Here is a 144,179-nt window from a genome sequence, read left to right as displayed (position 1 = left end):
ACGAAGGTATACGAATAGATCTGTGCAAATCCTTACTTTAATTAAATTTACTTTTAATTCTTCAAAAACAGTATTTCATTGATCTTTTATACCTAACTTTTGCATATATAAACCGTTCTGTATAAGAGATATCTAAACTTATAGACTTGAATAGTGAATAAATTTAAGAACATCCCCTTATACTGATATATTAAACATTACGATATGTAGCAATGAGTGCTAGTTAATTTTAATACTTATAAAATTGTAAATAGGATCAGCCTATCGAATATTAAAAAAAAAAAAAAATCGAAATTAATAAAATATAACCACAAATTAATAACACATTTTTAGTAAACGATTACAAGCGTTTAAGCCGGATTCGCCGTCTTCGCGAGTTTTTTAAAAGAGATTGCCACATATAATATTTTTCAGTTACTTAAAAAAAATACTGTACAAAAATTTAGTATCTTGTTGATAGAATCTATTGAAAACATCTCAAATAAACATTACTGATATTTCACAAATTATTTGTTAAAAATTAATGTTTTAAAAAATTTGATAATCAAGTGTGATTTGAACGTTGTTTTACTCATGAAAATTAGTTACTATGAGTGACAAAGGATTCATGGTATGGTCATGTTATGCGGAGGAATGAGGAAGGTCTTGAGCATGAACGTGGATGAATATAGAGGAAGGGGGCGACCAATGAAAAGATGGATGTATTGTGTGAAAGATGATATGGCTAGAAGGAATGTTACTTTTGAGATGACGTCAGATAGAGAAGTATGGAAGAAGAAGACATGTTGCGCCAACCCCAAGTAAATTGGGATAAGGGCAGGAGGATGATGAGTGACAAAGGATTTTAATATTTTACTCAAAGTTTTTATATATTAACTGTGTGTACATCCAATATATTATAATTATATCAGTAATCTATTGATATTTATTTTCTATATACTTGTACTTATAAGCATCACTATACGAGTTAGTACGTATACTTGTGGTTGCACACGCACACAAGCTTTAAAATGACAGAAATCGACAAGCGGCAATTGGAAAAAGCGTTCTTAAAGGACTTTCTTACGTAATAACAACTTAGTTTTTCTGTATAACAAGACAAAATAGTGTAACTATAAGAGATATATTTCAAACGAGATTATCGCCTAGATTGCAAGCAAGAGACAATGAAGAATTCCAATCATTTTTTAAAAGTTTTTCTTTATTCCATCACGTTACTTAGATCCTGCATAAGAATATAAAATAATAAAACAGGACTTATTCAATTTTTATGAAAAAAAAGAAACAAATCACTCAAGGTATTAGTGATATTTAATCTGTGGTATTACAACTACGAATAATTTTGAATAATATATGACTGATGACTGACCTAGAAAAAAAAAAGATATACAAATTAAAACATTTACCAATTCCATGATACAAGTGCGTTTCGCTAACATAAATCTCATTTGCATAGAGGGTGTTCTTTCGCACACAAATTTTCTATTATTTTTTCAATTCCATTCGATCCCTATATTTAGAATCTGTGGTGCGGAATAAGACACGTAATCAGGCATCTGTCGCGGGCCCTGTATCTGGTTGACTAGCCAAGTGGAACGTCGGTATTCAAATAAAAACATTTGCAAATTCAATAAAACATTTGATAAAAAAGAGATCTACGTATCGGAAGATTCTTTTTTTCTATTTTATTTGTGAAGATATAATTAGTTTCTTTTTCCCCCGGGGTTGCCATTATTCGGTTTAACTATGAAATTAGCTTTGAAGCTCAGTAATTTAAAAAGTACTGCTTTACAGTCAATGTTATTACTTTTAATAACTTTAAAAGTTATTAAAAGTAATTATTTGATTATTTGAATCATTCAAGGTGTAAAAATAATAAATAATTGCTTAAAGCTTACAAATAAAGCAACTTACTACTACGATATTTATTGATATAATATAAATATATATTAAAAAAAATCTCTTTTAGTAAAAAGGTTTTTGTAAACATAAGTTTTACATCTCCTCAGGGGAAAATTAACTGGTTCAACAATTATGTTATTTTAATTTTTTAAGTATATTTATTCAATTGCAATGAATACTCGATTTGTGCCGATTATAACTTTGATCGACAAGCTGTTATTATAATCGACCGAATAATTGACCTCTCGGTTTTTTGCTTTGCACAGGTCATAGCGGTGTTATTGTGTAAAAAATAAAGTGCTATTGTTCTTTAAAGTGATAGAGCTTAGGATAATTAAAATAAAGCTAATATAAAAAAAAGTCTCGCGAATGGAGTTTTTTACCAAATTATTTAATGTGTTAAGTAAACATGAAACAAAAGCCAATTTGTTAAAGTTTGCACAAGTGACATATTATAATTTATCTAAAATTCATTTAATTTTAATAATAATAATAATTTTATTAAAATTATGTAAATTCGCCTGAATAGAAGTTTTTGTAACTATCCTTGTATTGGAAAACGTAACCCCATCCTTCAATTTGCGTGTCAATATCACCGTCTTTCTATCATTAAACGTCTAGTACTAATCCTGACCATAATGGTATATGTTGTATACTTAATGTATACCATATATTACATATATTACTTATATATATTAGCTGATAATAAAATAAATCATATTTAACCAGATTCAAGGCTTTGATAAATACATCACAAAATACTAGCAATAATTCTGGGAAAATAATTTTATCAATAAAATAAATATACTATAATAATATATTTCTCTTTACATAAACGAATTTAACATACTTCTATTTGTCGACAGTATTAGTATTTCGAAGAACATCTCACGAGGCAACAGCGAAAATCTTTTGAATCGGACGCTGTCTCTTCTCTGATTGACGACTTTATCCTTTGCTATTTAATGCTTTAGACAGTTAATTGATTTTCTCTTAAAGTAGTCTCCGTTTAAGACATTACAATATTTAATTCACTCGTAACTGTCAAACTTCAAATTCCAAATTCAAAATTAGCAATATAAATGCGTTCTTGAACATAAAAGTGCAATGAACTCTTGTCTTGAATAGTTATCTGTACACCTGTAGTAGCGTGTCGTTACATCTTAAACTCATACAATAATCAATCATTCCTCTTACAATTATAAATTGCGAAACTGACATTTAAATAATTGAAATAGAAAATATACTAATCTAAAAAAAAAAAAAAACAAAATATGTTATAATCATCCAAGTAGGTTCTTACGAGGGAGGCGTTATATTACAAGAATAATTAATCATTATCAAATATATACAATTAAATTTATGTAGTCTTGACTAACAATACATTCCAATAGCACTAAAGATAAACAAACCTTTTATTTACATATACCATTTGATTTGCTTATATTTCCGTGCTATTATTTACAATACAACACTAATTTACTTACGTATCTCAATTTAACTTCAAAAGTTCTGATAACAACAGCGACTACAAAAACGCATTTTGTTTCACGTATCCTTTTTTTATTTAGAATTAGAATATAGTAATAATACTACTAATTACTTAAGATCAAATGCTATTATATCATTTCAATGTAAAAATTGTTAGTTTGCCAAATCGTTTCTGTTGATTGAATTCACAACAAGCTGTTTTATCGTCTACACAATTTTGCACGGTATACAATCCCTAATGTATTAATGCTTTTATTCCTACGTTCTTTCTGAGTATGCGTTAAAATATTCTATACTAGATTAAAACCCGGCTTCGCTCCTGTAAAATAAATACAACTAAACAAATGCGGTTTATCATTTATCAATAATTTATTGTGAATAATTTTCCAATTATAAAATTCAAAAGAATCGTTAAAGAGTGTTTGTGTGCTAAAGGATATTACAACACTAATTTTTACTTTGACTTTTTAGTTGACTGCACACCTTGGGAATTAAATGATCGCCTCCAGGCTGTTTCAAATAACTAAAATATAATTATTATTGTAAGTGCAAAATGGAAAAAAAATAAATATCCCGCTGAGTTTCTTTCGTCGGTTCTTCTCAGGTCCGAGGTGTTAAATTCCGAACCGTTGGTAGATTTTTGACTATAAATAAGCCAGTGTAAACACTTCTATAATGAATAAAGATTTTTGCCTTCGACTTTGACTTTGATTGTGCTTAACGTACTCCTGCACGAAATTATTATTTGCAAGATTATTACTGAACGCACCCGTAAACGTCAAACATGGCCGCCCGTTGAACTTCATGTCATAGAATTTTGTGGATTGAATATCGATATGTCTCGATTATACGAATTTTGAGGATATAATTATGTTGTCGATTAAAAATAATTATTTTTTAACGATGTATAATTGTGGATAGGTTTTGACCGGGTATATCGTCGACCTGCACGAAATTATTAATATAGATGCTTACAGTAAGCACCTAAAACATTTATTTCAACAAACAGCATCTTGTTATTTATTGTATTATTTACAATTTGCTTTGAATTTCACTCGTCAATGTATTCATGAACACGAAGCGTCCCTTCGCATTTTAAACGACGCAAAACTTTGATGCTCTTTGAATGTAACTTCAAGATAAACTTTATTTATTTTACAATAAATGGTAACAAATGGAAGATAAATAAATGAAGCCGTTGCGAACACAGCTTGCATTTGGCTAATGAAAACATCTCTCGAAGAGTTGAAATGCTGCTTGAAATTTAAATTATATTCTAGATTAATTTAGTATGCGACTTCTCTCTCGTGGATTTTGAAGTTCTTTTTATTTTAACATCTGAGCATGCGTATGGCAATCAAAGTGACCTTCATTTTCAAAATCGAATACAAAATATTGCGTCAATAAAGAAGTATTTATTTACGTATTGAAAATATAAATAGAATAATAGGATTGTCCATAATATTGTGATAGAGAAATACTATTGTGTTTGCAGGCCCTATCGCAATAGTTTAGTTGAATCTTTAGATTTTTTGAAAATGGAATGTTTAGACATTTGAAAGTGTTCCTTTAACTGGTACTCTAAAGAGTATTTAAAGGAATTAATTAGATAATGGGAAACGTGTCCAGTGCTTTAAAATCCATCTAATAATGATTATTACGACAGAGGAAAAAAGACATTGCACTTGACAAGTTTCAAGCAATTTATAAAAAAGATCAAGTAAGATTAGTAAGCATAAAATATTTAAATATAAATAGAATTTTTGAGGACACATTTTATGAAATAAATTAAAAATATTCTTCGGATAGCTTAATTTCTGATTTTGTCGTTCAAAGATGCTCCAAGCATAGCTCGCTCCTTAGTATACTGAGCGACCTTGAATTAGTGGACTAGTCTTGCAGTTGCTGTCCACGTATCGACACCGTGTGTTATAGTCGATAAGACGTATTGGTTGAAAACAGTCAATCTTCAAACATTTAAGTAAAAAAAGAACAAAAATTTAAGGTCATAAAACCAAAGCCATCGGGCAAAACAGGGATAGAATATCTATTCGTGATTGCGCCTAATTTAGTTAACAAATATTGACTATAATATTTTGTAAGCCTCATATTGATGAATATTAGCGTCAATAATATTGCGTCTGTATGTGTGTGTTTGAGCTTGCATGTGTGTTGGCGTGTAAGTAACATAATAATACATATTGGCAATTAATAAATAAATTTATACAGTATTTCTAAAGTGCCTCCGATTTATCGTTATCACAATAATAATAATACCTAAACCACCCAGAAGATAGATGGCACACACGGAATATAACTAAATATCCTCACGCGTACTAATCCGCAACTCGCATATATATATAGGCCTTATGTATATTTATTTTAATTCAATGATAGACATTGTAATAAAACATTGATAGATATATCTATATGACATATTCTTAAATATATTTTATAAGATAGTTTAGTATCGTGTTTATCAAAATTAACAAGTAAACAATTATAATATAAAACTTAATGAAATCTTTGTCTGAACTAGATATGTAAATCTGTAATTCAGACATTACCGCTCCCTGGAATTCACACAAGTTGTCGCGTGGCAAAGGAGCAGGACGTATTAAAGTTTTAAAGTTCACAGGATTTCTTGTTTTAAACAGAGAAGTGTAGATTTAACAAACAGTAGCACATTTATGAGGCATTACTTTACTTTTAATACTTTAACTTCGTCGATAATTGTGATCTAAAGCAATCTTTTATGTTATACAAGCAATATGTTTAAGTGCACTGAATGTCGTCGCCTGATGTTCCGCATAAAACTTTTATAGATATATTTGGCATTAAGTATTATTTGGCATAGATAAACATCGTTTACATCTCATCAGACATTTCTTTACGGAACTGGCAACACGTCGTGTTTACTTCGAATGTAATTAGGTTTATGAAGATTTTTACGGGCGTTTTTATTGAATGAATATATGAAGGCAGATGTTCAAATTGATCACTATTTACCGCATATAGCCAATAAAACTATTATGACAGACTTGTCGGTCTAGTCTCTGTTTGCGGTCCCTATCGCAATAGTTTAGTTGAATCTTTAGATTTTTTTGAAAATGGAATGTTTAGACATTTGAAAGTGTTCCTTTAACTGGTACTCTAAAGAGTATTTAAAGGAATTAATTAGATAATGGGAAACGTGTCCAGTGCTTTAAAATCCATCTAATAATGACTATCACGATAAAGTGAAAAAAGACTTTGCACTTGCCAAGTTGCTCGTAATTATTATGACAGGCTTGTCGGTCTAGTGACTATAAGGTAGTATTATATTAAATATTGGCTTTTTCTATCGAAATTTTATTTTTTATTTTTAGTGAGAGTAATTCTCGTGTTTTTTTGTCCATCTATCACAACTTATTTGGACGAAGAGAGTTGTGATTTAGTACTCAATCGTTGACCCAATCACACATATGTATTTTCGAGGATTTTATACTATTATTATGAGTGTGAAAGTATTTTTGTCTGTCTGTCGGTCTGTTACGCTTTCATGACCAAACTACTGAACCGATTTTGCTGAAATTTCGTACGAAGCATACTTGAACCCTAGGCTACTTTTTATATTATTATTTATGACACAGGTGTTATCGGGATGGCCTATCCCTAAAAAGCGAAGCCGCGAGCAATACTTAGTGTTATAACTAACGTTACTACAAAAATAAGCAACACGATTAGTATTGAAACTGTTGACTTTAAAATACGAATTGCTTCATTTAATTCAAAGCTTATTAAGAAACTAAATGGAAATCCTAAAGCAAAGTTCATACGGTAAACAGAACATATTCATATAGTGTAAATGTGTACAATTTTGTGGAATATTTCTTTTCATTTCGACATAAATAAGAGCAATAGGTCTAGTGGGTACAAAAATTGTCTAGTACATGTCGTACTTATACGAAGAAATACGATTCAAATCTTGTGAAGGAATATTTTGTGTTTTTTTTTTTTTTGTTAATATTTATAGACTGCGAATGAACAATATCGGATTAAATATTTTACCAATTCATAATGAGTTTCGTAAGTATTTTGATCATACTTAACAAATAAATAAATCATTACGAGTAGTAAAAAAAAGGTCTTTATTAATTCGGTTGTATTTTTGTATATTTGTTCTCTCCCACAGAACTCTGTCATTTATATATCGATTTGAAAAAATAATTTTCTTTGGAATACTTTTACTTTCCATTTGGTCCCGACCCAACTAGTAATGTAAGAGTCGCATACTAGATCTTGAATTCCTTGCTATTTTGGTCCCCTCCTAACACAAGCTTTATGCTTAATTAGAGGGATAAATAGGAATATTGGTATATTTACATTATTGTTCGGCTGTAGGGCTTTATGTAAGTCCATCTGGGTAGGTGGTGCTCTTCATATACTCTACCCTCGAACAGCAATCTAATTACTGTTGTGCTCTGGTATCGATTCAGTTTTGATTTTGTATTCACTTTTGTTACTTCACTTTGATGTTCTACGCGCTCCATCAACCTTTTGTTTTAGAATCTATAGATTAATTTCTGAAATCATTCTAATCCTTCTGTTTTGGCCTTAGATTCAACAAAATAGCATATAAAACGCGATCGAATCTTTTTCCAAATCCGAATACAATAAATAAAAAAAGTTATTATATAACAAAAAAAAATTTAAAATAAAACACAATGTCGTCAACACATCTAATCTAACAAGAATTGAATTGGAAAACAACAAAAAATATATATCGATATACAACAATAAAAACAACACAATTATATCGGAGCAATCAACAGCAGTCACATGGGGACGGAGGCTGCAATTTGTCATCGGCGCGATGACAGACGGACGGACGATTTTCCTGATTTATTAAATGCAAGCGATGACGCATTGCATTCTCTCTATGTCGGATGTTATAGATCGCTTGTATATATGTATATATGTAGACTGAGTGATTGAGATGAAGAGGTTGTAACCAACATATACAAAACTATGATAGTCTAGGAGTATTTAATAGAAAAGTAACTATATTACTAGCTTACGTTGTAATTCTTTTTATCATTTTTGTGTGAGCACTATACGATAATTTTGTTACCAATTGAAAGAGTTACTAATGTTCCTTTAAACTACCAATTATACTAGTGTTGTATATCGATAGTCCACTATCGATAGACTATCGACAGTTAAGGTGTTAGCGATATTATCAACAGCCTAATAAATCCACAACATCGCGATTTTTAAGACATTTTCTGCCTTGCACAACCACTCTGTGGAACCAGCCGACGCCGGCGGTTTTTCCGAACCGATACGACTTGGGAACCTTCAAAAAAAGAGCGTACTCTTTCCTGAAAGGCCGCCAGTGTTGCAGATGTTCATGGGCGGTGGTAGTCACTTTCCATCAGGCGAGCCTCCTGCTCGTTTGCCACCTCTGACATAAAAAAAGCCTATCGATAGTATTTTCACGTGTCAATACTACCGATGGTATCGATAGCTCGATAGTATTGATCAAACGATACTATCGATGTCCTGAATAGTTGTCGAGGTCAACTATCGATAGTCAAACTATCGATAGTTCTCCAACGCTGAATTTTACAAACACTTAGATAGTTTTGAGCTAAGAGGACACGTAAATCCTAGGAGTTCAGGATGTAAAAGACAACTCTTATATCACTTTAGGCAAATGGAAAGTACGATAAGTACCCGCCGAAATAAAAATGTAATTTCTGAATTGGCTCTTAAATGAAAGAGTTCTCAAAGATCAAACATAAAAAAAATACAACCGAATGGACAAAGCCCTTTTTTTGTTTGAAGTCGATTCAAAATGAAATAAATCAAAATATTATTAAAGATACATGAAAGACACGGAAAATACGTTTGTGGATTTGATTATGTAAAGAAAAAATAAAAAACAAAACATTATTCTATTATTGCTCCCGTCAAAATTTAAACTAAGTAAATAATTATTCTTTTAACTTCAAAAAATATACGATTAAAAAAATCTCCAAAATAAACTCCTTCCATGCAACGGATGTGATACAGACCACTTAATTTAAAACAATTGAAGACCCTATATTTAAATTCAATCATGCAGAATATAAATATCGTTTAAAAAAAAGGGGAAGGGAAGATCTTATGTTATTTTTGTTATGCCGATACGATAGGGTTCATTTTATATCAAAATCAAAATATACTTTATTCGAGTAGGCTTTTACAAGCACTTTTGAAACGTCATTTAACAAACTATATTAAGTAAAGCTACTACCGGTTCGGAATGTAGTTTCTACCGAGAAGAACCGGCAAGTTAGTTACTCTTTTCAACATATAAAAATACAATCATGTTAGTTAAATACAATTATATATGTATGTAATATTTCCTGCCTGGAATTCAACAAGTATTAACTCTACGCTTTTTTATCATCTATTTTACCAATGTATTTTTTTATAAATGAATTGAATTTATGAAACGGCAAAGTTAAAAATGTCTGCGAATTTTATTATAGAAACGGATACCTGCCCCAAGAAGGATTTATTGGCTTTGCGGAACCGAAAACTTGACGTTATAAGCTTAACTTCTTGTGCACATATAATGATTATCACTGATTTTATCAAAGTGATCAATGTTACTGTAAATATAAATAATATTGTTGTAAATATATTGTGACGCAACAGTGAGAATTCCTACTTTGGTAAAAACATCCCGAAGCGAGTCTCTAGCTCCAAGAATATAAATAGACCGGATTGCTCTCTTTTGTAAAATAAAAACAGATTCAATATCTGCAGCATTACCCCAAAGTAATATGCCATATGACATAATACTGTGAAAATAACCAAAATATACTAGACGAGCAGTATCAATATCCGTTAGTTATCTAAGTTTTCTAACCGCGTGTGCTGCGGAGCTGAGGCTTCCTGTCAGGGACGATAAATGAGGACTCCTCTGAAGTTTGGAATCCAATGCTATTCCTAAGAACACCGTAGTATCAACATCACGACGGCTACATCAAGACGGCCACCGTTTAAAGATATATTATAATTTTGCTTTCTAACAGGGTAGGGTAAAAACTACACATATTGTTTTTTGAGTATTCAAAATTAATTATTTACTATAAACCACCTGAATATCTGTGATAATGCACCGCTCACATCATCATAGTCAGTTTTTTTCCTGTCGAACTGAAAAATCAGTGAAGTATCGTCAGCAAACAACACTATATCACAAATACTATAGGTATTTGTGATATATAAAATATGTAAAACTGTGTGTGTGGTTGTTACACTAAAATAGATGTAGTGTTATGTATACATAGACAGCATATTAAATATACGACAGAAACAATTACACCTACGAGTATGTATAATCATTTTAAAAATCTTTTGAACGAAACTTATTCTGAGTGAATACACCGCAAACAAAATATTGACGGCATTTCACCTTTACTAATGTTACACAAAATGAATATTTCAAACGACCCTCTCACATAAAAAGGGTCAGTGAAAGAAAATAAATTTTTAAGCGCTCAAATGGCAGGTAAAGAGGAAGAATTTCAACAAAACGCAACGGACGCTGTCAAAGGAAATACCACAATCACACATTTCTCCGTATACTTCCACCGTGAATAAAATAAATAAAAATTACCAAACGGTCACGGGAAATTCGCTGTTGATTGCAGGGTTTGAACGGCAGCGCGTCTTGCATTTGAATTAAACATATGGAAATTTCAAAGCATGCCACGGACAGCGGTGTGCCCGGCGAATCTTGCCAGCTTTATCACACGATCGTCAGGCGACGCGATGGACTATAGAAATAGTCTAAGAACTAGAATCGTTTAGTTGAATTCATTGCCTATTTGAAAGCTTCGCTATCCGGAAATGTTTAATGAATATATATGGAAAATTGTTATATGAAAATTGTATTAAATACTTCTTTGCCAATTTCCAAGAAATTCTCAAAACAACCCGAACTTAAATTGGTATTATATAAGGGAGAATCCTTACTTTAAACTTAATTTTACTTTCCAAGGTAAGGTCTTCTTCTCTGCACCGGACTATGACAGTCAGACAAAAAGTAGGGAAATTTCAATAACCCTGAAATTTGAAAAACGTGTTTTCTTTTTAATAATTATTATAAAACAGTTAATATTCTAAATATTATGTAATATTTATCTGCTAATTGTTTTATTAAGATTGAAAAATTTACAATTTTATAATTAATTAATAACAAATGATTATGACAGGCCTTGTTTAGGAGATTTTCTGATGCATTTGCATGCCTTTAATAAACAATGAAAGACGCGAAAAGTATAAGAACAAAATCCAAAAGAGGTCTGGGCATATATGGGTTAAAATAAATGACGTTATAATTGAATGTTAAATATCACTTAATAGGTCTAAGTTGGCTGCTCAACGGATGTGTAACACTATGCAGTTTGATGAAATTTTGATGCCGTTGCGCGCCATGTAAACATCGTTAACTAAATTTCCATACAATTTCATTGCGCTGAACTTCCGGTGGTCAGTTGGCTTTAAAGTTGCTTAACAACCGAATTTACATTCGAGTGCGAAAGTAGACCTTATTAACTTCCCTTTAAATATGTATTTTGCCCATAACTAATACTTCAATAGAGTGTTCATTTGATGTTCTTTATTTTAGACTTTAAAAATTAAAGGTTGTTCTCCATTCAATTATGTATGTATGTATATTTGTAATTTTTTTATAAACTACTAATACCATTTAGGTAGGATTTTTGTTTTTATTATTGAATTAATATATTTTTAGGGAAGGTTTTAATATAAAACTTATGAGGATCTGATGAAGATCTTCTAAGATAGACAATGGAACTCTTCAATTTAATTTTAAACGTATTTATATCACAGAATGTTGTTGATGCAATTTTGAGGTTGAGACGTCTAACGCATCCCGCTGCATATTACTTGAAACGCGAACTGCTTCCTATTTAAAATCCAACTTCCTTTTGCATCCGTTATATTTTAATGTCCTAAAATTCTACCAATGCACATTCCACGTTTGATTTCATTATGATTCTCGTACATATTTTATTCATACTACGAATTGTTATAAAACGAAGCGACACGGTGGTGACCGTGTCTGTCTGTATGTCGGAGGGCGATAAACTCAAAATCAACCAATCGGATTTCCACATTTTCTCCAAGAATGAGTGATCCGTGAGAAAGTTTAAGAAGTGTAATTCACTAAGATTGGCTAAAACTATGACGTTTGAAGATAAAGGGAAAAAACCTGTTAACTGGTAACTTTACGGTAAAGTGCTGCTTAAATTAATATAACAGTATTTAAAACGGGATATTTACCATGTTTTTAATTTTTATTTGTTGGAGCTCGATATTTCGACATCATCTACGAATGTCTTGTTCACGAGACTGACATGGTAAATATCCCGTTTAAAATACTGTTAGTAATAAAAATAACCATGTTAATTTAAAATCGTATATAAATTAATATAATTATAAGAATTATGTTATAAGCGTTTTATATAGATCATTACTCTACCTATGCGAAACTAGAATGGGTAGATTATATAGTAAATAATTTAATAGGAAACTAAAATATCTATTATATCTAGATTAACATAATTATAGTGTAATGGTTCACTGGAGGTACAGATGAAGCACATCCAAATATATTAGAGATTTAAATGGAATTGGCACCGACCCTAACAAATGCTGAACGCATTTTGACCTAAAGGCGCTTTCACAGTACAGCGCTCGTTAACGATACATGATCGATAAGTTTAACCTTATGCAAATCCAAATGTAAAATTTAGTTTTTAAATATTGGTGTGCAATAAAAAATACCGACATTTTATTCAAATTCTACCGCCAAACAGCAAAACTTATTGTTTTATACTTTGAAGTGTATAAATTTGTTTAATGTTTGTCTTAACCATGAAATGGATTAAACAGATGAAAACTCAGTAGCCCTTAGTCCTAAGTAAGATTTACGTGTTCTAACTACTGGCCTTTTCACCACAATGTTGAATCAAAAATGTTGATGTGACATTAAAAAAATATATATTAATTGTAAGCTCAGTGTGAATCGCCCTTAGGTTCATTGTGCGATTTGGGTCCATTCATTGAGCTCCAGCTATGATCAAACGCGAACGGCTAAGTATACACGCTCTCAGGAATTAGAGCAAATTACTCGTTACACATTTGTCCGGTTCATGACGCTTCTGATTTGCTTCACTGAATTATGTCTATTAATTGCTTAAATAGTTCGATGGCCTTGTCCTTCATTTCTAATGGTTTGAATATAGTGAAAACGTATGTGATATATTATAATATCGAGGAGATGAAATTAGAAATTCGTGCGATTAATTTGAGTCTATTATATTATATTTAAGAACCCAATCAACAACCGTATCACGAAGACCTGTATGAAATTTATCACAATACAACAAATATATCAAATTTATAATAATTAATTAATAATTAATGTGTTCAATGTAATCATTTGATGCGTAGATTGTAAGGGCATGTGTATGATGCATAAATTAATTTCAAATTTGAATGTCATTTTGGATCCGTCATCGCTCCAATAAAAAAATATATAAATAAAAAAAACACCATATCAACATTCTGGGGATGTTCATTATAATTATGACACAAGGAATATAACATCTTAGTTATCATGATTGGTGTCGCATTGGAAATGTGAGTAATGAATTTTTTTTACGACACCAATGTCTATGGACAACTTACAATAAAGTCCATTTGCCAGTCCGCCTGCCTATGTCATAAAAATACTTATTGTGTATCAAAGAAGGAACCAGGAAGCGGGCTTGCACAAAGCCCTGACACCAAGTAAGTGTATTGCTTCTGTACTGTCTATACTAGTGTAGAGATTGTTGTGGTTCTTCCATAACTCAAGATAATTATAACACAGCTCAAGATTACCAACAATGCTTGCAAAATTGCTTTATCCAATAATAAATGTCCTATCGTCTTCAACGCGGATATTGTAAGTCGTCCTCTTTATATCATAAGCGGAAGTGAAACATGAGTGGTGTTAAGCAGATTCTGCACTCTGCGACCGAGTGGTTGGCGATCATTCCGTTTCTTAGTGAACATTGACCGCGCCTAGGAACTGTTTGTTTTCTAAAAGGTTTCAAAGTCAATTAAATCAGTCAACTCAAATAAATCACAATAAATTGTGGTTGGTAAATATATTAAAAAAAACGTGAATTCATCGAAACTTTATCTCATTTTGCACGATACCCACGTACGAACCCATACGATATCGCTCCGTAAACATAGACTTTAATACTGTTCTGATCAAATATCATAAAGAGATAAGACACTTTTGTAAGTTGTGCATTGTAAAAGGATAAATATTTGAGAGCACCTCTGTGCCTGTAATTAGTCTTGCAATCGGGACAGAGCAATACATACTAATTATTTATGGTTAATATATCGTTGTAACGACAAAATAACGTTAAGTTGAGTTAAAGTTGGTTATTACAACTATATGGCTAGGACAATATTTTAAACGAATAAATAATATTCCATGGTTTTTGCATAATACGTTACCTGATATAAAAGCGTACTCAAAATAAACATACAAAAATGTTGCTATTATATATATGTTTTATTTATTTCGACTGCATTCAGTTAAATTAATATAAGATTTAGTTATTAAGAAGCGAGAAAAAAACATCGTTGTGAGAGATCCGGTAAATTTGAAACATCGAAATTGTTGGTTATTGAAATAATTTATAAATAATGAAATCCAATAAATAAATAAATAAATAAATAAATAAATAAATATGAATTTTATTAATAGCATAAATATATTTTTATAATTATAATAATAATATATATCAACGAAGAAAATTATATTATACATACCACGCACACACAAGAACGTTGAGAGCGGTTGCATGACGTCATAAGAGAGCGTTCTACCCAAGTCGTGCCTATGATATTCACATAAAAAACCTCTCTAATGATCGAATATAAGCCTAAAAACATTCTAAATACCTCAAAACACTATTCAGCTATATATAAAGCCAACCATTTAAACAAATCAAATATTTTCAAAACTGTGTCAACGTTTTATTATTTTGAAGTATAAGGATTAAGGTTTTTCATAATCGTAGTTGGTATGAACACTTTCATAAAAGATTAAAATTCACAATAAATTTATTTCATTAAAATATTCCCTACAATTTTTATCATGTAACTTTAAAACTAAGAGATATTGATTCGTGTGAATTTTTTAGCACTTTAACATTATGACGTCACTATGAATTGTGACGAAATGATACAATTTAATAAATACATAATTTCCTTGTTCATTATATTTCATTTCATCTAATGAAGGATGGTCAAATGTGTCACCTGGCTGTTGATAATGCTTAAGATACAAACCACTTTGTACACCGTCAATGAACCGCCAATTACAGGACCTAAGATGTTGCGTCACTTGTACCTTCAATTACACAGATTCTCACTCAAGAAACACTACAATACAAAGAATTACTGTCTGGTTGGGTAAAGTAATTGTTAACTAATGTTTATCAATTAAATTCAAAATATTTATACAGTTTAGGATCATTACATTTGTTTATATAGTCCCCGGATTAAAAAGAATGACCTCCGAAACTCAGCAGGATTATAATTTTTTTTTCAATATATTTTTGTTTACAATGTTTTATATTTAGAAAGGCTTGGAGACGACCGTTTAACTTCCAAGAAGTGTGATCATCTAAAAAGTAATTAGCTTTATTATTTATTATTCTTAAAATAAAATAATAAATATATATAATGAAAATTTTATATCGCTTTCATTTACATTGATATAAATACAGTATGATTACTAATGTATCAAAGAAGCAATCGATCAATAAGACGATTATTAACAAAAACCGCGGGCTTAATCTAGTGTTTGTTTATTAGAATAATAGGTAATCAATATCATAGCAACGACTGAATGGACCTAAATTAAATTTAGTATAAGTACATACATAATATATTCTACCATTACCATATACAATACAATTTGTCTGCAATTAGAATTAGTTTGAGCATATTGAGCATATTAATTTTAATTGATAAATATCATATTTCTTACTGCTAACCACAAATGATATTGTGATTATTATCAATGTTCATTTCATTTTCAATTATGAGAGAATATTACAGTAAAATTAACCTCTCACAGATCTAATGTAGAACCATTCCTTGCTTGCCGATGTATAATAGTCACACATCCAAATTCCTGACTCTGCTACTGAGAATTTCCCAAAAACATAACGTTTTAATAGCTTGACCCGAGGTTAGTCACTGCACCCTCGACGCATTATGTCAGTCACGTTAATACGGTCAGTAACAATAATATAAACAAATCCAATACAAGAATAAAGACTGAAAGAGTTAAAAAAATAACATTTACACAAAAAACATAAATTCCTTGCGCAGATATGAATCGTACAGTGCGTTGCTCTGCGCCACTTTAGACTGCTATATTTTATTCAGAGGATCGTTTCTTACATTTGATTTTTTGATGGCGTTCCCCTGTTACGACTAAGCGGTTGCTTGTTCTAGCTTTTGTTATTCGAGTATTTGTGTTTTGGAAAGTACGAAGGGTACATTTCTTTGTTGCCCGTGTTTCATCTGCTTATGTAATGTCCAAGACAAAGAGGTTTAGTTTTTTTGTATGATATTAGTCGTATATAAAAAGGGGTTAATTATTTTATTATCTACATCACTAATTTAGGTTGAAACGTTGTATATAAGACTTATATTAAAACTCTAACATTAATTACATTTTTTATTTTTTTTATGGCATTGGTTGGCAGACATATGGGCCACGTGATAGTATGTAGTCACCACCGCCCATAGACAAAGGCGCTGTATGAAATATTAACCATTCCTTGATGGTTCCTTGATTGATGAGTCGAGATGGCCCAGTGGTTAGAACGCGTGCATCTTAATCGATAATTTCGGGTTCAAACCCAGGCAGGCACCACTGAAATTTCATGTGCTTAGTTTGTGTTTATAATTCATCTCGTGCTCGGCGGTGAAGTAAAACATCGTGAGGAAACCTACTTGTGTCTAATTTCAACGAAATTCTGCCATATGTGTATTCCGCCAATCCGCATTGGAGCAGCGTGGAGGAATATGCTCCAAACCTTCTCCTCAAAGGAGAGGAGGCCTTTATCCCAGCAGTGGGACATTTACGGGCTGCTAATGCTTACATCACCTATGCGCCACCAACCTTGCGAACTAAGATGTAATGTCCCTTGTGCCTGTAATTACACTGGCTCACTCAACACACAGAGTCTACAACAATAAGGGGCCGTTATTTGGCGGTCGAATATCTGATGAGTGGGTGGTACCTACCCAGACGGGCTTGCATAAAGCCCACCATGTTAATCGAATTGATTACCACATTGATCGAATTACAACATTTATCTTATCTTTTTTTTTTAAATACATAATAGAAAGAAGCCAAGTAAATGGGCTGAAGGAGAGTCACGATCGCTCATATAGTTATAGCAACATTGAAAAATGTAAACAATTCATTCCACCGTTAAAGAACCGCCATCGAAAACCGAACTCGATATATTCCTATAATTGTACCTCTAGTTCTATCATAAGTATCTTTATTCGTTCATTAATAATTAAATATCTAGACTTTAGCATCCAATTCGGTTAATACGTATTACAAATATTTAATCATTTGTTACAATCATAATCTTGCATTATTTACTTATAATTTGTACCGAACTACGGCAGTTATATACATAACACAGTGTTATTGTCGTACGGGAACTTCGTAATGATATTACATATATTAAGGACATCTACAGACTAAGCGTTATTTCTTGCGTTCAATAAGAAAATCCACCTGAAGTAGGGTCGGAGTAAATTGTTATTTGTTTAATATAAAAAATATATCACGATTCAATTGTGACAATCCTGACGAACATAATTCTTCAACATCATTTTTTTACACTTGTGCTATACTTATTAAAATAATAGTTTCCAAAATAAATCTAAATAATCTGCTTGACAGATACCTTACCGTTTACAGTTTGCTTTTTACGATTCCTTTATGTATCTTTATTATATAAACTGCATTATATTTTTAAAGATTAGGGCAAAGTCTCATGTTAAGACCTGTGTCCAATTTTAAATAAAGATAAAGTAACGTTTTATGTTTAGTAGTATGTTTAATTACATCGTAAATTATGACTGCCTTCTACTAAATTTTACTCAATTGAAAATTGCAATGCAGTTAACATTTTTTCCTTGACAAAGAACATCTTCCCTAACTTACCAAAAAAATATTACTAGTAAACACTAACAAACATTACACTTTTATTATACCTATAACGAATTTAAAAGTACAAATTATTGTTTTTACTTTAAAATACGTTTTAATTTATATCGAAATTCGATTTGATTTCATTTTTATTAACCAAATTTTATAGATTCGTAATTTCTACATTATGAGCGACGTTAAATCCACTTCGTTTGCACTCGTCCTTAGATTAAGTCTGAATCGAACAAAGAATAGCAACATTATTACGAAGGTAATAATTACGTTTTCGATTGCTATGAATAATTTCATTAACACTTAAATACAATATTCATCTTAACAACAATGCCTGGTCCGTAATCTGGGAATTATTTGTAAGAAATAAACCATTATTTATTGAAAATAATTATCGTAATTCTGAAACTATCTCATTTTGCTGTATTTGGTGAAATTAATTTGTAATAATATCATAGCGCATGGTGAAGCATTTTATACTAGTTGTCGCCCACGGCTTTGCTCGAATTTTAGGGGTTGGTTTTCATGTGTAAAGCAAAAAAGTAGCCTATGTCCTTCCTTGGAGTACGAGTTTGCTTCAAACCAATCTTCGTTAAATTCAATTTATTGGTTTGCCAGTGAAAGAGCGAAAGACAGACAGACAGACAGAGTTACTTTCACATTTATAATATTAAGTATGGAAGTATAGATTTTCTATTTTTTGTAACATAATATTTGAAATTTAATGTGTGTGTATATCCAGATATATATATTTTTGTTTTAATGTGTCTGTTATTCAATCTATACTAACGTACGTTACGCTTAACGCACTACTAAACCAGTGAACCGAATTTAATGAAATATGGTTTGAAACAAGCTTGAACCCCAAGCAAGGAGCAATAGGCTACATTTTTTATACCCAAAATCCCCCTCCTAGGTGAAACCCCAAGCGAAAACTACTACATAATAACTTAATTATTAAAAAATGTTACTTGTGTGTAAGTAAATGCATATGCAGTATGGTATGTGTATCGCCGGTGTTAATTTCCGAACCGGTGGTAGATTTTTCACTATCAATAAGTAAGTGTAATCACTTCCATTTTGAATAAAAAGTTTTCATTATAACTTGTGTATTCCTGTTCATACAAAGCCGTCAGTGAATTAAGTTTCATTAACAGATCGTTTCACGAATCTACGAGTGAGCGACGCAGAGTACACCAGTTAACTGTCGTCCTAAAATAAAAATAAAACCATTTCTCATTTAGTTTCCTACGGTACATAAATAAACAGTTATGCCTATTGATAAAAGTATATTAGTATGAGTCCAAAGATTTTTAAACGTCATATTAAAGATGTTGTATCTTTAATATGACGTTTAAAAAATAAGCCATGGACTTTTTGTGCAGATATAAATATAACACTAAAAACAACGCGAAATACCGACATATTATTTGGTTTCCTTAGGTAAAAAGATCACTAACAACAAAGTTACCAATATTATGATTGGCATAAACATGATGTTATTACTTTCGAAGATTCGTGACAGAATTAAAGAGGTACAGACAGATTAAAAACACAAGGCAAATTGTATTATCTGACATTTTATAAGACAATATTTTGTTTGAACGGTTTTAAACGTCGCTGCTATTGTATTGTCGTTGATATAACCTGATTACTCCAAAGGCGTCCCGTCGAGAAAAAAAGCAATTAAACTTATTTTCAAACCTTGTACGAATTAAAAGCCCGTCCTTGTAAAGGATCATGCATAATGACGTTACATTTTTTTTATAATCATAAATAAACCAACCTCGCCCTTATATTAGGACTTTTAAAACAGACCTCATATTGAAAAATGAAAATATACTGTTCAAAACGACTAACAAGCATCTTTAAATAGTTATTTTACAAGATGAATATTATATTTTACAAGATAGAATCTACTTCCCACGGCTAAAGCTTTATTAATACTGCTAATTTAATAATGTAAGAAGACAATAATTCATTTTGTTTAAAAAAAATGCGTCAATAGAACAATGATTTTTAAGCAATGTAAAAAGTCGCAGGTTCAATCATTCCCCTTTGACCTGTTGTCGTCGTAAGCACCTAGCTCAAGCTCGTTATGCTTAATTTATCGGTAAATAAATAAAAATATTAGTCATTCTTAACAATGGGTCAAAGCCGCTTCTTTCAAAAAAAAAAAAGATCGAAATTATTTTTATGAGCCAACTTGAATAAAGAATATTGTTCTTTGATTTGATCAGATCAGATAAATTAAATGTGTTACCACCGGTTTTGGATGTAGATATATAAACATACTAAGAAGAACCGGTTAATATTATACATGAAAATGTAACTCTTTCTATCTGGCTGTCTGATGCTCTTCCACGGCCATTATCATGAGCTAAGCTTGAACTCTAAGGAAGGACATACTCGTAGGCTACTTTTTACGTTTATCCCATCCAACCCCTAAAACGCGAGCGAAGCTCCAGGCGACAACTAGTCATCTACATAATGTAAATAATATGAAAATTATTTTTATCACAATCCATGTATAAATAAAAAGGAATCTGCATAATTGCCTCCTTTTAAAAAAAATATTGTCGCTATATACGGGTACTTACTTTAATTCAAAGCTTTAAAGCTCCCTTCAATTTTATTCACAACTGATAAATTACGAAGTCCTCGGAAACGTTTATCATGGACTCTTATTTCTTTGAAAAAATGATGATACAAAAAAAAATAATGACAGATATTAATTTGAGCGATCTATTTTAAAAGCGCCTTTAGTCTTACCAATTAAGAATTGTTTGAAGGTTTTCTTCGGTCCTCTCATTTAGGGCATTTATTTATTACGCGTAGGGCGGAACGTCCTTCGAAGTTCGGATAATAGCTTGTATATTGAAGTAATTTACTAAGGGATCAGTGTCAGTTTCTCAGTTGACTTTTTTATGTGACTCAGTCCTCACGTAAACGCTATAATGTGGCGAAAGTACGTGGGTGAATTTACTCGAAACTTCGGGTATCATACTTTTTGAGGCGGTTATATTAGAGTTACGCTTACAGATTCATTTCGTGCTGAGATTAAATGGAATCTGTTAAAAGAGGAATAGTTTTAAAAGATTTTCGAATAAATTCGGAGAGATACATATCATTGCCAAACAAGGGACAAAATATTATAGTTCCCGTGGTTGGTGGCGCATGTGACCTTTTACAATAAAATAGCCAACTTAAAAGTCCGCTTGCCATTATTAAAAAAAAAAATATTTAAAAATCGAATGATTATTTCAAATTATTCTATTTTTTATTAGAAGTCAAATTATTCTATTTTTATGTTTTTAATCTATGTATTATTGTACTAAAATATTTTATATACCTTTGATGAAAAATCTGGTTTTAGTGTTAATTTTCTTAGAGGATATGAGTATTAATTTATTCACGTAATTATTTTTAACGTACGGATTTATTTGAATGAGAGTGTAACTACAGTAAAAATAGCTTTTGCTGGTTCATCTCCGTATTTGCAACGAGAACCGGTGGTAGATTTATAGTTGAATTAAACTTGTCAAATGACGATTCAAAAGCGCTTGGAAGAGCCTACTTCAATAAACTTTGTTGGTGACTTTAAGTGTCGCTTGCTCTATATTGGAACAAAACTGGCTGAAAGCAAAAAAAAACCATTATTCATAAAATTTTAATAAAGAATATATTAGCTCTAGATTTATTTATGGAACGAGTTCCTTTTACGCGGCTTGCAGAAGAATTAACTGGCGTCACGTAAACAAAAAGTGTCTTGCAATCTTTCTCTCTGAAGATTTCTACTAATAGTCGCCCGCGGCTTCGCTCGCGTTTAAGGGGGTTTGTTTTCACGTGTTGTGCAAAAAAAGTAGCCTATGTCCTTCCTTGAAGTTCAAGTTTGATTCAAACCAAATTTCATCAAATTCGATTCATTGGTTTTACAGTGAAAGAGCGACAGACAGACAAACAGACAGACAGACAGACAGAGTTACTTTCACATTTATAATATTAGTATAGATTAGTATAGATTATAACATGGTATTACATATTATTATTTAAACGTTTTTCTACTTAAGTATTGAAGGGTTCATTATTGAGGTAAATTTAATTACAACGAAATGTAATATTTTACCCTATACATAACGATTAACTCTTACTAAATTAAAAGGAAATTAAATTAAATTAATTGCCTTTATAAGATTATCATTTTCTTTTATATTAGTCGTTAGTTCTAAGTAATTATTGTTCATAATATTGTAAGATTCTTATTTTGTCCTTTTTGATTAAGTTATAATAATATCAAAATCAAAATATTTTATCAAAATATTTGTTCGAGTAGACTTTTGCAAACACTTTTGAATAGTCATTTTACAGAAGTATATTAAAAATAAACCTACCACCGGTTCACCGAGAAAAACCGATAAGTAATTCAGTAGTAATTAAATTATTTGTTTTATAATACTTATATGCATATATCTGCACTTATTTTATATCGTTTAACTGATTTTATTTAAAGAAATTGAAATGTAACGCTCATTTTCCAACATTTTTTAAAGAATGTATTTTAAAATTTAAAAAAAATGAACAGTATATTTTTCGTATCATCGTTGTATAGTAAATAAGCTGTCTAACTGACTTTTTAATGTTAAAATGATAATTAATTTAATTTTTTTGATTGTTTTTTTTTTTTTTATTTTAACATTAATTTGATTTTTTATTACTCTTATCAATTAAATAAAAAATTTAAATGACATCATTAAACATCATTAAAATACGAATAAATATGTGAATCAAATTAAGACAAAGCAATGTCCGCCATTTTGAATTTCTAATAACGTCGCAGTCTTTAAGTCAAAATCACTAGAAGCACTAAACCCGAAGCTGTTACACGTAAAAATACAAAGTAATATGAATGAAAGGTATGAAAAGTAACTGCCTTCGAAACGAGGGTATCTTAACTACATTTTTAAAGTATATTAACTTTAAACACAATTCAGATTAGTTTATACACTTAAAGAAGATACGAAGCGTGATGCCATGTGCTCTGGGGAGTCGAGTACACTTTGACCGGCAAATGCAATTAAAAGTTACCCCCAAACCGTACAAGTGGATGTTGGAAGTTTTATTTATGTAGAAAATGGATTCCGTGTCATAATATTTGAAAATGTTTTCCAGAAAAAAATATAACTAAATAAAAAGTATTTTTGTACAATTATAGTTCAAGTTTCGTGAGGCACTTGTGTTAAAAGTAGATTGTAATAAAAACTAGACAGAAATGTATTGTGATACCGATGGTTTTTTACAAGCTTTTATTTAACTTGCATTGTAAGTCATCCTAAAACAAGTACTAGACCTTACTAGTAACTTGCTAGGTTTTGATTCGTAACCTATTATAGATTACGTATGACATAATAAACATTTTTTTTTAATTTTAAGTATATACGGATGAAAACTTGCAACTCAATTTAGAAGAAAATATCTTTAACGATTGAGCTAAATTTTGTACACACGTTCAGTTTTGATGACAAAATGGTTAACTATGTGACGTCATTCTTAATTCAACATGGCGGTAAACCCAAGATGGCGGACTTATTATTTTTAATGCAATCCTATAATATGTGTATCAAAAAAAAGGTCTTGCTAAGAATAACTCGAAAAATAATATAATGTCACTATTAGCAGGGAAATCAATTTTGAAGCTGATATATTTCACCGATTAAACTGAAATTTTGTATACACGTTTAGTTTGTACGACAATGCATGGTTAGCTGTGTGACATCATTCTAAATCCTGCATGGTGAAACACCCAAGATGGCGGATATTTTTTTAAATTAATTTCTACAATGTGGGTATCAAATGAAAGTGCTTACTAAGAATAAGTCAAATAATAAAAGTCACTGTAAATCAATATGGCGGTAAATAAGTTTTTAGTGCTTGCCTATATATAATATCAATATATAGTATCAAATGAAGGACTTATGAGAATATGAATGCGAGTTTAATTACTAAAAAGTAAAAAACCTTTTTAAAAACAAGCTTTCATTTAGTCTTGTTGTTTTTGATGAGAAATATTCATTGGCGTGCCTTGGAGGTAAACCGACGATTACGCCGTGACGGCGAATGGTATGAATTTCATGGCATCATGTCTTTCCACCGGTCTCTACTTAATACTATATGTATATAATTCATTGCTTCTTTTGAGAGAGAGAATTGTACACGCAGCAAAAATAGATATTACTACTAGTAACTCGAAAATCGAATTCGCATCCCGCGACGATTCCAATGTAGGAAACGAATTGACAATTGCGTAATTAATTAGTTGGACGTAAACAGGAACTGACCAAATTTCACGGCATGAGCTTAAATCTATCCGCATGTACCAGGGCAGCATAGACATGCAGGAGCACAAACGTAGTGTCTAATTGAAAGCAAACAGCCAGTGGCGGTAACAAAGGCGTAGAGGCCGGCGCGTGAATTGCTAAACGTGCTCGAAACGTAGAATATCCTTCCACACCGAGCGGCTGTATTTCTTATTGTACCGTATCTGGGTGTATCTATGTATCTTTTTTGGGTGACTTCATTATTCTTTGTAATTTATCGTTGCTTTCAGAATTACAACTGACTAAGTGACCCAGTTATTTGTAGCGCTAAATCGCCAATTAAAAGTATAATTTTATCAGATATATTTAGAATATTTTCAATTTTTTATCATTATTACAACCTATCTGTCTTTTATATATTTAGATGAAAAAAATATCGACTTATTAATTAAAAAATATATTATTATTATTAACTACAATAGGACTCGCAAATGGAAACATTCACAATTTAATTTTTTAATAAAATAAATATTCTAAAAGAAGATAAAGTGTGATGTTGTCAACGTCAGTTCACTGTGAAGTTGTCAACGCCATGGTGTAGTTATCAGGGCTGCAAGCCCGTTTGGGTAGGTACCAACCACTCATCAGATATTCTACCACCAAACTCCGTACCGTACTCAGTATTGTTGGGTTCCGGTTTGAAGGGTGAGTGAACCAGTGTAACTAAAGGCACAAGGGACATAACATCTTAATTCCCAAGGTTGGTAGCGCATTGGCGATTTAAGAAATTGTTATTATTTCTTATATATATATATATATATATATATATATATGTACATACATTCTTTCAGCCAGTACACATCTTCGCGCGCATAAATCAAACATAAACCTGTCACAGATATAGTCATTACAATGTAGTGTAGTGAATGTATTTAATTTTACTAGTCAAATTAAATACATTCACTATTTGCAATAAAATAAACTATTATACAGTAACAAACACAAGCAAACTCAGCACACAAATAATATAGGATACATAACTCTACTACCTAGACCTTAAGTCCATTAGACAATCGATTCGATCAAGGGAATACGTTTAAAAGACGGACGAGATATATATACGCTATAAAACTGCAATTACTAAGCGCTAGTAATAAAACGTCTGGAAAAAAACGTAACCATATTTCACACTCACACCTATTTAATTTAGACCGTTATGTCTGCGGTAATTGAAACAAATTATTGTTAGAACGGCTAAGTAACGTTTATGGTTAACTAGGACTAGACGCCGAGACTCCACCAAGGAAAATCGCTGCAGTCCTGTTTTACTAACTTCCACCTAAAAATGTATATGATGTATTCATCTGGTTATTTATTTACGAACCCGCGTTGGAATAAACCATCTCCTTATTAAGAGAGGCAAGAGTTTTTGGCAATAATAAGACATCTAAAGTTTTTTTTTTTTATGTCTGGATATAAGAAAAGTTAATTTGAACGGGTCGATTTGATAATGTTCAAGATTGAGAGAGTGCAAGTAAAAACTGAACTACATAAAATCCTATCTGAGTCTGTCATTATTTTTCTTCAAGGTTCAAGTTCGGCTTTGAAATTTACATAGAAACATTAGATTTTAAACTATTCATATATAAACAATAAAATAAATAGTATGAAAAAAAGCTTACACAAGATTATATATGTTTTGCACGAGAAACACATCAAATATAGGCACAAGTACTGATGAAGTCTAAAATGAAGCGAGTTTGGCTTGAAGATAGGCTAGGCTTGAATTATAATGCTCAGGAGACACAGACACCGGAAGTATATATCATTCCATGTTGTAAAATGACGGAGCAAAATGCTTTCATGTAATGGATAGGATGTCGATGATGTACAGGTACAGGCTTTCACGGCGCCCAGATGTCCATCGATTTAAAAGATATATTCAATCATATAACTTCTAAGTCAACTATCCTAATAAGAGCCGAGATGGCCCTGTGGTTAGAACGCGTGCATCTTAACCGATGATTTCGGGTTCAAACCCAGGCAGGCACCACTGAATTTTCATGTGCTTAATTTGTGTTTATAATTCATCTCGTGCTCGGCGGTGAAGGAAAACATCGCGAGGAAACCTGCATGTGTCTAATTTCAACAAAATTCTGCCACATGTGTATTCCGCCAACCCGCATTGAAGCAACGTGGTGGAATATGCTCCAAACCTTCTCCTCAAAGGGAGAGGAGGCCTTTAGCCCAGCAGTGGGAAAATTTACAGGCTGCTAATGCTAATGCAACTATCCTAAAAATAACCTGTAAAATACTGACAGGAGAAGAAATACTTTTAACTATGAAATTTCAATTTGTGAGGTGATTGATTACTTACAGTTAAGTCACCTCTTTGCCAACTTTTGTAACCATTTGTACCTATTTGCAAACAGTAAAATCCGTATTGTAATAATGGATGATCAACCAATAATAATTCAAACTGCAATCGCTCCAGCCTCATCGATATTTATGACTGAGCCAAAATCGGGTAACTCTGACAAATGTACGTTTGAAACCAAATGATTTCCGAATCCGTACTGAAATGCAGTAGACGATAGCGTTTCTACTAAATATAGGTGCATTAGCAGATTAGTTCTCTCGTGTGCGCGAAGGAATGAGTGCACCCTTTGACGCGATTATAAAGAAATAATAGAAGTGCCTTCCACTGCCAAAAATATTCTGAAGACATGAATCTTAACATTGAATATGACTTATACTGAACACCGACAATAAATATGCAATTTAATATTTCTTAATGTCACCGTCAAATTTTTAATAAAGTTTAATGATTTTTCTTTTAATATCCACGTGGCAGCTGCGTAATAAAAGAGAGAACTAGAAACTAGACCGATTTCAGTCCGGCCATCCGCATGATTGTAGAGAGATCAGGTGTTACGTGCATTCAGATGCACGGGACGATAACTTCTCGACGCAAAGCGACTACTAAAAATTTTCATAAACAAATTGACGTGACCCAGCAAATGATTACAAAATCTTGGGTTCACCATCCTTATATGCTAGCCACTAGAAATCAAAATCAAATAAAAACATTTTTTATTAAAGTAGACCCCTAAAAGCACTTTTAAATTTCCATGTTACAAAGTCAAATTAATGTAACACTGCCACCGGTTTAGAAAGTAGATTCTACCGAGAAGAACTCAATAGTAACTCTTGTCCACCATTTTAATTACAGAGCACGTCAAAAAAGTACAATTAAACGTTTATAAATCCAGACTTGTTAATTTCTAGTCAGGTCCACACTTTTTATCTTTAAGTCGTATTAGTGTTATATTTAGTAGTATGCCTCATTTTTAATAGGCCAAGTTACAACAAATAACGAATTATACCTGGAAGAGAATATATTTTAATATTTCAATGAAAATGTCTTGCTCAGTGAATACTTAGACGGCAAAAACTTACCATTATGGTATTAGAAAAACGAAAATAATAGTTAAATTAACGCCATTGCATCGCCAATGCGCGACCATCGTTTGGAACTTGTTGGCACATCCCTTGTGCCTGTAGTTACAATGGCTCACTCATCCTTCAAATTGGAACTACTACACCAAGTAATATCCAAGAGAAGCAGTTGAGTCAACTACTAGCGGACCACGTTGCAATTCTCGACAACGTATAATAGAAGAGCAATGTGAGTCGGAACATTGGGAAGCTCCAACTATCTAAAGTAACCGCTTTGGATTCACCACCAGCTAAGAATAACCAATAAAAAAACCATTAATAATCCACGAACCGCCTTTGAAGCATCGTTGTGAAATAAACTCCCAATCTTCTATTTAAAGAAGAGGAGGCCTTAGGCTACTTACGACGTTGTACTAATTTCATCTTTCCTGTTACTTCTCTGATAGCAATGCTTACGATATAAATTGTCCATACAGATATCCCGTAATTTAATAGAACTGGAACCTTCATTGACTCTCCTATATAAATAAATAAATGAAAATCTTCAAAATTAAATCCAGGAAAAGTCCGCATGTGTCTAACAATTCTAATGCTCCGTATGACGTTTCTCGCTACTCTAGCTCGACGTTATACTTTTGTTACTTACAAAGGGACATTGAGAGCCGCGTGGAACGTGTTGCGTTTGAATTTTAGATTTAATGCCGTTTAAACTTAGCAAATCCTTTGATATCACCAACTCGTAGCTTAAATTAAATAGAAATTAACATTGTAATAAGTTCTTAGCTCTGTTCTAATTATAAAATTATACCTCACTATATGTGACAGAGATAATATACAGATTTATTTTACATGAAAACAAAGTATAATATATATGTATATATATCTATATTTGATTATAAATATGAGGTAAACGATGGTATTATACAAGACACACCTGTAAATGTCCCACCGCTGGGCTAAAACCTCCACTCGTTTGTCATTGTGATTAAACATACATGTAAAAAAAGTAAAAAGTATTATTATCAAATCTTCACAGACGTTTTGTCCGTGTCTTTGGTAAATAATTGTATTAATTTGGTTGAGTTTAGTAGGTTGATGTGCCTGGATGTTTTTATCTCTCGGCACTATTTAAATTTAGAATTATAATTATCGTAATAAATACTTACTTAAAATCTAAATATATTAATTATTAGTACGCAAATAAAAATTAAGTTAAACAAGCGCACTGAAAGGTTGGTAGTATCTGGACGCTTATTAATAAATAAGACTAGGTATATTATAATAACAGCATATCTTAAATCAATAATCTGTGGTAATTCAAATATTCCGTATCATTCGGACAATTGTACTTGCATAAATATAAAAAATAATACAAAACAAATATTCTATTAAAACGATGATAGGAATAATTATTTATATATAGTTTATAAGTTTGTATTCGGTTAACTCAGTTAATCAGGCGCCACGTTACACATCGCTGTGCAACTACCCCCGACGGACCACTAACGATGTCTCCCGATTAGTCTCGCTAATTCACGACTACATCAAATTCAACCGTAATGACTGTCCCTTGACGTATCACTGAATTACTTCTGAACTAGTTTAAACCGGTGAGGTTAATTAAACATTTTTTTTTATGCTTGTAACCCTTAATGAAAAATGATCGTTGCTGGAGTATATTAAAAAATAAATTAATAATTAAAATTCATAAAGGTCACGAAGTCCGAGTAAATTAAATACTGACGATGGATATACCTTTTAGTACTCCTTGTTAAGCATAGCAAGTAGTTATGACTGCCTCGTAGATCCAGTGGCTACGTTATAAAACCGCAGACCCCGAGAACAGGGGTTAAAATCAAATGTCGGGTTCATAAAATAAAAATAACGGCAGGTTCAAAGTTCATATTACTCATTTTATTTAAATTATTGTAACATTAATAATATATTATCGAGTAGACGTTTTCTTTCCGTAAAAATAAATTCGAAACTTGCCACTGAACACAGACGTGAAGTATTAGTGTGTAAAATGCGACATTGAGAATAATAATAAGGAGATAAGTATCAAAATAGCTTATCGCCGTAAGTCGGGTGTCAATAATTCACGAGTGAGACACGAAATGAATTCTTACATCACTCACTCACTCACCTTCTGTGTAATTACATAGAAGGTGAGTTTCTTTTGCCCCTTCTTCTCAGCGATGTTATTATACTCTTGAAATGTGTGCGTGTAGGTATATAAGTATTTATTACATTTACAACAGTCAAAGTCGAATATCATATTCTGACATTCAACGATCGTGTTCGACATGTCAAGTTTTTTGTTACTGAATAGTGACACGGGTATTTATTTCAGAAAACGTGGGTTCATCTTCGTCTTTTTGGAAAGAATTTCTTTTAAGCGGCTTACAGTGGAGTGAACTGTCAGAAATCGTCACGGAGGGTGAGAGAGTTATGCGTCTTTTCTCTTTCTCTCTTTTCCTTTCTATATTATAGTAGGTTTAATAAAACAATTATTCTCTAACGTTGTTAATTTATTTCATTGTGTCTGTTATTTAACACATTTGACGACCTCCGTGGTCGAGTAGCGTGTACACCGGTTTTCAAGGGTACGCCACTCTGAGGTCCCGGGTTCGATTCTCCGGCCGAATCGATGTAGAAAAAGTTCCTTAGTTTTCTATGTTGTCTTGGGTCTGGGTATTTGTTGTACCGTCGTTACTTTTGATTTTCCGTAACACAGGTGCTTTAGCTACTTACATTGGGACGGGAGTAATGTATGTGATGTTGTCCAATGTATAACAAAAGCAAATCCGTTCCAATCAGATGTCAAAAGGCAAATCACGTTTATTTTATCTTTTCAAGTTCTTGTAACTCATTAACCTGGCACTGCAGCACATCAACTTCTATTCTGTCCAACCAATAACAGCCAATAAGGCCAATAATCCTGCATATATGAAAAGAGCATTATTGTGATTTGTTATAATTTTACGGATAATTATCAAATTGTTTAGAATTAGCTACTTATTATTACTGTTTAGTATATTATATTCCATTCATCAATGTTAGTTTATGTATTGATTTGTTAGTATGGATATTGTTCGTTATAATTTATGTTGACATCATTGTAATACCGGAGGATGTTAAAGACAGTGATTTTTGATCTGTGCCAGCGAACACTGAATAAACTGAAGAACTATATTTTTTATTATTGTGATTTATTTGGAGTTTATAACAACAGTGTGAATATTATAATTAAAATGATTACAAAGATGTTAAAATAATAGACACTGAAATGCAATGTGAGCTAACCTTAAACACAAAACAAATGAAACCCGGCACAGGCGAGGCGACCATCTGCTCTATACACTAACTTGAAACTAAATTACTGAATAACTTCGAATTTTACTAACTTTTCCAACTTGTAGCAAACCGTAATAATATTATTTCACAGTAAACAGTTTCATGAAACTTCAAAATTTATTTTATTGCCTGCTCTTGACCAAAATTTTTAAATTGTATTATTGTTATGAATGGAATAATTCAATCGTTTAATTTTCAATTTAAATAACCTACTACTAGCAGAAAATCGTCGATTTTTAAATATTATTTTCATTACTATATAAAAACATTATGTAAGTTTTTACTGCACCATCATATTGCCGTCTTCTATACACATTATTCCTCTAACCCAAAAGTTATCTGGAAGAAATGGCTTATAAGCCATAAGACCGCCTTTTGCTTGGCCAATTTTGTTTTAAAGAATATATATTTTTTTATCTTTATGTATATTTGGTGTGCAATAAAGAGTTAAATAAAATAAATAATAATAAATAAACATAATGTTATTGCTGGAAAATGTTACCTCTTTTTTTCATGTTATTAATGTATATGTGTGTTATATTTATTATTTATGAATGTATAACACAAACAAAGAATATATGTAGTTGAAAATTGAATTCCATTACAAGTCCACATACAAATACACAACCTAGAAACTTGGAAATCTTACGTATTACCAATATTTTATCTTTTTTAATAATATTTATCATCGTGAATGTGTACTTATACAAATGTTATTATTTTATGAAAACGATATGCGCTAGAGATGGCATTAAAAAAAAATTATACAAAAAATAAGTGTGCTATTGTCAATTTTAACGCAGTTTAAAAGACTATAAGCTAAGTAAAGATTATAAAAATAAAAATTATAGTAACTGGATTTTAAAATATTTTATTTAAAAAAAAAATTGGCACTTACAGTAAAATTACATTAAAAGTTCATTTGAATTTACCTTATTCAAGTATCAACACATCTAGTACTATCTAATGGTCGCACGCTATCAATTTGTTTTTGAATCTCATTTCATTATATTTTTTTTTTTTTTTTTATGGTATAGGGGGCAAACGAGCAGGAGGCTCACCTGATGGAAAGCGACTACCACCGCCCATGGACATCTGCAACACCAGGGGGGTTACAGGTGCGTTGCCGGCCTTTAAGAAATAAGTACGCTCTTTTCTTGAAGGTTCCCAAGTCGTATCGGTTCGGAAAAACCGCCGGCGAAAGCTGGTTCCACAGAGTGGTTGTGCGAGGCAAAAATGCCTTAAAAATCGCGCTGTTGTGGATTTACGGACATCTAAGTGGTGTGGGTGAAATTTAGAATTTTGTCGAGATGTCCGAAGATGGAATTCAGCTGCCGGGATTAATCCAAACAATTCCTCGGAACACTCCCCGTGGAAAATTCGGTAGAAGATGCAGAGTGATCCAACATCTCTACGCAACGCCAAAGGATCGAGCAGATCAGAAAGGGCTTGATCGTCGATAACTCGAGCTGCTCTACGTTGGATACGGTCAAATGGAAGGAGCTGGTACTGGGGAGCACCCGCCCAGAGGTGAGAGCAGTACTCCATGTGAGGCCGAATTTGCGCCTTGTATAGTCTTAGGCGATGGGCCGACGTGAAATACTGTCTTGCCTTGCTGAGCACACCAAGCTTTTTTGATGCCAATTTGGCTTTGCCTTCCAGTTGACCGCGGAACTGAACGAGGCTCGAAACATCAACGCCAAGTATTCCGATACTAGCTGTGGCGGCTAACGGAATGTTCTCGAATCGTGGAGATACGACGAATGGTGTTTTTTTAGCGGTTAACGCGCAAACTTGCGTCTTTTTGGGGTTGAAATGGACTAGGTTTAGCCGGCCCCAGTTCGAGACTTCGTTTAACGAAGACTCGATTTCAGACACAAGTTTGTTCCGGTTTTCTTCGACGTTTTCCCGAGAAATATTAGCACGGCCGGTGTATGAGGTGTCAACGGTACTGTCGTCTGCATAGCAGTGAATGTTCCTGATTTGCAACAAGTCATTGATATGCAGAAGAAACAGAGTGGGTGACAGAACGCAGCCTTGTGGAACACCAGCGTTGACGAATTTTTGGTCGGAGCATGCATCCTAAAAGCTGGTAATCCAACTGCATAATTTCCCGGGAAGCCCATAGGAAGGAAGCTTCGAAAGAAGCGCTTTGTGCCATACGCGATCGAAGGCCTTCGCTATGTCCAGACTGGCTGCTAATGCCTCCCCCTTGCTCTCAACTGCTTCCGCCCATTTATGAGTAAGGTAAACTAGAAGATCACCGGCTGAGCGACCTCGACGGAAACCGTACTGGCGGTCACTAATCAGCTGGTACTCCTCTAGATACCACAGGAGCTGACAGTTTACAATGGACTCCATTACCTTGGAGAACAAGGGGGTGATGGCTATAGGCCTATAATTGGACGGGTCTGAGCGGTTACCCTTTTTGGGAATCGGATGCACTAAAGCAGTCTTCCAGGAGATCGGGACGACGCCTAATGCGTAAGATTGCCGGAAAAGACGCGTTAAGACCGGTGCCAACTCGGGAGCACATGTCCGTAGCACGATTGGAGGGATGCCATCGGGTCCACTCGACTTATGAATGTCCAAGGAAAAAAGTGCTTTACGAACTGCACTTTGCCGGAATTTAACCTCCGGCATCGTGGTATCACATCGCGGTATTGTTGGTGGTGAATTTCCTTGGTCATCCAGGGTCGAATTCGACGCGAAGAGAGAGCCTAAAAGATCAGCTTTCTCTTTCGCGGTATGGGCCAATGACTCACCGTCCTTGTGCAGAGATGGAAAAGAAGGCTGACAGAAATTCCCAAGAACAGCTTTAGCGAGAGACCAGAACGCACGTGTTCCTGAAGGGAGACGCACCAGTCTCTCGCCAATTCTGCCAATGTACTCCGTCTTCGCCTTAGCAATCACATTTTTGAAGGACCTAGAGGCAGAGTTATATTCCTTTCTGAATGCGCTGGTCTTTACATCACGAGACGCTGATACGTTAGCCCAGTCATGGTAACGTTCCCATTTTCGGCGTGAGGCCGTTTTGCAGAAATGACCAAACCAGGGCTGGGACTTGCCACCGATGGGCACCGCAGAAAACGGAATGAACAGTTCCATACCCTGAAGCACCACATCGGCAACAGAGTCGGCAATAATGCTCGGATCATCCAGCGAGAAACAAACCTGCCCCCATGGGTAGGAGGCAAAGAAGGACCGCATCCCATCCCAATCCGCTGACTTGTAGTGCCACACGCGGCGGCAGCCCATGAAACGAGGTCGTGAGTACCGCATAACCGGAACTGTACTCCGAACGAGACAGTGGTCCGACGAGCCCAGAGGGGGATCGACGATAACCTGATAGCTATCCGGATGAGAAGTCAGCAGAAGGTCCAACAGGGAAGGTGTATGATCCTCCACGTCCGGTATTCGCGTTGGCGAGGTGACCAGTTGTGTCAAATCATATGCTAAAGCGAAGTCGAGAACAGATCTACCCGCATGATCAGTAGTACGTGATCCAAGCCATTCGGCATGGTGGGCATTAAAATCACCAAGAACCACGATCTCTGCGGATGGGATCTGCTGCAGTACGGAATCTGTAGCCATTTGGACGTGCTCAACCAGTCGGTCGGTTTCGGCATTACCGCTATGGGACCTATAAAGGCAGCGTAGATTCGCGGATGGTCGTCACAATCTACACGCAGCCAGATAATTGATAGGTCCTGTCCTTCAAGACTGCCGAGGCGTCGAGAGCAGATATCATCTCTGACGTAAACGCACACCCCAGCTCGTGGTACAAAGGAATGTTCCAATTTATACCCGGGGTAGGAAAGAAAAGTCGTATCGGCAGGAGAAGATATCTGAGTCTCGGTAAGAAAGAGCAAGGCCGGCTTCGCCGTCTCAAGGTGAAAGTGGACGGCGTTCAAGTTCGAGTTGAGTCCCCTTATGTTGCAGAAGTCCACAGTGAGGGTGGTAGGGGTTGCCTTATGATGCTTGCTCCACTTGCCCCGAACAGTGGCGAGCGCAAAATTGCCCCCCCCAGAATTCGGAGGGCAGCCTGGGCATCCCTGCTCAGGTGGTGTACGTCCTGAGCATGGATGCCCAGGGAGGGATTCTCCACCGCAGTCGCTGATGGTACCCTCCTGGGGTAATGTAACCAAATTCTGCACAACCATCATGTTTAGGGGGGGGGGGGATCGGGCCTCCGGGACTCCCACATACCAGACGAAACGCGGTAACATAGCTACCACTTCACGCTGATTTTAAGTGAGAGAGTGGTACTTCCCCGGGCGTGCCGGCCCATTCGGCTGCAACCCGAAGGTATGCAGTGTGGCACTACCACTTAAGAAAAAATGTCTCAAGTACCAAAACGTTTCTATAATTATTATATATTGCACGGTATAATTTAAATTTTGTTCTTTAACTAATTAGACTATACTCAAGTGAGTGTGACGTTTATCTGCCACAAGAGATACTAACCTCATCAATTGTAATGTCCCGTGGTTCACTGGTCACGCATGCGACGGTATGTGTCACGTGATTCCGTACTTACAGCACATATAGCACATAAATCTATATCAATAAACATATACTATAATGTTGGTGAGTTTGTATGGTCAGTATGGAATAAGTCTGTTTAAATAATTCGAATTATTTTTAATCGACTTCAAAAGACGGACGATTCGGTTGTTTTTTTTTTTTTTTATAATTCAAAACTTCGACATTTATGAATCGATTTGAAAAATTCTTTGATCTTTTTTAAATATGGACACGGTTGCTTTTTTTTTTAATTTTTGTATTTTATATTTGGCAGTGTTATTCCTAAGAAAATATACAGACTTTTTTAAATTAACGCTACGATTTTATTTTAGTTATTTATAATTAAAAGCTGCTGAGTTTGCATGCATGTTAAATACGTGGAAATGTATAATCTAAGTATCACGTAGACAAAACCGCGTGGCACAGTTAGTGTTTGCTATAATTATCTGTACTTGTATACAACTATTAGTGTTTATGCTCGAAATAATCATGGAGATTAAGTAGGAAACAATAGGTACTGATCTATGTATATATATATTACTAGCTAACCAGTCCAGCTTCACACGCGTACAATAAAAGTCTATATATGTATGTACAGCTTTTGAATTAAAGAACAAACATAAGGAAGACAAATTATTGTTTTTTCTAATTAGGAAATTTGAAAATCTCTGCCTTTCTGTACTACAATTTGCGTTAATTATACATACGCGACTTCCTCTTAAATCGTTATATTCATCGATAAAAATTGCATTAAAATCCGTTACAAAAACTCAGTAAATAAGTTCAAAGATCAATTTACGTTTTTATAATTTACGTATTTACAAACTTCTAGTGAAATTAGTTTTTAGATGCGTAGTTACCAATAATATACAATACGAACGTCGGCAATTAAAACGTATAAGTATTCAAAGGTGTAAGCTTCCAACTTACTGGCTATGTAGGTAATACAGATTGGTTTAACTTATCTGCCGGTGTTCCTCAAGGCGGCATACTCTCTCCACTTCTCTTTTCTGTTTTCATTAATAACATTTCACGTGTCATCTCTTCTCCCTTTCATCTGTATGCAGATGACTTACAGCTGTATCGTCATTGTCAGTTGAGTGAGTTGTCTGAGAATGTTGACTGCCTAAACGAAGACCTTTTGGCTGTTCAGTTATGGGCCAAATCTTTTGGCTTACTGGTTAACCCTGCCAAATCACAAGCAATGATCATTGGTAGCAGTAGGCTAAGAAGTAAAATTGACTGGCCATCTGTGCCCTGTATCAAGTATGCTGGGGTTCCAATAGCCTATCATGAAAATGTAAAAAACTTGGGCCTGATCATTGACTGCAACATGTCTTGGACGTCTCATCTCAACGATGTTAGTAAACGTATGCATTTCACGTTTCACTCTCTCAAACGTCTCCAATATTTTCTCCCTTTCAACACCAAAATTATGCTCGCTCAATCTCTTCTTCTCCCTATTCTCGACTACGCTGATGTTTGCTTTCTGGATGTGACAGAGGAACAGCTTAATAAGTTAGAGCGCTTACAAAATCTTGCTATTCGCTTTATTTTCGGGCTACGTAAGTACGACCATGTATCTCTTTTCCGCGCTCAACTTAAATGGCTGCCTATCCGATTTCGCCGTGATATGCACATCCTTTCGGTCCTTTTCAATATTCTTACAAACCCTAATATTCCTGAATACCTCAGCTCTCGCCTCAACCTGCTTCCTCCTTCAACCCGCTCCAGGCGTTCTTGCATCACTACGATGCTCGATGTGCCTCGGAGTAACAGCAAATTTCGACTTCAGTCGTTCACAGTACGAGCTCCGCTACTATGGAACAAACTTCCTAAATACATACAAGACAGTACTACAATTGATATGTTTAAAAAACGATTAAGACAGCATTTCCTGACACAAGTTTACCCTTCATCATAAACTTTGATATTAATATATGTGTATCTATGTATATTATATATTTATATATATATATATGTATTGGTGTATATATTTATATATATATATGTGTATGAATGTGTATTTATATAAATATTTTTTTTATAAGTAATGATGCACTACATTGCCCGCTGATTGACTCTTATCACTCACCTCCATAGGTTGACTGGAAGAGATCTCTTTTAGAGATAAGTCCGCCTTTGCTTATGTTTTCTCTATTTTGTTATTTTCTGTAATGTCTTTTTAAGTGCAATAAAGAATATATATATATATATACAGTTCAAACTCTAAAAATTTTAGTTAGAAAACCCAGGCCGAAAGTCCAAGTCCTGGGTTCAAATCCCAGTCCAGGCAAATTAAATGTTGTTGGGCTATTCTTTTTTAAGCATTTCTTACATTTCCAATGCTACTCCTTGGGAACAAAGATGCTATGTTCCTTTTTCCTGTAGTTATACTTTATACCTTCAAACCGGAACACAACAATACTTATTGCTGACAATCTACTCAGACGGGCTTGCACAAAGACTAAGTAAACAAAGTCGAAAAAAATCAATAGAGTAATTATAGATTTTAATAGCAACCAAATTCAAAGTGTGTGAAGAAAAAAGCTACCACCGGCTTAGAAACCTTTTTTTTCAATCAATAAACAAGTTAAACGTTACTTCTCTGCCCACATGGGTATTTGATGGTATTTATTCTATAACCATGGTTGATAAAAGGGATATTGAAGAATAAGTTTGAGACAGACAGATAGCTCCTGAGATTAACGTAATCAAACAAATACATCCTCAGTTTTCTATAACTGAAGAAAAAGAGAAGATAACGACTTAAGACTTTGTCTTTAGGTCTAAAATCTATGTTTTCCAAAGAATAGGTCTAGTAGCTAATACTTCGAATACGCAAGCTGGCGAATCGATCAGTTCAATGTCCCTTGTTTGACAGATGAGGCGCACAAATGTGCCGACGATGTGTCATGTGATCGCATTCACCGCGCATCCATCAAATAAAGGCAGATGTTGTTTTATCATTAATGCGTGATATCATGTAATTTAATAATTCATAGACATGAGAATCTCGAAATATTATCAAAGCTTTTACTGAAATTTGTATTTTAACATTTTATGATGAGTTGACAATACGAGACGAGCAGAGTCGTGACAAGTTTCCATTAAAAATTTTCAAAAATATTTCTTTGTAAATATAATATATGGTACGAGTCGATTTTTTTGCTTAAGAACTTTTTGGAGAAGATTTTGATGATACATTAGGCTCTGTATAGCTCTTTAGTCGTACTTTTTAAATTTCATAAATATTGGACATCACTTATTATGTCTATTATACAGTCTACAAGTATTTAATACGGGATATTTACCATGTTTTTTTTATTTTTATGTGGTGGAGCTCGATATTTCGACATTATCTACGTATGTCTCGTTCACGAGTCTCGTGAAAAATCGAGCTCCACCAAATAAAAATAAAAAACATGGTAAATATCCCGTATTAAATACTCGTAGTAATAAAAATAACCATGTTAATTTAAAATCTTATAATATACAGTCCATTATACAGTGTCAAACTAAAATGTTGATGTTGAAGTTGTCCAAGAGATTTTTCACCTGAGTCAGATAAAAGGTAAAAAGCCTCACAAATAAATGGTATTCTATAATCTTGCCTGAGTTTTTCCAACTACATCGACTTATTTTCTCAGACATAGTGTATTTTATGCATTATCAAATATCAATGTTCCTACTCTTATTGAGTCCTATGGAGTTTTGATAACGACAAGAGAGAGTGACAAGTTTTGTTTTGGAACATACATTAACATTTTCGTGGTGGTAAGGCTTTGTGCAAACTTGTCTAGGTAATCTAACATAATATCTGATAAATGTGTCTATTCATCAGGTATTCTACCGCCAAACAACATTACCTAGTATTGTTGTGTTCTGGTTTGAATGGTGACACAATGGACATAATATTTTAGCTTTCAAGGTCGGTAACATATTGACAATGTAAAAAAAAAGGTTTATAATTTATTACAGTTCCAATTTCCATTTGTTTGTCCGCCTATCTGTAACATTGTAACAGCTTAAATATCCATTGGTATATTCTTTATTTTTTAAAATGTCAATACCATATTCCTAAACTATTTGTGATTTTCAAATTTCTAAAATAATTTAGATTTAATCTGAATTATCATTGGTTAGTGGCTGCTGATTACCAATACAAGCAGGAGATATTGAACGACGTTTCTAAAACTAGAGGTTACAAATTTGAGTAGCAGTAGTATAAATCTAGAATATTATTCTGAGATTCATCATTCGAACTGAGAATGAAAATTTGATTTGCCAGTGTCCAAACTGTGTATTTTATTTTAATCAATTTGGTTTTTTTAATCTTAATTATTAATCCGTATATTTTAATTTCGTAAATCTGATAAACGAAGTCAGCAGGATTTGAGGTTTGTCATTCAACTTATGAACATAACTCGTGGCGACTGTTTTATACATAATCTGTGCTATCATTACGCCCGTCTCATCATTAAACACAGCTTTACACCTTTAAAAAAACTTTTAAGACCTATAACTTTACTAAGAATAGAATACTATATCATACTTTGTGTGTCGGACAATGAACAAGAGCGGTCTGACACAAGATATACTAAGGACCATTTGTTTGACTAGATCCAGTCGATGTATCTAGATCGAACAGCTGTAAGTCTACCTCACATCTAGTTTACCTCTTGATTGAACTGTATAATGCCTATCAATAATGGCACATATTAAGGTTAAGCAAAGTTATCTTGTAGGTATATCTATAAACCAGATTAGAAGAATTCTAGACTCCAGAATTAAATGTGAACTCACAACAGAAGTCAGTCAGGCGCATAGATAACGAACAAAACTAAGCACATTTTTAACATGTAGGTTATAATTGTGAAGACGACCTCCGTGGTCGAGTAGTGTATACACCGGTTTTCATGGGTACGCCACTCCGAGGTCCCGGGTTCGATTCCCGGCCGAGTCGATGTAGAAAAAGTTCATTAGTTTTCTATGTTGTCTTGGGTCTGGGTGTTTGTGGTACCGTCGTTACTTCTGATTTCCATAACACAAGTGCTTTACATTGGGATCAGAGTAATGTATGTGATGATGTCCAATATTTATTTATTTATTTAATTGTTGCGCTTTGTGGTACCCGATGTATTTAAGCGTGGAATTATATAGTCAAAATCTTGTTACTAAAAATGTAACGTTTAATATGTTTTCAATTGAAATTATAAGATAGGAAGATTAACGCCTACAAACAAATACGTCAAGTTTATTTTATCTTAGATATATGGTGTAGAGGCCGAGATGGACCAGTGGTTAGAACGCGTGCATCTTAACCGACGATGATTACTTAATTTGTGTTTATAATTCATCTCTTGCTCGGCGGTGAAGGAAAACATCGCGAGGAAAGCTGCATTTTTTTAATTTCAACGAAATTTTGCCACATGTTTGAATATGTTCCAGACCTTCTCCTCAAGTGGAGAGGAGGCCTTAGCTCATCAGTGGGATTTAATTTACAGGCCGTTACTGTGTATATGGTATAGACAAAATATTTAATTGATTACTTCAGCTTAATTCACAATTATTCAATAATATACGAGCGAAACTGTTTATTAATTAACTTTAAAAATCAATTTTGAACATTAATTAAAATAGCAATTAATGATTTGCCAAAGTTGATAAAATATCACAATGCTTTTATTGAGCTCTGAGTCTACAGTTAATCAAATTAATTTTGATAGTTAATTTAAAGGAATATTTATTGAGAATATCATAAAATAATTTAAATTAAACATAATTTATTATCCGTATTATAAAATTTATAAACAGATATTTGGGGCATGTTTATTTTAAATTGCCTGTTGTTTAATAATATACATAATTATTAAGTTGATTATTTTAATTTTCGTATTATTCAAAAATCTATATAAATATATGAAACCAAACAAAGCTCTTTATAGGATAAAAGTAAAAAACTTGTCTATTTCCTACCTATCAGAAATAGATAGTGGCAGAATTTTTGAACTCGGCAACTTTACGCAGCGTGCTCAAATGAAATAGAATATCACCCGAGGGTACATTTGGGAGGATCGACATGAAATGGGCGTGGCCGCAGGTGATGTAGTCCGTGTTCCCTACTTTAGGAGCCAATTACCAGAACCGAACACGAACTGATGCGTTCTAAGAACATAGCGTCTTGTTAATGCTTCCAGACTTTGACGTAACGCTTGTGATAGGATATCTCTCATTTATGAATCTAATTTAAAATATTTCTTTTTAATTTCAAACTTGATTAAACTAGTACGTAGTCTTTTTAATTTGGCCATCCCAAACGCGAAATACATTAATTACGGTTTGTTATCAATATAAAAATTTTAAATTTAATAATAAATAATTCATATTGGTATGCGGATTGCCAAATGGATCACCTGATGGTAAGAAGTCACCACTGGACATAGATATTTATATTTATATATTAAATACTCCTTATGTCACCAATGTGCCATCATTCTTTTAGTTAAGACCATAGGGTCTTAACTAAAAGAATGATAAGATAAGTTAGTCAGTATAAATAGTTACACTTGCTAACTGATCCTTCAAACCAGAACAAAATAAGGTAATAACGGGTGATACCTACCCAGAAACTCCTGCACAAAACCATACCAACAAATATTAAAGTTTAATTATATTTTATTTCTTCTTCGCATATTTTAAAATCTATCACATTATTCAATCGCGAAAAAAAATAACAACGCTATAAAATAAAAATTAATTAATTTTATAAAAGATAAATCTAAGAAAATGACATAAATTTCCAAAATTGTCAAAAAATATTTTTTTAAAGGCAACACTGAAGTAACTTTACTGACCTTACCATGTACAAATTTTGTTTATCTAAAGTTTTTAACGTCTGTTTAATTATGTTTGAAGATACACAAATTTATAATTTGTCTTACACATGATGATGAGTTCAAATAATTTTCCATAATATTTAAACTCTAACGTCAATGTCTATTAAACGTCAATATATATTTTTTTAATATTTCGTCTCCTTCGAATGGAAAAGAGATGTATTACGCGTACTCCTATGATATTATCTCGGCGTATCCTTAGATATTATCTCGGCGAGCGATACTTTACGTTACGTTTTACTAATTACGTGTCTTTGGATTTTGAAGAAATTCAATGAAAGCTTTGGTTAAGGTCAACGTAATGATTAAAAGCAAATGAAATTATTTATTGAAGTAACACTTCGTTTGGTGCGTTACGAGTGATATGAACGGAGAACTATATGAACTGAATCGCTAAACCGCGAATTGAGTGTTTTTCGAAATAGAAAACTTCACACCTTATCTGATTTAACTTGTTTATATTATTACAAATTAAAATTGTGATTGGATAAAAATTTGGGAGTGTTATGTTTCGGTGTTTGAGTATTAGTTGTGAAAAAGGAACAAATGATATTTATTATTATTTGTTATTAATAATAGATTATTATTATTTTATTATTTATATATACAATAATATACATATTATACATATATTAAATAATTATTTACATGCAATTAAAACCTATTTTTAATAACGCCAAAGAAACCATTTTTTACATTGACATACACATGAAAGTTTTCGTCAAAATTCAAACCAATAATGGCATAACATTTACTTTGGTATACGTCTAGACGAGTTATTTTTCTTGCAGGAGAAGTAACCTGTTTGTGCTTATTGGAATGTTTTCAATGAATAAGATACATACGTACATATACCTACTATTAGACGTATATTTTTTTCAAATTAAAGTTTTATATTTTATTTAAAATATACCTAGTAGATGATTTATATCTTAGAATACTCTTCTAGTACGTTTAACTTGTAGCTTAAATATAATAATAATTGTGATGGCATAGGTTACTAAATCCTTTTTTTTACGTTGGTTGGTTTGGCCGTGAAAGAATGACAGACTAAAAGAATACAGAGAGACGAAATTAATGTCCCATATACAATGATAATATAGATGTTCGTCCAATAATTGTTGAAAACAATTTAAATACATATACATATTTTACAATTAACAATCACAAATATAGTTCAATTAAGGAACTGTCGTCTCAAATTCAATTAGCAACTAAGATAAGACAATATCACAAACAGAGGGACATAAATCAATTATGAAACGTAAAACAATGCGATCATTCAAAGCTTGGTCCGGCGGTCCAGTTGGAGTTAGAGATATCTGCCATCCCGCGAGCCCATCAATCCCCGCCGTCATACTGGACTACTTGATTAATTCATTGCTTTACAGAATCTGACATTAAAGCCGGTGGTACAGAGCTTGCTATAACTTTAAAATACAAGCGTTGAACTGTACAAGGGAGACAATTTTGAAATTATATATAACAAATATAGTAACATTATTTTATTGATTTGTACGTCCATAACGGCACGGTATGGAATGTTCCATTGACACGTGTTTCTAACTGTAAACCAATATCATGCAAATAAAACATTAATTAAAATAGCTACGTAGCAGCCAGCGAATGCAAATAGCGTATCTCGTCGCTAGTTTAAAGTCTTTTCACCTCTTGATGAGGTTTAGAGTTTTTATCACTGAGGTGCTTCGACACGGGTTGTGTGATACAAGTGTGATTTTTATCCACAACATGACGATGTTCTCAGCTCGAACGAGTTTAAGCGCATCTTCGCGGAATACTAATATTAAATATTTATAAAATCTGTATTATTTTTCTCTTAACTTATTTTTTTTCTACAAACTAAGACATGATGGCGAAACTATTATTATAAATTGGAAGTATCGGTATAAATAATAAAATAATTCAAAGCTTAATGTGATTACATGAATACCGAGCATTACTAATGGGATCTTATATTAGCAATACACGAGTGCGTCGCTATGGTGACCACTTCTTCTGACCTTTAGGAAACACCTAGCCGTTGGTCCGTCCGTTTTTTGCCTTTGAACTAATGTTGTCTTCCGTTTTCAAAAGTCAAGGTCAAAATTTTTCCTTATCAACCAAGAAAATCTATAATCCTAATTACTTGATAATCTCGATAAAAAATTCAAAGATTATTATTATTTAATTACATTTATAAAAAAAAAACATGATGCTTCTCATGTATTTTGTAATTCAATGAGAAAAATCATTTGTCTCCTATAAGGCATAGAGAGACTAAATTCCACAAAGTCTAAAAACAAATCTGGTTTCGTCTATTTAAAATACTCAAATCTAGCTAACGAAAAAAGTTATAGCTAATACTAGGCACATTCCTTTCCTACAAATATAAACAAGATTATTATTCCCCAAAGATTGATTTATCATTTCATTTGTTGACAAGTCCGAAGACCATTTATTCTTGGTATTATTAACTATTCCGAGATAATCCCGTTTCAAAATAGACGATCCATTTTAACGAAGCAACGGCGTCCGTCTCGGGGAGAGTTCATTCGTCAAAACTGTTGTCTAACAAACAAATAAATATCAAAGCCCCTTTGCAAATATCATCGCAAACCCATGTTTGATTAGCCTAAACTTTAGATAATAAAATAAACGCAACACTGGTAATGGTATATATTAAAAGGTGACTTTATCGAATATTATTAAAACAAAAAAATTGTTTGAGAATAAAAACTAATTTAGAGTTCGAATTTAATTATTATTATTATTAATAAAAAATATTTTTTTCTTTACTCGAGCAGGCTCTAATTCTTACTTTTTAATTTTTTTGCATAAAAGAAATCCTTAATAATATTACAAACTCGAAGGTACCTCTGCCAGTTATCTCTTCACGCTTAAAGCGCTGAAGCGATTCAGATGAAACTGGGTATATAGATAGTTTGAGTCCCGGCCAAATATAGGCTTAAACTTTTTTTGTATCACCCCTCGATGAGGTAAAATGGAGATCAAGTAGATTCTACCAAGAAGATCCGGCATGAAATTCAATAGTTATTCGTTTCCACTATAAGAGTTTCAATTATAAGAGTATGTCAATAAGGTACAATTAAATTTAATTATATCCTGGAAATTAAAAAATACGACGCTTTTATAAAATTGATATATTGAGTAATACCTTAAATTACAAATAAATTAGCTCATTTCACAATGTTTTTTTTTTTAAATAGCACTAATTTTCGTTAATAGACAGTGTTAGAAATAACCGTGGAAACTTATTATAGAAACGAAAAACGTGTCTCAGGAAGTATGCTACTTTGCGAAGTCAGGAACTAGGTGTTATTTAGTTTACCTTTATTCCTCGCGTCTATACAATGATTGTCAACATTTCTTTCAAAACGTTCTATATTATTGTGAATATACTAAATATTGTTTTAAAAAATCTGTGAAGCAACTAAAAGTACACCCACTTCATTAAAAACATTCCGAGTTGAGTCTCGAGCTCCAAGATTATAAATATATGGTATAATTGTGACCAAGCGCTGTTCTATAGTCAATAACAAAAATAAACTCACAAGTATCTTCAAAGCCTACGTACTTACGTACATGTAGTTTGATGCGTGTTAATACAAGAACAATCATTCAAATCGGCAGAAACAAAGGCAACTTCAAAGCTTCTCAGAAGTTTCAATTACTTACTCAACAAAGCCTCAAAAATGTCTGAAGGTGGCACAAAGACATCTAAGATATTAGGCAAATAAGAAGATCTGCCTGTCTAAATTCAGTAAGTATACCCTCGTCTGACCTCAACTTTACTAAACGCCAAAATATATTCAACATAATTGCTTTTATAATACTAAATCTGTCCAGAGGCGTGGTATTAGAAAATATTGTCTGGAAACATCGTCTAAGCTTATTTATTATTATTATCTTTAGTAAAAGTCGAAACAAACGAAAAGCAACAACAATGGATCAATTATACCTCGTCATTGTTACCTATACTCTAATTAATTCATTTTCTTCGCTACAAAAATTCATTGTTTACAAATTAAAAGGCACCAAGTATTCAATTAGTAGTTATTATTTTTATCATGAATTTATAATCTCAGATTCATTATAAAATAGTTCTTAATGCAAAAATAAAACATCCTGTAGCATTCTTAATGCTGAACAAAGGCTTATTTGAGGAGGAGGAAGAGATTATTCAGCCACGCAAGTCCAATCCGGGTTGGTATATCGTTATGCATATTCATGCAACAGGATGTCAAAGTAGTTTTCCTCAGGATGGCTTTCTTCATGTCGAGCACGAAACACATGAAAATTCAGCTATGCTTGTCTGGTTTTGAACCTTTCGGTTACGAATCACGTGTTCCAGATTGTATAGTAGAGCTTATATGTTGGATCATGAATCATATTGTCACCAGATATTGCACCAAAGCACACAGTATCTTGCTAACAGTCGTTGTGATGTTTCAATGATAAGAAATTACATGAAGTGAATCAAATACAATTGATTGCCCCATTATAAGCTGAAAAAATTAATTATAAAAATATCGTCTTTATGAGAAAAAAAACACATAACATCTTAGTTGCCAAGGTTGTTGGCGCATTGGCGATGAATGAGTAATATTTTTTACACTACCAATGTCTATGGACAGTATCATTTACCCGACTGGCCCATTAGCCGGTCTTTATATAATATACATACTTTAAATTAAAAAAAAATATTTTAACTACAACTACGGATTCACATAAGGTAGCGCTAGACAATCTATGGCTCATACCTGCCCTCAATTATTTTTTCGGAACATCTATTCAAACTTTTCATATTTTAAATGCAGAAACAAAAACGAAAACTCAAATATCCGCTTCGTTTACAGTCCACCATAGCCTTACACGTAAATACGTAGTGAGCCCAGGGGAAATACGTTCACTTATTTAACTCGAACAAAAACCGCAGAACCGCTAAAAGCATACAACACTAGAATTTGAGCGAAATATTTTGAAGTTCCAAAGGTCGACCGCAACAGACGGACCGGAGTGGAAAGTTTTCTTTTACAACTCGCGTTCACATTGCGCGGATTTTTATCGCGGCTTTGTGGTGTGTTACAGAGATAAATACCGTTTTGTTTCATATCAAGTATTTTTATTATATATAATATATTTGCTAAATCTCGACATGCTTTGTAAGCCCTTACAAATGCTTATACTTTTAATTGAACACGATTTGCACGCATGTACTGAGTTCGTTAGTAACTTGGTGATACTATCCCACGCGCAAGTGTGAAGTACAACGGGCATAAAAAGATTTGCGATACCTTTTTTTAAAAATATTTCGCATCAAGCCAATTCGAAATAGATCTTATTCAAACAAGCACTTCTAAATCGTCATTTCACATAACGTAAAGTAGGTTTAAAATAAATATTCCATTGAGAAGACAGGAATGGCCTCCCATATATATACTATTTTTAAATTTATATTAGGAGTCTGAAGATACCCTAAACAATCCTCCAAATCTATTCAGGTATTCGTTAGTTATGGTAGTATTAAAGAATCATACAAAACTACGTGAATCCTGAACATTATACTCTTTCCTTTTAAATAGTAATAAACAGTAATCAATCTTTTATACGCAATACACGTTTACGATTATATTTTATATGTTTGTATCTCTCTTGAATATCAACAAATACTTATTGAATTAAAAATAATTTAGGCCACAGATTATAAAACAAAGGGCTGACGGAGCGCGAAACATTACAGTGAAGCATCAAAAGCAAATATAAAATCAAAAGTAAAGCGCGTGATACATCACTAATTAACAATTATAGCGACGTATTAACAAAAAAAACGCGTTGTTTCGCCGTACAATCTGAGCTGTAGAATAAAAATAATTTATGAACTAATAGAACTGAAACTTTCCCGCTGAATGCATTTTAGGTTACGATAATATGCTTACTGTGTCACGTTTTCAATAAACACAAATATGATTTTAAAAAATAAAAGCGACTCTAATAACTAAAAATGCACTAAACAGTAAAAAAATGACTCAGTGGGATTTTTAATCAAAAGTTTTTATCTGAAGCGGTTGCCATGCTTTTTTTGGTTTTCCAAAAACAGTTCTTTGATGTCAAAGGAAAATATTTGATACAACCTATTGACCCAACGGGGGCATAATCATATGCTTTATTTGCCTTTATAATTCATCTCACGCTTTCATCCAAAATATCGTAAGAAAACTTACAAGAGTTGGATGATTATCTGACATGTGTCCATCAATCCGCGTTGATACAGCGTGGTGGGCTTAGCCCAAGTTAGATATTTACAAGCTATAATATAATCGACTGCCTATATATTGAAGGTTTCGTTATTTAGTAGTACACTATTAAACATGTTATTATTAACTTACATAATTTTATTTTAAATACCTTTTACACTTAAAAACAAATTAAAAAGTTTAATCACATGTCAACATATGCCCCGTTTAAGTGGGAAGGTCTTTCATGTTACGTGTCTCGCTGTCTTCTAAAATACTCCCGCTATAACAAAACCACGAGAATAAATTCAAAAAAGGGTCTTAAAAATAAAGCTTCCAAGTAATTGAAGCAAAATTTGTCTTTCCTTTTTTTGATATAAATAAATAAATAAATATTGGACAACATTACATACATTACTCTGATCCCAATGTAAGTGGCTAAAGCACTTGTGTTATGGAAATCAGAAGTAACGACGGTACCACATACACCCAGACCCAAGCCAACATAAGAAACTAATGAACTTTTTTTTTCCGGGACTTCGGAGTGGCGTACCCATGAAAACCGATGTACACACTACTCGACCACGGAGTTAGACAGTTGGAGGTGTCTTTCACAATTATAGAGTCAATATAGATATATTATTGTCATATATCGAATATTAATATAAAAATAAACGAATACTGTATTAATCTGTACCAAATTATTAATTTAATAATAGCTTTTTTGTATTGTAGTCTGATTCTCCCTTTCTCTTTCTTATTTCTCTCACTTTTTATCATTAAGCAGTTCTTTATAATACGACGCACGATAAAATATAAAAAGATAGTAGTGGATTTACTAATTAAACGTGTTAAATGTATTTTAAAATATTTGTTCCTATTTACTATAAAAACATCTCACTATTTTATGTATTATATCTCACACTTATTAAAAGAAAAAATCTAAATAATATGAAGAAACAAAACAACAAAAGAATATAAAGATTTACAAAAAGAAAACACATATACTTAAAGTAATAATAATAATAAGTATTACAATAATATCACTACATATTCGTATGTATTTTCATTCCGAGACATTTCCCGTCTATTATTTACTCAGTGTTGTGTAACCGTAGCTTATATTGGCTCGTCTCGAGACGACAATTACACTTTTAATTATGAATTCTCGACAAACGTACCGAGAATTAAGGGGATACAAATAAAGCAATCAGTACATAGTGCCTTATGAATGTTTCATTCAATATTCACTTATGTTATGTTCATTTGACGATAACAATTAACTTAAACGGTCTCTAAACAGTTAAAGATAATTTTATAAGTTAATGTTAATATACTTTATTTTACACCACAAATATAAAATACAGAAATCTTAAGAATAAACACAAAAAAAAATACTAAAAATATAAAAAAATATTAGACGTGTTGTACAACGGGTGGACTTATGGCTAGTAAGCCATCTCCAAACAACCCAATCTGAGAGAGATTTTTTAAACAACATATTTTGAACTGATTTTAAACAATTGCAATGTCCTTATATAATTTATTTTTTTTTTTTTTTTTTTATTTATTTATAGGTTCGCTAGCGATTTTTACACAAATGTATATTAAAATAACGTTACATATAAAATTAAAAACATGCATAAACTGTGTAAAATCAGTTAAAAGCAAACACTGCATGCATACATAATTCTTTCTTTTAAGTATTGTTTGATAAATATAAATCTAAAAATAATGAATAGCAATTTACATTATATATTAAATTATAAATAAAGTTAAAATAAGTTCATAAATATTCTAAAAATGGATACAATCATAATGCGGTTTCTGATGCAAAACAGTTATGATAAAAGTTATATAATATAAGATTAATCAATTGAAAATACAAAGTGACATTAATAAATAATAATTAAAAACATTCAAAACGAGAATACTTAAAATACTGACTAAAACATTGCAAAAAATTAAACGACTAAAATAATTCAATTGACACAACTAAATTCATTGTAATTGGCTGATTAGGTTGTTTATAATTAACTTCCGAAAGGTATTAGGCGAATTTAAGTTAATATCAATTAAATGACTCAAACCATTATAGAGTTTGCATAAACGGGGAAGCCTAGAATTGGCGCCGAAAACTGTTCTGGTGCGTGGAGGCACAAGAGGAGTAATAATGTGTCTCGGATATCTGTTAGGCACTCTGAAATTTATTTTACTGAGTAAACTAGGGCAGTCCAAATTATTTCTTAATAGTTTGTATAAGAACAAAAGATCGAGTAAGTCTCTTCTTTTGTCAAGGCTCATCATTTTAAAATAGTTTAATCTATCCTGATATGAGGTTATCGTTTTATGAATTTTACCGGAATATGATAAATGCCATAAAAAGCGTTTTTGAACGCGCTCCAGTCTTAAGTAATGGGCAGCATAATGTGGACGCCAGACAACGCTGCAATACTCCAGGTGACTACGAACAAGACTATTGTAAAGCGTTATTTTTGTTTTAGCTTCTTTAAAATTTCGACCTTGTCTTATGATAAATCCTAACATTTTTAACGCTTTTTGTATTACATTATCCAAATGATTAGTAAAAGTTAATTTTTTATCTAATATAACGCCCAAATCTCTTATAAGATCAACCTCTTTAAGTGTAGTACCTTGCATGTTATATTGTGTTGATATGATGTTAATCTTACGAGTAAACTTGATGTGTACGCATTTCTCATGATTGAGCTGCATGCCATTAGATTCACACCAGTTTATAAGGTTATTCAAATCACTCTGAAGTAAAATCGCATCACTCGGTGAAAATATTGTTCGAGTGATTTTTAAATCATCGGCATATAAGTATGGCGTGGAGTTTTCAAAACAGAATACAATGTCGTTGATAAAAATATTAAACAAAATTGGACCAATATGTGATCCTTGAGGGATACCTGAGGTGATCATATTTGATGAGGAGCAAAAACCATTTACAACAACACAAAAAGATCGGTCGCTCAAGTACGATGAAATCCAGTGCAGCACTGATCCTGCATATCCATATAAAAACAACTTATCAGCTAGAATTCTATGTGGTACCTTGTCAAATGCCTTCTTAAAATCGGTGTAAATAGTGTCTACTTGCCTCTGAGAGTCAATAGCTTCTGATAATGATGAAGTAAAATTCATTAGGTTAGTGGCGGTAGATCTGCCTGGTGAAAAACCGTGTTGGTGTTCGGAGATGAATTGATTGAAATGTGATTGAATTAATGGGCAAACTAAAGATTCAAAGATTTTTGGGAAAATTGAAAGAATAGATATAGGCCTATAGTTACGTATATCTTTTTCATCTCCATTTTTGAATATTGGGACAACTTTTGCTTGTTTCCATATAGTTGGAAAAATCCCAGTACGTAGTGAGGCATTATATATTATGTATAGTGGTAGACTTAAGAAATTTGCACATCTTTTTATAAATATCGATGGTATATTATCCGGTCCCGGTCCTTTTGTGGTATCTAGGTATTTTAATTTTTGTAAAATATTATACTTACTTATTTCTATTGTTGTTAGGCTTTCACTACAACCTAAATTAAGAATGTTACGTAAATAGAAGGTGGAATCTAATTTGCAGCTGTCATCAGTATTATTATATACCGAGGCAAAATAAGATGAGAACATGTTACATATTTCGGCCCCTTTAGTAGATGTTATAAGTCCATTACTCATAGTAGTTGGATATGAATTAGAATTATTACGCTTATTCTTTAGGAATGTCCAAAATGCTTTCGGGTTTTTCTGAATTTGCTTTTCAATGTTAATATTATGTTTATTGTAGGCATCACGTGTAATTTTGTCACAGCGATCACTAAGTAATCTTAACTCTATTTCATCTATTGGATTATTATATTTTTTAAACCGTTTTAGAACCTTACATTTTTCTTTTATTCGTTTTTCTATGTTTTTATTCATCCAAGAAGGGTATCTGGTACTTCTAATTTTGTGTAATGGAACGTAACTTATGATAGCAGTCTGTATTGTCTCGTAAAATTTTTTAACCATTTCATTTATATCAACATCCACATGTAATAATTGGTGCCAGTCAATTCCTTTCAAATAATTTTCAATCGAGTCATAATCAGCCTTATAAAAATTAAATCGCTTCTGAGATGTATTCACACACAGTCTGTCCAGTCTGACGTTTGGTATAATTATTTCAAGGGGGGGATGAAGTTGATCAACTTTACTAATGGTATTATTAGAACAACTAACGGAACAATCTGGCAAATCTACAAGCACAAGATCAAGAATTTTTTGCCTATTATTAAGAATAGCGTTACATTGACGCAGTCCATTTTCAGAGATAAAATCCAGCAAACTTTGTACGATTGGAGGGATTATGCAGTTTAAAGCGTTTAGATCTACATTCCACGAAATACAGCTTAAATTAAAATCGCCTATAATACAGGTTAACATATTATGTTGTTCGGAAACTCTATTACAATTATTTAGAAAGTGATCCAACAAATCCCTACATACAGGTGGTGGAAGATATATTCCACATAAGGCTATATGACATATACTATTCATTTTAGGTACATCCAAAACCACCCACAAATCTTCACAATCGCTTTCCCAGTCACTAACTCTGTACGACAGGATATTTTTTTTCACGGCAATTAGTACTCCCCCGCCATCTGTCTTAGAGCTTAACTTTGCAGTTTGTCTGTCTCTTCTGTAAACGTTGTAACGATTATCAAACAATTCACCGTTCGAAATTAAGCTGTTTAACCAAGTTTCAGTTAAAATAATTACATCGTAATCATTGATTACTACGTTACGATAAACATCATGAGTTTTAGTTCTAACTCCACGAACATTCTGATAAAAAATCTTAATAGACATATATTTTAAGTAATATGATACCAATACATGAATTTTACCTTACACACTAACTTAATTTGCTTAAAAATTGCATATTTTTTACCACTTTGTAATCAGAGTTATCGTCCTTGCGAATAAGTATACGACCATTTCGAACCCACGTGTATTTATAACCTAATTCTTTAGCTTTTAGTCTCGTCGCAGCATGCAAAGCCTTATTTTCTGGTGACAGGTGTTCCATGATATAGATTGGTTTTTTCTCTCCCCCAACGCCTATATCCGATGTATTCAGCTTATTTCTCGAATTTGATTTATTGTATTTTATGACTGCCGCCAGAACATTGTCTCTAGTTAAACAAGTATTAAATTGTACTATAATAGATCTCGGTCGAGTACTGTGACGATTAACTTTAGCAACTCTTGTAATGTTCATTATTTTGTCTTCTGTTATGTTAACTCCTATAACGCTACCTAACTGCTGTAAGATTTTGACCAGGTTTTCGCTTTTTGATTCAGGTACACATTGCAATTCTAAGTTGTTAGATCTTGATCGTTGTTCAAGATCATTTATTCGTGCTTTTAGGATATCAATTGTTGATTCTAACTTGTTGTTTTGTTCACTGAGATTCTTTAAAGCCGTTACGTTAGCACGATGCTCCTTCATAAATTCATCATACTGCTTGCTTACAAAAGTCACAGATGTTTTTATATCTGTAATTTCTTCCCTCAACACCTTCAATTCACTATATAATACACTTTTGATGGATGTGGTTATCTCTGATAGCATATCTTTTATTTCCGCTTTAACAATTTTACTGACCATTTCCCGTAAATCATCATGGAGGATGTAGCTCGATTGGTCTGGTGAAGAAACAGCGACCCTTTTATTCGATCTTTTAGTCACATTATGATCGCTGATACGAACTGGTGTGTTCTCGTTATTACCTTTCGGCCTTTTTGGCATACAAGACGGACACTTCCAGTCAATAGCGTGGTCTAAATTAATGTCTATGCCGGACTGCGTGGTCGATTGTAAGCATGCACGATGGTATCTATTCTTGCAATTTACACAACACACATACTCTTCGTCCTTTTTGAAAAAGTCAACCTGTCTTGGGGACAATAAATAATTTTAATTATATAATAATATGCCTTATCAATTGTATTATATTTTACATTACATATGCTTTAAATAATCTCTATATAAAACTCATGTTAAAATAATAATAAATAAAGCTTATTGGCATATTTTGATATTGATGAAAACGTAACTGCTGATCTCTTTCAATGCAAGTTTAATTCTCAGCAGAGCTACTATAAAAGTGTATATATTATTAAGTTACAAGTAGTAAGTACTATGAAGTTTTGATTGCCCTTCTTAATTATTCTTTCCAAAGATATTTTAATATTTTAAAAACCAGCGTAAATAAACTTTTTTTTGTGGTATAGGTGGCAAACGAGCAAGAGGGTCACCTGATGGAAAGTGATTACCACCACATATGGACATCTGCCACACCGGGGCGCTTACAGGTGCGTTGCTGGCCTTTAATACATGAGTATGCTCTTTACTTGAAGGTTCCCAAATCGTATCGGTTCGGAAAAACGCCGACGAAAGCTGGTTCCACAGAGTGGTCGTGGGAGGCAGAAAATATCTTAAAAATAAACGTTTAAAATAAATCAATATAACAAGTACATAATATATCATAAAAAATAAACTTTAAGCCTAAATATGGAGCCAAATTACCATCCTTTTTTCGGGTTATATTAAATGTTAAAGTCAGTCAGTATATACAAAAGATAGCTTGTACAGCTATTGAAAAACATATTAAAAATGAAATCCGTATTATGTTTGTACATTAAAAACTCTGAGGTCTGAGAAACACGCATATAAATACCAAGGGTGCCAAAATTTGAACATAAACGTAAAATAAACGAGGATTGAAATCAGTCGGCAGCACAGCAATCAATAACAGTGATAACTGTAACCTGAAATTCTAAAACAAAGATTATGATGTTGGCTGTAAATCAAAACATAGTACATAAAAAATCGAAGGAACGAACAACACGTCTATAGAAATAAAAAAAAACGAGAGGCATCGTCTGAAACCCGGTTGGAACAAAGTTGTTTTTAATATAAATATACACAAAAAAAAATTTACAACATTTGACAATAACAAAATTGTTGATAAAAATCGTATGTGATTAATTTAACAAAAAATATTTTTTTAATAATATTGTATAAAATATACAATAGAAGAAGAGAAGCGAAAAGAGATTTAAAAGTCGCTTTGATGTTATTCATGTGGATGGACGGTGTGACGCTATAAATTGCTTTAGAATCATTATCATGTCTATAACTTTTTTAGTCTGTTTCAATCAAAAGCAAACTCAAGAGCAACTGTCGGCCAACTTATAAGTTTGACCAAACATACGAGTAATAATGAGTTTCGTGATCACTTTAAATTGATGTTTAAGTTACGATGGTGATAATTTCTAGTAACTATGCAATTAATTACTATAAATACTATGCCTTCTAGTAGTTTAGTAGGCTTCTAAATTTATACACACACGAGTGTACTCACACTACCAAAATATGCAAGTTTCCACACGATGTTTTCCTTCATCATCTAGTACCAGAGGAAATATAAACACAAATGAAACACATTAAAACTAAACAGTGTTTGCCCAGAATTATACCAACTATTTTCATCCAGCAATTTCGGCGCATCCTTAGGTATGAAATGATTTTGGTTAAAATTAGTAAATTTACAAAGATGTTACAGTTGGAGAGCGATAAATCTTAGCCTGCTGAGTACTCCCTGCTGTACCATTTCCCAATGTCTCTAAGCAGAGGTGACCACTTACTGCAAGTTATAGAGTTTATATAAATTAGGGAATGAACGATGTTGCTACCTTTTGAATCAAAATTAATGTAATAATAACATTGAAGCATTACTTTTACATTTCTAAAGTAAATACTTCCATATAATTATACGTCATAAAACTATTAACAAATTACTAAGATTAATTAAAATATTTGTTGATACGTATGTAACGTATGATTTATAAATGAAACAAAATCGTTTAATGAGTAATTATTAAGTTGTCTTGTCCACTGTTACTCCATATTTATTTATTTTCGAATAGTTTTTTATTTAACTAAGATCAAGTAAGTGTAATGTTTCAAATGTTGAATGAATTTGATTTTGAAGTTGGAGATCGATCAATATACAATTTATTTTCAGTAATTCGAATCGAGACGACTGGTCGAAAAAATAGTTTCGAATATAATATAAAAATGAGAATCTTCTATTCATCTAGAAGCTAAATTTTATATGATAGTCCGAATAATGGACGAGGGTCCATTGTAAGGTGTCTAAATTGAAAATTTATACAGGAATCGGGCAGGGGATGGAATGGAAATCAGCCACACAGGTGTTACGATATTGTTTTGGGGAATATTGAATTTTGCTCGACTTTTACAGGTTGGATTAGATAGGGTATCGTGCGGACTGCATACATTTGAATAATGCTGAACTGCTGTAGACAGCTGCGGCATGTGGTTCATCCCGCTTTTAAAGTAATTGTTTGCCTTTTTAAATTTACCTCTAGTGTTCAATATTTCCCTTGGCTTAAAATATTGCTTTATTTACTGATGACTTGCGGTAAAAGAATATTTCGGAATTGGTAACTTTTGTTAGTGTATTACATAAATCATCTATAACACTGAACTGCGCGTGAAAACAAACAGCGTATACAGCTATTATTTTATTAATCCATACAAGTATTCTGACTTAAAACTACTGGTAGAATTGCACTGTATTGCACTGTGCTTTAAAGTTAGCTCAAAACTAGCGCTTGGGTTGTGTAAAGCAGATAACTACGTACTTAAAGACCCGACAAGAAATACAGTTATAATTTAATGAAATAAATATTATATATAGGTATACGCATTATCGTATCAAATAAAATGTCTTGTTAAGAACTTCAAATATAATACTTAATTATATTAATTGATAAAATTAGATTATAGCTCATTTACCTTTAATGTTTTTATAATTTATGTAAATCCAGTTCATTAGCTCACAGACAAGCAAAGACGTTTGAATAATAATAAGGGAATCTTCATCGTATGTAAATTATTCGTAATTAATTGAGCACGCTCCGTAAATTTTAATTCAACTCGTTACAGAATGTTAAAGCTTGGAACATTTTGTGTTTTTGATTTGTTCATATCAAAATCAAACTTTATTAAAATTTCAAATGCACATTATAGAAATATTATTAATGCACCAACAATCAGTAGTGTATAAGAGTTCGAGTTAGATATGGTTAAAAAGATACGAATCTCAATCAAAGCCCAACTGTGAAGAGAACACACACAATAAGATGCCTATCTCCAGTTATAAAGAAACGGACAATGATCATTAAATATATAATCTTTATTTACATCAGAATAATTTACAGTGATGATTTGAATATGTGATTTAAACACATACAGGAGCCGAGATGGCCCAGTGGTTAGAACGCGTGCATCTTAACCGATGATTTCGGGTTCAAACCCAGGCAGGCACCACTGAAATTTCATGTGCTTAATTTGTGTTTATAATTCATCTCGTGCTCGGCGGTGAAGGAAAACATCGTGAGGAAACCTGCATGTGTCTAATTTCAACGAAATTCAGCCACATGTGTATTCCGCCAACCCGCATTGGAGCAGCGTGGTGGAATATGCTCCAAACCTTCTCCTCAAAGGGAGAGGAGGCCTTTATCCCAGCTGTGGGACATTTACGGGCTGCTTATGTTATGTTTATGTTATTTATACACACATCAGGATTAAAAATATATATTGTGCAAATGATATAAATGATACCTGTAGCTATGCCTCTATATCAATAGCGTAAAAACATGCTTAACTCAAAATAAAACGATATTTCTTTTGTTTTCTTATAGTATTTTATAATAATTATCGTTAATGTATTTTTTTTTTAATTTAATTTAATTTACAACCATGGACTCACAGATGCCCGTACCATTTCTTACATTTTATTTTTATAAATTTTGGCGTTATTTTATATTTTTACTGAGCATCAGCAGAACTTCGCTGTACTTCGAGCTTCTTGGAAGACGTGGCCCACACTGACATTTTTATTTTTATTTTTTTCATTTTAAAATAATATATAAATATATAAAATATCGTTAATGTTTACGCGGCGCCCAATGTAATTATGTATCTCCACACACCATTTCCCGCCATGACGAATATCTGTCAATGTCTTATGTTGCAGATTAAAAAGACAATACTATAATAATAAAAATAGTGGTTCACAGATAATAACAAATCATACAATATTCAATACAAAGTACGACATTCTAATGTAATCTTACAATAGTCCAACCACAAAAGGACAAAAGCCAAATAAACAACATTTGACGTCGAATTGGTCGAAATTATTGGTCGAGAGCTTAAATGATCTGTTATATACATTGTGGTTTCGCGAAAAATAGGAGTAGCGATCGTGGACGAAGCTGTTACGGCAACTTTGGAAGTGAAATTAAAGTTGAAATAAATAATTAAATGGTATCGTGTTGTATTTTAAATAAAGATATATTCATTGACAATTTTTAGTATATAACTGAGCAAATTGTACGGAATACGTAAAATTAAGGTTGATATATCTTTACCCTTTCTTCAATTGGAAAAGGTTATATCTACCTATATATCAATGAAATTAATTTATTTTAAGTGATTAAAACGAACCACAAGACCTGACAAACTTTAATTGGTAAACAACCTTCGCGTCACCGAAACTGACGGCTACTAAAACGTTTTTGTTAAATGGTTCATGTTTTCTTTCCGGGAAATTAATTAAGTTACCTCGTCGAGAAAAAAGGGTTGGCATAGATGGACAGCCGCTGCAACTGAGCCCGACTGACAATGATTTATTAGTCTGTGGGAGACCGCCATTGCTATTATGATCTTGGAAACACGAAATGGAATTTCCCGATGAAAAATTAGATGACATTATTGGGACTTTTCAATGGTTGAATCAAGATTTAAAAGAACGAAAGGTTATATTTAACGAGTTCTTTAGGACCTCATTTGATTAAGAGATTTCGATTCCAGTCCAGTTGATGATTATGTTGGCAATCGTAATAATATTAGGTTTATTTATTATGTAAGTGTTTACACTATAGCCGAAAATCGACTAAATTAATGGACATTTTAGGAAAATAATTAAGTATTTTTTAAACATATATTTTTCCAGCTCTCACTTTTAATTACTTAATAATAATAAATATATAATAAATAATAATACTATAAAATAATACTTTAATGTTTAGACACTCTTTAGCACATCAGTACCTTAAAAAAACCGGTTATCAAAACAAAGGAAGAACAGGTACTGAACTGTTTTGTCTTTGCCTATTTACGAACAAATGCAACTATCAATTAAGAAAAAAATCGTTCGAATCTTGCTAATAAAACTACACTGCACAAAAAAGAAAATTGACTAATTACACGGTGTCGTAGTTTTTATCTCTTTAATGAAATTATTACACAGTTGGTTACCATCTTTGATTAGTTTATTTCGAACTTATTAAACACAGAATTTCTTGAATTTGCATTTTAAAATCTGTAATTAAGAATCGACGTTTTCAAATGTACCACTTTTATTGCCGCTTTAAAACTTACTTTTAAATAATTGGGTTTTCTTCTGTGTTTATATGTATATGATTTATACAATCCTAATATAAAAATGTACTGAATTCTAATATTATAAATGCAAAAGTAACTCTGTCTGTTACACTTTTATGACCAAACTACTGAACAGAATTTGATGAAATTTTGTACGAAGTAATTTATACATGACGCCTGACCATCCCCTAAACACATAGTGTAGTGTGAGTAGTTTAATATAATTATATATTATGTAGAAAATCATTTATAAAAGTATTATCGATTCCAATTCATTCTATAAGAAAAAAAGCAAAACCTGATGACGATGATCTGCATTATTTACAATTAATTTCTACTCAAATAGTTTATTGAATAAAGTCATTATTATCTGTCACTCTTAAATGAAATGTGCACTTACGATGCAAATTTAGTTAATTTAGATTTTGTATAAAGCTTACAAAACAAATTACGATAACATTGGATATATTTTATAAACATTTTAACGGAACTCACCGATAGGTTGGTAAGTTATGTAGTATTAAATGTGACGTGACGTCGTCCTATCCGATTACGGTCACGACGACACAACTAAAAAGATACCAGCCAACAAACGCAGGACATACGTAAAACAGTGCACAAATGTGTGGGCTAGAACAGGTGCACTCTCTTTTCCCTTACGTTTTTTCCTAATCTGATGGGACGGAAAATCTCGACCGGAAAGAATTCAATCACAGGACTAATAAAGTCTATTATATCTTTTCAGAAAAATCATATATAACGTCCATACGATTGAAAATGAAGGCACAACGGTTTAACAAAAACAACAATCAGGATTTAAATCAAACATTTTCGGTCTGTAGAAAAAATATAATAAACGAACGAGGAAGGAAACTAAAAAAATAATTGTTCAATTACTAAATTTTTCGTCAACATAAAAATATAAATTACGTTTTGACCTTCGTCATAACATTGTAGTGAACAGTTCTTAACTTAGAATAAGGTGTACCAGAAATGATATCAAGCTCATTTGATTACAAATAACATGTCGAATTTAATTTCAGTAGTGATACGCGAATTTGCCTCTTATTATTATTTCAAATTATAATAATAAAGGTCAATATCTCATGTCATAATGTCACATATGCCATTTATTTTAAAATTATGCCATCCATAGAACACGCATGAAAATATTGTAACAGCCTAGGTCGATTTTCAACACTTTACGAGTGGAATACGAAGCGAGTTTAGATTAACACATACTACCTTATGTTAAAGAGGCCAGTGACCTTTCCCAATTAACAAACATAAAGATAGAGCTTCAGATGTCTGAACGAAAACAGACGTTTTTTTAATCAATTCATCTACATTCTAATTAATTTTTCAATTAACTAACAAATAGTTTTCCATTATGAAATTAATGAAAAATGATCAATTTTCGCGCGGACAATTTTCAGAATCTATTTAAAATATTGCAAGGGACATCGAACGCTATGATTTATTTTTAAAATAAACGGAGCCATATTTTTTTGTTGATGTAAATAAATATATATTACGATCCACAAACATATAATTTACATTATGCTTATGTGTTTCCTTGGGTTCCAAGATTGCTTCATAGCAAATTTAACCGAATCCGGTTTAGTAATTTGACCGTGGAATGTATCAAAGTTAATGTATAGACTAGATCTACACTAAATTAAAAAAAAAATAGCTAAGTAAATATTTAAGCAACTTGAAATTGAAGACAACATTTCTTTACAAAAATTAAGATATATAGACGAACTAGTTATCGCACGCGGCTACGCTGGCGTTTTAGTGGCTGGTCATCATGCGTTGGATATAAAAAGAAACCTATGTCATCCGTTGAGGTTCAGACTTGCTAAATACTAAATTTCATTAACTTTGGTTCAATGGTTTAGCCGTGAAAGCGTAACACACAGGGTTATTATTAGTACAGATATCAAATACCTTAATAATTCGTATTAAAATGAGACGAAAAGCAAGCATATATATTTACGTTAAACGAACAAAAAAATTCAAAACTCTTCGTCTACTCCTTTACACCAAAATAAAAAGCTAAAAGAAAAAACTGAGATAGAAGACAAAAATAGTATAAGACGTGAAGATTTTCGTGTTGACCGATAATAAAGGTATAAACCAGAGCAAGCATCACTGTCCTTTCATCAAGTTCATTTGTGTTTAAAATTCATCTCGCGCTTTAAGTTGAAAGAAAACGTCTTACGGAAATCTTCATCTGTCGAATGATTCATGGGTATTCCCCAATCTGCAATGGAGCAGCGTGGTGGAATAAGCTCCAAACCTTTTCCACAACGGGCAATGAGGTCTTAACCCAGCAATATTACAAAACTATATAATATCTCACGATATTATAAGACTGCCACTAGTATAACCAAGTTTTTAACACGTAATACTAAATTTAAAATCAATTTCTATCTACGATTTTCTTAAGACTAAAACCGATAGCATCTCGCTGACGCTACAGATCTAGATGACCAGGTAAGTCTGAGTAAGCTAAATGCATTGAGATAGAGCACGGAACCCTCAAACCTCAAGCCGGACTAGGCACAACACTTCATATAGGACTTACTTCTGAACTAGAATTATAAATCATAGGACATGGATGTGGCAAACGAAGATTCAGTTACAACATTTTAGTTACATAAACAGCACCTTTTTTTTATCAGATTTATGTAATTGAAATAGAAAAGACCTTTATTTCATACTTTAATTTGATACTGGATTCTTTAAAGTGATCGTTACAGTTCGCATGGTAGGTATGAAACTAAAATTGATATCGATGAAAGAATAATTAAAGAAAATCAATAAATAAACATGGATAAAATAAATAAAAGATATAAAAACTCTTTGCTGGATGAATTATTTTCTCCTTTTAATTTTTTCTTTCTTCCTGTCGTGTGCCGTTTATCATGTGCCGTTTGCCGTCACGGCACATGAGTTGGTCATACCCTCAATATGCGCCAACAGATGTGTCATCTGAAATATCTTATGAAAAACGCCACAATAGAACAAAATATTTGGTAAAATTCTTTATCTATAGTAATATTATAAATACGTAAGTAACTCTGTCTGTCTATCTGTTGCTCTTTTACAGATGTATCACTGAACCGACTTTGATGAAATTAGCTATAATGAATCTTGAAGTCCAAGGCTACGTTTATAGGCTACGTTTTTACTTCTAATAGTTGTTGATCAACCCCTAAAACGCGAGCGAAGTCGCAGAAGAGAACTACTTAGTAATAAAGTTGGTTACTATGATAACTTATCCCTGGTTCTTTTCTTGTATTAAAGCAGTGTAGTTTCGTTTCCGCGTCAATTTTTACGACAATTCAGAAATTACTAGTTTAGAACCTCGGTCGGAGCTAAAGTAAAGATTTTCATAGCAAATAAAGCCTCGTTAAGTTTTGTAGGATAGCCAACCCCTTGAACTCTGAATTTCAAATCATTGCAATCGTAATAAGGTCGGTCAACTGGTGCTACGCATCTGTTAGGACATATATACATACATATGTATATTAGGAATAAAATATTCTTGTTCGATTTAAGCTTATCGAATTGTAAATGTACAAGGCTATTTTACTTTGCAAGAACGCAAATGGAGATTGAATTGAAACTAGATGTTTTAGTTATAATGAACGTAACCATTAAATTTAATAATTATTGAGCCACTTTAAAAACAATTGCCGCATCCAATCCAATATCAATGTGAAGCTTAGTGATACGATACCAGAACTGACGATGCACGATGATCCGAGTGAAAATTAATTTATCGCAGAGTTGGTTATAACGAAACTAAACCTAACTTGACATAATTTAGTTACAATCGAATTAAAATCGATCTATTAATTATTATTTATCTATATCAAGTAATAGTTGCTAAGTTCTATCTCTACTAACAGCAAATCTGATGAAATTGGCGCTTACGTTATTGCTGAAAGTTTAAGTTGATTAATGATATGGATGAGGATGCATTTCAATACATGCAGTTAAAATAATAAAATATTATTTTATGACAGTTTGTTCTAAAATTATTTGAGCACAATTCTTAAAATGTGTATATAAAAAGTGAGAATATGAAACCCACCCAGGCAGAATACTGCACCAAGCCCACAGATAAAATAAATATATGTTAACTATCTCATCTGACACATTATCTTCAATATATATTTCGTTGTTTAGATTGCGGCGGGCGGACTGACAAATGGGTCACCTGATGGTAAGTGGCGACAACTGCCCAAGGTTTTGTCCACTGTAATAAATATTAATGACATTCCTCCTTCGGGTATATATATAGATACGAAAAAACATTGAATTATTGTTTATTTATGAAATAAAATATAATATTTGTACACAAGAGATCCAATACAAAAGTTTAAATCAATCACACAGCTGGTTATAAATCCCTACATCAACTTTCTTCATAACACAATTCGAAGCGCCCGAGTCGTCCTCGATCCCTCTCACATTTATTGGCACTAACTCCTTTATTGGATTGTTTTATTTTCTACCTAAGGAGACATCCTTTTCTTTGTAAAACTCGGTTTTGAAATACAAATAAAATATCTTGTATGAACACAGAAATGTAATATATAGTACTTTATTGTCATCGACCTCAAGCGGCTGATTGTGTAATCCTGCCAAATTTATTTTTCCTGAAGCCAAATAAATGGATAAGATAAGATCTATCTTAGATCTGGTTAAGATTAGATCCAGTTTCATGGTGTTTTTATCGAGATCGAATCATTTCTACGTAGATTTTTTTTTTTTAATCTAGTAAATTTATAAATAATGGCGCAATACGTCCATTAATAAATTGGAATCTCTTTGGTGATTGTAATCTCATTATATTAATAAATGAAGATATTTTTTTTAGTTTTACCTAACTGAAAAAACGTACTTCAACTGAACAACTACAACAGAAGCTGCAGCATTTTTCGAAGGAAGTTTTAGCATAAAATACATGACAAACAATATCTGCCGACGGATTTGCTTGTATATTATATGACTAGAAGGGGAACAATTATTATACTAACTTGTAACGATTATGATACATTCCTAATTCTATTCCGAACCAAATTTGACTATATCTCACAAAAATAATCCTCAACTAGTAGGACTAGTCGTAACTGTAGGCCTAATCTATTTATTTATATGTTATGATAAGATCCAGATTATATTTCGTTCGAACTTCGACTGCAACTGGATCTCGTCAACGACTGAACGGCAACGATTCGATTTCGACTTCATCGCGATATTCGTTAATAAAATTGTCGCCCAAGCTTTGCATCTTTAAGTATGATTGGCATACCTAAAGCCTACCACAATAGGAGTAAAGCAAAATAAACAACATTTATCATCGAAGTTACGCGATAGCTTGAATAATCGATGAGATTTGTTAGGGATTCTCGATAAAAGTGAGTTTTGAATCGACAGAGCTGTTATCGGAACTTTAGGGGTAAAATTAAAGTGGATATAATTATTAGGTTGAATTGTGTTGTATTATAAATAAACAGATTAATCAAGACCTGTTTTTAGCAAAGCGTATGGAATAAGCTGAATGTAAAAGAGTAATTAAATTTTCTTACCGTTCGTTTTAGTAGAATTTACACAGAATATGGAAGTCATTCCCGGAGTATGGAAGTTGGAAGTACCGTGTCTCGGAAATCACGTAAGGTTGTTGGTTCGGTCTGAACTCTTTCCGATCGGCAGGATTAATCGAGCACCTGCGTTTGCGCACACAAATATGCAGTATATTATGTCCTGCGTTGGCTGGTCCCCTTTAACATTGTCCGTCTTCACATCATCATAATCGTCATCAGCTTTAAATTCTTTCTGCATAATAATAACCCAAAAGTCCATATAAAACCATGATTAAATAAAAGGTCATATAAAATACTAATTAAAATTTTGATGATATTTAAAAAGTGTCTGTAACTTTATAGGCAATCTTAATAATTTCAAAATGACATTTGATCTCGAGTAGCCTTCCGCAGTACTTAATGTTTAAATTAATAATTCAGTTCACGAAAGATGAATTTGTCTTGTAATGAAAACATTATGCTTTGGACATTTTAATTACGACGAGATTGCATTCTTAAAGGCTTTGTATATTTAAGTTATTTTGATGGTTTTAGTTTACAAATATATTAAAATCGTTTTAATATATTTTAAAAATGATTAATCTTTAAATAACATAAAATAACTGAACTTACAGTTTACGAGATGTCGTGATGAGTGCTATTTCGCTTATATTATAAATATATACCAATATAGATAGTAGGGCTATCAATATTACAAGAGTGAGGTACGGAACTAATTTTAACAGCTTTTATATAAAGAAAAAAATTAAAACAATATGATAAAGTCTTACGAAGAAATTTTATTACAAGAATCTGTATATTGCTGCGAAGATCGGAACAAAGACTCATATGTAGTACAACTTTCTAGAAAACCCGATGTTATGTTTCAATGTATTTTATGAATAATACCTAACTATATCGCAGCGTGACAGAATAAGAAGAGAATATTCTCCTCTCGAGTACAAACGTACCCAGAGGGACCAACAGTGGGCATGTAATTGTTGTTATTTTACCTTACCTAACTATATAGCTGTTTATTCCTTTTGGTAAACAATCAATCAAATAAAGGGGATCACCCTTTCTTATATTAATTTAACCCATTAAAAAATGTTCGTTAAGAACCTATAAGTATATGACGTCGCTATATTTAGTACAAATTAGCGTTTGTTGAAATTTTTAACTGAAGTTCAAAATTACGCTGATAGCTTTTTAACCGACTTCGAAAACTTTTTTGTTTTTCAACCACAGAATTTGGTTATTTATAAGCGATTTATAAAAAAATTGTTTGGAAGGGTTGTCTGTTCGAACTCGATTTAAAATTGACGTATTTTTTTTTTATTTTTGTTCCCTCGACTGTTTCTATTGTTACGAATGATCTGCGTATAAAATATGTTTTATATTTACATATATTCATAAGATTTTATGCAGCTTTGATTGAAACTTCACATGCAACACTTTGACCTACTTGATCTTTTACATAAATTTATTTTATGTTTAATTCTGTTGGAGTACTTTATTATTCTTATAATAATTTATTAATAAATGCATGCCTTTTAGGAGCCGAGATGGCCCAGTGGTTAGAACACGTGCATCTTAACCGATGATTTCGGGTTCAAACCCAAGCAGGCACCACTGAATTTTTATGTGTTCAATTGTGTTTATAATTCATCTCGTGCTCGGCGGTGAAGGAAAACATCGTGAGGAAACCTGCATGTGTCTAATTTCAACGAAATTCTGCCACATGTGTATTCCGCCAACCCGCATTGGAGCAGCGTGGTGGAATATGCTCCAAACCTTCTCCTCAAAGGGAGAGGAGGCCTTTAGCCCAGCAGTGGGAAAATTTACAGGCTGCTAATGCTAAAATGCTAAAAAAAAATGCTTTAACTAGCCCATTCATGGTTTTCTTTAAATAACTAATGTATTAAAGTAATCTTTTTGATGACCTTGCATGATGAATTGTTAAAACGGATCAAGCACATGAAAATTCTGCGGAGTTTGATCAAGATTTTAAACCGCGACCTTCGTTCACGATCTACGTGTTACACATTAAGCTAGGTCGTATAAATCGTGTCTTGTATAGGAACGTTTCCAATAAAACTGAGATAAAAAAAATAATAATATACAAATATAGAGAATTGAATTTGGAATCAATATACGACCTATACGTGATTGTAGGCGGATGGCATCCCCTTTTAACCATAAAGCCGCCCGCGCGTCTAAAGCCCCTTCCGAAGCTACATCACTCTGACCTGATCGAGACGGTATTTTTAGCAAAACCTTCGCATAAGTCTTCCTTCTCAAAGAAACATTTAATTCTTCAACGACGGATAGTCTTAACTACTTTAAAATAAATATTTCGGTAGCTTAACATTATATTTTTAAACATGCCTTGCATACTTAATTATTTGTTGTTATATTATAATAAAAATAAAAAAAAATATATATGAAATAAATTGATTAAATATTTTTTTAGTACCAACAGATTTACCTAAGTTATTTAAACTTTGAAACAGGAATTTAAAACAGGATTTTCTAATAGCTACAAGTATCTATCCGAAGAAACAAAAAGATACCATAGACATTGTCACTATTACAATAAACTATTTATTACACCATTAATTGCCCCTGAACCATGGAAACTAAGCGTTGTCCCCGGTGCCCATAATTACACTGACCTACTCATTTAAAACCGAACACGGCAACTAAAACTATTGCTATTTGGCGATAGAACAACTAATGAGGTTTCGTGTTTGTCTAAGTAGCGTAACATGAGAGTTAGAAAAGTGTATATATACAACGTAGTCGTCTTTGTTTATTTATATATCTAGACATACGCTCAAAGCTGATGACGCGAATATAAAAATATTGGCTAACTTTTGCTTACTAAGTACACGCACATTAGTAGAGAAGTATTACTTTTGGCGAGTGTTAAGCGTAACTGTCACGCACACCAAGATAAAGAAGTGGCCCCGTTTGTTTTCGTTCTTTTGTAGTGCAACACTATCTAGATGTATGCTAATCTAATGTATAAGTATTATAAACGTTGACAACAAATGTAGTGTTACATAATAACAAAACTTTTGAATTATACAAAATGAAATCAACTGTAACAATAAAACTTTTATCAATATCAGTTGTAAAGTTATCTCGACTCTAACACTGGTGATAAGCACTCGACTCGGTAATTTGTATGTCGACTGCAACGTCTTCTAACTCGAAGCACTCAGAGTATTCTTTTAGAAAACTTGGAAATGTCGCCTTGTTATGGTTATTGTTTTACACCGTAGACCGACGTTTTCTTGGCGGGAATACGTTGATATATTTTTCTTTATTATCTACGTTTTCTTGACGGAAATACGTTGATATATTTTTCATTATTATCTATGATTTTTTTTGTGTGACAAATCCATGATTCGGCATTAAAGCATTAACGCCTGCGAAAATGAAGACTATTCAAGTTATTTCGATTCATTTATTAGTCTATAACAACCGTATATTATAAGAACTACGAATAAAGACCAATTAAATAAATACTGTTACATGGAATTTTATTAAGTTCGTTTATAAAAATCCGGTCTCCGATTCCCGTACACATTAATTAAACCACAACAAACCGGTTCGCTTAAATCGATTAAATTAAAAATTTACGAGCGTTTCAACAGCTAGTTTGCAACATCAATAGAGAAAGAAACTTCAGAACAAACTACTCCACGTTGGCGGCAAACGCCTAGAGACTGCCGTGACGGGAATACGGAGCATCGACAAATGCATAACGTGGTTGTATCTGCGCCACTATCGTAGCTGTATTTACTTGTAACTTTGATGCAATTGCCGGTAAACGAAAACTTAAGACGTGATATTGAAAAGAAGTAAAATAATTAAAACTGTGATAATTAACAACACGAGAGATGAGTGGATTGTGTGCGCAACAAGAACAAGTCAGAATATAGTTCTTATAATAAGTGTTCAACTGTAAGAGATGATTGTAATAATTTTGTATGAAAGCAGGTTAAAGAGAATTGTTTATAAGTTATAATAAGGATATCCGGAAGAAAGTAATTAAGTTTTAATAACATGAAAATCGCAATGCCAAACCCCACAAAAATAAAATTTACAGGCATGCCATTTATAGCAGCTTATTGTAGCTTTATAAATGATAACTGAAAGTTATTCTAAATGCTTTGAACCTTACCGTTTATTTATTTAATAAACCCTCAACTTTATCCGCGCGAAATTTATAAAACTTTATAGTACACAAACCTTCACTCCATATTTTATGTTCTCAAGGGGTGAATTAAAAAAATGAGCCTATGTCCTTTCTTGAGGCTTAAGTTTATTTCGTATCATATTTCATCTAAATCTGTTCAGTCCCTTAGTCGTGAAAGCGTAACAAACCAACAGAATTACTTTTGTACTTATATTTAGTAGATATATTTTAGTTGTAATTCCAAGAAAAATATTGACATTTAAGTTATATGTCAGTTTTTAAGTAGCATTACGCTTCATACAAAACAAAAGGCACATGGAGCGGTTGGAATGTCATGGTGAAGCAACAAAAGCAAATACAAAATCAATAGCAAAAGCAAATTTCATATTCCAAGCATAGTACACGCGTCACGCACACATACATGTGTACAGAGTGACGGCTGTGACGTGGCATATCAGTATAAGAGAGCATTATGCCATTTGCCGATACAATATTACCCCAAGGCGCACTATAGTTGTTTCACAACAAAAGACCTTTCTATATCCGACAAAAGCTAATCTAATCTAATTGATGTATTTTAAATATTAATTTAAAATACATCAATTAGACCCATCGACGTGGATGTATGGATCTTACTTACTACTAACACGTACTTACGTCTTACTAGCACACTGCATTATCACGTAAGATAATATCAGTTATAGTATAGAATATCCCGATTAATTATCGGTGGATCGGAAATCAACTAACGTAGACATATCATTTCTGATTTATGTACATTAAGAAGTTTTAAATGTATTTTATTTTTGTAACTACTTTAACAAAAAAATATAAAAAAAACATGTTTACTGTTGTTTGTAGAAATTAGAATTAGGAAGATACACTGATGTGTCATGAATTCAAATCGTTTGTTAAAAAACATTCATAAATAAAGGATATATATTTAACACAAGATTATATACATGATATAAATACTTGTTTGAGTTTCAGATATATTATATTGTATATACATAAACATGTATGTCCAATGTTGGAAATGTATAGTGAGTATCTTGCCGGTTCTTCTGGATAGAATCAACATTCCGAACCGTCACTGTACCTTTACGTTTAATACTTTAGTTCATACAGTTGTGTAACATGACAATTCAAAAGTGCTTTTAAATGCCAACTTGAGTAAAGTGTATATTGACTTGATTTGAGTAAAAATAGGATATTATCATGTTGAAAAATAAGACTATTTCTAGCAAGAATAAAATTAAATGTACTTGATTGCATTATCACAATAACCAAAAGTGTGCTAATTGAACTGGTTGGGTAGAACTGCTTTAAAACTCAGCTGTAAGAGTTGACCCATACATAAACAGTAACAGGAGAAGTTAAATAAAGCTTTTTAATAATTAAGCCATTAAGGAAAAATGATTTTATTCAATTAAGAATAATGAAAATAGGAAAAATGTACAATCAAGTAAATGAAAAACAAATTTCTAATTTGCAAATTATTTACTAAGCTTCACTAACAAAGCATAATAACAACAATATCGATAATCAATAATTCAACAATAGGATAATAATTCGCTTAAATTACAAGCCTTGTCACAACACTCGTTGACGACGAGACGTTTGCTTCGTGGGATACCCATGCTTCTCGCCTTGTGATGCGCCAGCCACGGCCAGCCAATTTGGTTCTCTTGCTCCTTATAATATGGTGCGAGAATCGAATCTGTAATAAATATCAAATTTATTATATAAATAACCAAATTATCTTATCTGAATGATTACATTGTACTACTTATAGGTTCTAAATAATGCCTTTAAAATTACGACCTTTCCAGACAACATTTTAAATAATATAAATTTATTTATTTAAAGCCTTTTAATTGCAAACTAATACTCAACATAATTATACATTTAGATAACAAAAGATGTATGAAATGCAACTGGTCTCATCACTAAGCCAGCAATCTTTTCTACTTTTATATTTTTATTTTAGATTCGTAATTTGATGAGTTTTTCCGATACATCGTTTATAAAGTCTTTGTACCAAAATTTTATCCTTGACTCTCAGGTTGGGCCATCTCATAAGCGTGGACTTCAGATGACAGACATCTAAGCGCATAAACTTCAATGGCAACGACGCGACCTAGTATTGGCACAATGGCAATATGCAAGAATCACCCAAAATCTGTAAGTACAATCGGTGAAATTGGAGCACTTGCAGCGAGGATATGAATAAAAAAATAACTGACAATGAGCGATCATTGATCGGCTGAAATCATTTATAAGGTTAGCACACTAGCTTACGTGTCACGAGTACGCACTGATACAAAAGGATGTGCGGCTTCCGAGACTTGTTTCGTTTCGCAATGCCAATGTTACATTATCATCATTGCATACACGAAAAACGTATACATATATGCAGTTGTTCTGGAAGCTAATAAATACAGTTAAATTTATGCAAGCTAATGGATTATGTACTAACTTACTGTGTTCAGTGTTTTTGACTAAATTTAATGCAGGGTTTCCACATTGTAAGCTGTACTTACTCAATAGTCGCTGTTCTTTGGCTTTACGAAAAATTACAGTAGTTGGACAAAATCGGTGGATTTTTATCGCCGAATTTCTTTATACGGTCAGCTTACGGCCTCCTAGCGGCAGCGACCACCTCTCAATTGTTTTTTATGTTTTCGATGGCTCTTTTAAAAATTGAACTATTCAATATATTTGTAGTTTGGTGGGAGTAATTTTTGGCACTGTAATCATTATAATTGCCTAATTTATATTTTCAAGAATTGAAATATTCCAAAATCATATCTTTCACCGCCATATTTTTCGATTTTGTTTGATATAACTTATCAGAAGGTGGAAGAAGAGACCTTTCATCATCGATGGTACGGTAATCAAGATCTAACAGAATTTCGCATAATGGCAACGTTGTCGTACAAAGAATTAAAGGCAATTTAAAAACCTTTTATAAAATTATAATAGTAATAAGTGACATATGTTAATAATAATTTACAGTTAAATACAATAGTTGATTACTTTCTTACGAAATAGCCATAATTTTACGGTATAAAATCATTTGGGATTATGTAAAAAAAAATTATAACACATATATAACTCGGACTCGGTACGGCTTCTATGTTGTAATTCTAATACTGATGTGTTAGAAAAAAGGAGTTCTAGCCTATAGCGGTTATTTAAATTTGAATCAAATAATATACTATTTTATGACTTTTAAAATATTCTACCATGATCTGCTGGCACAAAAACGTTAGTTTTTGACTCAGAACGAGTTCTAATGTTCCTACTATAACTACTATCAGGAACTGTAGAATTCTGCATGCTAACAGAACTTAAATTTATTTTTAATTTACTGGACAATCATCTGCTAAGTTCACACACATCATTATCATAGCATTTTCTTTATTGATGAATTGCACTCGTGCGAAACCGGAGCGTGTCGCTAGAGGAGAACACTAATACACATGAAACTTTTATCCTTACTTGACATTGTTTGTTTCCTGTAATTTTTTGAACAAGATGTACTATATTACGTTTTTAAATAACAATGTCATTTGGTATTTCTTGTACAAAACATGACAGCCGAAAAAACATACGTTTGATGGTATTTTATTTGAAAATGTAATAGGTAGTAATTATATTTGCAATCGTAAAACCGACTATCGAAAAAATAATATTTATTTCATATTATGCAGACCGTACAAAAGAAACGAACGGATTGAAATAGATACACGTAGTCGAATTTCATATCCTTCGTGGTGCGGAAAATGCCGATTCCTACACATTGTACATGTAAAAACACCTAAAACATTACTTTTCAATCATTTAATATGCTTTTCTTAATGATAGAACTTAATCAATATCCAATTCTATCATTAGGACATTCGTTTTTATCAATAGTTCTTTGTTTGTCAGTATCTCTCACTGCATTCACTTATTAAGCTGTATATAATACACTATGTCTAACTTCATATTACGACAATAAGCTATTCTGAAGTGAAGGTTTCCAGTCTTAATATAGGTATAACGAAAATATCTCTATAACATTGAAAAACGATAAAGATTAACTTACTGTACATCGTGCCTGTTTCCGTTCTCTTTTCGTTCAATGGTTCGTCATAGCAGAGATATGCGAGGGCCTTCGCCAGTACCCGACCACAGTACACTTGAGGAGTTAAATCTTGGAATGAGAGTTGCCCTCCACCAATGTGTCCGCAGCACATGGATGCCATCATCACGAAATATATAAGAGTGGTGGATTTTTTGAAATTCATCTAAGTACAAGAAAACAATAAAATTATCTTTTCTATCTCCATATGCTTTCCCTATACATTATATATTATCTATGCCAATATTATTAATGATAACTTAACTCTGTCTCTTGGTCTTTCACGACCAAGCCGCTTATCCGAAATTTGGTTTGAAGCAAGCTTGAAGCTTGAGGTACGACATAGGCTACTCTTTGATACCTAAAATGTGATGACAACCCCTAAAGCGCTTGTGAAGCCACGGACGACAATGTATATCCTATATAACATAACTTAAAAGTTATTATCATAACGTTTAATATGATAACTTCGATTATCAACCATTTAATTAATTAATAATAAATAATTAATTTGAAATGCATGATGAACTTGCCTAATGTTCCAATTGTATTTAACCGGTTTAAATAATATCGGGCATGTTAATTTATATATATAGACGTCTAAAGATTTTAATGCCTGGGAAAATCTTTTGGGATTCAAATTAGATTTTACGGGCATCAAATAATCATATCTCAGAAAAAAACATAGTTCTTGTGAAGTCTTAGACTTCTTAGGTTATTGTTAATCGATTTAAAATAAAGAAGAAAGCAACTTTCTCTATGCGTCAATCACTTGAAGACTACCGGAAGCATTGGTTTAAGACTATGACCTATCAGCGGAGAAACGTCTGTAGAGGGTTTAAATTTTTTTAATACCATCCATCCTTTTTTATTTAATAACCACCGAAGTGGACGCTAACAGCTAGTAATTAATATAGAAAAATACAGTAACATCGGCTGAATATACTGCCTTCGAATGGCTGCTAAGGAATATTTATATTATAAATAACGATGTCCATAAAAAAATGTATAATCATATGCGTCATGTGTTTTTCTTTAAATGTGTTCCAAAAATCTATTTTGGAAGGTATGTTGTAAATGTTAACTTTCCGAATTTGCAACAAAATCGAATTAAACTTTTCTTACAATATATTTCGTAATTATTGTGCCAAGTTTTAGAGTTTCATTATAGCCAATGAATAGTTCTAACTAATCGGAAACGATACAAATAAAGCTGCTGTAAAGTAACATCATAAATACTGTATAAGTGCAGAGCAAACTCCGAGACTTTGGCATCAGGCGAAGATGTTCTCACCACGATGGAAGCAAGGTCCAAGGTCCAAGGCAAGGATTTACCAGTAAGCCACCGGACACAACTTAGGGGCTTCTTTACGATGCTTAATTTTACTGCAGAAGACGGAAATGATTTTAAGGAAAAACTTCTGTAGCTTGCCTGAATTTGAATGAGTTCTATTCATTTGACTATCTCGATTCGAAAAAAACACCGGCAGGCAACTGTCGATATAAATCGTTCCACTTACTTTAGCTTGTCGAAGTTTCGTTACCGACTCAACACGCTCGAATGTGCAAATATTCTGCAATATCCTCATTTTATACCTTTTGTATAGCCTCATAAGTTATTAATATTCAATAACATGTTTTGATAATGTTTAATTGCTTAGTGATATATAAAATGTTTTGAAGTTAATACAATGGGTACAAACTATACTTTGTAACAAGGAAATTCATCTCTCTTAGTTTCAATCATTTATATTCTTGGTATTTAGTGTAATTAAGTACAATTTTATGGACCAAACCCCTCATTAAAATTGCTTAATACAACCTCATTATGACAAAATCAATTGAGTTTCAAACAAAGTATTACTACAGTCTAAAATAAAACAGACTCGCTAAAAATATCTATTCAATTTTACGTTAGGATTGCCTTTCAATAATAATACTTCACAGGTTTTGAAAGAAAATTCTACATATCAGTTATGCGTATGAGGCATGAAGCTAGCAACTCCAGTGTCACTAGTCTAAACACACAAGCATGACCAAATTGGTGCTGCATGCGGTGGTCCCTTCGATATCTAGCAATGGCCATCTCAGATGTTTTGTTTGTAAACCATAAAGGGTATCTAATTTTTCGAAGATTTACCCTAAGTTAATAAGAATAAAAATAAACATTGGTGTAGACCCTAACCATCTTGTCGTCCTATAGTAGAAAGTTAAGGAGGTATAAAGTTTATTGAATAAAATTACGATCCGAAAGAAATAATCCTAGACAAAATGGCAGCTCATCATTTAATAAAATTATTTAAAAATTTACATTAAGTGCCAAGATATGGTTCGTTCAAAAAATGATATTTACTTAAATATTGTACATAAAATAAGCAGTAGGTGAGAAGTTATAGATATACTCGTAGGACATCTGCAACATCGTAAGGCCTACAGGTGAGTTGCCAGCTCTAAAAATATCAATAGGCTCTTCTTTTAAAGACTTACAATACGTATCGGTTCGGAAAAGAGCGAAAGATTTCGATTCTCATTCGAACCATTCACGCGGCTAGCTAACATGATATAAAAGTTAGATACTAAAGATCATTTAAGTAAAAGCCTGTCTTCATTGTGTTCTTTACTAACAATTTCATTCAACAAATTTTATTCTTTTGAATAATGTATTAAAAATTTAAAAGCTCAAATTCAATCAAGTTTGAAGACTAATATTGAAGATTAATAATGTTTTTATTTAAAAAAAAACATTGAAATAATTATCATCTTTAAAACTTAAATATGGCATATTCAAGATTTCAAACAATACTATCTAATTCCAAACGTATTAACATACATACGAAACCAGCCTGAAAAATGTTCAAATCAATTGAATGAATCCATCCTTCGTTGCAATATAAATCAAAACGGATTTAAGTAAGAATCCATCGATATAAATTAATCTCAGGAAAATCACGTATCGGCTTCTAAATTAAGTAAATCCATCAGGTGTCCCGTTTATTTTAACGCTCTCATTTCGTCGTCGACAGGGCGCCACGAATTCCAATCTTGGGCGCACTTAAGCCGTCAAATAGGATGAAACGGCGCGTAACATTGAAACTGACACATCGACAACCAGGAACTTGCATAGTTACTCTTCATTTATAAGCCCTTTACACACCGTTAAGCAAATAAAATACAGCGGGTGCGACATGTCTGTTCGGTGAAAAGAAAATATTTAAATGAATTCACTGCATACCGAAGTCAACCAATGGATATTTTAATATAGACATTGAACAAATAACAGAAAATAAAAAATGAGGTATTTATGCAGTCAAAATATTTCTGTGTAAGCAAAAGAGTTTTTTTTTTGTGTTTCGTGAATAAGTCAAATAATGTAGAAAGAAATTTAGTATATCAACCAAGTCACAATTAAGTTCTATTGTGTTGTAATAAAGTCCAATCTTTTTAATTAAAAGATAACTAACGAACCCCGAAAAATTAAATGATATTCTTAATGCCTGAAGGAAATATTGACTAGCCAAGCTTTAAAATTAAACTGACGGTCATGAACACCGTATAACAATAATAAAATCAGATATATTGTATAAACAGTGTATTTTATAACACTCTCTTTTGCCTAGTTGCTAGAACATAGACCCCAAGGTTCAACCAGGCACGACTCTAAAGACAGCCCAACTGGTGATATCTATTGAAGACGTTATGATATAATAAATATTTTATTGAATATTATCTTTTTATCTTTTTTTAATAATATAATATAAGTAAGTAAGTGATAGGTTATAAAAAACTGATTTGTTATTAAATTATTCTTAGTGAGATACGCATTATTTTCGAACGATTTTTTTGACATTTAGTCATATGACAAATGACAATTGACATATAAAATGTCAATTCCATCAATTTCATATCTTAGATGTGTGAGTGGTCAGTTTTGTTGTTGTTTTCCATGAAATGGGAACGAAAGTTTATAAGAATGTATAAGTACCGTTAAGTCCTACTTTTTGACTTTCTGTATCTTAAACATCTCTCATATACTCACTGAAGTTTTACTAGCATACGTTTCGAAAATGTTAAATATATTAGATCTGGGATTCTTAAGTTTAGCTCTTACTGTTGGATTTACTGGATTTGTGATAAATCATTACGAGAAACATGTCCCTGCATTTATAGTGAAAGGGTTTAAATATGGCAGTTTCGCTTATCAAGGATCCGAAGCAAACTTTTTACAATTAATAGAAGTACCGAAAGCCCTTTACCGGCATTTTTATGCATTTTCATCAGTTTTTAGTGCACTGACTTTAGTATATGCAATATTAGTATATTGGTTTGAATTCAGCGTTCATGGATCTATCGGATTTTTACTTAAATTAACTTTGGAACAAGATGAACCCACAGGTAACAAATTATGAGTTAACTATTAAACTAAACTAAAAAAAAAATTTATTAACCATTTAAAAAAAATCTGTAAAATATAAAAGTTTTTATTTTTATACATTTACAAATACTTGGCTTTGTGATATGTGTAAAAATGTTTTCTAAGTATATACTTATATTTTATTAAAAATATTTTTAGATTTTCTTTCTTAAAACCCCATACAATAAAGTTAATTTTATTTTATTTTCTATAATTATTTTTTTAGTGCCAGCTTTGGCAGCAATTCTGGCATTGTCACTTCTTCTTGTCCAATGCATACGAAGATGTTATGAAACCTATTGCTTGCAAGTTTTTGCCAAGTCCAGTAAAATGAACCTGAGCCACTATTTAGTCGGCTTAGTGCATTACTATGCTGTGATAGTCGCTACTATTGGACAAGCACCTTTGTTTTGTGGTAAGAAAAGTAATTAATTAATTAATTTACACTTTTATCATCTTATTACTTACAATATAATAAACACTTAGAGTAAAATAAATTTTACATAAAAGGAAAACTTGTACTGTTCGTTTAATGGAGGTTTGGAGTTATCTTCACAATGATTTCCTTTCATCTTCCATTAATATGCATGTTCTATCAATTGCAGAAATACATATTATATAAAAAAACATTTGTAAACATTTTATCTGCCAATAAAGTAAGACATTAATGATAATAAATAGGTGTATCCTTACTATTACAATAGCATGGACAGCACAACTGTGGAGATACAATAAAAAGCAATTAAAAAATATTTAAACAGACTGTCTTTAAATATTCATAAATTAATTAACTATGAGACTTCACTGTGGATAAAATACTTCATAAATTGTATATTCTTTTATCAAATTCATCTCGTCTACATTCTGTAATGGTTGGTTTTAAATTGACATATTTACATTACATTACATTACATTAGCAGCCTGTAAATTTTCCACTGCTAGGCTAAGGCCTCCTCTCCCTTGAGGAGAAGGTTTGGAGCATATTCCACCACACTGCTCCAATGCGGGTTGGTGCCAACACATGTGGCAGAATTCCGTTGAATTTAGACACATGCAGGTTTCCTCACGATGTTTTCCTTCACCGCCGAACAGGAGATGAATTATAAACACAAATTAAGCACATAAAAATTCAGTTTTGCCTGCCTGGGTTTGAACCCGAAATCACCTGTTAAGATGCACGCATTCTAACCACTGGGCCATCTCGGCAAATTGACATATTTATTATATACAAAATACTTGTTGTTCAATGGTATCTTTTGTGCAGGCCTTCCTGGTTATAACCCTTTTTTTAAAATTAAATATATATAGGCAGAGGGTTTTGCTTAAGTAAAATCAAGGTGATTTGATTGTTAATATTGTTTGTAAGAATACAATTCTAGAAAGGATGTATGCATATTGAATATAAATTAGATGTGTATGTAAATGAAACAATAGGACTAGTCATATTGTAATATAAAATTCAGTATGGCGTGTATTAAGACTTTAGTTCCATTGTATTTAAGGAGAGCTAATAAAATAGACAGAACTTTTCACAATATTTTTTTTTTTGTAAATATAAACATTGACCCTACATCAGAACCAGTGCATGTTTTGTACAAATTAGTGGATGGTGTTTTTAAGAATCGATGTAATTAATCAATTTGTTAAATTTAATGTTTTGTAAGCACTATGAGGAAATACTTTCTTACAGAAAAAACTCTCTTTAAAATAAATGATTAAAAAATAATGTCTAAACTATTTTGTGTCATTTATGTCAATTAGTTTTATTTCTCATAAAATTGTATAGATGGAATTACTTGTCTTTTAAATCGCGCTGATGTTTTGTACAAATGATTTACATATGAATATTGTATGCGAGTCAATAAATTAAGTTATTCAAGAACATGGAAGTTTAATTCATCTAGTGAGTAGTGTGATCAGTAAAATAGTGCAGTGTTGACATTCTGGTGCCGAAACCCGGGAAATATTCAGGATTGAGGAGGAAGATATATTAAGGACGTAGAACATCGTGTATTGAGTGGAAAACTGAACCTATGTTAAAATAAAAGTGCGATAAAAGACTAAGAATAATCTGTGAAATTGTGGGACTTAGAAAAAATAATGATTGTGTAATTCCGAAAGACTTAAAAATAAATTGTGTTCAACTGAGACTTCAAATATTCGCAATATATATACGGATTTTAAAAAATGTGTTAAAAGTCTGAATTATATATGTAATTTCAAGATTTCAAAATATGAGTTCGTTGACATTGACAGTTTAGTAAATCAAACTATAAAATGGAGTCTACGATTTTAAAACAAGAAGATCAATTAGAAAATTTACAGAAAGCTTTTCGCAATTATAAAAAATCACCAAGGGAAAGAATTACACGGGCATATATAGAATCGAAGCTTGAACATATAGAGAAATTATATCCGATTTTCTTTGATCAACATTTAGAAATAGTTTCTAAAGTGACAGTTGCTGATAAAATAAAATTAAGTTACTTTAGAAATGAGATCTTTGATAAATATGATGAAATTTATTTCGAATTCAAAGTGAAGTTAAAAGAAGATCTTGAGCAAATAACGTCAACAATTTCAAAGAAAAATTCTTCTAATCAGCCGACGAACATGTATGAAGTACGATTGCCGCAGATTAATTTACCAACATTTTCAGGTGGTTATGATTAATGGCAAACATTTTATGATCTCTTCGTATCACTCATCCATGAAAACGGAAGTTTAAGTGGAGTGCAAAAGCTGCATTATCTAAAGAGCAGTCTTTTGGGAGAACCTGCAAACCTATTAAAAAATTTATCAACTACAGAAATTAATTATGGTGAAGCGTGGAAAATGTTAGTCAAGCGCTACAATAATTTCAGATACAATACCAATGAGATTATGAAGAAGCTATTTTGCCAAAGAAATATAATTACTGATTCGGCGGTTAATTTAAAACAACTTTTGGATACTACTACAGCGTGCCTGAAATCTCTGAGCAACTTAGGTGTAAACATTGAAAATTGGGACTTATTCATTAATTATTTAGTTGTATCCAAGTTAGATCAAGAATCTCGTAAGCAATGGGAAGTGCATGTTAGTCAGACTGAGTCAGACGCCTTACCGACGTGGAAAGATTTATCACAATTTCTAGAAACACGCTTTAGAACATTAGAGATGATAAATCCATCAAAACAATTAATCAAGCAGAAATCATTTCATTCCACTTATGAAAAAAATGGAGCTATTTCACGTACAAATACCTGCACTATGTGTTCTGGATCACACATACTATATCAATGCAAGCAATTTGCAAATAAATCTCCTGAAGAAAGAACTGAGTTTGTGCAAGCAAAGAGATTGTGTTTTAATTGTTTGGGACATAATCATGCAGTTAAGTTTTGTCGCCAATCAACCTGCTGTCGGCGTTGTGGAAAACGTCATCACTCTTTGTTGCATATTGAACGAAAACAAGAATCATCTCCTTGCGAGTCGAAGGAGCTTAACATCGCAACAGAAACTGAAACTAAGATATCAACTCACTTTACACAGGAGACACGCAGAGAAGTATTATTGAGAAGGTTCTGAGGCATCATTTATCAACGAAGCTACTGTTCAAGCTCTGGGTCTTGAACGTACATCAGTGAATGGCCTTATAACAGGAGTAGGAGACGGGAAGACACGTACAAAGAGTTCGGTTTCATTTATACTAGAGTCACGATATCATTCTTTTACAATGCCAGTTGAAGCATTTGTCTTGAGTAAATTGACTTCCTTCTTACCAAATAATACAACTTCAATCACGGACTGGCCAGAAATTGAGAATTTATCACTGGCGGATCCGCAATTCGGAGAACCAAGCAGAGTTGATATTATTTTGGGCGTTGACATTCTTAGCCAAATCATCTTAGAGGGTCTTAAGAAACATCCATCGAAGTGTGGCCTCATTGCACAGAACACGCAATTAGGTTGGATTTTATCTGGACGTATTCATAAGACTAATAAATATAATAAGATTATCAATCTCCATCTACAATTGGAAGAGGACCAACTCTTAACCAAATTTTGGGAGATAGAAAGAGGACCAGAGAATATAGTTAAGAAAATGACAAGAGACGAGACAATTTGTGAAGAGTTTTTTGAAAAAACAACAAAAAGAGATGAAGAAGGACGGTACATAGTAAGGTTACCATTTAAGGAAGAAGATCCACAGTGTTTTAAAGGTGAAACAAAAGAAATTGCACTAAGAAGATTTAAACTACTAGAACGAAAACTAATAAAAAATCCAGCCTTATATGATGATTATAAAAAGGTGATAGAAGATTACACTTGAAGGTGATACAAGGTCATATGATTAAAGTCTCGAATTTAGATTCGAATTCTAGAGCATTTTATCTTCCACATCACGCTGTTGTAAGAGAAGACAAAGAAACTACCAAGGTTCGATGTGTTTTGACGCCTCTTGTAAAGGATCTAACAACGTTTCATTGAATAGCTGCTTTATCATAGGTCCTAAGCTTCAACAAGATCTTAGGCATATTTTAATGAGATGGAGACTTCATCCATACTGTGTTGTAGCTGATATTGTACAAATGTACAGGCAGATTCGTGTACATAGTGATGATTCAGATTGTCTGAGAATTTTGTGGAGATTTGATCCGAACAAACCCATAGAAACCTATAAACATGTAAGACTCACATTTGGTACCTCATGCGCACCATATTTAGCCGTAAAATGTCTGCAACAACTAGCAATAGATGAGAAGTCCAAGTACCCAATAGCAGCCAAGATAACTTTGCAAGATTTTTATATGGATGACTTATTAACGGGCGGTGATGACGAAGTTGAGATTATTGATATCTACGATCAAATGAACAAATTGATGAATGCTGGAGGCTTTTGCCTACAAAAGTGGTGCACAAATAGCGAGAAGTTACTTAATCACATCAAAGCAGATAAAATAAGATCAGATCAAGCTGTGATTTTTAAAGAAAATAATATGATTAAAGTTCTAGGTATATGTTGGAATAAAAATACAGATAATTTTGAATACTTGCATCATTTACCTGAAGCAGATATCCCCATAACGAAAAGGAAGGTATTATCAGATATCGCAAGATTGTACGATCCATTGGGATGGATTGCGCCTGTTATCATTACAGCCAAAATTTACATGCAGAAGTTGTGGAAGTCTGGTTTAGCTTGGGATGATAACCTTACACCAGACCTGTTAAAAGAGTGGCTAGCGTTTCGACGTGATTTGGTTAACGTACAAGGCATAATGATTCCAAGATGGTTGCAAGTAAAACGTGACTATTACGTAGAACTTCATGCATTTGCAGATGCTTCGCAAGCTGCCTATGCTGCTGCAGTTTACATGAAAAGTAGAGATGAAATAGGGAATGTTAGAGTTCATCTAATCACGGCAAGAACTAGAGTTGCCCCAGTGGAAAAAGAAATATCCATCCCACGTCTTGAACTATGTGCAGCTCTTCTTGCAGCTCAATTAATGTTTGAAGTGTCGCAAGTTCTTAACATTCCAAAGGAACGATTACGAGCTTGGTCCGATTCCACCATAGTGTTAGCATGGATAAGCGGCGAACCAAGTCGTTGGACGACGTTCGTCAGCAATAGAGTATCAGAATTATTGACGATTCTAAATAGAGACCAATGGAATCATGTCAACTCAAAGGAGAATCCTGCTGATTGTGCATCAAGAGGAATTCAAGCCGAAGACTTAAAGGATCTCAATTTATGGTGGTGTGGCCCATCATGGCTCAAAGAGATTAATGAGTACAAAACATATAAATCCAGTGATTTTATAACTAACGAGGAACAAAGACCCATTAAGAATATTAGCGCAGTAGTTCAAATAAAGGAAGAGGAATTCCTGTGGACGAAATTTTCGAATTTGCAGAGACTATTGCGAGTTTTATCTTATTGTCGAAGAGTTCTGCTATGGAGAATACCAAATAAGATGAAACTTCTACCAGAAAACATTACGCCGGAAGAAAGGAACACAGTTTTACGAATTTGTATAAAAGACACCCAATATTTTCATTTTAAGAATGATATTAATAAGTTAAAGTCTAATGGATACGTATCAAAATCTAGCAATTTACATACCCTTTGTCCTATTCTTGATGTCGATGGTATTTTAAGAGTTGGTGGTCGCATTGAACATTCTCAGGCAAGTTTTGATACGAAACATTCTATTATTTTACCTAGTACGAGTCACCTCACAAAATTAATTATACAAGATGCTCATTTAAAAACCCTGCATGGTGGACCGCTAGCAATGCTAAATTATTTAAGATCAAAGTTTTGGATATTAAGGGCAAGAGATAATGTGAAAAAATGCTACAGAAATTGTATTACTTGCGTCAGATATTCACGACAAAAAACTCATCCATTTATGGGTCAACTCCCGTCAGTGAGACTGAAGCCGGAGAGAGCATTTAAATCTACGGGAGTAGATTTTACTGGCTTCATAAAATTGAGAGTCGCGCCAGGTCGCGGTTCAAAATCTTATAAGGGCTATATATGTGTTTTTATATGTATGGTTACCCGCGCTATCCACTTAGAAGCAGTTTCCAACCTATCTACTGAAGGGTTCATAGCAGCCTTTCGAAGATTCGTGAGCAGAAGGGGCTATTGTAAGGATCTGTATAGCGATAATGGTACCAATTTTGTAGGTGCTGATAAAGAATTGAGAGAGATGTTTAATAAGGCAACGGACTTTTCTACGGAAATAAAAACCTTGCTCGCAAATGAAGGTACTACGTGGCACTATATACCACCTCAAGCACCAAATTTTGGAGGACTTTGGGAGGCCGGTGTTCGATCTACAAAGTATCATCTCAAAAGAGTTATAGGTGACACTACTTTAACTTATGAAGAGCTTTCTACGGTACTGACGCAGATAGAGGCGTGTTTGAATTCACGACCGTTGTGTCAAATTAGTGATAATTCGGATGACGTATTGCCACTAACTCCCGGTCATTTCCTTATTGGAGAACCATTGATAACAATTCCTGATGAAGATTACTCCAAAAGCAATATCACAGGTCTACAGCGATGGAAACTTGTACAAAAAATGTTAAATGATTTCTGGAAGAGATGGTCAGCTGAATATCTGATTACATTAAACCAACGGTTTAAGTGGTTATCGAAGAGAGCTGAACCAGAGATTGGTGATATAGTTATTATCAGAGACGAAAATTTGCCACCCGCAAAGTGGCTACTTGGAAAAATTGAGGAGAAGCACTCGGGGAAGGACAACATAACCCGTGTTGTTACAGTTAAAACCAAGAATGGTCTTCTCAAAAGAGCTTGTAACAAACTTTGTTTTTTACCCATGACTGAGTCTGTCAATGGTGATTAAATCTTGTTATTGTGATTAAGAGTGTTAAAGTTGTGTGTTTGTGTTTGTTCTAAATTTATTTACTATAATTGTTGTTATACTCGTTTAATTTACTGTGTCATGGTGGGCGGCCTTTATATTATTATATAACTTCATTTTTTATTTTATGAGTAATTTGAAAGAACGAGTTCTTGGTGGGCGGAATGTCTAAACTATTTTGTGTCATTTATGTCAATTAGTTTTATTTCTCATAAAATTGTATAGATGGAATTACTTGTCTTTTAAATCGCGCTGATGTTTTGTACAAATGATTTACATATGAATATTGTATGAATTATTCAAGAACATGGAAGTTTAATTCATCTAGTGAGTAGTGTGATCAGTAAAATAGTGCAGTGTTGACAAATAATAATCTATAAACATTGTTGTTAACAGGAAGCCAGAACAGAGACAAAATAGTGTGGAGTGACACAAAAACATTAGTGTTAGCGCTTCCATGTTCAATCATTTTTGTTTGGGCTTGGTATGAGCAGTTTATGACTAATATTATTTTCGCTAATCTACGTAAAGACAAGAAGTCGGGTGATGTTATCACAGAGGAACACAAAATACCACATGGAAGGCTGTTTGAACATGTATCAAGTCCCCACAGATTATGCGAAATTATTTTATATGTGGTTTTGTTAATTTTGATACCAACTAGGACCTTTTTCTGCATATTCTTGTGGGTGATTGCTAATCAGGTTAGTGCATTATAATATTTTTTGTTTCATGAAGAGGGAAATCAAAAAGCCACAATACCTCAACAATGTTTAAGGAACACCTAGACCCTAGTTGGGCCATGTGTGAGATGCTAGTTTACACTCACCATTTGCGCTGTGAAGCTAACTTTTAACATAAAATTTAATAGAAATGGAATATTAATTAAAGTAATAATAACCCTCATAATGTTAAAATATCCTAGGAGGATATTTAACATATATATTATATTATTCATATTCAATTAATATTTATTGCTAAAGCAAAAAGGGGTATTTTTAAGACCTTTTCCTTTTAATTCAAATATAATTTGAATAAGAGATATATGTTTATAGTTAAAAATCAAGGAGTTCAAATCTTCTTTTTTTATTATAAATGCCTGATTATATCTTTAATTACTTTTCTGAGTATTTCTCTTAATTCAAATTATTTGAAAATAAATATGTAACTACGTAGATTACTAACCATGTTGCAAAATATAGCATAACTACCAACCTAATTATATAGTAAGAGTCAGTAGACTCCGCAACAGAGCAACGGCCTTCTATACTTCATAAGAACATTCACCTGTTTTAAATATTAAATAAATTTGACCTACTTTTTCTAAAAAGTGTTATTTCTAAGAATGTCAAAATGTACATTTAACAAATCCGAACTACTGCTTGTTTTAAATCATTTAAACTCAATATTACATTCTATGAATTATTATTTTTTTACAGGTACAGACAGCAATACACGCTCATGTTTGGTACAAAAAAACATTTAATAACTATCCCAGTAACAGAATGGCTGTAATACCTAACATTTTATAATAGTTTAAGATTAATAATATGCTATTTATTTTTTTAATAATAAGATTTTATGAGGCTGAAAATATTTTTTATATAAAATCAAATAAAAAGATTAAATATATTGTAACATTTATTTACAATGTTTATGAAATGGACACATAAATAAATAGTAGTTTCATTTCCTTAATTAAAATTATAATATTTCATCACACACTTTCAATTGCACACATGACATCTGTGATTTAAATATTCATTTATTTATTTGAAGAGGAAGCTGAAAAAAAAAATAATGAATTAGTAACAAGTTTATCGTGTCATTTAAAAAATATTGTTGTTTTTTTATTTATAAGATGCAGACATCGAATTTTAAATGAGGCAGAGGCCCATTTCTCAATTAGCACTCTTGTTGATTATGTTTAATATATCTATATAAGCTGTATTGTATGGGACTGTCTCGCTTTTTATCTAGATGTCTGTCTACCCCAAATAAATTTAAAAAGTGACTTCCAATTCAATATTTTAAAAAACAGACTTGTTTCAAAAACTGTTGTCCCAATTTTCTAAATTGAGCAAATATCATATGTATGGCATGAATATCATTCGAAAGATAAGCTATAGCTGGCAAACACAACACCAGCAGCATGGACAAAACTCATTCCTTGCTAAATGTATTTCATTTGAAATATTATGAAGATAGATTTAATATAAGTACTCTTACCTATATGGATAGCCTTGAGTTTTAGCTCTAAATACAGAGAGGAGTAGCGAGAAGAACACGCATACTAATACCAATCCGACGACAGATTGGAAACGCCGTCTCTTTCCCTCAAGAGCAGCAACAACTGTTCCTTTCACTCCACCTGCTGCTTCTATCATCAAAATCATTCCTACAACCACTGCACCATCTGAGTAAATATGTTCAGAAAATTATTTGTATAAATAGGTTTTTTTATGTGACTATAAAACTATATTCCATATATTTTCTTACAATTTAATTTTATTTTATTCTATAGTAACCAGTTTATTATAACTCCTCGAAGTAATAATAAGCTAAAATTAAAATAAATAAAGTTGTTACTTTATATATATTAAGTAGTATTTTAACTCAATTGTTTGGTTGGAATTTAATTGGAACACATTCAAACACATGAAATTAAATGAAACTAAAAACATCTTGTTATCCTCTTTTTTTTTAAAGAATAATAGCAATGCCCCCAATTAATTAAGGAATTATTAATATTCCTATTTATCCATCTTTTTAAGCTTATCACTTATTAAATGTCAGGAGTGGGGATGACAATATACATTATTATGTGACTTTTTACATCGTTAGGCAGCCCGTAAACCATTGCATTATGGACGCTTCATACCAACATTGAACCTTGATTTCTCACAACTTAAGGATTTAAAAAGGATACTCAATATCGCTACAATGTAGCTCTCCAATACAAACTGGCCATGGGAACCTCCATTAATATAAACCGGTCCATTCTTAGTTCTGTGAAAGAATGGTGGTCCACGAATCTGGTTCCACATCTGTCCTGACACCATGGCGAAGCAGAAGAAAACGGCAATAATCGCCCACATTTGTTTGTTGTATAGGAACTCAAGGTTGTTACGTCTAAGATATAAAAATCCAGCTAGTAATATGAAGAGCATCGCAAATGCAACAGCACCAGAGTAATTTGGTGGACGGAATACACGGATCTGTAAATTAAATCAAAGTTTATCATGAGTAAATAGAAATACTGGCGTGAATATTATAAAACTTTACCTATAGAACATAAAGCATCACCCTCCATTTTACCTTTTTAGGGGTGATAAAAAAAAGTAGCCTATTTTCTTCCCCGCGAATCAAACTAGCTCCATACCAAATTTCATCTAAATTGATTCAACAATTTAAGTGTGAAGAGGTAATAGGCAAGAGTTACTTTCACATTTATAATATCAGTATAGTTGAACATTTTATATACAGACAATAATTATATCAAAATCACATTCTTGCCTAACATATATTAAAAATATCTTTTTCTATGTGTTGATAATGCAAATTTCAAAATTCAACCGTATGTAAAATAATTATTTATATTTCAGTAGTATATTCATATTATTTTTCGACATAGAACGTAACTAAAATATTGTAGGAAGGTTTTATTGCCATCAGCTTAGCTATTCAGATAAATAGAATCAACAATAATTATGATGCATAAAAAAAATGAATGATTTAATGTATAATATTACACTTTTTTCCTAACCTGAATATCAGTCCTGTCCTGGATCCACTTGATTATTGCTTCAGCGTGGATACCTGCTCTTTCAAAGTCCATGGAATCGGCGGGTTTAGGCTTCCCTTTCGCAGGGAAGTGCATAATAACTGGAGCTGTGTTCAATCGTAGCTAAAAAATGTTTGTAAATCATTTACCAAAATGTACTTTAAATATAATATGTAACAAAGCTTTGTTAAATATTAAAAATCAATATAAAATTTTTCTGAGAGGTTGCTTTTGCCCTAGTGAAGCATTCATTGTCTTTTTCTTGACTTTATCAATCGATAATTATTAAACTAAGACGTGTGAATTGTAAACACTTTTATTATGAAGACTATAATTATAATGTTTCAGCTTTATTATTGAAGATTTCTTCTGCATGTTAGGTTTTAGGTATAAAACAGCATCCTATGTCCTTCCTTTGGGTTCAACCCTGCTTCATACCATTATTGATTTAGTGGTTTAGCAGTTAAATTATAATAGACAGACAGAGTTACTTTTCTAGTTTATTAGTATAGATATTATATAGTGATAACAACCAACAATATCTATAACTTAGTAGACAGTTGTAGCCTAGGAGTATTGTTGATATTTTTATAAAAGAGAACAAAATATATAAGAGAAAAACCTAATAATTAATGTTCAAGTTGAATTGATAAATTCGAACAGACTTAGTTTAAGTTTTATCTTTTTGAAAGTTTTATCTTTATATATTAAGGAGTTTATTATCATATAATTACCATCTGGAAAATATCTGAACCTTCGTCAAAGTCAACCATTCCGAAGAATAATTTGTCACTGTAAGACGGCGAGACACGGAATGAATTGGCCACGACCACATATTCATCATACACATGTTGACATATAGTGCACCGCCGGGAAGGTGCCATCGCTGTAAACATCACTATGAAGGAATAGTCCCTGGGTGGAGACTTCACAAAATCTTTAAACTTGTTTAAATTCAATGGTATTATTGAGTGTTTTGCTGTCATATCCGTCAGTTGTTGGACTTTCTCATCGAGCTGAAATATAAAAAGGTAACATTGTAACATTTATAAAAATCGCACCGGCTACACATTAAATCTTCAATTAAACATACTCCTTTAGCACGATTCTGGGCTTCTATATTGTAGTATGTAAGGATTACAGTAATGCATAGTAGCGTTTTATACTTCATTTTAACGAATTTAGTTTTTCTATTATTTTATGCGAAACAAACTCCACTCCAATAGCAATATGAATTAGAACCAATTATGAAACGCCAACCAAACTTTAAAAATTGACAAGTGACATCTGTAACGTCATCTAAAATCGATACAGCTTACAAATAAATAGAAAGTTGGTGTAAAATTCATATTAATAATTTTATTTACTGCATTGTTAAATAACTAGCATTATTTATAAAATACATATATTATCGCAGGACTACATTACTAACACAATTAATCGACTTACTTTTTTGTATTATTTTTATTCGATGATTAATATGTAGTAGTTTATTTTATTAATATTTTTAATCGTTAATGAATCCAACATACGATTATATTCAGCGCCACATACATAAAATTTTAAATTTAATAGCTTAATTTTTTCTTTTACTGCTATTGCCGATTCTTCTTAACTTATATCATTTCCTTTACCAAGCCAAAGAAAGTTTTCATTCTATCAATAAGTAAGTGTTATGTTTCTGAGTACGTTAATTAATGTAATGAATTAAAATTGTATGTTATTAAGTACACACTTCGAAACTCAATCAACAAAGCGATACATTCAAATAAGTTGAAATTTCTGAGATTTACAAAGTGACCGAGATATGTTATAAGGTTCGTATTGTTCATATGTTTAATAAACATTTACAATCGATGGCTGTTCTTATTTCAAACAATTGTCTTTATTACTAGAACATACGAGGTGAACTTTTATCCATTGATATATTTCCTTCCAACCGACATATTCATACATACATTGCATACTGTCCTAAAGCATCATATACGCCCCGTGTATTTTAAATATCTCGTAATATTTCTGCTATTGCTTAAAATTTTAAAAGGTAATATTTATCTACAAGAAATGTTGAAAATTATATTTATTTTGTTAAGGTTATTAACTTTGTAACAATTGAGCAATAGGCATTATTTTATTTCATATTTGTAAGCAAAAATAATAGTGCATTTCATAAAAGACTTAAAAAAATTATCTAATGTTATTCATTTACATTTGGGTACAAAAATTGATTACTTGTTACTATTATAGTATTATAATAACTAGCCGAGATGGCACACTGGTGATGCGTGGATCTTAAGCAATTATTGCGGGTTCAAGCCAGGCACTGAATATTCATGTGCTAAATTGTGGTTGTAATTTATCTCGTGCTTAGTGGTGAAGGATAACATTATGAGAAAACCTGCACGTGATTAAATTAAATAAATTCTGCTACATGTGCAAATCGCGTTGGAAAACTAGTGCAATTTCCGCCATCTTGAAAATGGAGTTAAATTTCCATTTTTGATAATAATTCGGTTCTCCGTTGAGATACTACATTTATGGTCCATTGTAATTTCCAAGTATTGTTCACCGTTATTAAGATATTGACGAAAAAAGCCAAAAATTTGGGGATTGAAATCTCATGATGGATTTAGCCGCTCGCACGACACAAACGATGGAGGCGTGTTCAGAATATGAATCAACTTAAATTATGAATAAAACACAAAATATTTATTGAACAATTTTTTTTTGTTGTGAAAAATAACAATTGACGGCGGTCATTTGTTTTCAATTATTTTTTGTCGTTTTGTTGGTCCTGGCTAGAGAAGTTCCTTCACGGTAGACTCTTCGTGTCGGTCGAAATATCATTATCGTCATCATCATCGTGGTAGTCGTTGAATAGAATGTCGTCTCTGGCGAAGTTGATGCATATTTGGCCACTAACGTGCAGGCAAATTACGGAGCAACTATTTCCTTCTTGCCTGCACCCATAAGCAGCCCCACATTGTACATTTGCACGAATAGAGTTTAAAAAGTACGGTAGATCGGTGTGGCAGCACCCTTATACTATTAGTTACCTTTTTATTGATCGATACTATCAAAGAACATAAAATATATTAAGAGATTTAAATACATTTATTCCGACTTTTGGACACAATGTATTTCTAATATTTTTTACCGGGATGTGATATTGATACTTAAAAATTGTAATATCAACTATTAGACCAACTTTCCTGGTTCATAATATACTTGTTTAATAACATTATTACGCAATTTTGTTTAAACTTTTTAATTAAAATTGTCAGTTCTTGCAATGGGTTATGCGCTGTACGAGCATGCAATATTTCTACGACGTAACATCGCAGCGCACTTCTTGTGTTGACCTCTTTATATATAACTGGCTATTGCCTGCGGCTTTGCTCGCATGAAAGTTGAGTATATTTACTGATTAATTTGAAATATTATGTTAGCGAGTAACCCTAACCTCCAATACGGTGTTATGTCATAATTAATTATATCACATTATATATGATTATTATCGAAACTATTAATTTTACATTATTATGTATTTATAAAATTATTGTTATAATCTTTTGTTTAATAATGTGTTAAACTTTAATGCATACTCTATAAACTGGCACAAATACATACTTCTTTTTTTTTAAATATTGATCTGTCACGAGAAACACGTTACACGATTACAAGTTATTGAGAAACATATTTGTTGGAGAATTATTATCAAGCTCGAATATATTTTGTCATCCTGATCTACTGATTCTACACTTACGTTAATTTAAGACCTTTTTTGGGTTGTCCAGAAACGCTTAAACACATATCTACTTATTTTTAATCAGTATCTCAGAAATTGTTTCAAAATGACTTCCATATATTCTTTCAACCCCTATTTCACTCTTCAGAGGTAGAATTCCCAATATTCATTCCTTGGTGCTTGTCTTCTCAATAAAACGGCTCTACTTACCATATTTCATGCCTCTAACACCTTAATAATTACACTCGGCGATGATGAATCAGTCAGGCAGGACATGTTATTTTATATGTATATATAGATATATAATGGTTTAATTTTCTGCTATTATATATTTTAATTATTCAAAACAAAATATTCAGTAATTTCATTTTTTAGTGTTTTCTAGCGTATACAATTTTTGAGAGGTTTAGTAAGGAGTGGAATGAGCAAACAAAACTGGATAATTGAACTGAAACACTCGATTCATAATTTACAGTACTTTTCAAAATATTTTATTAACACAATTCATTCAATAACACCGAAGATTATAACATTCTCTAACATGAAACCTAAAATAATACAATTTCACCTATTTGTATTTATTTTACTTACCAATTTATATTCATTCAAACATCATTTTGACTATGAGGTATACATAAAAATATTTTGAAATATATTTCACATAGTAAGTCGTCAGAAACTTTTTTTTTTTAATTTTACTTTAATATATTCATAGATTATTTGATATAATACGACAGTGCAATGTCATGTAGCATCCGCCTTCCTAATTAATATATAAATCTTGTTGCTCATTTAAAGATCGACAAGGAAAATAAAACACACAAAACAATCAAGTAGAAACAAAATAATATGGAATGTACAAATCATGTTTATTAACTGATCCCTGGCATTACATTGTTTGTGACTCGCTTTGGAATAATTTCAGTGGTCACAGAGCATTGGTACACAATACAGGCAACAGTACAAGTAGTATGGATAAGTACACTCACTTTAAACACCAAAAGCTGTAACAGCAAGTATACTCAAGCCAGGTTCAACCTTAACTCTCAGCAATAGATATCGGTACACAGTACCCTGGGGGTTTAACGGTTCATAAATTATTTTAAGATAAATTGTTTGGACTTAACTTTCTACTCTAACTGTACATTAGTTTCGCCTTAACGCTAAAATAATCTAAAAGTGATATCGTCAGATGTAACGGATCGATCGCGAGGGATGGTAACGCGCAAATAAATTGATATGTTGGTGATATACTCCAGTCACCTTAACAAAACATTAGCGGAAATTAAATTAAAAATAAATAACTCCGTCATCGCGCGGTAGCATCATCCATGATTCGGGGGCTCGTGCTTTATTCGTTATTATAAAATTGAAGTTTAAAAACTATTTATACAGTTCGCGACTCGAGGCACGATGCGGACGCAGCATCGGGTCCGCGTCGGGCCGGAGATATGCGAACGATTATACTGAAGCGTAAGTTCTCAACAGGTTACTTTACAGATGTGCCTCGGGGCGCTATGCAAGTCGCTACCGACGACGACGTCCCCTGTGCGCGAGATATTATGAGCAGATAGATCACGTAAGGCATAGAGCTCCGGGGCACGGGCGACGGGAGTGTGCTAGCAGATTTACTGTTGTTTCGTGTAAAGGTAGATGGCCACAATGAGACCGTATAGACCCAACACTTCAGCGAAAATGAGGATAAGAATCATTCCAACGAATAGCCTGGGCTGTTGAGCTGTTCCACGCACGCCAGCATCACCAACGATGCCTATGGCGAATCCAGCAGCCAGACCAGAGAAACCTACAGCAAGACCAGCTCCCAAGTGGATGAACCCTCTGTAAAAAAAGAAACAATACAATGAAGTAAATATATATATATAATAAAGGTAATTTGAACCTTGCTTATTGTCATTACAAAATTATTAGAAGGCTATGAACAGGAAGTCATACTATTAAATAAGAGTATAAAATGTTTAAGTCAATAAAAGTTTCTTAAAACCTATTATTGTACAATATATTATTAAAGATTTTAAAATATTTTCTTTAATATTCTTATAATTCTATTGCTCACCTGAATAAGGGGTAAGTGGCTGGCGCCTCAAGAGAACCAGCAATCAGTACAGCCACGACCAACCCGTAGATGGCAATAATACCAGCCATGACAACGGGAATGATGGACTTCATGATAAGCTCAGGCCGCATCACCGACATGGCGGCGATACCGGTACCTGACTTGGCAGTTCCATAAGCCGCTCCCAGGGCTGGAAAATTATGAATAAGTATATTTATATAAATGACAAGACTCAAGATTCATACCTAGATATAATATAGATACTTCCTAAAATTAATTGTGTTATTGAGATAATGATCATCTCATGATCTTAAATTTATTTTATACAGAAATGTTTCTATGACAAGGCCATCCTGAGGTTTTTGTATAATTTTTTAATTGTTGAATTATATAAATGAAATTACAAACCTATACAATAGAACTAGTGACCTGTAAAATTGTTTTGTCATAAATTTGATAACTTAGACATTTGTGTAATCTTTAAATGAAATACTAAATTGATAGCTTTTATAAATTCAGATAACTTGTGTATCATATTTTTAACTAACTCATGTTAAATGAATGAAATTATATAATAGTAGAACTAAGGGTGTGGTTTATTTCCATGACCTGATTTTATTTGGGGGAAAGAAAGGTTATATATGTAAAAAAGGTTATTTTATAAAAGTAGGTACATTTATGAGGAATTGCCAGCCTATATAGAATATATGATTATTTAAGCATGGAATTCAACATAATGTGAATTAACATTTTTACCAATTTTTTTTAATTTCTTTTTATATTAGTTTGTATATTACTGATTTGAATAATTATTAAAAAAAAAATCAAATACTATAATTATTTTTTTTTCATCAAGTCATATGACAGGTATTTGTACAAATTGTAATAGTACTGATCATGATAATGACATACTTTTAATATATTGATAAGTGTTCTATAATTTTATTTGATGTGCACTTAACCATGTGATTAACAGATTCACAAGTTTCCATATCATGTGACTAATAGTTTAGTCCTGCTTTTATTACACAAAGATAAAAGTATCTCATTATACTCTCCAGTGTGAATGAAAAATGTATGTAATTATTAGTTATACAGTTATCTAACGTTACTGTAAAATGGGATTTGTGTGAATATGCTGAACACATGACTGAAGATAAAAAAAAATCTGTATTTTATGCATAAAAAACTATTGTATTAGATAATACATTTCCAATCACTGAGTCATGCTCTGTATGTAATCTAATAAATAAGTAATCTTTTTGATATTAAGTTTAAAATTTCCCATCACATGACTAAGTTGCCCATCATGTGATGTCAAGTTATTGTCTTAATATCAACATCTATAGGTTGTAAGATTGGAAATAACCCAGGATTAACAATGTAGGGATTTGAAATTCCCTTACTTATACCCTGCCTTCATCACATGACCCAGTTTGCCTATCATATGATATCAAGTTATTGTGTCAGTATAAAAACTATTGATTTTTACATAGGAAATAACCCAGAAATAACAAGATTGCCATTTAATAAACCCTAAGTTAAACCTTGCTTTCATCACATGACCAAGTTGTGTCATGTGATGTCAAGTTATAATGTCAATATCAAAATCGATTGCTTTTATCATTAGAAATAACCCCGAAATAACAATGGAATCTCCTTAATCGGCCAAATCTTCGTGTCATTATCGGCTTCATGGATTTTATAATATTAAGGTCAGCTTCACATTCTTATTAAAATCGTGTATTTACCGCCTCCTACCCTACTTATCTCCAAAGATCGGTCAAATTCAGCTCGAACGATAATTCATTCTTGGAAATATGTCATACAGGATTTACGCTACATTAACAGTGGTGCCAACATAATGCCTTTTACCATCGTTGTATTAATCACATGACGATCAATTAAGTTTCTTTATAGCAAAACTACGCCCAGGAATGTTCAAAAGACTTATTTCAATGAAAAACATCAATACAAATTGTCTCCGACGGCTATACTCCAGATTTTACCTAGGTTTTAGCGTTCGTTTCAAGGCGCGGCTATAACTATATTTAGGACTCCTAAAATAACCATAATCGCAATGTAGTGATAAGTTTAATGTACATCTCCAGCCTCTAGACAACATTTAGGAAGAAATAAACGAAACGAAAAAAATTCGATTTCTACAAGAGACAGCCATTTCAATGAAGTTAATTCCACAAAAAGTACATACCACTAAAAATGATAGCAGACGCCGCCCCCATAACTCCAAAGAAGGGTCCATAGATGGGATTTGTTTCAGCCATTTTGATAATGAAGTGTGGGAGTATTTACAGGTCCCAAAAACTGTGATGACTATCTGCACACACTCACTCCACGAAACTATTTTAGCACAGACAAATATGGCCCAAGCTTTGCAGACTCGATAGAATGGGTCATATGACGATTGATGTTCAAGGCAGTACTCGATATGCCCTAACTTCTGATTGGCGATGATACGTAATTTCCGAAATGCGCAACCAATCCTGAGCTAAGAATTTCGCAGAGGTGTGACGTAGAACATTGATGTGGATCGCTGGCCAGCAAATGTATTCTGCGCATGTTCGGAATTACCGTTTCAGTGTTTTATTATAAAATAAAATATATTAAAAATCATATAAATAAATCAAGATATACTTTAATTTTCTTAATTTATTCAAATTGATATAATAGAGCTAATTTATTTAATAAAAAAATTCAAAATTTAATAAATATTTAATATAAGTAAACATTTTGACTAAATTTTGATGTTGCCATTAAAAGAGCGCTAAATTTTAAATTTTTATAAAGAAAAAGACAATCGGCTTTTTAAATACCATTAATGAGTATAACGAAGCATAAGAAGTGTAGGAAATTAATTTATTCATCGTAACTAAAAAAAATAGGGAGATAAGAAAATAGAAAAATATGACTAAGCGAATAAATATAAAACTTAATTACAAAGGTCTAAGCTAATTGGAATACAATGTTATATACATATGTATGTATGTATAGATAGGTAAGTTGTAATACAATTTTACAATTATTTTATATATAAAAGTTTAAAACGACACTGTTTTATTAATATCTTAATTTTAGCGAGTAAGTAGTAGAAGTAGTAAGTTCGTATATGAACATGACCATCAGATATATTCTTAGTTATTGCAATAAAGGTTGCGTATGTACTGTAGGCAATGTATATTAAAATCGAAATAATAATTAATCTTTTAATGACCATAGTTTCTTACTCTGAAACATAAACTTTTCATGATTATAACAAAAATGATTCAATAAATAAGAATAAATATTACTCTTTATATATTTTATAATTTGTATTTTAATGGGTTGTTAAAGAGCATTAAATGGTGGTATTAAATATTTTTTATTCACCTCGTTCAAAATCATTTTTTTTTTATTAATAACACCTTTGCTTTTTAAACGAGATATGAACTTGTAAGGAAACAAAAAAAAAATACTAATGTCAAACACACATGGCATATAACTTAGCTGTCATATGTCAATAACCATGTCGCTTTATTTTGTTGGTTATGTTGTTATTACATTTATATCGACAAAGTTAAATATATTTTAGAAACATTATTTTTTGGATTATTTTGTTGGTATCAAGCTTATGAAAGCTACGTTAAAATGAAGTTCAATTACAAGGTCTGATATATTTCTCCCTTTTTATATACTTTTGGTTCATCTAATTAACGTGTATTCATATAATAAATGTCTTCATTTTACATATTATTTCAGTTTCAAAATCTCCTCGGCACAGTATACCGTCGTGGTGATATTTTGTTTACAAACGATGGTAATTGTGTAATAAGTCCAGTCGGTAATAAAATTACTATTTACAATCTTAAGCAGTAAGTATATTTTTAAACTTGCCATTGAAGACAAATAATAGATAAATATTTATGTTATTTATTTTATAAATAAAAAACATAAGTTAAACAAAGATTTAAAATGGATATGGACTATTTTAATCAATGTTTAACTCATAATCTTTTTTTCTATTTCAGAAATAAAAGCAATACATTACCAGTCGAAAGCAATTTCAATTATACAGCCATTGATGTCTCTCCAAATGGATCAATACTTCTTGCTATCAATGAAAGTAGGTATAATTAAAAATATCAATTGCAGATTTGTGTCTGAGAAAACAATATTTTATTGCTCTTAATGTTCTCATAAAAGAGTCTAGTAATACACTACATATTATATTTTCTTAGATTCTGTAGCTCAGTGTTGTTCATGTTCTTAATTTTTTTATTATTAAATTAACACTTTACACTCAACAGTGTGAGATTGTGACTTAACTATTTTGATGGATGAATTTCTGTTTGATGATTAGCTTTAAGCCTCCTAAGAAGGAGAGTACATTTTTATCCACCAGTGGGATATTTATTGTGACCTTACTCAGGGACAGATTTATAAGCTGCTTATAGAGTGGTAAAACTTTGATGTGGAAACTTAGAACAATTATTTTTTTTCTTTTCCACTGTCTGTTTTTAAAAAGTGTTCAATGCTCACCAATAAAACTAAACTAAACTATTTAATTTTAGTTTAATTCATATTCATCATAATTTTTTTCATGCTTCACATGTAGTATAGTGCCTATTTTCCATAGGTCTATATCAGGTAGCCAAGATATAAGTTCTGCCTATGACTTCTCTTTTGCTTGTTATTATTAAGTTATGTTTTTGTTTCTGTTTTCAGAGGGTGAAGCTCAAATGATCAGTCTCTTGACATGCACTGTTATACACAGATACAAATTCAAGCAGCAAGTAAATGCCGTTAAATTTAGTCCCGATGGTAAACTTTTTGCTGCCTGCTGTGATGATACAGGTAATATGCTTTTTTATAATCAAACATTTAGCTCATACTGGAAAATATTTCTCATTTGATAAAGTACAATACAAAATATGTACAACTTTCGAAATGAACAATAATTTATTTTTTATTTCTCTGATAATGTTTAGCAATATAAGCTTTTGAATACAATTTATAACAATAATTTAACTTGAATTTATTAGTATTTGTAGTTTTCTGAAGTGTGCTCTTGCCAATTTTAAACACTGTTTATATTACTATTCACTTTAGCAGTATTATGCATTTGAACAGTATTAAAAATAAAATTCTAATTATAATTTTAAAATAACATTAATAAATATTAATTCCAGTATTCATAATGACAGCACCTAGCAGTTTTACAGGCGAATTTCGTTCATTCATAATGAAAAGAGTATTTAAAAAGTCACATGACCAAGTTACTTGCCTTGATTGGTCAAGTTGTGGCAAGTTACTAGCAGTTGGATCTAAAGATACCACAACTAAAATATTCACATCAGAATATTTGGATAACTTAAACATGTACTCGTTAAGTGGGCATACAGATAAAATAGTGGGAGTATTTTTTGAAAAAGCGAGTTTAGACCTTATTACTGTTAGCCGTAATGGTCAAGTTTGTTTGTGGGAGGCAACGATAGACTCAGATGATTTAGTGACATCTGCAGTACAAATATCACATAAAAAGAGACGGAAGTTGCAAAAGGACGCTGAACTACAAGAGGATGAAGTTGATGAAGAGAATATAATTGAAAAAGATAAGGAATATATTGTAAGTTCAAATTTTATTACAATAACGTACAATTTTCTCAATAAAAATGTTTCCCACCCACACCCACACATACAAATAAATAGTTATAGATGTAACCTTTTGCACTAACTGTGAATGACTATAACATGCTTTATCAATATATGACCAGGTACTGCAAGACTTGTTTGATTTCCTCTTAACAGTGAAGCTGAGCCTGTAGTAATATATATGTCGTTATTTACAGGAGAATGACAAAGATGAAAATATGGAATCAGAGAAAAAAGTTGATGATGATAAAAGACTGCAGTACAAGAAGTTAGGTCGTCACTACATAGGTGATGCAATAAGAAACGCCCACCATAAAGTGAGGTTATCGGCTGCAGCTTACCATAAAAATACTAAGATATTAGTTACTGGTAAGTTATTAAAGAATCATAATTAAAGTGATAATTCATTAATATTATTAAGTTATTTTAATTCTTGGTTTTTATAATAGTCATAAATAAGAAATTGTATAAAATTAATTTCAATGTTGAACTTTAAAAATGTTAATTGTAAAATTGTTTTAATTTTAAGACATTAACTAATGTATACTTTAGTAAGCTTTTATTTAACTCATTTGAAATATTGTGAAACTATTTATTTATATTTAATTATTTTAACAATATTTAAATTTGTTTAAAAAAAAATACCACTCAATCCAATAAGCGAAGATATTGTTGCTGATACCAATACAAACTAAAATAAGAAATGTCCGAACTATAAACATGTCAAAAATACTGCCAAGTAAAAACTTTTTTAAACAAACAAATTTGCGATCACCATTAAAATGTATTCTTATATCAATTATAGGTTTCACATCTGGAATATTTTTTCTCCATGAAATGCCCGATGTGAATTTGATTCACACACTTAGTATATCCGAGCACAGGATCAGCAGCATAGCAATGTCGCCTCAGGGTGACTGGATCGCTTTCGGGTGTCCAAATATAGGACAGTTGCTCGTTTGGGAGTGGCAGAGTAAGTATTTATTTTTATATAATAAAAGAAATTTTAATATCGAATATGAAAAAAAAGATTACTCCAAAATTAAATGATAGAGTTTCTATAAATTAATTGGATTAAATATGTGGGGTGGTCACCGCATACCATCAGATGGCACAGATGGGTCACGAATGGTATAATATTAGCTACATTTAGCATCCTTAACAACGTAAGTGCGCCACCAGCTTTGGGATCTAAGGTGGACTTCCCTTGTGCCTGTAGTTATACTTATCTTCAAATCAGAACCTAACAATAAAGTATTGCTGTTTGGCGATATAATATGTGATATGTTAGTGGCGTCTTGTTCAAAGCCCAACCACTAAGTAAATTTTATTCAAATTTTTCCCCTTTTCCAACAGGCGAGCAGTATGTAATGAAACAACAAGGACACTCATTAGACATGACTTGTCTCGCGTATTCGCCTGACGGTCTCTACATAGTCACTGGAGGTTACGACGGAAAGGTCAAAGTGTGGAACACGACCTCTGGTTTTTGTTTCGTGACCTTCAATGAACACAGCTCGACCGTGACGAATATTGTCTTCAGTGCTAATAAAAAGTTCTTTGTTTCATCGTCGTTAGATGGAACTGTGAGGTGTTATGATCTCACGAGGTGAGATTTAAAATTTATAAATATAAAATAATTATCTACGTTTATTATTTTATGAAGAAAAGTTTGTTAGATGTAAATCAAGTTTGATTTAAAAACAAAATGTTTTCATTTTTTGAGAAACTATTTGTACCGAATTATTAAAATATTTTTTTCTCATTAAAGGTATCGTAACTTCCGGACCTTAACGTCTCCGAGTCTAGTTCAGTTCAGTTGCGTGGCGCTGGACTCCAGCAGCGAGCTGTGTGCCGCGGGGGGACACGACGTCTTCGAAATATTCATCTGGTCCATCAAGTTTGGCAAGCTCTTAGAGGTGAGACATGGTCTACTAACTATCTCCTAAATGTAATCTTATTAGATCAGATCTTTTTTTTGTTGATTATTTCCAAACTACTTATTGAAAGATCAATAAGTAGTTTGGAAATAATTGAAATCTCAGTCTTGAAAAAAATATGATTTCTTGCTTGCCGGAGCTGTCACAGCGGCTATTTAATTCCGACCACATGAGCACAAAGTACCGCCGCGTGGGCGCAGGTGCTGGGGGGGCACGAGGCGCCGGTGGCGTGCGTGGCGTTCAGCCCCGCGCTGGCCAGCTCGCGCCTCGCCTCGGCCTCGTGGGACCGCTCCGTGCGCCTGTGGAACTGCGTCGAGACCAGCTCCGACTGCGACACCATTCAGCTCACCGCGGACGCCCTGCAGGTCGCCTTCCGACCCGACGGGGAGGAGGTGAGTCGAGTCAACGCCGAGGACTGAGGTGACTTACGCTGCCGATGCCTCAACTGTAGCACCAAAAATGATTATCATTTTGTATTTTGAATTCGCGTTATGACGAATTTTTAAAAATAAAGAGTTGTCTGAAAATGAAATCTCTGCTTTGAAAATGAGAACAATAAATTATAATATTTTAGATAGCAGTGTCGACCCTGGATGGTAACATCACCTTCTTCAACGCCACCACCTGTGACCAGGCCGGAAGTATAGAGGGCAGAAATGATCTAGGTTCCGGGAGAGCTGATACAGATCTAATTACACCTGAAAAGATGCTGAAAACGAAGTGAGTAGTATAGTATGCTTGATAATAATGTTACCACTTGAAATCAATCTTGTATATGGTATGGTAAATTTGTACCCTTTTTATCCTGTTTTTGACTTAAAACATACTATTCCAAAGTTTTTATCAATTCAGTTTCTTTTATACATTTTGTTTAAATTTAAATGTGACAGCGAAGGAATTTTGTCTTCTCAGAATAAAATAAGTCTTATCCTCACTCTATTGTCTACATTTCTGAAGAACTTTTGGATGATATTTTGTTAAATGATTGAAGTTTTATTTTTTAATGCAATAAGGTCATTTTTTTATAGAATTAGAGTATTGAGTTACGACATTTCATTTCGATGATTAGTTCACTTAATTTTTAGTATATTTTTTCAGGGCTTTCACGACTCTCTGCTACTCAGCGGACGGTACGTGCGTCCTCGCCGGCGGGAACTCCAAGAACGTGTGTCTGTACAGCATCAGGGAGTCCGTACTCATCAGGAAGTTTGTAATTACACAGAACAGATCGCTCGACGCTGTTAATGTGAGCATATACATACATATATATTTTTTTATATTGTTCGATATAAATGAACTTTCCATTACTTCGTTTGTAATCATTGTAGATGATGATGATGTAATGTTACATATAAATCAATTACAATATTCAGCATAGTATATAGTTTTATCACCAGTAAGAACGATGCGTTGTCATTAGTCATCGCCAAGTTAAAATTCCACTTAACCTTAATGGTTGGGTGGTATTTTAACTTTGTCCCATCATATTATAATATGATAACGTTTAAATACAAGCTTGTGAAAAAGAAATGCTATATGCTATTTCGTGACGTCATCGATCCTCAATACATCAGGTTCAAGACGTTTAGGTGTACTTAACTTCAACATTTTTCATATTAGTAATATTTAAACAATAATAAACCTAGGATCCCAAATGTTATTTGTAATTATTGTTTTAGGACTTTATAAATCGTCGTTTCCTCACCGAATTCGGTAATATGGCGCTCGTCGAAGAGAGGACGGACTTCGAAGGGGGGGACGTCAACATACGTCTGCCGGGGGTGAAGTCGGGCGACATGGCCGATAGGAGAGTTAAACCTGAGGTTTGTGAATATTTCTTTTACATTGGATAAATAGGACCTACACCTTCTAGTATCTTCTTTATGATATTTTATTAACTTGTCATCGATTCGAATTGATTTACTTGAATTGATATAACGGTATCGATTCTAACGATTTGTATTTGGAATTAAATTTGCTGGAAAATTGCATTATTAACAAAACATTAAAATAATTATAAAGAAATTAAAATAACATGAATGTTCTAAATTTAAAAAAAATATGAATGTCGAGGCAAGTCGTTATTTTTATATTTAGTCGCTACCTCACAGATTATATTAAATTATTTCCTTGTACCAAGAAGTAGCTATATATAAGACCTACTATTTTTCCTGGTGTTGGTTTTTAAAAGAACTACACGATAGTCTATTTTTTTCTTACTGCAGTATGACTTACAGACTGACTATAAAGGAATTTGAATAGATTTGATGCCTAATCTGTATGTGATATTTAGGTGCGTGTCCACTGCGTTCGGTTCTCCCCGACCGGTGAAAATTTCGCAGTAGCGGCGACGGAGGGACTCCTGCTTTACAGTCAGAACGCGGGTCTGGATGGATCTTTCAGGTAATAATTGAAACAAATAAAAATAATTTTCTGCGCAGTGGAATTAAATTTAAGAGCAACCTCTCTATCAAACCGTCTGCCAAAAACGTTTACACTTTTGTCAGATAATTTTTTGTTTTCTATTTCGTATTTCATTTAAAACTACTTTATTAAAATTTAATAAAAAACCAAATTTAGTGATTCACGAATTGAGTAAAAATATAAAAAAATGAACATTTCGCAGACCCTACCGCCTGGAGACGGACTCGACGCCGGCGGCGGTGAGGCGGCGGCTGGCCGAGCGCTCGTGGGGCGAAGCCCTGCTGGCGGCGCTGCAGCTCAACCAGCACGACCTCATACAGCAGTGCGTCGAGGCCGTACCGCCCTCGGACAGTGCGTACTTAATTATAATGAGTAACAAGTAGTTAGTAACTACTCGTTAATTTTCAGTGTACTCTCAATTGATTGGATTTGATTACTTATGCAATAGACTATTCGATTGGTCTTTAAAATCCATTTTATATTATTTAGTAGAGGTTAACCCTTTAAAAGTTGTTTTTTTTTTTTAATCCAAGTACATATTTGCTGAAATGTATGAAATTAGAAATTCCATATTTAAATAGCGCGCGAAAACGCTACTTTGACAATATGACCCTGCAATGGGGTCGGTGACATAACTTGCCTGTATTGTAATCATGTGGCGCATATAATCCACATACAGTAGGCAAACGAGGTTAACGGGCAAGTGATGTCATCATAAACCCGACCAATAAGGAGCGTTTGTGTCACGTGACAAACGTTTAAAAAAATGCATCTTTATTTATGGATTTTTGAATAAATAAATTAGTATTTTCAACTGTCGTTAATAAATAACCATTTTTAAACCCATAATATATACTGATTACAGTAATGGATACGTTATTTTTCGCATTGTCAAATAGACTATTGTCCTAGTCTTTGGACCGTGGAATTATTGATGTCTAAATCAAACACATTATTTAAAATTTCCAAAGAGCAATACTTATTATGGCTATATTCCATTTGAAAATTGAGTGGGCCAGTGTAATTACAGTCAAGGGACATAACATCAGAGATCCCAAGGTTGATGATGCATTGGCAATGTAAGAAACTACGATGCCATGCGGTAGTGAATACATACTGGCAGGTAGTCTAACGTGCCTGTCCGTCTTCCTTAATTATTATAATAAATATATGTATATGTTATATACGAAATAAGTTACATACTTAGGGTTAAAAAAATAATAATTTGTTAATTTGACTTCTGAACAATTTATACTACTGTTCAAGTTATCGGTATGGTCAGTATGACAGTTTCAGGTCTGAATTAATTATGTTGATGATTTTTTGTTTTGTTAACCATCCATTTTTTATTCCCACAGTTCAACTGACAGTTGTGGGTCTAGAAGATGACTACTCGTATCGTCTCCTTAACTCACTCGCACGTCTTCTAGAAGACAGCAGACATTTGGAGCATCTTCTAATTTGGTTGAAATATCTCGTCACGGACAAGAAGAAAGTACCGCCCAGTGTGCTTCTAGCCTTAGAAAAGGTTTTGACTGTTAAATATTCGCAGCTCAGTAAAATGTGAGTATGATTGAACTGGTTATATAATATCAAATGAAATTAAATGTTACAGTATTGAATTTAGTAGTAGTTAGTTAGTAGAATCTACCAAGAAGAACCGGCATGATACTTTTTCCGAATTGTTCGTAATTTTAAATTCAATTTGATCCTGTAAAATCACAATTCAAAAGTGCTCGCTAGGGGTTCGCATAGCATTTTGAATAATAGTTATAAATGGTATATAATGTCATTGTAAAGAAGAAAGTAAAAATTCAAGGTCGATTTAGAAAACAATGTTTCAACATGTAACGTTTGAATGAAACATTTTCGTAGCAAGAAGTTTTTACTTCTATCATGTTTATTAAGTTTATTACAAATGGTTGACAAAAATTGGTAGTTCAGTGTATCACCACATTTTGCAGTTACATTTTTAGTATGAGTGAGTCAGTGTAACTATAAGTATAGGAAACATCTCACAACTCTAACAAGCACATTGATAAGAGTAGACAAAATTCCATACGAACGAAGGCGCCAGATAATACCAGTGTTATTATCACTGTTATAACGATCAATCAAGTAATCTCTGCTAATTGGGTTATTTATATAAAACAAGATGAAAGCTCAGATACAAATTTACTTAATACGTATTATTAATGTATTTGTTAAGAAATAATTATGTTTAAGTATTATTTAAACTACCTCCTTGGTCTAGTGGCTATCACTAGATAGATATTCTACTTCCAAACAGCAATAATTAATATTGTTGTGTCTCGGTTTTAAGGGTGAGTGAGCCAGTGTAACTGCAGCCACAAGGGACGTAACATCTTAGATCCCATGGTTGGTGGCTCATCGGTGTGATCTATACAATGGCTGCTACTTACCATTTTGTGGAATACAATTCATTTGCAATCAGTGTAATTAGATTTTTTCTGAGTAATTCTCAGTAGTAATGTACTGCTATCAGTTTGACAGTGTTTGAACTTTTTATGGTGGATTTTCTTTATTATATTATTTATCATTATTATTTCCTTAGCGGATTTTCATTATTATATAGATTGGTATATCAAGAGAGTAGATAATTTATTTATTAAAATTATTTTGGAAACGGTGTTAGATTTTTGTAATAAAGATTATGACTATTCGTGACTAGCGCGTCGTTTATATTTTTACAGTGCCTGTGTTACACAGGAGACGCTTTTGTCCGTTTGTTATCCTTTTATATTTCAAAAATAAATAATGTATTCTACTTTTAGTGTTAACGACATCATATTTTAAACAAGTACAAGGAATTTACGTCTAAATTTAAAGTGGGGTAAACTGCGAAGCGTTGTTACTTATATAATATACAAAAATCTTTTCTGAAAGGTGCTTGTTTTATGTATATGTTTTATAGATGTTAATTTTATCCAGTAGGCATTCCAAAATAAGTCCTCGTTCAACGAGATTGGTCCAATTTTAATATATATAATATATATATGTATGTTGTTTAACTTTAATCACTTGTTTTTTGAGGTCGTCCTCATAATAATATTATTCTATACAGAATACAAATCAATTTGATCTGAGGCGTAATTGCTTAACAAATACCGGCTGATTGAGATTTCATCATATTTCATCGACAAATATCCGAAAATAAATAATTATGTCAATGGAATTGAGACCAAATTACAACCAGTTTCAGAAGCACAATTAGTCCCCAACTAGGTTAACGCGTTACATAAAACACATCACATGTCGACCAGATAACATTCATTGTTATCGCAGCCGATAAGGTCAAGTGTATGATAAAAACGATAACGATGGAATCGAGATGAATTGTTCTTAGATAAAGTGACTGATCTTACACAAGGGTGACCATCTTGAATGTAAGGAGACAGGACAAAATTATGGGGGTTAAAAAGTAGGTTTTTAGTTTGCTTATACTCTAAAACTATGTTTACATTACTAAATTCAAATCTCATGTAAAAACACGTTGATAAATAAGGCATATTACTCAATATAATATTATATTGTGATTGAAAATCGTAATTTGTTTTCTAGGCCTTGTATATGTTAAATTATAAAATACCTTATTGATTAACCTCTGTTATTAAATTGTTCGAAAAGAGTAACTGTTGAGTTATTTGCCGATTCTTCTCAGTAGAATCTACTTTTCTGGTACCTTTATATTTTTTTCAAATATTTTTTTTTAATTTTCATTCTTTATAATACGCTTTTACAAGGGTCGTTTTAAACGCTCTACCTTTATAGGTTAGAGCTGATATATTTTAAACTGAATATATTTATATAAAACGAAACTGACGTAACCAACAACCTATTTAATTAGTTTAATAAAGAAATGATTTGACATCGGGTAATCTATAGGGATTGATACTACAGTTGCATAAAAAAACACTTGGTTTTATTACTCATTACAATCTTCTCTTTTGCGGCGACGGTGAACTATTGAAATAAAATTATGAAATAGTTGAATTAGTTTCCAAAGTGATTCATTTAACAATCTTGATTTATCGTGATTTTTTTTTTATTTAATTATTTATATATTTAATATATTATGCGACTATGAAACGTAGTTATAAACAATTACAGTCTTACTGCGTCGTATTGTTACATACACTTTAATATTATATTTATTTAAGTAGTATTTTTTTCTGAGTTTGCGGCCCCTGTTTCTATTGAAATGTGGCTACTGCTGGAAGCAGGGTTGGTATTTCTTCCTCAAAAACAAGCTGAATTTTAGACCGATTTGTTACGTTACATTATTTTGCAACGTTAAACGTATAGTTATATTATTATTATTTGTTATTTTTCTTGATATTCTTTTCTTTATACATACAAAAATATAGTTCGCTTCTCTTTTTAATCAGCTGTTTGGTAGTTTGTAGAAATTTAGGTTGAATGTGACGTAAAACTAATCAATAAAAAAATCCACATTTTTTTTATCTGTTCTTCTTAAATTATTTATAAAATGCTTTTTTGAACTAAAGCTAGAATTAATTTCGGTGTGTATCACACTTGAAATTGTGACACCGATTTACTTACGGTGATGAGTTAATACGTGTATACATTAAATGTTAAAATTATATTTAATGTGTTAACGTTTATCACTTTTTATTATTACAATGCAATTAATATTAAATATTCTGAATATCTCTATATATAATTCTGATTCGTGAATGATAATTATTGGGATATCTGCTAGCACTATCATTCATAATAAATATTGGAATTGATTTTATAAGTTTTGGGTACAAACATTATCCTAAAGTTTTAATGTGATACATCACGCTACTTTAACCTCTAAAATGACAATATAATATAGAATTTAGTGTTCATTGTAAATAGCTTGAAATGTAATCATGTGAAGTAAAAAGTTTGTATGTTTGGATTTTTGGATTTTCACTTTTGGATTTATCTGAATGATTCTATTCTGGACTATAATGTTTTACCTTTTTGTGTCGTAATAATTCCATCGTTATTAATTCAAACTTATCTACAAGTTATTACCTAAACCCAAGACTTAATATATCTGTCCCGCGAATAATGAAAGTTTGGTTACCTTATCATAAATTAATCTTATAGTAAAAGATTAAGCAATTTTACAGAAAGAGATTTGATAATTTTGATTCTTGAGTTTCTGTTCAGCTCGCTGGTCTAATCTGATACGATAAATGTAAATTTATGGGTTTATCTGCTGAATTTTCGGTAAAAAATCGCTACGTTATATATACAGTTAAAAACGTAGCTGTAATTATGTTTTTCTAATTGCTAGATTTTATTTAAAACCTCTTTGTATGGAATTCGATACAATGCAGATTATAAATATATTATTATTATATTTAGAACATGATAATGTATTGGTATATCTCTTTGTAAGCGCGTCAATAATATGAACCGTCACCGTCAAAATGTCCGATCGAATTTCAACCACTTTGGTCTATCTTAAAGATTAGCTTATATAAAAGTACATAAATGCACTCTCAAAATTCGAATACCAGTCTTTGTTATTTACAAACTCGGGTTGCAAAATTATTCACAGAAATTATACGTAAATTATACTTTGTATTGTTATGTTGAAAACGGCCTTGCTTTGGTTATACTAATACGGTAACAGTATTTAGAAGATTTAAATTATATTAAAATTGACAACGTCTAATAACACGTGGATTATTTATATATATCATCAAATATAGCATTGAGTAATTTACCCTATTTGTTAATTCATGTATTTCGTTTATATTTGTTAATATTAGATTAAATATATAATTCCAGATGTGACTTCAACAAATATACGATACGTTGTATCAAAGCTGTCAGTGAAATAACTCCGAAGCAAGATGTTGAAATGGACAGCGACCATTCGAGCGGGCGCGGTACTTTCTCCGACTCAGACTCTGATTAAAATAAAGCATTTCAATGTTAAATTCAGTCTTTTATTTATAAAACTTTGAAATAATGATTTAATAAAAAAAATCAAAACTCCTTGTCGTAGGGTAAACTCTACTAAAATATAACGGTTATGATACGATCAAGATTCTATTCGGTTCTTCGATTATTCTGATCGATTATGATTTCTGATCCAATTTTGACCGAAATGCAACCTTTGCGTTTGTAGAATAGGTTGAACGGCAACGATCACTTTTCGATTCGATTGCGATAAACTGACAATTTGTTAATTTAATTGGGCCAATGGCGTCATTATAATAACAAATTGTCAGTTGTTAGGCTCGTATATCACTATCGAGTTACGATAAAGTGTTTATTATAACAAAAATTTTTTATGAAAAAATATTTGTTGCGGATTGATAAATTTTGCAGGCAATAAATCAGTATATGAGTATTATGCTACTGCATAGATCCTTTATAATTTTTTTATTTGATTTGATAACAATACGCAACAAATATTTGATAGCAACAGTTGCTATGCACTAGCTGTAATAGTCCCACAGGTGACTATCTCATGAAGTTACGGATACATTCATTTTTATATATAAAATTATCCATTATAAAAAGTTAGGCAGCCTCTATGCGAGTACAGTAATAGTAATATTGTTACAGTTATATTACAGTTAGTATATTATATATATATGGGATGGTGACATCAAACAAGTGGCAGGAGTGATGGAGTAGAGTGGCTCAGGAACGAGCCGAATGGAAAAGGTTGGAAGAGGCCTTTGCCGATTGGCAGACGGATCTGCAAACGATAAATAAATAGGAAATATTGGAAAATATCTAGTTCAACATTTTGTTGTTTATTTATCTACTTATTATCAAGTATTTTCTAGATTAATATTATTTTTATGTAATACTTTTTGTAGTTTAAGTTTGATATGTTGTTTTTTTATGGTCCGAATAAAGGGCTATATTATTATTATTATATTACTGCTACAGTTATATTATTGGACCTGAAGGTCACAGATAACTGTCATTATTTAATTCTTACATATAGACTAACATAAACTGGTGTTGCAGGTTGCGTTTATCGTTGAAATTTTAAAAAAATGTTTATATATAATTGTATATTAACTTGAGTAACTAAATAAACAATTTGTAACATCAGACAAATATAATAGAACCTAAAATATTCTTAACATAATTAAGTTTAAAAAAAGAACGATACATCAATTTCGATTAGGATTTGCGCGTTTACAAAATATTTATGGATTATGACTATGGTACCTGACGGCTGACGATGTGAATATCGCTCATGCTATGGCCATACCAAGTCGAGTTGACTACTGTAAGGCATAATTTTTATTATATCATGTTGAATTTATAAAATATTTCATGATGCATCAGTTATCATGTCACAATGCCATAGCGTGATAACATGAAGTGACACCGTTTGTAATATCCAGCGGATAATTGTTGGATATTTACTAATGTATCTAAGCATGTAACAAAATGTTACGAGGTCATCCATTAATAATGAAAAAATATTGATTGTTTCTTAGTTTGACAGTTGGTTATGTAATCTCGGCAATTTTAAGAAATATTAACAATATTGTCAATATCGGCAGAATAATTGTGGACTTTAGGCAGTACAAGAAACAAGTAAATAAAAAAGTTGTATAAAATAATGAATAAAAAATATTATGTCGCCTTTTTAAATAAAATAACTATTTCTGGTTGAGATAAAAAAAATACTTGGCATCATCATGTATTCTACCGCCAAGTACCAATGGTTAGTACTTTTGTGTTCCATTTTGAAGTTGCTCTAGCTTACTCACCCAAGTAAGCTAGAGTAACTACGGACACGTAGGTAATATCTTACTTCCCAAGGTCGGTGGCGAATTGGCGATTTAATTAGTGGTTAATTTTTTTGTGGTGCCAATGTCTATGAGCTTTGGGGACCAGTTGCAATCCGTTGAAATGTACTAAAATATCGAAAGAATTGTTGCAAAGTGAATTAAGTACATGCAAATTAAATATTCGCATATAACTAATATACTATTCTTGTAAATTGAACCACCAAAAACTCCTAGATCACTTCCAGATTGTTCTTTATTGAAATTCTGCTTAGCGATGCCTTATAACAATTATTACTTTTTATATATATGCTATCGTGGATTGGAAATGAGTTTCCGACAAAAAGAAGAAAAACAAATAAATAAAATGGCATATCTTGTTTGTAAAATATGTATCTAGATTTGGTCTTTTACACTTTAGTTACATAAAAACTCCATGATAGTTTTATGTTACGTTTCTGCAAACGAACGTTACATAATTTAACCGATGCCAAAAATAGTTTTTTAGATAATACAAACTAAAATGTAGTTTATTTGTTCTTGACATAAGAATCATTTTTCAACAACTTTAAGTATGTACTTATAAGTACAAAGAATTGATTTGGCATGTATTCAAAAATAGCCTCGAATTTGCTGAGTTTCATAAGAGATTCCTTTTATGAAATAAATTATATTAATCCCAACGAATAAGATGATACTAGCTATCTAACCCGATTTCGTCAGGGCGAAATAAGTATTTTATTTATTTCCCAATCGTAGCGTTAAAACCGGGTCCAATCTAAACCAACTACACCACGTACGGCGCTTCGTGAAACATTGTTTGGTTTCACGTTGAATTCCACGCCTCTTGCTTTTCGGCCTGGGGCAGTTAGCCCGACTTAGATATCGACTCCGACTGTGCATTATCTAATAAATACAGGTATGGTGAAATTTAATGTTAATTAATATATATATGTTTTGATTTGAATTTAGAGTCAATCTGTCATAATAACATTTTATTTTACTTAAATTTTTCTCAAATACTAATTTATTGAATTGCGCCTGTTATGTGATACATCGTTTTAGACGTATATGTGCCCATAATATATAGTAATAAATATAATAATAAATATTGGACAACATCACATACCTTACTCTGATCCCAATGTAAGTAGCAAAGCATTGTGTTATGGAAATCAGAAGTAACGACGGTACTACAAACACGCAGACCCCAGACAATATAGAAAACTAATGAACTTTTTCTACATCGACTTGGCCGGGAATCGAACCCGGGAGTGGCGTACCGATGAAAACCGGTGTACCTACACACTACTCGGCCACGGAGTAGTGTCGTCAAAAGTGATCTTCGTTCAATCCAAGTCCCACGAGACTACGAGTTTTTTGACATATATTTCGTGAGTACTAAATTGGTGCCAAAAATAAACCGTCGTGATCAATCTGTTCGTCTGTCACGGTTTTTTATGTACGTCAGATGTGCGTTGAATACACAAGGTTATTTTTTAAGTCTTAAGTCATTCATATCCGTATTATGAATAAACATTTTTTTTTATTCTCTGGTGTTTTTTTATTTTTTACAAAACAACAAATATTTTGTCCTGTTTCACTCATCGTTTTTTTAATCTATGCATTATGACAAAAAAAAATCAATGGCAACTTGACCTTGGGTTACATGAAATACAATTTGTTAATTTCATTTTTTAATTACATATTTTTAATTGTTTGAAAATGTGGTTAAAGAAAACAAATAAGCATATCCCTTAGCGACCTTTATTGATATCAACGGTGTTTCCCGGTCTTAATATAAAGCTGACACTATTGTGGTTCCTCGGCCAGGGGTTTAGTCCTCCGGCGCGGGATACGCACATAGCACTTGCTATACACAAAATGACGGCTAAGCCTAGTATCGCCCAGCGTATAGCCTCTACATACGATAGCATTTTGTGTGATTGGAGAAGCTCTTGTTGGAGTTCTTCAGAAATTTCTGCGCCCTGGAATGAAAATGCTTGTAGAATAACACACGTTTAGAATAAACTTAGAATTTGACATTTTTATCACTATACTTTAGGTATTTATTCAAATAGGTAATCATTTTTAAATGGCAATGTCTTTCTCTGAAGATTGATTAGGAGGGAGAATGGGAGGTCATTGCTCATCACTAGCCCCGCTGTTTTTTATGGCATAGGTTGGTGGTTCGATAAATGGGTTTCCTAATGGTAAGTGGGCGCCGATGCCCATAAATATTGGCGTGGTAAAAACATTTATGTATATATATATATTAATTATTACGTGGCCAATACGCCACCGACCTTGGGAACTAAGATGTTATAAAGAATATATTCTGTTGTTGTATAAGTGAGTAACGTTAGTTGCGAGTAAACATTTACCTCTTCTACCCAGAGAAGTGGGAAGAGTCCAGTCTTGACGTATTCCAATTGGGGAATTGCATTGACGTTTCGCAATTCGATGTTGAATTGGAGACGTTGTGTTCCTTTAATGACAACACCGGTCGTCTAAAAATAATAATATATATTAAACTCCTTATAAATACATAAATCATCCCTTTTGAAATTGATATTTTTTTAATAATTATTGAATATCTGTATATCTGTATTTTGTTCGATATTCTTTTTCTCGGTATCTGTATGCTGTTTTTTCTTATTCTTCTTATGTTTAGCGGTCAAAAGTAAAGTGAAGAGAAAACTACTATGTGTTCCTTTCAGTTTTGACTATTACAAGTTCTTACTAAAGATCGGTGATATTTTTATTAATGTTCATGTTCACTGTGGTAACAATCCAATATGCGAATTCTATCCTTAGTGATATTCTATCAATACCTACCTATAATATCTCTGGTTACATAAATTCGATTTTAGTTGACAAACTTTTGTTGTTAAACAAAAAAAAAATATCACGAAATAAAATTGAAGCAATTTTTGTTGCTTAAATAAAATCAAAATCAAAAGTTTAACAACAACTCTAGTTAGAATATTAGTCACAATACTTACAGCGTCAAGGTATACAAAACTCCTGTGCTTTTCTTTATCAGGACTGATCCCTCCATCAAAATATTCGAGCAATTCTTCTGATGCTAGGTAGAAATGTGGAAGGGATACAATTGCTGGGGCATTCTTGCAGGGATTTAGATTTAATACGCCCATAAGAAGACACCCATCGTGACTGCTACTCCAGTCCCTATAGACAAGGTGATATGTAATCAGTAAAATAAATGCAGGCTATTCGAACACGCATTTAAAAAATATACTGGTCATACTATTGTACAAACGTAATTTTTGTATTTACAATTGGCACTAAATCTTTCTCTTCGGTTCTGCATTTCTTGGCATTCATTATCTAGGACATAAAGATTTAGGACAATCGTTGGCTTTTGAGCGATTTTAAATGTATGTTGAAAATTTCATGTTTTTTGTTTTAAGAATCGCTCGATTTGCATGTAAATATGTCACGGTGCTCAAGTATTAATGCCACCGTAGCAAAAAATCTTCGAATACGCCTAAATAGATAAAGTTACTAACTTAACCTAAGATGCTCAGTTTCTGGGATTTTCGCAAAAATAAATATTGGAATTGTAATCTTAAAATTAAATTGTTTATCAAAAATTTCGAAATTAATTTTCTTAAAAAACACTCTAGGAGTTGACAAGACCATTTTGATTCAGAGTTAAAGAGTCGATTTTGTATCTAGCTTGCGCAATTAAATTTATGAATCTAAACATTTTTGCGAAATGAGCAAAAGAAACTACGACACACGTATTGTTGTAATCAGGGATCAAACCTCTATCATATACAACACTTTTTCCCCCCAAAATCGTGCGACGGGATTTAAGACCTTTTTTTTTGCTGCGGTGGCGTTAATACGTAAGTACCTGGGTAAGTGGGTTAAGATATCCTCTTCTCTCTAGGAGAAGGTTTGGACGTCATTGCATCACGTTACTGGATTGCGAGCAGGTAGAAATAAATGTTGCAAAATTTGATCCGACAAATGCAGCTTTCCTTTATCCAAAAGAATGGGATAAATCAAATCAAACTCTGTGATACTCGCACGAGATTGAACCCGCAATGTTCAGTTAAAATTCTCGTGTTTTAATCACTCGGACACCAGGGCTCTATATTTAAACCAGGACCGAGCTAATGAATCAGACGAAAATAATTAATAATAAGTAATTAATCAAATTCTTAATATTTGTCAAAATTTAACGTAAAGTTCGAAAACAAGTTCGCAAAACGACCTTATTAACACTTTAATCTGAATATAAAATTATTTTCAATTAATTTCAAACTTGGTAAGAAAGTTTATTAGACGTATTTTGAGCTCTTCTGTTTACTCATCAAACATTATTTCAACTCAGAAATAATGTCATAATGAAACTACTGTTGTTTGTTTTAAAGTAAAAAAAATAATAATATATATCCAATAAATGAAGGGCGCATTACATTAATGCAAATAAATTTTATAGAAATTTTGCCTGCATATATGCCCAAGGGCCGATTTAAGCCGACCAGTAGTTAGAATGCGTGCATCTCAACCGATGATTGTGGATTAAAACCCAGGAGAGTTTCCTGTGTTTATAATTCAACCCGTGCTCGACAGTGAAGGAAAACCTCGTGAGGAGACCTGCATTGGTCTAATTTTAATGAAATTCATTCACATGTGTATCCACCAATCCGTATTGGAGCAGCTTGGTGGAGGAGGCCCCAAACTTTCTTCACAATAAGGAGAGATAAAGCCTTAGCCCAGCAGTTGGTCAACTGTTTATATATGAACATCGATTTTAAAGGTAACTGAGTAAGGTATTGGATTTCTCTAAATATTATTTCATAATAACATTTTATCCATGTTTTTAGTTAAGTCAAAGTTTTGAGACAGGTTTCATGATTATTATTTTTTATCCAATATGCCTACACGCTGTTAAAACAAGACAAAGTCTTAAATAATGGAGGAAAGCTCTATACGCGCACACGTGACGAATCCACTAGTTTTCCAATCTTATAATGGGTGCACGTTCTAGATATAACCGATCGAATAATAAAAGAATTCTTAAAATTCTTTTACAAGCGGCAAGTTGATGGAGGAAAATGGACAAAGTTATCGAGGAATATGCTCAAATAATAAATAAGGACGAATTTATATCTTTCTTCTTTTCGACGAGGGAAGAAAAAAATGGTTTCTTTCCGATGATAATGAGTTCGATCACCTTCACAAATACTTACGTGTGTGGGCGTGCGTGCCTGTGTGTGTGTGTGTGTGATTGTTTATTTTCGCAGATATATATTTTTAAATAAAGAATGTTACTTACTTTTTACAGAAGCATTTGTTGCCCGGGTTTGCACTCTTAGATGCGAGGAGCATTTCATCTATTTCATAATAATAAGCGCTTATGTTGAAAATATCTCGCTTGTCAACCAGACTCGCGTAAAGAGATCTGAAAATAATATACATTTAGTGATATTTTACATATTTATGTATATTTGTTGATTCAAATGTACATTTTCCAAATGTAACATAACGTACCATAGACTAAACATGGACTAGAGATGGCACAATGCTAAATGCTTTGTTACAATCACTGTCGTCGCCTACCAATGGATCTAAGATGTTATATACGCTGTGCCTGTAATTGCACTGTCTCAAGACGCCCTTAAACGGTACAGCAATAATATATGTCGGATTCACTTTATAATAAATTGAATAATAATTAGATGTCTTAATGAACATAATCAATACTTTATGTATGATAGAAGGTCGTAAGACAATATACGAAATTTAATTGCAGGGCTACATGTGAAATTATCCAAACTTAACGCGATATTCAGCTGCATTATAATTTTCTATCGTATCTACTAATAATTTATAATTATTCGTCGCACGTGAAACTGCATTTTCATTAAAATAATGATACCATTACATAATTATCTGACGTTATTTTATCGTTAGCGGATTCAGCGGCAATAATTCATTAATAATCTGTGACAATTACATGATGCTATAGCGAATATTATATTATTTATTTTTAATATAGTAATTTCTTGTTACTTTATGAGGATCCATTTATCGGATGAAGTTAGAAAATGAGTTGTTATGCCGAATGTTTTTATAATACAAAAACGCGATGAGCGTGAATTTTGTGTCTTTGTGACCTTACGGAAATTAAGTCCGGAATCACAGCACCTTTTTCGGAAATTCTTTCATAATTTGAAAGGTACATTTCCAGAAGATCATAGGTTACATATTAAGTCCACTAATTCGTGCATCTTTCCATTGCATACGCTGCGTAAATAGTTATAGTCATACACGAAATTAATGGCTGAATTATGCATGTTGCACCTCATGTGCACATAAATATATACTTAAAAGAAATATATCTATATTTTGTCTTTATATATTGGTCTAAAATAATGATTGATTTGCGAAGCTTTCTTTTTACCGGTATGATTTTTATATATCGTATATATATATAATTTTCTACTATTTTATGTAAGTAATTAATTTATTTAGAACATATTTGTCCTTTATACTATATGATTTAAATCAATTTCTTAAGAGTTATCATAAAATTATAAATATCGCGATATTTATATCACGTACCCTTTTCAAGTCAGCTTGTTCTTTTTGACAGACGGGCTAGTGATGAGAAACAGAAAATATAACATATATAACAGTCGATGGAACGATGGAATGCGTAATTCAAATTAGAATTTCATTTTTTACTTATTTTTTTTAAAAGAGTTATACCAGCTAAGGAGACCTCAACCACTAGCCAAAGAGACCCCAATCAAAAGGACCCCTGATCGTAAAAATAACTTAACAATGATCTTTAATAAGGATTTTTGTAATCGATATTTGTAGCAGTTACTGTCTGTTATTCGCGTCCCTACCGTTCCAACGATGTAACATTGTACAAGCGTCTATTATTTTCAGTGTTTCTATTTAAATTTTACTTTGTAGCAATAATATATAATAGAAAAAGTCTAAAAAATTTCGGATAACGCTTGAATCTCTAGGAACTTTTGTATTACATGTATTTTTTTAAATAATTTTACAATTTTTAAAATCATTAAATTAAGAAAATAATAGGTTCGTCATTGCAAAGATATATCGATCAGAAAAATTTACATCTGTCAAAAAGATCAAGCTATCTTGTACAAGGTATAAATATATAACAAGAATAATAATAAATTATTGTGACAAATGGTACTGATTTTTCTCATTACATAATTATTTTCTATATTTTTCGTCACGTTCGGCTACCAGATTCTGTGTTTAATCGGGGATTTCATCTAAGATATAAATAAATATTAATAATATATTAAGTTAAACGTTTATAACATGGTACGTTTTCTTAGTATCATAGCATAGCACAGGTTTTAATGTAATAACAATAATTGTTATTGGCTATATATAAGCGTCTGAAACAACTCTAGTAACTACAACTAGACTATGCTTTAATATTTTATAAAAAAATGTATTTATCGACCTTAAGCAATATCGTTCTTTGCCAGTCAATATTTAAGTTAACCGAATATTTGCGATGGCGGCAAATATAAAAAAATAAATAACCTAAAATTGCTTCTTGTTGTATGTTTTATTTATTGAGGAAAGACAGACTAGCAAATGGTCTCAGTGATAGAATTTGATCACCTTTTCCGCACTAAGAAAAATAACTTTTTACCACGTCAACACGCCGCCAATCACAGCGTCTAAGATTTTACGGTTTCGCCTGTTATTGCACTGGTTCTTACATAACTCAAACCAGAAAACAGGAATATACCTACATTGTTTTTTAACCTTTTGCAAATATAAAAAATACAGGGGTCGGGCGTTAGGCATAAAATGTCTATGTCGTTTTTCGGAGTTCAAGCTTGCTTGATATAAAATTTCATCAAGTTCCGTAGTTTGGTCGTGAAAAAGCAAGAGACGGACAGACTGAGCTACTTTTATAATATTGATATAGATAAATATAAAAAATGAAGGCGTTATAAAACTAACCTGCAAACTTCGGGTTCATATGTATAAATTCGTTTGGGTGGATTTCCTTCAATCGGTGGGAATATCGAACTGTCTGATCCATTGAGCTGACCGCAGTATGGATCACCCCACTGGCTCATCGTAGTCATGTTGTTGTAGGCGACTATATTACCTAGCTCGTGTATATTTTCAATTCCACGTTTCATATCGTACGGGCCAGATTCCGTTGTGTTGAGCTGTAAATAAAATTATTTGTAGGATTGACGTTTTAATTCATTAAATAAGTGAAGTTTAACATTTTTGCCCTTTTTAAAGATAATATATAAATCAAATGAAAGAGGTAATGAAAATGAATGCAAGGCGCTACAAACATGAAATTTGAAAATGACACGTTGGTTCCTTATACGGTGTAAACATCCGCTAGGAACTAAGGATTTTACGAAACTCCACTCCCAAGGGGGATAAAACGTGCATTTGATGTTTGTGTTTTATAAGGTTCAGTAAGAGGTAAACAAACAATCTAAGATATGCTTATCAATTAAAACACGGCGAGTATATCATTGAAATATCCAAAAATAATTAGTTTAATTTAAAATAAAAGTTATCAGTTTAAAATAAAAGTTTATATAAACTTGATTTTTTATAGATACGCCATATTTAAATTTATGAAAATACAAACGGACAGCTTGTGTACTTATCTCAAAGATATTAATATTGTATTAAACTACGGTTAAACAAACTCATTAAATCTTCTTTACGGAACAAACTCCTAACACGTACAACATTATTAAGAAGATTTGTACTTCTGAATTCGTGCAATAAGGAAGGAAATTATTTTCTAACTCCCTTCGTATAACACAGAAGGTAAATTTAACTTTTCAAATACCTCCGTAAATTGAAATGAAATTATTCCACGCATGTTAAAAGTTTTACCGTTTTATTGAATATTGAGAAACTTCTTTTTCATCTCCGTTACACAAAAATAATTTTATCAGTTATGGAAGTGGTCTTTGTTCTTTTTTGAACCCAGATCTTTTTTACGTAAATGAATTAAATACATACTTCACTTAAGATAACCACGTACCCATAGCCTATTCCAATGGAAGTAGGAGAATAGATAAATAAATCTTAGATTCACGTATTTCATGCGATTTTTTAATAACTCAGCTATATTGTGCACTACTAAGAGTTTATGATCAATATTTATTTATTTATAATACAAAACTAACTACTTATTTTCACGTTAATTTTACTTCCAAAATTCCGATAACAGTTTCGTCGACATTCAAAATGCTATTTTTTTCACAAATCATAATGAATATCATAATTTAATCGATCTTTCGACCAATCATATCGCGTCAATTTGCTGTCAAATGTTGTTTATTTGGCTTTTTCCTGTTTTTGTTGGAACAGATTATAGATAGACTATATATGTATTTAATACATGCGCCTGTACAATAATTTATAGCAAGTTCTCTAATGTTATGAAATTATCTATGTTAATATTATTAACATAGAGAGAGCAGACATTTTTAACTTGCCGTTTCATAAATTCAAATCATTTGTAAAAAATACATTGGTAAAGAAGGCATATTATTCGATGCAAGATTATATAGATGATAAAAAATCGTGGAGTTAATACTAGTTGACTTGAATTACTTGAATCCAGGCAGGATATATATCCTGCCTGATATTTACATATATCATTGTAATTAGCTAACATGACTATAATTTTAAATGTTGAAAAAAAGTAACTACTGAGTTTCTTGCCGGTTCTTCTCGGTAGAATCTACATTCCAAACCGGTGGTAGTTTTACTTTAAATAGTTTGTTAAATGACGATTCAAAAGTAGGTACTGTAAAAGCCTACTTGAATACCTCGCCTTATTGCCTCCACTGGTGACATGCGGGCTGTTTCGTTTTTTGCCCAGAGGATCAGAATTGCGATTCAACGGGTAAATGTTGCTATCAATCTGCCACCATTACACGCGGTCAAGATTAATACAGTAACTATTTATAATTCATATTTATATATATTTGAGGACTTAATGTTTACTATTGTGTAATGTGTGTCATACTTTGTTAATCAATCATTTCATATTATAATCATATGACCTGATTCTTAAAATTGTTTCACTGGTAGAAAACTATATTATACCTTGGCATAAGTTATATTTATACGAATCTTTATTAATGAATTGCACCTGTGCGAAACCTGTGCGAGTCGCACATATATTGTTATATTATTTGCACAAGGGCTGTACGAGCGAGTAAAACAAAGAATATTAAATCATCATCATCGTCATCATTTCAGCCGGCAGACTTCCACTGCTGCACAAAGGCTCAAAGATCTCCACGATAGCCGGTCTTATGCTACCCGCATCCAGTGACTTCACCCGATCGACAGTCCGCCTTTAAAAACTTACATGTGAAAACATAGAGAAGTAAAATCCATCATTGTTTTCAGATGGTCTCATCGTAGTTGGTTTCTCTAGCCTTATCTTGCCGCATACTAAACCTGAAAAATATTTTGTATTAATATAACGTACATAGATCCAATGATATGGTATGTGGATCTGCGACATTAAAAGGCATTTAAAAGACAAGGAACATAAGTTAAACTCGAACCAAGAGGAATGATGACTTAAAGAATATAGCGAAAACCTGCTTAATTTAATGGACAGAGGTCAATTAGTGCAGGCCTCTGACGAGCACCTTTAAAATCTAATGAATGTTATACTCTTTGGATATCCCTCACTTGGTTGGTTAGTTTTGCTGTGACCGGTTTGAAGGGTAAGCCAGCCATGGGACGTAATACCTTTGTTCTTAAATTTGCTATCGTTTTGGTGATTTAAAGGTTAATATATATTTATTACAGTGTCAATGTCTGTGGGCTGTTGTGGTGGTGACTCCTTACTATCAAATGGTCGATTTGCTAATGCAGCATAGTTCCAATAAAAATATTATATATAAATATAAAAGATCTTCTTAATCTTAAGCGAAGTTCACGCATCGAGGAGTACTAATGAGATTTCTAACTCTGTTTGTTAAAGGCGACGGAGACATTAAAACTAAATATGCAAGCGTTCGAAGAAATTTCTAGACTTGTAGAATTAATTGTATTTGCAAATTATCTTAACGCTTCGAGGGACAGTCGCTAGGCACAATAGCTAAGTAATTACTATGAGGTTTATAGGCGTTTGGTGTCCTAGAAAGTTAACTTTCTCTTTAAAAACGTTTATATATGCGTTACACGTGTGAAACTAACATAATTACGTAAACTAAAAGTTATAATAAATTTTGATCTAATTGTAAGTGTGGTATTGATTTGGAATATATGATATCGACTACCTGGCTTAAAAGACTACACAAGCAATAATGTTTATCTATTCGATATGGATACACGTGAAGAGGATGAGATCCATCAAGATGTACAATCGCTTTAAAATCGCTTTGTATTGATTGCATCTCAGATCGGATTCTGAACTTCATAGCGTATATATAATAGTTAAGATCTAATGTCGTAGAACAGTAAGAATATCACTCAGGTGAGGGATTATTTACTAAAGTATAATTTATAGAGGATGAAAAAATACTTTTCTTGGATCACGTAACCACGAGCTCACGAGAGTCACGAGCTCCAAGATTGCAAATATCCTGCTTTCATCGAACTTATCAGGATGCATCTATATAGATGATATGGTATGTGGAAATATATATATTATTATATGGAATATATATATATTATGGTATGTGGAAATATATATATATAAATATATATATTAGTAACCTTCCTCTGAAATCACTCTGTTTATTGACGAAACCGCAATCAAATTTGCTGCGTAGCTTAAAGGACTTAGACAGCCTGCGGGAAGCGACGTTGTCATATACCTACTGTGTTTAGATACAAACATTTTCCTTTAATAAATATGGTTATTATAAAAATATATAAATAACAGATAGAAATTTTATCGGTACCTGGTTAGATTATTTGAGAGTCTTCATGGAAGTAATTAGTGTATCATAAAGGATTTTATTACATAACCTGTAATTTATAAGGTTTCTTAAAGTACGATGTGATACATTTCAATTACCATAATAAATATTTATTTAAAAGGTAACTTGAATCAAAACAATTTATAGCGTGGAAACATAAACTCTTGGTACCATAATAATTTATATATATTTTTAAATTATTACTAAGTGAGGTAAGGATTTGGGCTTGTGTTACGTATAAAAGACAGAAATCCGAGACGATTGAATAGACTAGAGATGAAGATACGGGACGGTTTTGCGTTCATTCTGAGGGACGGGTGTTTTAACAAACTAGCCTTCCATTACGTACTGCTATTGGAATTTAGAACACGGAACCTTGATATTTGCAGCATTGAAGTTGAAAATTATATTAATTACAATTATTGAAAAATAATTTCGTATAGTCTATTCCAACCACAAGAGGACAAAACCCGAATAAACAATATTTGACAGCGAATGTACGCGATATTATTTGTCGAGAGCTTGATTCATTCGTGACGTTTTGAATGTCGACGAAACTAGTATCGGAACTTCGGAAGTATAATAAGCGTTAATATAAGTAGTTCAATGTACTAGTGTTATATTATAAATAAAGATAAATTAATCAAAAACTCATAGTAATACATTGTATAGCTAAGCTATTAGCAAATCGCATGAAAGCGTTACTCTAAGGTTTGTTTATCTTTGCTCCTACTTCGATTGGAATAGGCTATAGATTCCACGTATTGTAGACACTATTGTCGATATACACTTTAACAATTTTAAGCTTCTTCAAAAATTGTACCTAATATTCAGACAGTACTACGAATAAAACAAATGTAATTTATATGGTATTAATAGTTTAAAGTTTGTCTATATTGTTTTACTCATGAAATTGTTAGTAGATACTTAAGAAGGGATTGCATGTTTAGCAATATTGGAGACTGGAAGTGTTTCATCGCGCGTTTCGTGTTTGAAGAAGAAAGAGTTTATCATTTCGGTTTCATTTTTTTTCTGTATGTAACGCGATAACTTTGGTTGCTAATAAACGATTTAGTTTTTTTTTTATTGAAAATATTTATACCTTGAGAATGATAAATGGAAATAATAAAATAACAGGATTATTTCTAAGGGTAGTTAATGATTTTTTTTACGTTATCTTAATTGTATAGCATGAGACGTTTATGAAGTACCGGCGTAATGCAACAAAAAATATTGTCTTGGTGTTTAATTAAATATATATTATCAGCTATAAAGTCATCACTAGTACTGTCGTATTCTCATCCTATTAATTTGACGACGCAGTGTATAAGCTGCATGGGAACAAGGATAAGTATAAGACTACCAAGTCTGACAGTACACGGACTGCCTGATACCCTGGGGAATACTTTTGTTTGCGGATTTTCCTACCACCTCACAAATTGATTAGTCCCTTACGATATACCTACCTACATATATACTTTGACAATATTGGCTATGGCTTATGGATTACCTATTAACAGTGAATATTTGTAATAAAATGTAATAGAGTCACTAATGATACTTACTCAGAGCTGCATTATCACCGACACAGTTTAGAAATATTCCATCAAAGAAAAGATCCTTCGCTTTTACTCTAAGGAACGGATCGGTCAGATTTGAAAAGAATGATGTCAGAGCACCATTCACGAGAGTAACAGCTGCCGGCATTATGTCTAGTACTGTCAAGATAGCTGCCTGGAAACAAATTATTAATTTAATATCAGTTCATTGACCTCGTAAAATGACACAATACAAATTATAAATAGGTTACAACGGCACGGTCTTTTTTATGGCATTGGTTGGCGGATGAGCATATGGGCCACTTGATGGTAAGTGGTCACCACCGCCCATAGACAAAGGCGCTGTAAGAAATATTAACCATTCCTTACATCACCTATGCGCCACCTACCTTGGGCACTAAGATGTTATATGTGCCTGTAATTACACTGGCTCACTTACCCTTCCAACCGGAACATAACAATACAGAGTACTGTTATTTGGCGGTAGAATATCTGATGAGTGGGTGGTACCTACCCAGACGGCCTTGCACAAAGCCCTACCACCAAGAAGATAGTAAGATATTAGATATTTTTTACATTGTGGTTATATTTTTGACGTTATGGAGATAAAAAAAAGTTCTCAAAAGGATTATTTTATTAGTTAAATTCATTAATATCGCTTTTTTACCTTTGATTAAAAGAAAAAACATTCAAATCACTATGAATTTTAATAGTCCAAGATACGGTATAAGAAATAAATAATCAACTGTTATTCGAAGTCATAAATGTGTTGCGTTCTTGTACTTTAAAGGTTTGCAATTAATTTTCGAGATAAATAATTTTCGTTTAAGTTTTTTCTAGCCCCAGTGGCAAGAAAACTTGAAAGATTGTTAATTCACGACAAGTATTACTTACTTTTCATGTGTTTATGGAATTACCTGTTTTTGATCTGTGGTGCAACAAATGCCAAACCTTCTCCTTAATAGAAGAACAGATCTTTTCCCAGTAGTGAGGCATTTACAGACTGTTAGTATTTACTTTATAAGGCTTACAATATATTTACTACGTGTTATATATGTATATTTTCTTATGATGTTTATGTTCTAGTTAAGTAGATTATTTAGCCTTTTAATTAAGAGTTTTAGCATATTTATAACGGATTCGTCGAAAAGACGATTTGAATGACGGCGACTTTGTTATCTTTAGAAGTAAAATATGCCTATATAAACTTCTATGAACTGTGTTCAAAAAGTATAAAATTCTTATTACCTGTTGCGTGTATCTTGTTTTTATTAATTATTATTGTGAATAATATTATCATCGCTTGTATTTAATCGATTTATATATTATTGATTATGTTTAGATGATGACATTCTACTATACGTTACAATAGAGATTAAATTAACATTTTATATTATGTTTTAACATTGTATCGTTTTAAATTAATATATTAGTATTCATAATAATTATACCAAACACGTGGATGATCACGAATGTTAGTGATGATAAATCATAGTTTTTGTATACGTATATTCGTACGTCTTTGTCAAGTTGATATATATATTTAATAATAATAAATATTTATTCATTAAAAAGAGATTGAACGGAGCAGTTTAGTTTTATAATTGGTTTGTACAATTTAATCTTGTTTCAATCAATCGGGTGTACCGTACTCCTCGTTAGGTTATAAAATTATATGTAATAAGGAGTAGCAGTTCCGTTCCCTTTTTTGAGTGTTTCTTAATCATTTATTATCTGTGAAACTGCAAAGAAGTGAGGCGGCTTTTTGTTAATGTGAGTAGCGAAATCTAGGTAAAGTATATAAAAGATACATATAAAAACGAGGGGTGCCCTGGAACATCAAGTTGGAACGAAGTTGATTTCGATATATATTATGTATTAAATGGCAGACGATTAAATAAATTAACAAAATTTACATTACATTAGCAGCTTATAAATTTCCCACTGCTGGGCTAAGTCCTCCTCTCCCTTTGAGGAGAAGGTTTGGAACATATTTCATCAGGCTGCTCCAATGCGGGTTGGTGGAATACATATGTGGCAGAGTTTCGTTGAAATTGGACATATGCAGGTTTCTTCACGATGTTTTCCTTCACCATCGAGCACGAGATGAATTATAAACACAAAGTAAGCACATGAAAATTCAGAGGTGCATGCCTGGGTTTGAACCCGAAGTCATCGGTTAAGATGCATGCGTTCTAACCACTGGGACGTCTCGGTTCAAATAAATTAACAACGTTTGGGAATAATTACATGACAAGCTATTATTATTGCTAGACAGATGAGATGAGCCACCTGATGGTAAGTGGTCACCACTGCCCATAGAAAATCGCGCTTTAGAAACATTCCTTACATCGCTAATGCGCCACCAAGCTTGACAACCAATATGTCATGTCTCTTGTGCCTGTTACACTGGCTACAACATCTAATGCATCTCGATTCAATGAAAGTACGTTAAATTATAATCATCATCGAATAGTCAATTTAGTAAATTTTGCATCGTTACTTTTAATTTTTAACTTCAAATGTAAGTAACCTGACCAATTTACTATTTCATATAATATAATAATATTCTCAAACAATGTAAATATCTAACAATCGTGTATAAACATGTTCTAAATGAAACAATAACTTATTAAAACAGCTGTTAAATGTTTTTACCTAATATGTTAATTTAAGTTAATTATTCTTTTAGGAGACCCTGTAGAAACAAACTTGAGACTAACCGCAGAACGCAAACGTCAAATGTCAGAAAGTGACAAGAGACACTGAATATAAAAATAATTGAAGATTACTATCATTCCGTATTAATGGAGTTAGGCGTTAAGTGAAATGCGAGGTCACTTGTTATAGAATAGCGTTTCTGTAAGTTAGACTGTTTGTGATATTGGTTAAAGTTAATAATTGATATAATTAATTAATCTTAGATGTAATCGGTGGGTCAATTTAATTGTAAGCATAGGGGATACTGACAATGAACTAAAATCCAGCTAGAAATATTTTGGTGTATATTTAGTACATTTTCGGTATATGAGACTTAAAACTATTTATTTTAGTGAGTATTTTTAACGAACCATGTCCTCCGGGATTAAATCGGTCTAGCTCCTTATTAGCAATTGTTTTTTTATCATATAAATTATGTTTAGACCTAAAATCCATAATGCGACATTTGCGCTAGTAAAAATGGTATGTGCATGGATAATTGCAACCAATCCCAGCAACCAGACATACCGCATCCCCACCATCAGTAAGAAGAGAAAAATATAAAAACAGCTAAACTAAAATTCCTGATATGGATGGTTACAGTGTAAGATTATTAAAATTGACATATTTGTATCTTATCTTTTGTTATGCATATCCGCCATATTGGATTTCATATGACGTCACAGATCTTATTTCATGCATTGTAAGACGAAACTAACCGCATTTATCAAAAAATGATACGCGGATTAGGAACTGCACGGGATCATACTCTTTTTTGCTTCGTTATAGTTGACAAAATGTGAAAAAACTTCGGTCAATCTATACAGTTAGAGAAATATGTCGCTTGTTGAAGTGTTGGGATTTTGTCTAGAATTTTAGTGTGAAAAGTGGAAACATGTCAAAAGACCAAAGAAGCAATTTAGAACAAATTGATTCCATAAAAATGAACGATTGCCAAAGGCATATTCCATTCAAGCGTTGATCACATGACAAATCAAATACATAAGAAATTGTTATACCTTTTTTATCTACAAAGGAATTTGGTAATACGCACGTGATTTTTCTAATTTATTTTATTTATATTTTTTAAACATACAATGAATGATATATATAACTTAAGTTTTTAAAAATGCAATTTACTTGATACTAAATTTAAATCAAGTTACTTTCGTAATATTTCTGAAGTAAGCGACACCTTATTAATTATATTTTGTCTTGTCTTATCCTTGTCTTCTTCAACGTTAACGGGCACCAGTTTAATTACCATTATATTGCAATTTTTCTCGTCGTTTTCATTATTTAAATGTAGCCTTGCATGCGTTTCAATTTTAAAATATTTTTTGACGCCATTCAGCATGTCGCATGTCAATTGTACTATGCCATAAACCTTCACGCAAGTGTCAATAACAATTGTGGAAGAAAAATTTAATTTTGTCGAATTTTAAGTTAGAGCAAGTACCGTCAACAACGATCTTTATGCTCTGATCTGCCAAGAAGTTGGAAGAAAGCAGCGCTCAGTGCCATATGCAATCTAGGGCTTTCGATATGTCCAAGCGTTCTGCAAATTTCTTCCCCTTGGACTCAATTGCTTCCGCCCACCTATGTGTCAGGTAAACTAGAATGTCACCGGCTGAGCGACCCTAACGGAAACCGTACTGGCGGTCGCTGATCAACTGATGCTCCTAGGTACCGCAGAACCTGGCAGTTTATAATGAGCTCCATTACCTCGGAGAACAAAATGGTGATTTGTCTGAATTAAATGGGTCTGAGCAGCCACTGAGCGGATAATCTAAATTTCTTTTCAATAATTTTTTCTAATGATATAATATCTTTATTTATTCAAATTTTCTGCAAAATGTCTTAATTTTTTTTGAAATTATTTGAATGGATCGTTTAGATTAGACCAGGTAGGTGGAGCTAAATTCGAGAAGTAAATGAGATACTTATTTCACCTGGACAAAGCCAGCATTGTCAGTTTTTATAATATAAATGACGATGAAAAACTCTAGGAGAGGTCTATGGGCAAAGAGCAAGTTAAAACGAATTCATATTTACTAAATATAAAATATTAAGAATCAGTAAACTTTTATTCTATGACACTAGTAATTTATTACAAAATACCTAGACGACCTCGCATAGACAAGTTGACCTAGGTACCTCGCATTGTTAATTAAATTCCCTATACTATATTTATACTTATATTAGCAATGTTATTATTGATTATTATAGGTAATATTGTACATGTATGTATAATCGTTTGTACGTCTGTTAGTTTTCGTGTAACTTATATCTTATATATGATAGATGAAGCTTAATATTTTACCGACATGGTATTATCTTACCGACTTAATATTTGGTCGACATTTATAACGATACCAATAGAAAAACAAAAGCAACCGCAATGTTTAAAAACCTAACTCAAAGACAGAGAGAGAGTCAAATGTCAAAGTCACTTTTATAGCAAATAAACTTTAATTGATTATAAAAATCGTAATTTAGCATACCGAATAGGTATAAAATTTTATCCTCGTAAATTTACATAGAATATTTAACATTTGTGTAATTAAATTAATTGTAAAAATTAAAAGTGTAATGTATATTATGACGGAATACGTAATTGACGCAGTCCTTTATATAACAATTCCCACGGTTTTTGTAGCTGTACTTGTAATTATATAACTTGAAAAAAAAATAGATTACATATCTACATCCAAACATTTAAAGCATGCTTTGGTAAAAAATTCCTGCACTTAAAATATTTATTATTACGTCAATGGAATTAAGCTTGTGTTACAATGTTGATAAAACTAAAGTTACAGAATTAATTAATTAACTAGATTCAGCTGGATACATTGTTAGAATATGTCCTGTTATCCAAAATAATTTGAAGTTCATCTACGCTGTTACTTTTTGAGTTACCACAAAAATATTTTATCGATTAACGCAAACAGTTTGAATTCAAAATAAATTTAATTGATATATCTGTCAACACAGAAGACGAGATTAATTGTAAAATTATGGTAACACCTGTTTTAAGCAACATTTTCTGAGTGGGCTATTCTATCGCAATATCTTATGTCACTGTGTTACGATTTGGAATTATATAAACTTTTATTGATAGGTTATTGATACATCAATTCACCTGGTGTCAGGCAATCTGGATTAAGTTTTTGAAAACTCGCCGGTTACTCGCTCTCTCTTCTCTTTGTATCAATTTATTCATATCAATTAATGTATTAATTCCAATGCAATTACATAAAAATTACAAAGATATTACCATTCAATTCTACTATTCTAATAGCTCTACTATTGTGTGCGTGCGCGTGCATGTATTATGTTTTTGTGTTGTGTGTTTGTCACTCGCTACTTCGCTTAAGTTGAAAATGTTAAATATGACGATTCAGCCGATTGTAATTTATCAATGAAAATATTGAATTTATCGCATTCATTTAAATTTTTAAAGTTTGGAATTATGAGGCAGTATAAATTGTGAGTATATTATAAGCCTCTATGGTCAAAGGTGGCGTAGTAACAAAGGCAGAAGAGCTATCAAATATTTTGCTGCCCTTATTTATGCATGACTGCGTTGATTGGTTTTGATTTACTGAAGTAAGACAGACGAATAATAACATATATATTACTGATATATTATATTGATCTGCTCATAGCTTTTAGCACTGTTGAAGCCAGTATGTAGATTTCGAATGTTTTAATGTGCTGTCAACTATGGAATAAATGATTTTATGACCAACGTTCATCGTTTTCCTATCATACTCATTCTTCAGATATACCACACACAATCGTTTTTTTGGTGGTAGGGATTTCTGTACCCATTAAAGACTACCGCCAAACAGAAATACGTAGCATCGTTGTATTTTGGTATAAATGATCTGCAACTACAGGCACAAGGGACATAATATAGTTCCCAAGGGAATATTAATATTTCTTACTACTGTTAATATCAATTGTCGGTGGTGACTATTTATCATCAGGTAGCTAAATTACTAGGCCGCCTACTAATTTAAAATAAAAATAATGTATATATCAAATCAGATTTATAGAACAAATAATGAATATATTTTTTTTGGGGGATTATAGACCTAATCACTCGAGAAGGCGCGCTCCTTCGTTAAATTATAATCAACGTGTTTTTGTATGAGTGACACTCTTGCTTATAAGATCTCTTAGTATGCGTGAGACAGCTTAGAGTAATGACAGTAATCTTATTTGTATATATTTTATATACAAATAAGATTACATTATTTGTTAAGTATATTTTATTAGTATCGAAAAATGGCGAGGGTCTTCGTTAGTCAACAGACCTATACTTACATAGTTCTTCCAGAATTTTTATATAAATGTTTTTATAAAATGACTTACCATATAGGAGTAATTGATGACCGTGATTTCCTCGTCTTCTCTTAGACTACCTGACGCTTCTTGATCGAAATAAAATGTTTTTTTCAACATATATCTGATCGTGTCGTTGTCTCCGTAACCCAGTATCCGTTTAACTCGATATTCTCTGTAAGTGGACAATATTTACATTGGATATAAACGAAAGCAAGTTTTAACTTTTTATTAAATGATAAATCTTGTTGATTTTCATACGAATTGTTTGTGAATTCGGTCAAGTGCGTACCATCAAAACCGGCTAATAAACATTGAAATATTTCGTAATAGGTCTTCAAATTTTAAATATTGCATGTGTATTTTTTACTTTTGAATTTTACATCATAATTCCAATTCTGAATACCAATATTGTTCGATAAAATATCACTTTTTTTGAAAAGTTTTCAATTAAATTAAATTTTGTTTAGATAGATATTCTTTCATTTTGATAATAAATATTTAAATAAATAAATATTGGACAACATCATCACTCATGTTATGGAAATCAGAAGTAACGACGGTACCACAAACACCCAGACCCAAGACAACATAGAAAAGTAATGAACTTTTTCTACATCGACTCGGCCGGGAATCGAACCCGGGACCTCGGAGTGGCGTACCCATGAAAACCGGTGTACACACTACTCGACCACGGAGGTCGTCAAAAATTTTGAAAGTTAACAATGTTTTTCACACGTTGTCACCTTATCACGTCCATGCAAATAATGGTCTTTATCTATACTAACATTATAAATGGGAAAGACTGTCTATTACGCTTGCACGGCTAAACCATTGATTCGGTTTTGGTAAAATTTGGTGTGTCGCTTAAATCCCAAGGAAGTACATAGGTTTTTATGCCTGAAACCTACGACCACTGCTAACACGCGGGTGAACTCCGGACGAAAGTGAAAATACTATTGACACTTCACGTCACTCAAATTGACTCTTAATTATTTTGAACATATTTTATTTTTATTTGAACAAACAAAAATATCCTTACTTGTAGACAAAGGGACCAATTTCGTTTAATATAGGTTTGGCGCCGTCGGTTACGTCGTCAGCATTGCTCACGTTGAAGACATAAATTTTAAATGTCAGGGGTACTGGTAGCTCGCGCCATTTTTCAAACATCGCTGACGAATTTTGTAACTGCAGGTTCTGTAAAAATAGACGTTAAATATTTGATTAATTATAATTTATGACATAAAAAATGTAGATTTAAGAAGATTAATAAATCTGAAACATGGAAATTAAAATATAATAAGACGATTAAAATAAAATTAATTTTGTTTATCTCTCCGATCTTTATTTAGGTATATACGAAGCGAAAGAAGTTAACCAAAAAATGACCAGTTTCAAAATGAATAAATACGCTCGCTAAATACAGACGGTCTTTTTCATAAAGAAAGAATTCTAGATTTTTTTTAATAAGAATCACTTCAAAGAAAACTTTTGACCGACGTTTGCAGAATCCAAGCTATGATAAGTTTTAAACATTGACGGTTTTACTTATAAATGTTGTACAGGGGTGTCAAATAATGTTATCTTATTTCAAAAATAAAATTAATGATTTTACAGAAAATTATTGTAAAGATAAACATGCCATTGCACGTGACATTGGCAGAATAAACTGGCACAAAAAAAAGCCATAAAAAATTAAACGGCCGATAAAAAAGGCTTATAAGTGAGGTTGTTAGCCATATAAGCGATTACATCTTTTGAAAAAAAAAGTAACATGACCTAAAAGTGTAGGTAGATAAAACTATTATATGACAATTTTTTTCAGAAGCGACATAACATGTTAGTTTTTTTGGTATAAGTAAGCGGATGAGCTTATGGGCCACCTGATGGCTAGTGGTCACCACCGCCCATAGACAATGGCGCTGTGAGAAATGTTAACCATTCTAAAACTAAGATGTTATATCTCTTGTGCCTGTGGTTACACTGGCTCACTCACTTTTCAAATCGAAACAACAATACTGAGTACTTCTGCTCGGCGGTAGAATATCTTATGAGTGGGTGGTACATACCCAGACGGGCTTGCACAAAGTAAATTGCATTTATTGTCTAAGGTGTTGATCACATAACCGTTTGCCTGCCTGTTCTTTTTTAAATTAAAAACCTATATATGTATGTTCACAAACAGTAATATTTTGTAAAAATATAAATACTGGTCACTCTGTCAAGGCAATATGAAAACGCTCTATACAAATACAGATGTTTCAACTCGTAATATTTGCACATTTATTTTAAAACTTAACAATGTCATATGAAACACGAAAAGCGTTTTAAAATAAACGATCTTATATTCAACAATATTATATTTAAATATTCGTTGCGATGCATCGCCTTCTGTATGAAATGAATACTTTATTTAAACTATTACCATCAGCTACGTTGGGGTCAGGATCACAAGCGCATAAGTTAGGGATTTTGCTCGCCCCCCCAAATATTTTACTCAATAACTTTAAAATTTAATCACAAAAGTTTTTATTCTTAAATAAGGAGGAAAAAAGCTATTGGAGTTGGTTCCATGTCATGGCGTTTATGTTGTTAGAGTGTTATAGTGCGCTCACTGAGGCACAGGTCTCACGTCAGGCCCCCGTTAGCCGCTATCCTGGCCAACTCCCAACTGTGACGCTGAAGCTGAACATCAGCAGAAGTTGGTAATCTTATATATAATTATAAATATTCTGTACGTGTTTATATAACTGAATTCGTTTGAATTGATGATGGTATTATTTGTATATATTGCAACCAAGTAGATGGCGTTACAATCGGGAAGCAAATACGTAAATTCGTAATAAGTCAGGACGGATACATAGTCTATAAATATATATTACATCCATCTGTACGTTTATGTATGGAATTCATACAATTTTAATTTCAATTCTAGATGCTTTTACGTAATTATATTCAATAATTTTATCGATTCATTAGTTATTCTACCATCAAACAGAAACGCTTTGTATAATCTGTATTCCGGTTGTAATGGTGAATGATTCAGTGTATATACAGGTGCAACAAAATTGAGCATAACGTCCTCGATCCTACGATTGCGTACATTGACGGTAACAATTGTATTAATAGATAATCCGAATAAGATTTTAATTGGACCGAACCGGGATTAAATCTTAGTACCAATGTAATAAAATCAGAGCTGTGATAATAGTTTCTGAAGCGGTCGAGGTTTGGTAAATGAAATGGTAGAACCAGTGGTAGATTTTTGACTATCAATAAGCAAGTGAAAACATTTCTATATTGAATAAAGATTGACGAATGAAGAATAAAGATGACTGACTTTGACTTTGACATAATTTGTTAATAAAAATAAATTCTTATAATTATAACTTTGGAACATTTCATTATTTTTTTATATAACGCAATATATTCAAAAACCAACTACGTATAAAAAACATGCTTGGTACGCTAAACAATCGTGATTGAGATAATCGAATATTATATTATTAAAATAACGATAGGCGGACAGGCAGCGGATGTACGAAACCCTAAAAGTTGTTTGACGGATTTGGTATTCTTTAAACATAGTTAAAAAAATGAACAAAAGATAATTATTACGGCAATTTTCTCACTAATTTAAAAATTTAGAATTCATTAAGTCAATGTCAAAGGTATTTATTAGATTTTTTTGAATTGTAAATATAAATGATTCTTTTAATTACATTTAGTTAAATACTCGGGAAATAATTAATATATATTTAGATTAAATCTCGAGTTTTTATTTATTTTTAAATTATTTACATAACAGAACATAAATCATTAATCAATGTAAATTGTTTGATTTTTCAATTCGTAATTATGCCCGTGATTAATTACAACGTGTCAAAATTTATATTTCGAACTCCAATTTATATTTAAATAATTTCGAAAAAAGAACACATTAAATAAGAAAATAGAACGTATTCAAAAATAAATTTCGATAAACAAGATATTTATATACCTCACTTTTTTGTTTTGTTCTCGTGTTAATGGTTCCACTATTTTTTTACTTATTTTATGCAAATATTGCTTGGGTTCGAAATCTCTGTACATCTTTTGAAGTTTTGGCATCGTACCAAACTACCAACCATTACATAAGAGTTTTAGAAGACTTTTAAATGTAAGATTTAACTTTTATGAACACTAAGCTATGTATGTATTTTATACATATGTAGATTTTATTCGAGTTTAATATAGTAATATATATATCATTGACCATATCTGATTTATTAATATAGTGTATAAAATCACAAAAAAATTGATATCATATTAGGTATATGACAAAATGAAGTCCAGACATAATATAGCACTTTGAACACATGTTTTAACGTATAGTCTATTCCAATCACAAGAGGACAAAAGCCAAATAAATAACATTAGACATCGAAATGACGCCATATCATTGGTCGAGAGCTTGAATAATCTATGGTATTCGAAAAATGGCATTTTACTTTACTTTATTGTACACCACACAGTGAAAATAAATAAATTCAGCATAAGTAGATCCAGCCTTAATAAAAGACGCGTACAATTTTGGTGACCTTATCGCTACACAGCGATCTCTTCCAGGCAGCCAACGGTTTTAAACGTCGACGAAGCTGTTATCGAAACTTTGGGAATAAAATAAGAGTGATTATAAGTTGTGAAGTGGAAAAGTGTTGTATTATTAATAAATACATATTAATCAAGAACTGTTAGTAGTGCACAGCACAACCAAGCTGTTATTTTGATAATATTTTATTATTATTATTTATTTGTAACTACATATGTTTTTTATATGATTTCTAAAATTCAAAATTAATATCAATTACCCCACTTTCATGTTTACATGTTTTCTTTATCTATTTAAAAAAAAAAAACTTTATACAAAAAATATTAAGTATTTTTCATTAATTCAATAATATATTGATGTATCATTTAATAAATTAAAATATCTATCTATTTTTCAATATATCCTGTATGAAAATAGTAGTATGTATCCCATCAAAAACATAAATGTAAAAATGAGAGCCAAGTTAAATATTATGATATATACCTTGGTTGTTGACTTCAACGACAAAAGAAGTGAGATCTAAATTTGTGCCAAGTTAAATAGTCCTTTCTGAAATTTATTTATAACTACATAAAATATCATTTCTTCTTATAACTTGGGATAATATATTGTTGCCTAAGGTCTGACTTGGCTAGTTCTCATATACGAATTATATTGTAGCCTTCGTAAGTTCTAAGCCTTTACAAATGAATTATAAACACAAATTAAGCATGCAAATATTCAATGGTACTTGTCTAGATATGAACTCGCAATATCTGGTTAAGATTCATGTTTCCTAGTGACTGGACCATCGCAGCTCTTAATGTACGTTAACACTAACTAAGCAATACTGAGCTGTCCTCCATTCTTCTTAGATGTTCTGAGTTATAATTTGTTATTCTAAACACAAACTACAATTTGTGTTTATAAACATATAAGAACTAGCCAAGTCAGACCTTAGGCAACAATATATTATCCCAAGTTATAAGAAGAAATGATATTTTATGTAGTTATAAATAAATTTCAGAAAGGACTATTTAACTTGGCACAAATTTAGATCTCACTTCTTTTGTCGTTGAAGTCAACAACCAAGGTATATATCATAATATTTAACTTGGCTCTCATTTTTACATTTATGTTTTTGATGGGATATCACTACTTTTTGTATACAAATTATTAGTAGGTACTTATTAATAACAAAATTATTTCCAAATGGATTTTGTTAAGCTATTCTATTTTACTACGTTTACGGGGTATAATTGTCTTTTTTTGATACTTTCTTATTTTCCTTGTAGGTACCTCTGAAATGTTCGAGTGAATTGCATATTCAGTGTCCTGATTTTTTTTACGCGTTTTCTGTTTATACTTAATTTGGCCAAGTAGGGGTGGTATAACGTGCGCAGACGGTTGTACTCTACAATAGAGCTCTCTTGTGTCTTGATTTGACTTGGACCTAAATTGATAAGATGTACTCCATCTAAGGTTTTAACTCTGGAGAGGCCAACGTAAGCCTGCTCTTTACTTAATATAGAGGAGCCTATGTCGAAAAGAGCACCGTCAAAGCGAAGGCCTTGTAATTTGTGTATAGTAGTAGAATATGCTAAGCAAATAGAGAATTGTTTCCTTTGAACATATATGTACATTACTTCATATCTGTAACTTAGTTTTGACTTCTAGTTCGCAAATTAAAATATGTTTAAATTGAATCGTTATTTTACGTGTGCTATTGCTGTTGTCGACGTCCCCAATGTACCGAAATGCCTATTATTATTTTTTTTTAAGTATAATTATTTTGCACCATTGATGTGCGCTAAATGCTAGTTAATAACGTAATAAATACGAAAGTCGGCTATACTCATAAGTACTAAAACGGAAATATTTGGATTTAAAAAACTTAAGGCTGGTATTCAACTTGTTATATATTCACGTGAAGACCTTAAAATCCACATTAAGATCGGCTGTCATAAGTTTTGATTGCTGGTTCTTACATTATTTTTTTTATTACAGTTATAACAGGAACTAAGTATATAAGTGTTCCTAATAGACCCAATAATTGAAAAATTATAATAAAAGATAAAAAATTACCAGTTTCAGATTTTTTCCTTTATATTAGCCTAATTATCTACCTGCATGCCAAATTTGAACTTTCTAGGTCACCTGGAAGTAGGATATAGTTTTGATCTATAGGTCAGTCAGTGATAAAAATGACGATTTTTAGACGTTAATATCTAAATAACCGTTTGAGATGCGTTTATGAAATTAGGAACACATATGTATCTCGCGAGTCTCAATATATGAGCCAATTTTGACTCGTTTATGTCAAATAGTTTTTGAGTTATGAGGAGGTCAAAAGTGGCTCCAAATGGTTCGTGTAATATTACACACGGTGCTGCACGCCAGTTCTGCTACTAGAACTTGGCTGACACGCTACCGCGTGTCTAGATATCGCATCTTTTTATCACCTACGTAATATTGCATAGATATATATGTAGGTTGTAGTTTCTAATATAGCATATTTGAATATATGGTTTGAATGAAGTAACTGTAAAAATAGCAAGAATATATTATGGCAAAAAAAAAAAAACTATTTACGAAGTCAAACGTCATACATGTAAATCTTTTATCAACAATATATTCTATTATATTTTAATCAATTCTCTTGAGTGATTTTCAAAGGGAACTATATGATTAATGAGTTTTTAATAAGTAATTTAGTCCACGGCGAATCGGTAAAGATATGACCTTCTGTAATACAATACTTCAAGGTACGACAGCTAGGAATAAGGCTTTTAAGGGCATCATTATCATTTATTATAAATCTTATATGATTTTATAATATTTTATAGACAATAATTAGTCTTATATTTAATATGCAAAGAGATATGTTAAGAACTGCTCGAAGGTTATCGAGTTCTAAAATAGCATTTGAAATTTGTATGAAAGGCCATAAAAACAGTAAATGCCATTTTTGAGAAAAAAATTACTCTAGATAAAATTAATTTATTCGTGAACTTAATCAATGGCATATTACTATATATACATATATAAAAAAAAAACAGTTTTTAAAATTTTATTTGGAATCGTTACGATAATAGCCTTAGGCGTCGACATTGACTTTCATCCGTATACCGTTGAGCTATGGAGTATTTCAATTATATTTTTTTTATAGTTAGGTATAAATATAAGTTTTAGTATTATTATTAACTATTCCTTCTTCACTATTTTATTTATCGAGGAATTTCAAATATTCTGACAATACAGATAATTAAACAATACTATCAAATTAAAAAAGAAAAAATCTCTGAAAAATCATATATAATAAACGCCATGAAAATTATTTATAATAACGATAAACTCCTGCTTCATAAGTATGTCTGCTTTATTAATGTAGATGACCAAGGGACATATTATCCGTTTCTTATTTTAATATTAACATTGACGTTTCGGCTAACTGTAAAATAACGGCCGGCAACTGTGCTTGGTGCCAATTATTTTAAATATTTTTAATGTATTCATTATATAAAGTCCATTTATCGAATAATATAATACTGAAATGTTTGTTTGTTTTTTAAATAAAACTTATCAAATAATTTCGTATATAAACAAATGATACTATACCTTTTGTATTTGTTTATGTACGATCTTCGGGAAACCCCATGATGCTAGTACTATAGCCGCTATCAGGATACACACTGACACAGCAAAAAACAGTTTTGCGTTCTTTCCCAACATATTAAACACAGCTCTTAAAAAAAAAGTTTAAGTTTACAAAAAACAAAATTGACACGTATATATTATTAAACAAACCGTTAAAAATCACATTTAAATAAATGCAACCTTATTAAAATCTGTCACTTAAAATATTAATTTTTGTATCGACACGGCTGAATAAAAGTTGATTTCTGTCTTGTTTAAAACTAAAGTCGTGACCGACTGCGGTTAAATCGTAAACAATTATACGAGATTCTACGCACGTGGTGTTCTTTTCCTCGTCTTTTTTTTCCGATAAAAGCAAATGGCCGATACAAAGCCAGACTTGCTTAACGGGTGTAACCTGCGCGCACATTAAACAAAATTATCACCATACAAGAATATTTATAATTAAGATTTTATGACCTCTATAATACATAAAATATTATTTAAAAATGTTTACAACAAATAGCTATTAAAAAAATCCTAAAGCATTGTTAAACTTAATTTATGGTGATGATATAAATTTTAACTCCATTTTCTAGAATAAATATTTATAGTTTAACAATACGATTTAAAAATTGTATATACTTAATTTAAATCATTAATTACTTATAGAAAAATACTTTATTAAGCCTAACGTACATATATACACGTTAGTACATAAAGATTTGCATAGATAAAAATATTTTTTATCTGTCATAAAATATAATTTATTTTTATATATTCAGATTCTAGTAAGTATTTATTTAACATTGTAATATACACTTGATAACTTAGTAAGCTGTAATAAATCTTCAAGTGTGTAAAAAAATAAATGTGTTTATTTATGTTACCGTGAATCTCTCAAAGAATAGTCTTACGTACAAATTATAGAGTTAACACAATACAAATTAATGACTATAAACGACATATCTGGCTTTTATAAAAGGAACGGATGTAGAAATTCCTAATAAGATTTGAGTGTTAATTTCATTATTTATAAATAATATTATTAGACTTTAAATAACATGGTTATTTTTATTACTATTAATATTATGGCAATACAATAATACATGGTAAATATCCCGTTTTAAATACTTGTAGTAATA

At 32.1% G+C, this 144,179-nt stretch overlaps 7 protein-coding genes across 8 annotated transcripts; 2 read left to right on the top strand and 5 right to left on the bottom strand.

The window, feature by feature from the left end:
• Positions 1-54,467: 54,467 nt before the first annotated feature.
• Positions 54,468-55,364, bottom strand: LOC125077999. The gene has a single exon (XM_047690133.1). It carries the CDS (start codon positions 55,362-55,364, stop codon positions 54,468-54,470), a length of 897 nt encoding a protein of 298 aa, XP_047546089.1.
• A 17,056-nt stretch (positions 55,365-72,420) lies between these two features.
• On the bottom strand, positions 72,421-76,573 carry LOC125077925 (insulin-related peptide 4-like). The gene is made up of 3 exons (XM_047690039.1): positions 76,554-76,573; positions 74,998-75,199; positions 72,421-72,624 (listed from the first exon to the last, which is right to left on the bottom strand). Exons 2-3 carry the CDS (start codon positions 75,197-75,199, stop codon positions 72,458-72,460), a joined length of 369 nt encoding a protein of 122 aa, XP_047545995.1. The 5' UTR covers positions 76,554-76,573; the 3' UTR covers positions 72,421-72,457.
• A 2,371-nt stretch (positions 76,574-78,944) lies between these two features.
• On the top strand, positions 78,945-88,459 carry LOC125077922 (polyprenol reductase). The gene is made up of 4 exons (XM_047690035.1): positions 78,945-79,425; positions 79,671-79,859; positions 87,226-87,533; positions 88,269-88,459. The coding sequence occupies exons 1-4, from the start codon at positions 79,098-79,100 to the stop codon at positions 88,359-88,361; spliced, it is 918 nt and encodes a 305-aa protein (XP_047545991.1). The 5' UTR covers positions 78,945-79,097; the 3' UTR covers positions 88,362-88,459.
• Positions 88,460-88,468: 9 nt separating this feature from the next.
• Positions 88,469-91,872, bottom strand: LOC125077920 (tumor suppressor candidate 3). The gene is made up of 6 exons (XM_047690034.1): positions 91,707-91,872; positions 91,348-91,629; positions 90,596-90,736; positions 89,759-90,047; positions 89,059-89,245; positions 88,469-88,614 (listed from the first exon to the last, which is right to left on the bottom strand). Exons 1-6 carry the CDS (start codon positions 91,782-91,784, stop codon positions 88,599-88,601), a joined length of 993 nt encoding a protein of 330 aa, XP_047545990.1. The 5' UTR covers positions 91,785-91,872; the 3' UTR covers positions 88,469-88,598.
• A 3,337-nt stretch (positions 91,873-95,209) lies between these two features.
• LOC125077923 (V-type proton ATPase 16 kDa proteolipid subunit c) lies at positions 95,210-98,864 on the bottom strand. Its single transcript, XM_047690036.1, has 3 exons — positions 98,648-98,864; positions 96,436-96,625; positions 95,210-96,200 (listed from the first exon to the last, which is right to left on the bottom strand). The coding sequence occupies exons 1-3, from the start codon at positions 98,718-98,720 to the stop codon at positions 95,990-95,992; spliced, it is 474 nt and encodes a 157-aa protein (XP_047545992.1). The 5' UTR covers positions 98,721-98,864; the 3' UTR covers positions 95,210-95,989.
• Positions 98,865-99,951: 1,087 nt separating this feature from the next.
• On the top strand, positions 99,952-112,408 carry LOC125077919 (periodic tryptophan protein 2 homolog). The gene is made up of 17 exons (XM_047690033.1): positions 99,952-100,098; positions 100,192-100,304; positions 100,461-100,555; positions 101,158-101,286; positions 101,622-102,058; positions 102,282-102,453; positions 102,890-103,057; positions 103,441-103,693; positions 103,856-104,003; positions 104,225-104,416; positions 104,599-104,744; positions 105,123-105,270; positions 105,704-105,847; positions 106,318-106,427; positions 106,651-106,799; positions 107,807-108,011; positions 112,263-112,408. Exons 1-17 carry the CDS (start codon positions 100,081-100,083, stop codon positions 112,390-112,392), a joined length of 2,757 nt encoding a protein of 918 aa, XP_047545989.1. The 5' UTR covers positions 99,952-100,080; the 3' UTR covers positions 112,393-112,408.
• Positions 112,409-115,987: 3,579 nt separating this feature from the next.
• On the bottom strand, positions 115,988-143,451 carry LOC125077561 (sensory neuron membrane protein 2-like). Of its 2 annotated transcripts, none has more exons than XM_047689501.1 (11): positions 143,373-143,451; positions 143,017-143,143; positions 135,868-136,025; positions 134,856-135,000; positions 127,782-127,950; positions 124,647-124,738; positions 122,243-122,457; positions 119,553-119,678; positions 117,244-117,430; positions 116,623-116,748; positions 115,988-116,226 (listed from the first exon to the last, which is right to left on the bottom strand). In XM_047689501.1, exons 2-11 carry the CDS (start codon positions 143,128-143,130, stop codon positions 115,996-115,998), a joined length of 1,563 nt encoding a protein of 520 aa, XP_047545457.1. In that variant the 5' UTR covers positions 143,131-143,143; positions 143,373-143,451; the 3' UTR covers positions 115,988-115,995. The 2 variants fall into 2 exon arrangements, with proteins under 2 accessions (XP_047545457.1, XP_047545455.1); XM_047689499.1 differs by lacking the exon at positions 143,373-143,451 and adding an exon at positions 143,236-143,367.
• Between the last annotated feature and the right edge of the window lie 728 nt (positions 143,452-144,179).

Source organism: Vanessa atalanta, chromosome 4, assembly GCF_905147765.1.
Source record: "Vanessa atalanta chromosome 4, ilVanAtal1.2, whole genome shotgun sequence".
Classification (NCBI taxonomy): Eukaryota; Metazoa; Arthropoda; class Insecta; order Lepidoptera; family Nymphalidae; genus Vanessa; species Vanessa atalanta.
Note: the sequence above shows the minus strand (reverse complement) of the source record. Positions and strands in the feature narration are given on the sequence as shown.

Bases quoted from the DNA above. Each gene is read 5' to 3' on its own strand.
- LOC125077925 (XM_047690039.1), bottom strand. From the start codon at position 75,199: ATGAATTTCAAAAAATCCACCACTCTTATATATTTCGTGATGATGGCA. The intron at 72,625-74,997 runs GTAAGTTAATCT...TATTTATTACAG, and splicing joins GGAAACAGGCACGATGTACA to ATTCGATTCTCGCACCATAT.
- LOC125077920 (XM_047690034.1), bottom strand. From the start codon at position 91,784: ATGAAGTATAAAACGCTACTATGCATTACTGTAATCCTTACATACTAC. The intron at 91,630-91,706 runs GTATGTTTAATT...TTTATATTTCAG, and splicing joins CCCAGAATCGTGCTAAAGGA to CTCGATGAGAAAGTCCAACA. The intron at 89,246-89,758 runs GTATCCTTTTTA...ATATTTACTCAG, and splicing joins CTACATTGTAGCGATATTGA to ATGGTGCAGTGGTTGTAGGA.
- LOC125077919 (XM_047690033.1), top strand. The intron at 100,556-101,157 runs GTAGGTATAATT...TTCTGTTTTCAG, and splicing joins ACTTCTTGCTATCAATGAAA to AGGGTGAAGCTCAAATGATC. The intron at 105,848-106,317 runs GTTTGTGAATAT...TGTGATATTTAG, and splicing joins ATAGGAGAGTTAAACCTGAG to GTGCGTGTCCACTGCGTTCG.
- LOC125077923 (XM_047690036.1), bottom strand. From the start codon at position 98,720: ATGGCTGAAACAAATCCCATCTATGGACCCTTCTTTGGAGTTATGGGG. The intron at 96,626-98,647 runs GTATGTACTTTT...ATAATTTTCCAG, and splicing joins GTCTGCTATCATTTTTAGTG to CCCTGGGAGCGGCTTATGGA. The intron at 96,201-96,435 runs GTGAGCAATAGA...CTTTTTTTACAG, and splicing joins GCCACTTACCCCTTATTCAG to AGGGTTCATCCACTTGGGAG.
- LOC125077922 (XM_047690035.1), top strand. From the start codon at position 79,098: ATGTTAAATATATTAGATCTGGGATTCTTAAGTTTAGCTCTTACTGTT. The intron at 79,426-79,670 runs GTAACAAATTAT...TTATTTTTTTAG, and splicing joins GGAACAAGATGAACCCACAG to TGCCAGCTTTGGCAGCAATT. The intron at 79,860-87,225 runs GTAAGAAAAGTA...TGTTGTTAACAG, and splicing joins ACAAGCACCTTTGTTTTGTG to GAAGCCAGAACAGAGACAAA.
- LOC125077999 (XM_047690133.1), bottom strand. From the start codon at position 55,364: ATGCCAAAAAGGCCGAAAGGTAATAACGAGAACACACCAGTTCGTATC.
- LOC125077561 (XM_047689501.1), bottom strand. From the start codon at position 143,130: ATGTTGGGAAAGAACGCAAAACTGTTTTTTGCTGTGTCAGTGTGTATC. The intron at 135,001-135,867 runs GTAAGGATATTT...GTCCACTTACAG, and splicing joins ATTGGTCCCTTTGTCTACAA to AGAATATCGAGTTAAACGGA. The intron at 116,227-116,622 runs GTAAATGTTTAC...TTTTCATTCCAG, and splicing joins CACTTCTCTGGGTAGAAGAG to GGCGCAGAAATTTCTGAAGA.